The sequence below is a fragment of the Amblyomma americanum genome, chromosome 4, assembly GCF_052857255.1.
Source record: "Amblyomma americanum isolate KBUSLIRL-KWMA chromosome 4, ASM5285725v1, whole genome shotgun sequence".
Taxonomy (NCBI): Eukaryota; Metazoa; Arthropoda; class Arachnida; order Ixodida; family Ixodidae; genus Amblyomma; species Amblyomma americanum.
This window is the reverse complement of record NC_135500.1, coordinates 74,662,574-74,774,451: the sequence shown is the minus strand read 5'-3', so window position 1 is coordinate 74,774,451 and position 111,878 is coordinate 74,662,574. Positions and strand designations below refer to the sequence as shown.

General features: G+C 47.1%; 1 protein-coding gene across 1 annotated transcript; it reads right to left on the bottom strand.

Annotated features, from left to right (window-relative positions):
- Nucleotides 1-1,525: 1,525 nt before the first annotated feature.
- On the bottom strand, nt 1,526-93,293 carry LOC144128039 (2-succinylbenzoate--CoA ligase-like). The gene is made up of 9 exons (XM_077661087.1): nt 93,171-93,293; nt 77,848-78,049; nt 65,890-65,993; nt 58,800-59,002; nt 42,563-42,731; nt 18,410-18,691; nt 14,064-14,208; nt 11,863-12,132; nt 1,526-1,763 (listed from the first exon to the last, which is right to left on the bottom strand). Exons 1-9 carry the CDS (start codon nt 93,291-93,293, stop codon nt 1,651-1,653), a joined length of 1,611 nt encoding a protein of 536 aa, XP_077517213.1. The 3' UTR covers nt 1,526-1,650.
- Between the last annotated feature and the right edge of the window lie 18,585 nt (nt 93,294-111,878).

Sequence of the window (111,878 nt, the reverse complement as noted above, 5' to 3'; positions counted from 1 at the left end):
GAATGCATGAGATCAGCTAGCCGAATGGTTCCTCTATCCTGCACCGTGATATTTATTCTGAACTAAGTGACCGCCACACCAGAAAACATTTGTTGCCCCGGTTTAGCCGGAATGAATGTGAGAACCGTAAGTCGCGCTAGATCGTTGCAGAAGCATACGCCACGCGTGCTCTCTCCGCGCCGCGAGCGATGCGGCCGCACGTCTCTCACTAACGACGCCATCTATGCTTATCACCGTTCCGGCATCCACCTCACTCGCATTACTCCTCGCCGAGTAGGCAACACTCCAAGCACGCCGAAGATGGCGATAGTTGGTTTCAGTTGATTTGAATTATGGGTGTTTCACGTCCCAAAGCGACTCAAGCTATTAGGAACGTCGTAGTGGAGGGCTCCTGAAATTTCGACCAACTGGAGTTCTTCAACGTGAACTGGCATCGCACACAGTACACGGAACTCTAGAATTTCGCCTGTATCAAAATTCGACCGCCGCGGCCGGGCTCGAACCCGCGTGTTTCGGGTCAGGAGCCGAGCGCCATAGCCACAGAGAGAGAGAAACCGTTTCATCGAAAGGCAGAGAATTCCTGGCATGCTACTCTGCGTTGGGATGGGAATATAGGAGATAGACAGATGGAGAGCGGTGCGGGAAAGGTTAAATTGAAGAGAAAAAAAGAACATAAAATGCGGCCAGCAAATGCCTACTAAGGTTTATTGGCGAGAAATTATGTAACATGTGGTATGATGAAGTGCATAGTATGATATATAGGATAAGTTCACTACAAGAAGAATGCATGAGGGCAACATGCTAGATGAAATTAAAGCTTGTCTAGATGTCCAATTTCCCTGAAATTTCCTTTAAAAGTTCATTGCATGTCTCTGATGCCTAGGGCAGGCTAAGAGACCTAAAAGACTGTCCATGGTTAGAGACACAGGGGAGAGCTTTTCCATGCACTGTTCGTAGTACGCACGCTCGTCAACATATGCAGAGCACTCGAGCGAGATATTAATCACAAATTCGATCCAGCCGGAGTTGTCACAAAGCGTTCGTTTGACTGAAACGGTATCGCAAGCCGTTTGTAAATGCAGCGCTCAGGCGCAGTCGGTGATAAAGTGTTTCCAGGCAGCGAGGAATTCTGGGTGGGAGTCTTGATCCGAGATGTGGGTCGACTGAGTAAAGAAATTGGTAGTGATGTGTCGGCAAGCTCCAGATCCGATGCATTTTTTCTTTTGAATCAGTTCTTTTAGCCATTTGTGACGCATCAGAATTTGTGAAGAAGGTCCGAATGTATCGCCGATGTTGGTGGCCTTTACGGGCCGCTTCATCAGCTTTTTCATTGTCCAAAATGCCAGAGTGTGCGCATTGTTATACACAAGGACATGGTTTCTTCGTTTTGCGTTCGATGTGCTAAAGATGCCGCAAAAAGCTAAACGGCAGCATATGTTCTCCTTTATACATCACTATCCATTGCACTGGCCACGAATTTTTTTTATTGTTCCGACAAATAGTCAGAATGGCTGGAATGGGCGGACGCACGTATGAGAGTATGCACTGCTGTAAATAATTCTGCTTCGAGCAACGGCCAGGGCAGCACGAATGCGCGTACCACACGCCACTCGAGAAGAGATTGTTTGACTTCGTCGCTGAGTGTTAGCCTCATACGAGTAAGTGGACCAGCGCTGGTCGGTCGATTTTGGCTGTCTCCGTCTTTGGCAACGAGTCAAAAAAGAAGACGCCACCGTAGAGGTGCTTGTGGACGGCTAGGTTACCTGCGCAAACAGAGAGAAAAACGCGGTTTAACAGTACATGGTGTCGGCAAAAGCTTAAAACCTCGAGTGCACGTAGCAGCCGACCGTTAGTCACCAGTAGCTCCATTATCATCTAAAATCGATAAGTAGACATTCGGGTAGTTCACTGCCCAAGAAATGGTGCCGAAAGCACACGCAAGAAAAAGTAGTACAGAACGACAAAAGCGCGGACTGCCATCAAGAGCTTGTCAGACAGCACCTCACTATACAGTAAATCACCATGAATTTGTATGTCACGGAATTGGAGAAAACGTTCAAAGTAACGGTATACAAATTATTCAGAATGCCGAAAGAAAAGTCCTACATCTACATACCTTTAGTTCGTGAAAATAAAATAGCTGTGGTTTAACTATTGTTGAACCTGGTTAAAGAGCGAAAGCTGTGGTGTATCGGCCAACTAGACGCGGCTTAGCGTCTCTAACGTTGAGTGCGTTGCGGACAACCGCCAGCAGCGGAGCTTGTGGAAGCGCCTGCGTTTTCATTCCCGCTTATGTCGCCCGTTCATGGACGCCTCATTACATAACTCGAAGATGCGTTTCTAAGAAGTCTGTGCATTCTGCATTCACTAGACGGGCGCCATCTGCTGGACCATCGCCATATATTGCGTGTTGTGGTTTCAGTGGGCGCCGCATGTAGGCGCTACAACTCCATGCTATGTTGATAGACATATGTGGTACAGAGGGAGATAGATAAGGTCTCAAGTTTAGTAAGGAAAAAACTGCAGTCATGATATATAATGATGAAGTCGGCGAGCATAGAATACAGGAGTTCACGCTAGAAATAGTGGATGAGTACAAGTATCTTGGGGTGTGGATAAATAACGACGCTGAGTATCTGACAGAGCATGAAAAATATGTAATGAATAAAGATAGTAGGAATGCAGCTGTCATGAAAAATAGAGCACAGTGGAATGACAATAGGTATGAAGTGGTAAGAGGGATTTGGAAATGGGTGATGGTTCCTAGCCTGACTTTCGGTAATGCGGTCCTGTGCATGCGACCAGATGTTCAAGCAAGGCTAGAAATTAAACAACGTGGCGTAGGGAGCCTAGCTTTGGGAGCACATGGCAATACACCAAATCAGGGGGTACAAGGTGATATGGGATGGGCGTCGTTCGAGAGCAGAGAAGATAGCAGTAAGATAGCATTTGAGGAGCGATTGAGAAAAATGGGGGAAAAGCAGTGGGATAGGAAAGTTTTCAGATACCTGTATATAAGGAATGTTGATACGAAATGGAGAAAGCAGACTAGAAAATTGACAAGCAAATATCTGGACAGCAGTAGGGGGCAAATTAGCAGTTATCAGTTAAGAAAAAGGTTAAATAAACAGAGAGCTTTGTGGAAAACATGGATGCTGACCAAATCAGCACTGGGAACATACAAGATTTTTAAGCAGAAAATTGCCAAATTAAATATCTATGATAATTGTAGGGGAAGCTCTTTGTTGTTTGAGGCCAGGAAGGGAGTTTTGCGGACTAAGACATAAAGAGTCAGGTACCTTGAGATAGACACGTTGTGCGTTGCGTGCGGAGAGGAGGAGGAAACGACTGAACATTTGATACTTTTATGTAAAGGGCTTCACCCTACAGTGGAAAGCAGCGGGGCTGATTTATACAAGGCACTGGGGTTTAAGGACAGTGAAGGGAAAGTAGATTTTAAGTGGGTAGAAGTAACCAAGCGAATGTTATCTGATTGATGGCTAAAATCAAGAGAAGAGTAAAATTTCATGAGTCATGGCTAGGTGGCTTGAGCCACCGCCCGATGTAAAGGGTTCAGCCGTATCCATCCATCCATCCATCCATCCATGTAGGGTGCCTCGATGGCAACATGTTGGGTCCTACTCTCCCGTTCGGCTACACTGGAGCAATGCGGCGGCGGGTTTTTTCGAATAGAAAAGTGCGTTTCCCACGTGGTATTCCACAAAAATGGTGTCCTCCGAAGACAGGGTGGTACCACAGATTGTATAAAGAGCGAATCAGAGTTATTTACGCAAAAATATATCTTCTTTTTCAGCTAATCTGCTGAGCAACACGGCGCCTTGTGAACATTCGTTACATTCTCACAAAGGGCCATACTGCGGTGAAATCTGTTGACCAGGATACTTTATTTTCATTACTTTTCAAACCAACAGGATTACTTATTTCGTGCTGCATTTGCATATTTTCCAAAGACTGCCATTCAGATAGATTCTCGTTCACCATGAAGTCAAGTGGGCGATGTCGCCTTTGGCGGCTGCTAATTTTAGTTTACGAGGATGGAACGTTAAAGTTACGCGTTATACCTCCGCCCCCAACAAAAACTGTTCTGGAATGCAAGCATGCCTTGCCTCGCATACCTCGGAGTTTTGAGTCGTCTCGCTTGAAATGCGATTCCGACTTTTTCTGCGCTCGCTTCACCGAACAAAGCAAAATAGCGGCTGTCCTTTTCTAGCGTGAGCAGAACACCAGGGAACACAGCAGTCCCCCATAGCTTGATTTCCGACTGCTGCATCATGCACAACACAACAAGAGCTCACTTCAAGCAAAGGGGCGCGGCCCAAGGGTATAGACCGGTATAGACCGGTATAGACCGGGCCAAAAGAAGCGGCGGCGCACGCTGTCGTAGGTGCGGGAGACTCCAAGATGACCGGCCGTGGGAACGTCGTGAAGCTGTTCAAGGACGCTGCTGCGCAGGTGTTGAGGGACCACGAGCAAGAGGTCAGCGCCGTCAGGCCGCATATTGCGCCGGTAGAGGACGTTCTCATGGAGCACAAACGGGGCGAGGGACACATCACAGCGGTTGGCAGTGAGGCGGTCGATGAGGGAACGTAGCGACGAATCCAAGCGCTGTTCTTGCGCAATGTTGCGGAAGGCCGAGATGGATAAGACGCAGGCGTCAGCCTCGCATTCGTTGGAGGAAGGCGGATCGACAGGGTAACGGGACAAGCAATCCGCGTCCTGGTGCAAGCGGCCGCACTTGTGGACGACACAAAATGTGTACTCTTGAATGCGAGGAGCCCAGCGCCCCAGCCGGCCAGTAGGGTCTTTGAGCGAAGAAAGCCAGCATAAGGAGTGGTGATCCGTGATAACAAAGAAAGGGTGCCCAAACAAGTAAGGGCGGAATTTTGCAATAGCCCAAACCAGAGCGAGGCATTCCCGCTCGGTGATAGAATAGTTGCGCTCTGACACAGAAAGGAGACGGCTGGCGTACGCAATAACGCGAAGCTTGTTGCGTTTTGTATGTTTCGAGCGTTCTTCGCCGCCTTCGTTCTCCTGATTTGAGACGCATCATTACGCACTGCGGCCTTAAAGGGAAGGTGAAATAGTTTTTTGAGAATTTGAGGTTCTTTAAGAAATCGAATTCATGAAGCTTCTGTTTTTCTTAGGCATAGCAGCAGTGTAAAAAAAACACAAACAAGAGAAGAATAGACACTGAGAGACACGCACAGACGCTGCTTATTCTTCTCTTGTGTGTGTGTGTTTTTTTTTGCGCTGCTGCCATGCATTAAGACAAGTTACCAACTCACCCAAGAGCTCATTTTAATGACGTTTCTACGTTAAGCGTGCCAAGTTGGTTCGTGCTAGCGTTTAAAATAGTGACGCAATCGCCGATTAAAACTTCAATGATCATCAGGCTTCTCCTCACTGCGTAAGAGAAACTCGCGATGACGTCATTGTTGCTGAAACTTTAGTCGTCAGCTGCCTTCGCCCCCAAGCTGTCGTGCGTTTTATAACACCGCCAAACAATGCTTCGTGGGCTTCACCTTAAGAGGCGTCGGTTTACTTCCTTGAAACAACATTTTCTTAGCTGGAAACGCAGCGCCGCCCTACGTGACGTGATAGTTGCGTCCTTTGCCCGTCGCTGCGCACTGCAGAGAAGCCTGAACGCCGATGCGGCTTTATTCTGCGATTACATAACCATTTAAAAGCCTAGCACAAAAATACTTCGCATGCTTTACTTGCAAGTTTCACACATTCCACCCCGTTAAACTCGTAAAATTCTAACCTCTTCACCTGCCATTTAATTCACCCAAGTGCTCTCAGTACACATCGCACCATCTGCACCATGCTATCAAAAGTCGCATGTTTTCCCCACCAGACCGCTAGCACGTGCGCCGATGACGTAGGACGGGAAAGCTGCAATCGTCCTGCAGTTGATGTTGATTGCGCCAAGGAGCGGCGAGGATTAAAACTTTCCAGGGCACACCAAATTTGCCGAGCGCTTTCTACAGAACATGACGACAAAGACGTTTCCCAGTAGGTACCCAAATTACTCAGGCGCGCTATCGCTGGCAAGCGAGTATGTGAACTCTCGTCCTTCATTTTTTTCAATTTGTTTCTCTTTATGTCACGAAGGCAATTCTAAACCCCTCCCACCTCCCTCCTCTACTTCTCTGCGCCAGATTACAGGAAATCCTGGCGCAGTACCTGCATCATTTGCGCCAGTAAGCAAAGAAGTCGTGGCTGCGTGACGCCAACCAAAGGAACCTTTTTTTCTCCACTACAAGAAAAAAAACACGTACAAGCTCAAAAAAACACGAACATACGAAGAAAGAGTCTGAGCTTGTACGTGTTTGCAATGCACCAACTAGCCCAATAGTCCGTGCTCCTGAAGGAAAAAAAGGCTCATTTCGTTAGCACCAAGAAGCCACATCAGTAAAATTTATTAAGGATGTTTCTGGGCAGGTATTTCTTAGTTTAGTTTTTTTTTTGCTCTTGATGATAGCTGTGGGGATGAGAGCTTGTCTGTCGTGTTGACTGGTCCGTGCCTTTCAGCGCGCTTTATGTCAAACGCGGTTTTTCAACTAGCCCAGGCCCCTATCTTTATGAGAGAACTACTGCCTTGCCCGAATACTATTTAGTGAGGCGTCAGGCCAGTGTCTTTTGGAACCTGGAGGAGATGGTTCCGCGGAATCGAAGGAGGCGGCTCGCATTGCCTGACTCTCCTTTCTTAGTTTAGCTTGACAGGGATAATGGGATTAAAACGAAGTGCTTAGCAGTGGATTATTTTGTGAGGCTTCTTTGGGAATCAGTCGCTTTTGATGGCTTTTTTCTGCAATTTTCGAAAAGAAAAATTAAACGTATCAGTTAAATTTGTCCACGAATAAGGCTACTTAGCAACTACGAATCAGCAAAATATCGTCCCATCGTATCATCAATCTACATGTAGTCAACTCCGTTCAGAGCCAAAATTAACCCTCTGCACGATTCTTTTGCGGAATAAGCCACTAAGAGAAGCAGTTGAGAAAATATGACCATTAGGTTTCAGACGTGCCACAGCTTTGTGGCGACGGACCGTTCGCAAGAGAAATTTGCCATTACCACGTGGAATTCACCGCACATGGGGCAGTAATAAAAAGGGGGGGGGGGGGGGGGGAATTTCAGAGAATGTTTCAAAAGTTAGTGTTAACTACGCAGAAATAGCTACATTTGGCAGGTCATCCTCCGCGCTGCTGGCATATCCTGGAAGATTGGCGCCTTGTGGACAGTCCTTATGCTCGAATAACAAATGCAGCATGCTTCTGCTGAATTCGGCGACTTAGCTGAGACTCAAAGTTACAACTGCTCTACCTGACCTGTAAATAATATCTTCACCTAGGAGTAGAGCCCATTTCACATTGGGGGAGGTGCGCTATATAACCAGCGTCCTTTTTCAGTTTAACGAGTGAGTGTGGAACACAGCAGGCCGTCATAAGTTATCGATTGCCGTGAAGTTAGAGCGACTGCACCATGCATAATATACACTCAGAAGTGCCAAAATATTATTGCCAGGAACGAAAGAACTATGCACTGCTTATTTCCAGTTCAGTCGCGTTATTTCAGTCGCCCCGCAACCTCACACAAACCCCGCCACACGCATAGCACACTGTACGCAACTGACGCGTGGGACCCAACATGCCGCTACGAGGGGGAAACGGCGGCGTGGGGTGGCACAAAGGGTGTCCCCAGCCTGAAAGTGGACGCGAGCGGGCATCAAGGCACCCTAATGCTATGCGCGAAGAAAACTGAAGGCAGGCTAGCACAACTCGTCATAGAGGGGCAGCATTTCTGAGTCGCTTATTCACCACTAACATCCCTTAATCACCGGTGCCCTGAATCCTAGCGTTTCCGTCGCGTCTCTGATTTAACCGAAGCGCGTCCAAATTTCTGCTAAGTAAAGAGTTTTACGCCACAGAATAGCCGGACGTATGGGTGCAAATCAGGTTGTTGCCAGGCGAACGCCCTTTGACACTCATTTTGCGCAAGCAGAAGGGTTCTAAGAAAGGCTGTAGATGTGATCACTCTCCTGAAAGTGCATTTATTTATTTACATCATTACCCTAAGAGCCCGCTGGAATTACAGAGGGGTGTGGGTTACATTCGGAAGTGAAAAAATGCGGCAGTATACACACGTATAAATCAATATATATATATACAAGGCTTACGAAAAGAAAGAAAAGTAGGGTTACAAAAAGCATATCGTACAAACCGCAAACAGGACGAAGAAAAACCAGGTAAGCATACAAGGCGTAAACTTGAAAAAAAACAAGAGATATCATTCTCAAAAAACATTTACATGAGCGTATGCACCAAGGTGAAGAACCACTTTAAAAAGATTGGGAGTATCAGGAAATTAAGTAGAAAAAACAACAAAAATGACAATGCTGCAGTATCTTGGGTTTATGACACCAGCAGGTCAATCAATGCAGACTTGTACGCACAATTATCAGAAATTCCGACGATAGATCCGAGAAACTGACTCCAACTCATTCACGTACTTGGGATGAATGAATTGTATAAATTGGAGGGGACACTTAAGCTCCGCCTTAAGGGTATGACGCGATAGCTGTAGTGGGTTAATTTCCATGCAGAAGGTCATTCTATACTTAACATTCATAGATGCGTGCGAGTCTCCATACCGCTGCTGGCGCTGTGGTGAAGCAGTTAAGCGATGCGCCACTGCCCTGCGATGGCAGGTGCTCCCAGCGGTGGGCCTTGTGCGGCCCAGGTTGCTCTCCCCGAGCGACCAATCATTAACGTTTAACTGCTACCTGCCACGGTGGGCAGCTTGCTCACTATCCGGTGGCCAGGTTGGGATGACGCCGCAAGGTCACGTGACCTATGTGGCTCACCTGCCTCCTAGGCTGCTCTCTGGGCTCCACCTGCCAGAATCGTGCTCGTGGTTTTTCTCTCACAACGCCGACAGTGTCGACACCGGATTTTCTGCGTAACGGGGCCTTTAGCGCTATCACGTTCAAGTTTGGTTTAGCATGAAGTAATACCAACTTTATGACGATGGTCTATACGATGTGAAACATAACAGGGCGATATATATTATCATCTTATTCTTAAGAATGGCCTTTTCATAAGAAATATTATTGAGTCGGCAAAGGCGGAATATTTTTCTACCTTGTGACAGCAGAGGTAGTGATAAGCTTGATGTCGTAGTAGTGCCGCTAGAGTTGCGGTGATAGTTTGAAAGAATGAAACGAGCCGCTCGGTTCTGGAGAGATTCTATTTGATAGATGAGCGTCTCTTGACTGGGGTCCCAGAAAAATGCAGCATTTTCCAGTTCTATATGAACTAACGATTTGAAAACAATTTCACGTGACTAGAAAAAGATCAATATTATGGCCCAGCATGTGATTAGCGTTGTTGGTTATATAATCTATATGAGTCTTACAAGAGACATTATAGAAAGAAATATGCCTAGGTATTTGTAATAGGACACAGGTTCGATGTTACAATTATTAAGATGATATGAGGGCAATGTAGTATTACGACGGGAAACTCGCATGTACTTGCATTTCTTAAGGGTTAGTTCCAGTCAAGTCGTGGTCTTGTCCAGTCAAGAACATGGTCAATATCGCGGATATATTTATTGTGGTTGCTCTTATAAGCCACGGTGCAGGTCAAAGAAAAATGAAGCAGTAAGTGATCACTCAAGCCTCGCGGCTACTATAGAGGCTAGAAAAGGTCAGGTGAAGAGGTGAATACTAAACCCAAGATATTAGCAGTATAGTAGGCGTAATTCGAGATGCCTACATTACTAGCTGGTAGAGCACAAATTCAAAAACATGTAGTCTTACCTGGGAAAAATATTACAATAGGTATGATATTGGACAGCACCATACTAAAGAATTAATGTCGCCTAGTAAAATGAAAGGAATATTCGCATACCTTTTTGTAATGATGTGGATGACGGCATGAAGGTCGTCGGTAAAGGTGGGTGAACAGGGCGGAGTACGATAGCAAACTCCCACTATCATTTTCCTGGAGCACGTGCGAATTTTAACTAACACAAGTTCAAACTAAGGCGTTTCTGACATTAAAATAAAAAAAACATCAAAAGAGGGAACAGACACGACATCACGGGCGCTGACTGCCATCTCTTTGTACTTAATGAAACCAGCACGATAAGTAACACTCACGCTGGACCACGTGGCGCGGTAGGGGCCAAATGATAGCCCGTAGAATGCCTTGATAACGTTCGAAAAATCTGATACAGCTATCAACGAATGGACAATAAACAAGAACATAGTTACCTGTGCGGCTCAAATATAAGTCACAGGATGAAAAAAAGAAAAGAAAAACAGCGGATCGTGTGTACTACCCCTATCCCCCAGAAAAAAAGTATCGGAGATGATAGAAAATAACATGAGGGGTAGGGGGAGTGCAAATGAAGAACAGAAAATGGTCAGAGTATGTAAAATACGACAGAAAATAAGTAGAACACGTGAAAGTTGGCTAAGCAGGGCGGGAATAAAATGTAGAAGAATGAAAAACCTGCGGGGCCAAAGACGGAGTGAACACGGTAAAGTTAATGTCAGCGTACGAAATCATATGAGTTTAGATATAGCTAACAGGGCACGCGCTTCAACTGTTAGCATGGATTGAAAAAGAGCATGTATTACAAAGAATTGCATCGTCACAGAAACATAAGGAAAACAAAGTTCAGGTAAAGGAATTATGTGCGCGCAGCATGTCTCTATCTCAGATGAGGTAGTGTGAAGTTTAAGCGCACTTTTCATGCCATCAAAAACGATTGCCATGCAAGACTAAGGTGTAGGTGAGGAAAATAAGAGACTCTACTATACATTCTCTGTATCCTATTACAGAAAATATCTCATATATACTGAGACAGCGCCCGTGTCTGTGATTTTGCTCTCTGTCCTCGTCTTTTTGGAGCTAAACTTTCTAAAAGGACATCCACTCTAAATCACCCAGTTAACCATCCTCACCAACTATTTATACTACCTCCCATCTTGTAGGATAAAATAGACGGTGGAGCCGCGGGACTGCTTGTATGTTCGCCACGTCACTTGACCTCACGAACACTGTCTGACGTCGGGCAATGCACTTAACATGTAGCATTCAAAACAACTTTTCGCAACGATAGTTAAAAAGAGAAGAAACAGGTTGGCTTTCTTCATACTAACGCTGTCTCTACGCAGCCACTTCCTTAGAATCGGTGCTGTGAGCATTGAGTGGGATGCTATAAGAATACAAATGCTGTCTTTGCGAAAGTACTGCATCGTTGCTCCAAAATTAAACCTGAAGGTGGTGGGAATATAGGAAGGGAGTTTCCTAACGAAAGCAATCGCTAATGGTGAGTGAGCTCTATCTCCTCGCCACGGAGAGGATCAGTGATAGTTGTTAGAGCTAGCATATTTTCTATTCGATTGGCTTACATCTTTCGAATGGCTCAAAATACTGTGGCCCAGTGAAGGACACCAATCAGTTGTCTTATGTACAACTTTCTTAGCGGACTAAAAAGGGTGATCATCGAGGCGTGTGGCATCTCTCCTTGGCAGGTCGGATGTGTCGGACATCCCGTCGGTATCGCTTCGCGAAATTAAAAAATGTTCAGGTTGGGGAAAAACCACAAACACCGTTGCATGCATTAACTTAACACTGCGTGGTTTGAGAGCTCCTGTGGGCGGATATGTCCCTGTGCATATGAGTATGTGGCTACTTATTTTATACAAAAAGTCGCGCAGCAGATGCCTCGAAAGTGAGAGGGCTCCATTTCTTCACGCGCCGCTCCCGGGCCACACAGCGTGTCCGTATCGGTGAGCTCCAGATCACAGCAGAGAGCACTCACGTCTAACAGTGTCCTTGATGCTCTCGACGAGTCGGTGGCGATCGCGCCTGCGACCTTCTTCCGTGAGCACAGCTGCAGCCGCGGGCACCTCACCAAACTCTCTGTGCGGAAGGCCCACCACGGATAACTCGGCGATTTCTGCCGCGTGTTCGCGCAGCAGTAGCTCTTCCAGTTCGGCCGGAACCACCTGGTTATCCATGCACTTTATCATCTGCTTGAGTCGGCCCACGATGTAGAACCGCCCATCGTCGTCGTAGTACCCGCAGTCGCCTGCAGAAGCCATTTCAAGTAATTCAAGGGGGGAGGCGTAAGCGCCAACTGAAATGATTTGCTCGGCGTTTATTTTTGCGATGTAGAGTCGAAGAGTGACTAAATAACTACTCCACAGTAAAACAAGTTGCTCACATAAGGAGGGACATGGATATTTAAAATGGCGGGTATTTGCCGCTCCCGTTGCCTGCCCAAGGCGGCCAACCTCCTCTCCTACTTTGTCCCGTAGCCAACCGCGAGCAGCAAGTTTCCCCGAGATTTCTCGGAACGGAATTAACGTTGAACAACGCGGGAGGATAGCTTTCCTTAAATGCTTCCGCAGGGAGCATATTTGGGCGACATTTTATCCCCGCGCACCTCGTAACGGGATTGGCGGAGCAGCGACATCATCCCGCTGACGTAAAATGTTCAATTTCATTAAGGCGCAGGCGACTGCACAAATGCAGCGCTGCTTCTCATATGCAGACTTCCCTGAGGCGCCATGTAGAGGCACATGGTGTCATCTGACCGTGCTCTCTGGTATTGGTGCTGTTTCTACGATGAACGGTGCCCTGCACCGGTGGCTCTACATGCTGTGATAAACGTCTCTATTGAGCATGGTCTGTACTGTCTGTTGCTTAATTAAAAGCATGGCGACCCCTTCACGCCTTAATGCAGCAGAACGCTGGGCAAACCAGCGAATATGTCAGGACGACTCATGTGACGATCAAGTTTGCAGCGTAATGTATTTATTCGAAACAATGCTGGACTGTTGCATCAATGGCTGTGAGTTTAAACAGTACGAGGAAAGCATATTGCTTCTGATTCGTCGCAACCTTAGGCCTTAGGAAAAGCAAGCGAAGTAGCGAACACCGCCGCCGATGCTTTAGTCACGGCTTCTCCCCCTCAAAGGGCGCTTTACCAATACATCTGAACACAATGGCTGACCTGCGCGCAAATCTGCTTCTTGCAGGAGCATATACAGGAGCAGTACGAGAGGAGGGGCACCAGCGTCGTCTTGTGGACGGCCCTTCTCGTTTTGGGATTCTGCGATGACAGCAACGACTGGAAATTGCACACCGCTGGTCCGGCTAAATCGGTCATCGTCATCACACCCAGACGCCACTGTACACAAAGTTTTTTTTTGTATCGACGAAGAGTCCCTTATTGCATTCTTTTAGAATTTTTACCATCACGACTGCTGCGACTTTTGTGTTATCCGAGCCGTCTTAGTGTGCTATCGCTCCAGGCGGCATTTCTCGATTCAATCCCGTCGGCTCCCAGCCGACGGGCGGCGACGACCGCCGCCATTTTGGCTCTTAACCCCCCGCGCAGCATCAAATGCCGGGCATTGCATTAGCGGGCGGCCGTCCTTAGACAAGTTTTTGCCGCGACGCAGTTTCAGCTGGTTTCCTCGGCGGATTTTCTTCTGTGCCCCCCTGTGACTGCCACGACCAGCTGCCCTTTCGACGCAGGCCCTGCTTCCTGCGGCCAAGCCTAGCAAGAGTTTCTCCAGGAGAACTCTCAACGTCGCATGGATTCGTTCCACGAAGTGCAACCGCACTTTCCTCTTCACGCCGGCTGCTTTAGCTCTCATTGCCCGGGCTGCCATCCCTGCGTACTTTCCTCTGCGATCGCCTGGTGTGCCCGCTTTCAGCGCTCGCTAGAATACAAACAATGCGGTCCTTCTTGCACGCATTTTGTGTGCCTGCTGTTTCCTACGTGAGAATTGTCATTGTGCACGCGTTCGTTTGCCCCCTACGTGCCGAACTTTGCTCCCGCATCCTTTGTCTTCTGCCACTATTCAAGCGCGCTTCGCTGCGCCCACTCCCGATATCCAGACCCCTCCAGAAGCTCTTCGCTGCCCTCTACACGCGGCGCCTTTTCCTGACAACGCTACACTCAGGTTCTGCAGCAAATGAACGGTTATATAGTCTGCAACAAATGCGCACCTGACTTGCGCCATCCTTCCAGGTCAACCAGCTCGGCATTCGCTTTTGGTCTCTTGTAGTAGCTTTTGACCACGGATTCGCTCCGGTAGCAAATCTCCCCTGTTTCATGAGGGCCTAGTTTCTCGCCAGTCGTCACATCTTCCACCTAGAAATTTATGACAGGTAGTATCAAGTTTAGTGGACACGAAAGGTTAAGTTTTAAATGAGCAAATACATGAAAAGGACAAAATAATTTTCGGTACATGATTTATAAGTGCAATTTTTCTCATTTAGTTGACTGTCAGTAGAGAAAGTCAGGGACATACAAATCTTTTTCTTGATTTGGCTGTGGCTCTAGAATGGCTTGCCTTAGCAGCAGTGAGTTAATATTGTTTGAATTCTGCTTAACTGAAACGTACTGGGTGTTTTTTTTTTAGAACGACCGAAATATTTAAAACTATGGTTTTGAGGTACATAAAAGCTTTTCGCTTCATAGTGATACCAGTGTGAGCGGACGTAAATAACAGGTGAATCATGTTAACTATTACAGTGTTTAACTGAATTGAAATAGTGAAGCTTTTTTCTGTTAGAGATGGGCACATGATTGCAATTAGAGATTTTTAGCCAACCATTTTTAGAATTTATAAACGGGATTACCCTCTCTGCTAAGGCTCGAATAATTTGGCCCAATTCTCGCAACATGCAAAACACGCGCGGTTGCGAGAGGGCGCAGAGCGACGTCAATCAAATCGCGACACTCCATGACGCATGTACAAATTGATATTCTCTGCTGCGGCTGCGCTAGAGCACCGAAATGGCGAGAAGCGAGGGGCACCACAACACGCGCGGGACTGAGATTGTCGCATGGTACGTGCGTCGAGGAGTGTAAGGATTTGATTGACGTCGCTTTGAGCTCTTCCGCAAGTGTGCGGCTTTCGAAAGACTCGAAAAATGGCAGGAATTAGTTGACACAAAGCGGTGAGGGTAATCGCGTTTTCGAAAGTCTAAAAACTAATATGGCTATTACTAACGGCCAGTTACAAGTCTGTAATTGCATTCCAGTGCCTATTGGCAATAGTTTAAAAAGTAATTAACTGTTAGAATTTAGTTCAAAACTTCACTCGTTTGCCTCATTTTCTTGGTTTTTGACGTGCACCAACACAGGTATTACAATGCCGCAAAAAGCTTCTCTTTACCTCAAAAACCCGATTTTTAAGTCGTTTGCACGTTCTAAATATAAGTACACATCTGGTACACTCGGGTACGCATGGGAGAAGCAGTAAGGCCACATGGGGGTATGTACGGCAGGGGTGACGGGCTGGGAATGGCGCTAGAAAGGTATGCAAATATCACTACGAGTTTCTTGATCCAACGTTCGTGAGCACCTGGCTAGCAGCTGGTAAATGTAGTTGGGTGCTGGTGACAACTGGACGGCCTCCGAGTCTATGTGTTCCTCAGAGCTCGCCTGGCGACGAAAGGGAAATTGCCGAAACTTCTAAGAAGCACAAGGAGACAGCCGTGAGCTTTTGCGCGTTGCAGCGACGACACAACCCCTCACAGATACCTTGATGGCCTCGACGGCGCTCAGAGATTCTATGCATAGAAAGGTACTGGGCTGGAGTTAAAGCATACAGCTATCTGCTCTGACTAATTAAGAGATGACGTTGCACTGACGAGCCGGAGATAACATGTCGACCTCAAGAAATTATTGAAGGAAACGTGGCGCCGTCTCGCCCTGGGGAGGAATACGTGTACTGTGCACAGAAAAAGATTACGGGATGCGAGTTCTCGCATGCAGCACTGGCTTGCGGCCCAGTCGACTGGTATTATTTCCAGAGGATGGAAAATACAATTTCCCCGGACCGACTGAGGCGTTTCAGACGATTCGGTAGCATGACTGAACTTAAATTTTTTTCCGCACACTCGTACCCCGTAAAGTTTTCGGCTCTCCTAATGCGCAGAATGGCGGTGAGTAGAAATATGCTGACGATTCATGATGCCCATTCGGAGTGGATACTGCTATAACCGCTTGCAGACAGCGTAGCCCGAGTTCTCTTCTCGAGCAGGCATTCTAACGAAATGGCCAAACTTAACTAGAATTGTGTCAAGCACCACTCATAAATCTGTACCTGCTTTTCCGTGGCCAAACCCTTACAATGGATTCCTTCATTTGTCAAAGGCGCTCACTAGGAAACCAAGAAAACCCTGGCTGGAATATTTTTCGACCCCATCTCTTTGAACAGAGGTCTGAACAAACATTTTCATCCCACCCAGAGGCTGTCATCATCACCATCGGCCCCGCTGTGTCCACTGAAGGACAGAGGGCACTCGAATTCACCTCCGATTAGCCGTGTTGTGCGCGTGCTGTGGCTTCCCCATCTCCTTCGTCTGCATGAACCTCTGCAACCCCATCTACGTTTGACTTCTCTTAGAATCCACTCCGTCGCCTGAGGAGACCTTGATCTCTGCATCGCGTGCGCTTCCCATGTTAATTTCTTCTTGTTGATCTGAGAAAGAATTACATTAGCTCCAGTGAGCTCTCGTACATCCTCTGATGCCTTGCCGTCTGCTAACGTTAAGCTTATCTTTTTCTTCTGTAACTCGCTGCGTCGTGTTTGATTTAATTTCAAGTCATGCGTTCGCTTCCAACTTTCTGCGCCATAAGTCAGTATACTGCCAAGATAGAGTATGCAATCATGATTCAAAACAGCGCAGCAAACATGGGCAAAAGGGAGACTAGACAAAACAAGCGGTGACTTCAACTGAACTTTACTGTGGGAAGTGAAGAATGCATACAACACGAGTCTTGAAAAAAACAAACAAAAAAGAAAACTGCATAAAAAGCGCGAACTATCTGCGCACCCGTTCAACGGCACTCTGTGCGCACTCTGGCCATATGAAGACAACCTTGGACTCATCCTTATTAAAGCTGTCAATCAAGACAGCCACCATTTAGGAAATCTAATTATTTTTGTGAAACCACGACTGTTGCCGACTCACGCGAGTTTCGCCAGAATGTGCATGTAATACACCTCCATTATTTCTATAGCCGAGTGGTTTTTATGGCTAAAACGAATGGCTGTACCAGAAAAAACCGAGGTGCAACCACACGTATGACGACGCGGGGCGACATCAATGGACGATTTAGACGAGTCACTAACGCTGGAGTTGGAGTGTTCCTGAAGAATTTTATTTAGGCGTCGTCTGGCCTGACCAATACACACAGCACCGCAACCAAGCGGGAACGTATAGAGAATTCCAACACTGCATGAAATGAACTTCGGACGACCTGACATCCACTAGCTTTTGTAAAAAGACGTCACTTAACTTAATCGGTGCCGAAAAACATCGTTTATGGCACTTGTGTCAGTCGGTCGTCAGTTGTGGTTTCACAAAAATGAATTAAATTTCCTAAATAGCGCCTATCTCGATTGATAGCGCGAATAATGACGCGTCCAGTGTTATCTTCCGGTGGCCAGAGTGTTTGTTGCACACTTGCGCATATATTTAGCGCCTTGTATGCAAGTTTAGTTTAATTTTTTTCATAATATTCGCGATATATACATTCTTCCCTTCTCGCAATAAGGTTCAGTTGAAGTCAGCGCTTGTTATGTATAGTTTCGCTTTTGGCCGTGTTTGCTGCGCTGTTGTCAACCATGAATACCAAGTGCCTCAGAGAAGACTCAAATATTTTCAAAAATTGGCTTTTTGGGGTGAAAATCTTGCTTTTGCGGCCTAGTATTACCAGTGCTGGCGGACATAGGAACGCAGGTGAATTGTGTCAGGTGGTGAGCTGATTAAATATTTTCTGATAACTAACTTTCTATCTATCACAGATAGGCAACTGGTTGCTATTAGTTATTTATAGCCGGTCTTTAGTAACAGCCATGTCAGTTTTTAGAATTTCGAAAATGCGATTACCCTCGACGCTGTGGCGCGAAAAAATTTGACTGCATCGTGCGAAAATACATGCGCGTTACCATGCAGGAAAACAATCAACAAATGTGGGGGTACTAAGGTAATGTCCGCGTGCACTTCTTCCCAGCTCCTCCAAATCAAACCTATTAAAGGCCTCTCACAAACATATGCTGAGTAGCACTGGGTAAATTGCTTTACTTTGAGTGTCGCCCTTTCTGCCTGGTATTTTAATACTTTCCGTGCGGAGGACTATGATCGCTCTTTGCTCCCTGTAGATATTTCATACCACCTTTACACATACATCTTCCATACCCGGTTTACGGGATGCCAGAGAATCGACTGGTTCTGAATTCCAGTTGTGCATTTGGGCGCTGAGATGCAAGTGTTCAATTCTTTACCATCCTGAGACTTTCCGTCGTGGAATAACATTAACATACTCCTTAGCGTACCTTGACCTCTGCCATCGTTACGGGCACACCAACGTCAACTCCGATTTGTGGCTTGCCGGTTATTGGCTGACTGAGAACGAGTCCACAAGACTCAGTCATGCCGTAGATGTTCACCATCCTCTCGATACCGACGAATGCCTTCTGAGCTGCCTCTGCCACGGGCGTAGGGAGCACGCTCCCACCCACTGCGATGCGCCGCATGCTCGGTAGACCTCGGCCTGTGCGCTCCATCTCGTGCACCAGACCTTGCAGCTGGGCCGGGAAAAAAATTGCCGCAGTCGCCTGCGCCAAAGAGCGAAACAGAGGAACAGCGAGGAAGTGACTGAGCTTGTGTGCGCGCTTTTTATGACGTACGAAGAGGCACTGCTTCCTACTGCAAATACACGCAGAAAAACTTTACCAGTGCATTTTCCCTGAACCGTAGCACGATAGCCACATATCCCGTTGTGAGAATATGCTAAAATTTTGTTATGATCGCGGTGAGCAACCCTTAAGCGGGCGAAGCTCGACTACGGTAAGCGGAGTAGTGTAAGGAAGTTTTTGAAAATTTTGCATTCAGAACAGGAAGACGATTAGGTTTCTGTGAAACGGGAAGGGACGGCTGCCAGCATAATGACACTCTGGAAGATTTGTTCCGAAATCTGGCTGGATTAGTGAGCCGCACAATAGTTATGTGATCTTTGAATTGCTTCTTATATAGTCTGTCTTCGTGAGACAAGGCATGCACGTGTGCTTCAAATCAGCAAGCTCCTTCTCAACAGCATGTTATGGTCGAGAATAAAAGAACTTGCTTTCATAGCAGGGCTTAATGCTCGCAGCAACTTCTCCCAAGGATTATTTTCAATGCTTGCAGACCTGAACAATGCAAGTTAGTGAGTAATACAGGCGTACTACAGCGGCAATGCAGTCGCTCCCAAGTGCATGTAATTGCCGAATATGATATTTCGACTCGATAGCCCCAAGGAAGTGCCGGTTGCACATAATTCGGATACACAAGGCTCAGATAACTGCTCCTGTCTTTTTTTGGTACAAAAGTGTTCTTCACGATTTAAACGGTACCTTTTTTATACAGGGAATTTGTCATCTTAAGTCGATTGATGTCTAGCACGGCCTCCATATCTACTGTGGGCGGCGATATATGTCAGACCACGCGAAAGCGAAAAAAAAGCAATGATGGTGGATGGGCGGATCACAAATAATTCATGCTGACGGGGGCTGAGCGCATAAAAATAAAATAACGAAAAAAAAGGGCCAAATACAGCTCCACAGTTAAATTTTGACCAAACCAATTTACAAGCAGCAAAAATTTCTATTCTCTTCCGACATCGAGAACAGGTGTAAGCATGAAGTACATTGCATGAAAGGCTTCGCGCCTTTTAGGGCCGCGCATTGACAGCCGTTGCCGCTCTCGGGCATTGGCTACAAACTGTGGCCAGTGGACATGCCCCAGTTTCTCCACGTCCCCTCCTGCACGAGGCCACCCATAAATAGGCAGCGAAGTGTTTCGTTGTGTCATAGTGTTTCATTTCCTACACAGGACGCCGGGTTAACTTGAATTCAGGCATGTTCTGTCTGGGCTAAACATGAGTCCTCTTCGTATTTTTCAATGTTAATAAACTTCCTGACATGAACACTAAGAAAGCTAAGCGTTTGGGATTACACATTTATGCCAAGTAGACGTGCGAAAGCATGTTTAGCCTGGTTGGCCCATGGGTTTGTTTTGCTGGGTCACGGATCTGCAATTACATTTGCAGGGACACGGACCTTTCCTCGTGTTTGTGATGTCAGAAAGTGTGCATTTTTTATGTATTTTTTCGTCTGCCTACTCCCATCATCATCACCCCCCATCGTGACCCTCTTCTTTCTCCTCTTCCCATTCCCCAGTGTAGAGTAGCAGGCCAGATTTTTTCAGGCCAACCTCTCTGCCTTTCAAGTCAATAAGCCCTCTCTTGCTGAGTCGCCGGCACTTCTGACGACGATATTATGTTCAGGCTAAGCCCCTGATTGAGCTTAAGATTATCTTCTCTGTTCGTGCCGCGGATGAAAGTTGATGAATGCGACGATGTGCAGTGCACAGCGTGAGAGCTGTAATCAGCTGCGGTGATAGCGCAGTGACCTAGTGCAGAGGCCAGCGAGGCTGATCTGTTCGCGCCGCAGTGGGTTCGAAACCAAGTCGCGGCAATATTTGTTTTATTTGTGCGTGAGCTTAGCTATCCTAGGTTTTGTCAAGGTCACCTTCAAGGTCAAGCTTCACAAAAATCGATCAGAAGGACAGACCACCACAAGTAGTGCTTTCGCAGTAAAAAAACCGGTTCTGTAACTTTTAACCTTGCAAGTTCACTCCCGAAAACAATTTGTTAGTCGCTTATACTTGCCTACCACATGCGTCTTCCCTGAATGGGACCCGTGCGCAGACCTTGGAACTATGTAAAGAGAAATGGATTGAAGGGAACAAAGCACGTCGTAACAGCACACGAAAATTTTGTGATGAAACCTCTGTCGCAATATCACTAGTAAGTTTCTAAGTTCCGCACGCCATCTAACTCTAATTGGAGAACAGCGGCTTTCCGTGTCACTCCGCATCAGCTCTCCTCCATGAAAAATGAGCTTATTGCAATTGGAGGACCTGGCAGCTGTGACCTCCTGTAAAAAATGTCTCGTAGTGGTGACGGCAGGCACCCCAGAACAAAATCTCGCACGCTCGAATGAAACTTTAAAGCTATTGATTGAGCGATTTTGCGCCCGCAAAGAGAAACAACTCGGTGACGGCAATAACAGCGAGCGTGCTGGGCGGTCGACGAACAGAATCGCTCTTTCTCTCCACCGCACTGAATTGGTTTATAGGTTTATAGGGGTTTAACGTCCCAAAGCAACTCAGGCTATGAGAGACGCCGTAGTGAAGGGCTCCGGAAATTTCAACCACCTGGGGTTCTTTAACGTGCACTGACGTCGGACAGTACACGAGCCTCTAGAATTTCGCCTCCATCGAAATTCGACCGCAGCGGCCGGGATCGAACCCGCGTCTTTCGGGCCGGCAGCCGAGCGCCATAACCACTCAGCCACCGCGGCGGGTCCCACCGCACTGAATTAAAGACGACGAAGTACTTTCTAAATCAGCCGAGAAATGCCCTCGACAACCGTGAATAGCATAGAAGGAGATGCGCGTGACACGCATATTGCGTGAGAAATCCGGTGGGCTCCCGCGTCACAACCCCTGTATCCTGACACGGCGGGCGTGACCAGTTGCGGGGTAGGGTGAGGGTCCAGTTGGCTTTGGTGACCCTAGCACAGGACGTCATCGACGCCTGTTGCTGCGTCGTAATAAAATTCCTTCTCTCACTTTCACCACGTGCCGGCGATGAACAAAAGTTGCAATCCGACATTAACCATCTCTTAAGCATCGACCCTACGGGTGAAATGAACAGAAAGGTTGCAAAAATAAAGAGGAAAAATGCAAACAGTAGTGTCCATTCACGCTTGGTATCAGACATTAGCACATTATGTGCGCCACTCACGTGCATATGCTGGACACGCCACTAGAACATGTTCTATATTCTCTAGCACGCCACATGTGATACAGTCCGGGGAGTCCGCTTGTCCTATTAAGTGCAAGTATTTGCGCATGAAGGCGACGTTTAAACGTAATCTATGCCCTGTTTTTATGTATTTTTTTCATCTGACACCTCCCATCATCATCATCCCCCATCATGACCCTCTTTTTCTCCTCTTCCCGTTCCCCAGTGCAGAGAGGCAGGCCAGATATTCATTTTTCAGGCCAACCTCTCTGTCTGTCTTTCCCGTCAATAAGACCTCTCTCTATATGCGCCACTCATGCGCGTGCCCGTCGTTGCTAGGATGCTGGCGCTCCACCATGAACAAACGGCTTTATAGTCCAGTGTGCCTAGCCGTCTAGGTGTTTTGTAATGTCCGCAATAATGGCTTTAAAGTTTTCTACTAAGGCCTTGGCGGCAGATTTGGTTCCAAACCCAGACTTTGTGGCTCGTATTCCACGTCCTGTCATCGTAGGTTGTACCGTCCGGTGTAGTCTGCTCCTGACCTCCGCTCCGTCGCCGCGCAAGTCACCTGGCTTCGGTGAGCTTTCGGTAGGCAGATTAGTCGAGGTGGCCTTTGTCGGTGACGTTTACCTGCATGGCGTGGTCATAGCCTCCATTCCGCAAACCCGTATAAAAGGCGTAATTGGGTGGTCTATTCTACGGCAGCGTAGGTGAAGGCGGCGTAAGGCGGGCTAACGTCTCATGTCTCGTGCTCGGCTTCAACACATATGGCTCGCATGCCGGCGATCGTTTTCTTTAGGCGTTCCGCAAGACCGTTAGTCTGTGGGTCAAATACGGAGTCCTCTTCCGGTGGTTTGCTTCGCAGTACAACAGTATTGCTTGAAAAATGTGGGCATACTTGCAGTTCCTCCCTCCACGATTACAACTTCGGAAGCATCGTGGCGAAGGAAGATGTATTTAATGAAGAATCTCTTAACTTCTACCAAGCTAACACTTGGTAAGGCTTTCGCTTGGGCGTAGCGGGTGACGCAGTAGATTACTACTGTTATCCGCTAGTTAAGTGATATCAACGTTGGGCAGGCGACAAATAGTTCTGTGCCGATCTGACAGAAAGGCGTCTTTGGTGGTTTAATAGCCTCCATAAATACTCACGGTCTCGTTGCCAGGATTTTGTCGGTCTTATAGCCACGATAACTCTGGATGCAGTGTACGATGTAAACTGACAGACGGTGCCAGTGATAGTGGTGCTGTACTCCACAGCTGTTGGTTTATCGTGCGACGCCTGTAGAATTTCTCCACACCGATTTGTACGGACGACAAGAAGGAAGGTGGTCTTAATGATTGCGAATTCTACTTCGTGTGGAGGAAGTTCTCAACACAAAATATTGGTAAGACCCGTCTGTATCTCTACTGGATGAAAATGTTTTGCCTTGCAGGCACTCGTTGATAAACTGTAGCTCACGGTTTGAACCCTGCCGTGTCGCGATATCGCTGGTGCGTATCGGTCCATAAAAGGCATCCGTATAGTCGTCTTCCAGCGGCCTGTAAACAGGGGCTCGCGAATAGCTGCCTGAATCAGTGTGTTGGCGTCTAGAGTTGTAGAAAATGGCGGTGTTGAGCTCTTGAAGGTGCAAGCTTCACGGAGCGTGGCGGCCTGAGGGGCCTTGGCAAGCAAATAGGAATCATTTTGGTCGCTTACCATTTTCAACGGTCTACCATACAAGTAGGACCGGAATTTAGATATGGCTCAGATTACGCGCAGCGCTCCTTCTTGATTGTCGAATACTTGTCTTGACCTACGACAGGGAGCACCTTGCGGAGACAATAATTCAATTCCATACGAAAACTGCGGCTACACCCAAGCTGCTTGAAATTAGCGTTGATATTGATTTTCGCGTCTTCATCGAAATTCCCGAGAGCCGAAGGGGAGTGCCATCTGCGCTGAAGTTCTTTGAAGGCTACACGTTGCGGCGCATCCCGTCAGATTCGTGAAGGTGGCGCCGATGCGGGAGAAGCTATTCACAAATCGTTGTTTGTTCAACGTCTTCAAAATTCCCATCATTGGCCCAAAAAGTGCAATGACTATGTCTTTTGCCATTATTGATCATGAACTTTCCAGTGTTTACAAATATTTAGTGAAGCCTGATTTAATAACCGTCTATAGGCGGCCATTTTCCGATCTTTTAATTTCCCGCATTTTTCGGTCTTGTTTTATATTTCTACATATTGTGTTTTGGCAAAGAATATCGAGCAGTCCTTCTAGATTCAGGGTTCATGTTTTGAAGTTATATTCTTCTCCCTGTTCCACTGTTCTCTCCTGGCTCCAGTACGCTCAGGCAGTGTTTACACCTATCACACCACCTTTAATGCCGCATTGGTAACTAATTGAAGCCGAGGTGCTTGCAAATAATGAACATCACACCCCAATCAAAAGTCTGCTAAGACCACCGACACTGTGATGCCTACTATGAACCCGGGTCACTTTACCTTTTGTGGTCGCCTTCTGGGCGCGTCGGTATCTTGGAGAAGCCTCTTTCCCACTACAGTGTCCCTTAACGTGTGGCGCCCTGACTGACTAACGTCACCTATGAAATCGCTCCCCATGCACCATCGGCCCTCGCCCTATCACCGATGTCATTCACGTAGGCCGCCTCAAACCTTACCGCGTCGTTCACAGGTCGGCACCGTAATGCTGGGAAGGCGCTTCTGTCCCCGAGGAGCACAACTGCCTGTACGACCGCACCACAACCTGGACGACCTGGACGTTTGCATACCAGTCTAGGCAAAAGGATTCACGAAACGCCTGAGCAAGACGTTCGCAGACACGCTCTTGATTTATTTGGACATGAAGTCTAACGTGTAGGACGAAGTCTTAGGTTGTGTCACGTTCTCGTACAGCACATCCGTTCAAGGAGCGACCAACATGATACCGTTCAGCCTAGTTTACGAACTCGAGGTGAGGGCAACGCTTGACGCCATGCTGGGGTTGTAGATGACCACCTAAATGACGACTGCCTTTTCCCACAACGCACTGCCAACTAGCAAGTGTGCGAATCCAAGACTATAGAGCGAGGGGCAGAGGTGGCGGCCTGAAATTATGCACTGAGGCAGAGGCGAAGAAAGAGGGCTTCGATCGATGAACATTCCGTGAACCATGCAAGCCTTATGGGCGCTGAGGGGCATTTATATCGATCACACCTGCACTTAATTTATAGCAAGGCCGAGACTCGCGACGCTAGAACCTGCGACGAAGGACGCCGAATTTCCAGCAGGCGACCTTATCTGAGTTTCGTACCCAGGCTGACGACGTCGGCTGAGCGAAAATCTCCTGCGCCGTTATTTTTGTCTATATAGAGCTCTGCGACGCGTTGCTGAGCTCAGTTATGAGGTCGCTCCTCATGAACCGCAAGAACCCCGCGACGCAAGCGCTCTGAGGCGGTCCACGTGGTCCGCCTTACCTTAACACGTTTGGTCGCGCTCACACTGCACCGCATTCCTTTCTGAGTATCAGGTTGATGCTTATCGAGTGGAGTGGCTAATGTCGCACGCGCTCAAGAAGACGATAGCGAAGGGCCCGGATGAAGTAGGGCCGCTGGATCATTAATCTTCGGACGTTCTTTCTGAACGCTGTTGTTCCTGATTCTTCGGGCCCCCAGCAGCACAGCCAATCGACCCAGTATTGGGGATATATTGGCAAAGCCGGTACAACAAAATACCCGAGCGAAAGCAGCCATTTCCAATATTGGGAGAATTACCTGTGCTGCTCGGGCTTCGCCTTTAACGCCCCAGCAAGACTATTCACCTACGTAACAATCTGATGTGCTCGAGGCGGGACGAATTACTATCTAAGAGGTCTGCAAGAAATAATGAGCGAAACAGCTATGGTAATCTTAGGTTTAAGAAGCCTACTGCATTGAAAAGAAGTATCAATTTCTTATTTAGGATAATTAAATGCAAAATCGAGGCCGTACAGGCCTAAGGTGTCAAAAACACCTGACGAGGACCTGTCGTCTTGGGCAGATACATTCAACTGCAATCAGCAACATTGCTGTAATTCTGCGCAGAAGCCCTCTACAGTCCACAAAATAAAAAACTGAACACCACTCAAAAGCAACGTACACATATATGAGGCAAGACAAATAATAAATTGAAGCAAAGACAACGGACAAAGAAAGCCTGGAGGCGGGTTCTGTTTAGTTTATCTAGAAAGCCAGCGTAATTTAAACTTCATTCTTGATGTTATTTTGTGTGTTATTTTCAAGCGCTAAATGTAGTACTCCGCTGCAAGTGTTTAATACATTCGCTGTCTGATAAGTGAGGTTTTGAGAAGCGTAATTTGTACGCGGCTTGTAAACTGCGCAATTGTGGCGCCGGAATTATAAGCTGAGCACGAATTTAGATATTTGCTCTCAAAAAAGTTTTTATTTAAATATTGTGAACGAACTTTTATATATATATATATATATATATATTAAGGAAGCCAACAGTCACCGAAATCAAGGTGCATAGGGGAATGTTTCTTTTTTTAATATCTAGTGCCAATCAATTAGTTTTTTTTAAAGAAAATTACTTATAAACCAGCAGAAAAAACAACCATGCCGCCGGTGGGATCCGAACCCACGACCTCCGAATATCGCGTCCGGTGCTCTTACCAACTGAGCTACGGCGACGGCTGTCCAATCTGCTGCTTTCGTGGGTATTTATTTTTGCGTGTAAGCGAACCTTGAGAGTGTTCACCAGCGCCACCCTCATCCATAGCGGTGGACGTAGCACGTCCTGTAATACCGCAAGTGTGACGTAGAACGTCATCTAACGGCGAGGGCGGAAACTGTGCGAGAGCCCTCTTATGCTACCTATGGCATCAAGACTGCCAGAACCGAGACCCCCGTTAAGCTATTAGCAGACAAGGCAAATGAAGTGAGGGACTTGTTTGACAAACATATTAAGGTAGCCAACAGTCACCGAAATCAAGGTGCATAGGGGAATGTTTCTTTTTTTAATATCTAGTGCCAATCAATTAGTTTTTTTTAAAGAAAATTACTTATAAACCAGCAGAAAAAACAACCATGCCGCCGGTGGGATCCGAACCCACGACCTCCGAATATCGCGTCCGGTGCTCTTACCAACTGAGCTACGGCGACGGCTGTCCAATCTGCTGCTTTCGTGGGTATTTATGTTTTGCGTGTAAGCGAACCTTGAGAGTGTTCACCAGCGCCACCCTCATCCATAGCGATGGACGTAACACGTCCTGTAATACCGCAAGTGTGACGTAGAACGTCATCTAACGGCGAGGGCGGAAACTGTGCGAGAGCCCTCTTATGCTACCTATGGCATCAAGACTGCCAAAACCGAGACCCCCGTTAAGCTATTAGCAGACAAGGCAAATGAAGTGAGGGACTCGTTTGACAAACATATTAAGGAAGCCAACAGTCACCGAAATCAAGGTGCATAGGGGTATGTTTCTTTTTTTAATATCTAGTGCCAATCAATTAGTTTTTTTAAAAGAAAATTACTTATAAACCAGCAGAAAAAACAACCATGCCGCCGGTGGGATCCGAACCCACGACCTCCGAATATCGCGTCCGGTGCTCTTACCAACTGAGCTACGGCGACGGCTGTCCAATCTGCTGCTTTCGTGGGTATTTATGTTTTGCGTGTAAGCGAACCTTGAGAGTGTTCACCAGCGCCACCCTCATCCATAGCGGTGGACGTAGCACGTCCTGTAATACCGCAAGTGTACGTAGAACGTCATCTAACGGCGAGGGCGGAAACTGTGCGAGAGCCCTCTTATGCTACCTATGGCATCAAGACTGCCAGAACCGAGACCCCCGTTAAGCTATTAGCAGACAAGGCAAATGAAGTGAGGGACTCGTTTGACAAACATATTAAGGAAGCCAACAGTCACCGAAATCAAGGTGCATAGGGGAATAATTCTTTTTTTAATATCTAGTGCCAATCAATTAGTTTTTTTTAAAGAAAATTACTTATAAACCAGCAGAAAAAACAACCATGCCGCCGGTGGGATCCGAACCCACGACCTCCGAATATCGCGTCCGGTGCTCTTACCAACTGAGCTACGGCGACGGCTGTCCAATCTGCTGCTTTCGTGGGTATTTATTTTTGCGTGTAAGCGAACCTTGAGAGTGTTCACCAGCGCCACCCTCATCCATAGCGGTGGACGTAGCACGTCCTGTAATACCGCAAGTGTGACGTAGAACGTCATCTAACGGCGAGGGCGGAAACTGTGCGAGAGCCCTCTTATGCTACCTATGGCATCAAGACTGCCAGAACCGAGACCCCCGTTAAGCTATTAGCAGACAAGGCAAATGAAGTGAGGGACTCGTTTGACAAACATATTAAGGAAGCCAACAGTCACTGAAATCAAGGTGCATAGGGGAATAATTCTTTTTTTAATATCTAGTGCCAATCAATTAGCTTTTTTTAAAGAAAATTACTTATAAACCAGCAGAAAAAACAACCATGCCGCCGGTGGGATCCGAACCCACGACCTCCGAATATCGCGTCCGGTGCTCTTACCAACTGAGCGACGGCGACGGTTGTCCTATCTGCTGCTTTCGTGGGTATTTATGTTTTGCGTGTAAGCGAACCTTGAGAGTGTTCACCAGCGCCACCCTCATCCAGAGCGGTGGACGTAGCACGTCCTGTAATACCGCAAGTGTGACGTAGAACGTTTAACAAGTTATTACTGGAAAAAGTAGGAGGAGCTCGTCCTAAAAGGAAGCTTTGCTGTAGCATTTTTGTTCAGGGTGAACCTCATACAAGTAGTCCAAAAGACAAGTGCGAATGAAGAAGTTAGTAATAACTTCGTAATTTTACCTCCTCTGGTAAAAGTTCTCCAAATTTTTTTCACTAAGCCTACAGATCGGCTGATATTCGGTAAAATGTATTCCATATAAGTCATCGTAAGCAGATGCTCTTCCAACATCACGCCCAAGAGTGTTACTGAATTTTCTTCAGTGAGGCTAGCATCTTCAAATGGGAGGAAGAGCCTGCTACCTACTTTCATGTTTTTTTGCTCTGAATGCCATCTGCTTAGCGTTGATACATTTAATGTTAGTTCAGTTGATTTTAGCCATAGTGAAAGTTCCTTAAGCCAAGCGTTTGCCGTGTACTGTATGCCCTGGCAGTTAAGCCCAGCAGAGCTGCATCGCCTTCGCTCCTCATCAACGTCCCCGTCCTTCGCTGAATATCCGCTGCAGTTTTCCTCCAACTTCCTTACGTGCGAGACATCCACTGGCGTCTCGCACCCAAGCGTACCTTTGGCTTTTCATCGCGCCATTTTGAAAAACTGCACCACATGAGCCACCCTGGCATTCGTGCAACACAGAAGTTGATCACATCTCGTTTCCTTTGGCCAAGCATCAACGCCGATGCCTGCCGCTGGCCACAAACCTGCCTTGAATGCGAGATCGTCAACGTTCACCGGCATACCGTCACGCCTGTCTCTCCTTTTCGGCCTTCCGACGCGAGGTTTCCTCACGTCCATATAGACCTTCTTGGACCGCTCCTGTCATCACGTTGGGCCTCTTATCTGATCACATGTGTGGATTGTTTCACCCGCTGGCCCGCGGCGTTGCCCATTGCTGACACTACGGCAGAGACATTTGCTTCGGCCTTCACGTCCGGCTGGGTGTCTCGTTTTCGGCTGCCCGTCTGTCGTCACCACCGACCGCGACCGCCAGTTTCAATCGGCCCTGTTTACTGCTCTTGCCAATATTCTGGGCGTTCGCCACATCTATACGACCGCCTACCATCCTTCAGACAATAGCACGGTGTAACGTCTGCATCGGCAACTGTAGGCTGCCCTTACCACTTATCAGCCGAGGGAACGCTGGTCCGACCACCTTCCCCTCGTCCTCTTGGGCATTCGCTCAGCACAGAGAGTTGATCTAGGTTGCTCTTCTGCTGAGCGAGTATACGGTGTTCTCCTGTGTCTCCTCGGGGAATTCTTTTCTGCTGCGTCCCCTCCGTTCATCCATGACGCTTCCACCTACATCCGAGACCTGCGCAACACGTTTTAACGCATTACTCCTGTCATCCCTGCTGCCCGTCACCCTCAGTCTGTGTTTGTGAGCCAGGATCTGGACTTCTGCAGCCATGTCTTCATCCTCCGTGACCACGTCCGTCCACCGACCGTTCCGCGTGCTCCTTCGTACGACGAAGACCTCCACGCTTGACATCAGCAGCCCTGAAGACGTCGTGTCTGCTGACACTCTCGCGTCGACTCTGCCACCATATTGTGCGGCCTGCTCCAAACATATCCACTGGGAACATCCTGTGGTATCCGCTCTAGGGGGGGGGGGGGGGGGGGAGCCCTGTAGCGCCCCTCGCGCCGCGCTCTGGTCGCAGGCCACGGTAGAGTGCCGGGCGAAGATGAAAAGGTTGGCGCTAAAGTCCCTCCATGAGCTTTTCCAAAAAAAGTTGATCTAGAGACTTTATAGTTCGCGCTATGCCGCCGCAGCACGAGCAGCGCTATAAAAGCAGTTCGAACCTCAACGCCGTAGCAGCTGATTCTTCATCGCCGTAGCTCCGACAAATAAATTTATTTCGCGTGCGCACATATAAACTTCTTTGTATAAGCTGAATTGAGTACATCATTCATGTAAGGCGGGAAAAGAATCGGTCGCAAAATATACCTTTGGGGTACACCAGCGGTGACAAGACGGACGTGGAAATTTTATTCTTGATTTTGGTGATTAGGAGCTGGTTGTTTAGATAGATTTTCAAAAGTTCTATTTCGATTCCTCTTATCTCGTACCAACTTGATTTCGGGAGCTAAATATTAGTACACACTTGATTTCGGGTCTAAATGATTTCCACAGTCGAATGGTTAACGCAGATCTAAATATATTTCTAGAGTTATAGGCTTCTATTTGAACGTTTTCAATATTTTTCGGTTATAGTAATACTAATACTAATATAATAGTATAGATTGAGTCAGTCGGTTTTCCTGAAAACCATATTGTTGCTTTGCAATTATTTCATTTCTCCTAAGGTGTGAACACCAACGGCTGCTTGTCACATTTGCCGGCACCTTTGAGAATAATGTTAGGACGTAATTTTGTCTGATATTCTTGAAATCATTTACATTACCCCCTTCATGAACAGCGGTAAAAACAGCTATTTTCATTTTAACTGGAAGGTAGCACGTACTCATCATATTGTTACATATATTAGCTAGCGTTTCAGCGATAATGTCTGCTATTGTTTTAATTGTTCTTGTTTTAGACGCTACACATGTCAGGGCACTACTCTCACGAAGACAGGCAGTCGTGTTAATCGCCTGTCTATCGCTACAAGGGAACACAACAATGGAATTAGCGGATGTGCTACCTAAGTAGGTTGCCGGGTCTTTGTGATGGCCTTCTACATGTGAAGGTTTTCCGGAAGCCACAAAGTGGTCATTGAATTTATTTGCTAAATCTATGCCGCTGCAGTCTTCATCGTGCATATCAAACGTAGTACGTACCATGTTGTGTTTGTTACTGCCAAGTAGATTATTCAATAATGGCCACGCCTCTTTTGAGCTTCTAGACTCGGCAACACTCCTTGTATAATGGTGTGTACGGGTGGTTTTTATACCAGCACCAAGTTCTTTTTTTTTCAACTTTTCTTAAACCAACGAAATACTTCCCCCTTTTTTGCTACAAAGACTGAAAAATTTAATTTTTAGTGTGTAAGCACTAATCAGATGGGTACGAACCCCGGGCAAAATCGTTCGTTGTCTGCTGCGTTTTCTGTTTCCAGCTGGCCTATTACCAGTGCTCGCTGCTGCGGCACTGCCCGCTCATCGTCATCCTCTACGTACCAAAAATCCGTGCTTTCGCACTTATTAAGATGCAGTCAACATTATCCTGTGTATGGCGGTACCGAAGCGGGGCTTCATAGATTTTTTTTTTGTTTTGCAAAAAGAACCTTATGGAAAACGTTGCATAGAGAATCTGTTTAGCACTTCAATAAATACACCAAAGACTTACAAATGTCTGTCTCTCGTTATTTCATCTCAATCCGTACAGTTGCAAGATAACTAAAATGGGCCAAAACTTTGCTGAACACTTTTTCTGTACGTGATCTGTCGATCTTCCGAATAAGATCGCTTATTGTTTTCAGACAGTACAGTAAAAATGGGCGTGTGATCACACTCTACAAGCGTTAAAACAGAAGAAAAAATGCCGGCTTATTTAATCTGTGAAACAAGCGTCCGTCAAACCACTTGAACTTTCATTCTTGTAGCTGATTCAATCAAATTCACAAATTTATTGCAATTTAGTCTTCCCAAAATGTTATTCGTAGTTCTCTTGTCATAATAAAGTTATTCACGCCACTCATGAGGTACGCTTTCAGTGCATTTATTGGCACGTAGTTAAAGATTTCAACGAGAAAGCCACTGCAATGGGAAGCACTGCCAGAAGTTGGATGATAAACAACAGTGAAAGTTTTGCGCGAATGAGACACAACACGAGAACAGGAACAAAGACGACAACGCAGGCGCAGACTTTCAACTATTTATTTGAGACCGAAATGCAAACCCTATATAAGGCATGAACCTAGGCGCACAACCATCGCTGTCATTCACAAAAGACCTGATTAAAATCTTGACAACATTAATCAAACTTTTGCGTTGCATAGTTTTTTTTTACTCTTGTTGTCTGTTGGGTAACCTGCGTTGTCACTTCGCGTATTTCTCACCCTCTTTACTCAGCTTTATTGTTAGGTGCCTTACATATTTTTAATCATTTTCTTGACATGGAGTGTTTGGGAACATGCTGACTAGGTACTGTGTGGTTTATCGGCCCTTCTGCCACGTAAAAATTTCATTAATGTTGTGTAGATTTTCATCAGATCTTTTGTGAATGACAGCGATAGTAGTACGCCTAGGTTCATGCCTTATATAGGTTTGCATTTCGGTCTCAAATAAATAGTTGGAAGTCTGCGCCTGTGTTGTCGTTTTTTTCCTGTTCTAGTGTCGTATCTCATTCGCGCAGTAGTAGCCTTTTTTCTGCAATGAACGAACTAGCCCGCAAGATCGGTTTAAATGATAGTTCCACGTTTCCTTCTACGAAATACAGCTAAACTGGCACTATTTTCAAGGTTAGAAAGAACGCCAACAGAAAATGAAAACAGAAGACATTTCAGAGCCTACTCAATTCCATCATCAGGTGTGACTGCGGCCGAGTTGCAGCTTGCGTTTTTAAGCCCTCGTTTAGTCAGCCGCCTGGTCACTGACAATACACCGCGGATGTAAGAGGCTGAAAGGGTTCTTAGGGAGTCGTTAACATTTCCGCGCGTCTGCTGTATATGCCATGACCGAAGTAAGAGGCGCCTGCGCGGACGCGGCTCGGTGCCGTGCACAATGGTTCCCTCGAATTCCGTCTTTTGGTCACATGCCTCGCAGTCCACGGTTCGTTCCCTATGGATTTGTTTGACACCCGCTTTGTGCTGTTAGTTTTTTCGGGAAAGTTCTGGGTTTCGCCACTGTACGACGCACAGGCAGCACAAGGCTTAAAACAGCAAACTGCAAGTCGCCCCGCAGTCAAACTCATGAAGGACCCGAGTAGGGTCTGAAACGTCGTGTTTTTATTTATTTATTTTTTTGGTTCGCGATCTCTCTAACTTACATTTCTATCCCAACGAGACAGACCTCCGTGAAATGTTCTCTTTTGAATTTTCAACGTGTGGTACTTCCGCTAGATATGCAAACCACGTTTCAGGAAAAGCCAGAGCATGGACTTTAGATAGAGCTCCAAATAAATTAAGAGACAATCCATCTAATTTGTAGCAAAGACTTCGAGGAATTAAATGAAAAACTTACAAAAATGCCGCCACCGTCTGTAAGACGTTGAAGTAACGAGCGTTTGCTGCATGGTTTACTAGATGAAGAAAGCGAAGAAGAACGCGCCGCTCGTCTCGACGACACGGAATGTAATACGTTTTGAAACGGGGTGGATTGCCACTATGCTCGGCTACGGGTGCACGCACGCAGCCTAGCGGAACAATCGCCGCCTAGCGCCATCTATCAGAGAAATTACGATCCACGTCTACCCATTCTCGAGTTGCACCTCCTCAAGGTACGTCCCAAATAGAATTTGCTTCGTTTGGGGAGTCAAGATGGGCCTAAAATTAGGCTCGCGGTGCGATATGGTAACGCTTCAATTAGTAATTGCATGCACACAATATTTACCTATTATGTAATTGTGGTTTTATTTGTATACCACAAGCCATAGGGTTTTATTTGCCTACCAAATTCGGCACCCAACTGTCCCCGAATGGGTGCCCGTTGTTGTCGGAGAATATATAGCAGAACGAATGTATACGTGCACAGCGGACCCGTAAGGGGATAGTTTTCCTACCCGTCATGTGGTTGTTGCTCTGCGTCGGGGCTTTTGTTTGGTGGCGACAAAGAGGTGTCGCGTCACTACAGCGACGGCCACAGAAGACAATGTTCCCACTCCTTCAGCGCACGCTGGCGCGCCTGTTTGAGCAAGCCTGCGTCGGCCTTGTCTCTTTGGAAGAAGAGTTTCTGCTGAGATAGAGCACCCACTTCATCACGGTCAGCAACGGCCGTGCGGATGCTACAATAGAGAGTTTTAGTTTCACGTACGTAGAGGCTTCACGTACGTAGAGCTCTTACGGGTGACCAGTGCGCATGCGCAGAACGCAAAGGGTATGCGCGAGTCTCACGTACGCACGTGAGATTCGGATCTTTACGTTGCGGTCTTTGCGTTGCTTGCGCACGTAGCGTTGACAAACATGGCGGCGCCCTGCCCGCCGCTTCACAGCGGTAACAGCTTCGTCGCTAATCCCTCGACGCAATATCGTGTTCTAAACTGTTGTATTCGCCGTCGATTTGCCCATTCTTGCCCTAGCATAAGGTTTCAAGCTACAAATAGCTTTTGTTTTTCAGACAGAAGGGCGATTTTTCAGCTGTTAAGCCCGACGAAGTAGCGTTGGTCGTCGTCATAGCAACAGTCTCGCGAGATCTCGAACTGAGAGACCCCCAAACCAGCCAAACAGAAGTAAACTGCCAAACACAAGGACAGACCGATTGGCTTGGCTTAAAGACTTGTCTTGGATGATTTAGGCTACAACCAGTGTCTGTGTTTCTTAGTAGATGGCGCTAGGAGTAACGCGCTGCGTGCGTCGCGTACGTGTAACTATAAGGGTTTCAAACGACCTGCGTGCAGGCTACGTAGTCTTCTCACGTTTGCGTACGTGAACCCTCTACGTACTCTACGTACGTGAAACTAACACTCTCTAATGCTGGTGATGTGGTTGTGCGCCGAGCGCGTGTGTGTGGCGGCGTGCTTCCCCCGCGTTTCGTGCAGACTTAGGAGCACTAGTGACTGGCGCACTCCCACGTGTTGTGTCTTTCATAGGTTGTACTAGGCGACGGAAGCCGCATTAGTTTACTTATTTGTTCTCTTGAGAGACAACAGTCCGTAGTTTGTTTTTCGCTCAATAAACTTATCTTTAAACCCGGTTTAGGATGTTTTGCTTAGGGTGGGGGACGAAAGGTATGAGAGGGCACAACCAATTTTAATGGCCGCCATCTTGGTATCGAGAAACCGAAAATATGCCGCCATTTCGTCCGCTGAGGTCATACTCACAGAGTTCTACCCCTATCCACCATATTGGACCGTGATGTCATCATTGGCACGCTGCAGGTGGTTGTTTCTATAATGCTATTGTAGAAAGCGCTACTTGTCTCAATGCGGGATGCGCTGTTTTCTAGTTGGAGCCACAGATGGCGCTTTGATCTCAGGGCGGTAGCACACCCCACGAAATCTCCTAACGTGATGAGTAAGAGCTAACGCTCCTAAAAGCTGACATTATCCTGCAGAGATTATTTCAGGCGCATGTTGAAGGGTCCCGGGTCAAGGCGCAGAGCCATGTGATGGGAAACGCATTAATTGCAAAAAAAATGTATTGATTTTTAACAAGATCCCTTTCACCCGTGACCACGAATACGATCATTAGCCCTCTTTCGCGTGAATATCTCTCGGCGTTCCGGCAAGGTGAGCTGGTAGGCGAAAGTAGCTGCTTTTGTGCGCGTGAGTGAAAGGAGTCGCTTATCGGCAGGAGTCTAGATAGCACAAAAGCCAAAATTGCTGTAGTTTTTCCTAATTTCCCTGGCTTTTGCGCGCCATTCCACTTTCATGTTCCGATTGCTGCAACGAATGAGAATTGGCGGGCGCTTGTCACCCTTTTGCAGGAAGCATATATATGGTTTGAGCGTCAGTGGCACAAAGAGTGTGTAACCTATTGGGCGCAGCTAGCTCATCGACCAAGGTCATCAGATTTTCCCCATCTTACTTTTAAACTTGCTTTGGTAAGGAATACTCGACAGCAGACCATATTCACACTATCAATCAGGTGATAGAGAAATGCGCAGAATATAACCAACGCCTATATACTGCGTTCATAGATTACGAAAAAGCATTTGAGTCAGTCGAAACCTCAGCAGTCATGCAGAAATTGCGTAATCAAGGTGTAGAGCAGCCTTACGTAAAAATACTGAAAGATATCTATAACGGATGCACAGCTGTCTCAGTCCTCGTTCAATTCAGCAATGTAATTCCAATAAGTAATGATTGGCAAGTGTTGGGAATAAAAGATAGTGGAGAATACCTTAGTAATCTGCGATTCGCTGATAACACTGGCTTGCAAATTAGTCACTCAGGAGATGAATTGCAAAGCATGATCAATGAGTTAGACAGGCAGAGGAGAACAGTGGGTCTAAAAATTAACATGCAGAAAACCAAAGTGACGTTCAACAGTCTAGCAAGGGAACAGCAGTTTCCTATTGGTAGGGAGGTGCTGGAAGTGGTAAGGGAATATGTCCACTTGGGGCAGGTAGTGACCACAGATCCAAATGACGACAGCAAAATAACGAGAAAAATAAAAATTGGTGGAGCGCATATGGTAGGTTCTCTCAGATCATGAATGGCAGTTTACCAATTTCTGTGAAGACAAAAGTGTACAACAGCTGTATCTTACCGGTACTCACCTACGGGGCAGAAACATGGAGGATAACGAAAAGGGTTCAACTTAAGGACAAAGCAGCGAGCTATAGAAAGCAAAATTATATCTGTAACGTTAAGAGAAAGGAGAAGGGCGGAGTGGATCATAGAATAAACGCGTATTAATGACATCCTAGTCAAAATAAAGAGAAAGAGGGCTTGTAATTCTAAGGAAAGATACCCGTTGGACCTTAACAGTAACCGACTAAATTCCAAGAGAAAGGAAGCGCAGACGGGGGCGGTATTAAGTTAGGTGAGGGAATAAGATTAAGAAGTTTGCGGGGTTCTTTTCAACATCATGTATCTCCACGTTTAGCCATCTTGTCTATTCTTCAGGATCATTTAGCTGTTATTTCAATACATCTTCTCTGATCGTGAAATTCTAAATGGTCAAGGTGCTTCCTTATGTTCTGAATTTCAGTATCCAGTTTACTGTGGTTGGTAAATGATGTCAGCATATTTAGCAGACATCATACGGACTGATTTCTGGGGCTAATCTTGGCTTACTTGAGGCTAGGCAAGGAATGCACTAAAGCATTCATTTCCAACAGTATAGTTAATTTTTCATCCGGAGCTCCGCGGTGGCTCAGCGGTTATGGCGCTCGGCTGCTTGCCCGAAAGACGCGGGTTCAATCCCGGCCGCGGCGGTCACTCTTCGATGGAGGAAGAATGCTAGAGGCCCGTGTACTATGCGATGTCAATCAACGTCGAAGAACCTCAGGTGGTCGAAACGACCCGGGGCCCTCCACTATACTGTCCCTCATAGCCTGAGCCGCTTTGGGACGTTAAACGTCAAAAATCTAACATAATATTTCATCTATGGCTGTCGGCTCGGCTATGCGTTCACATTCCTGCTAGCCCCCCGGTGTCCTTTCCAGTAAGTTCATTCCCTCTTGTTCAAGCCGTTATTCTTCTCGGGCACTTGCACGAATCTCTAGACGATTTTCCTGTTCCAGGTTGATCACGATAGAGAAGGTGATAACTGTATCTGCGCTTCTCCTTTTTCTTTATCAGGGAAAGATATTGCATATTTCGATGCCTGTTTGCTCGATGTCTACGTCCTCGAGCTATACACTCGTGCTGTTTTTTATATGTTACCACTCAGCCCAAACTGATATTTCATTATATGCACGCTTTGTGATCGGAGGCCCCGACAGCGGGAACAGACGAGCCTGGCAGGCGCCATCGAACTATATTTGACCAAAGGTGCTGTCGTCCTGAGAAGAGGATTAGGAACGGCTCCTGGCGACGGCGAGCTGTGACGAAAGGCCTCTAATCCCTTCGTCCGGAGTATGGAATGCGGCATTTCTCCCGAACTGCGCCCTCACGTGGACCGGCAGAAAGACCCGAACAAAGGCGCCGGACCCTCCTCGCTCGCTTGCACCTGCGCGGCCAGACAAAGCGGGGGCGGACACGGCTGATTCATTTTACCCTCTGGAATTCACTGGGACCGTCAGGACGCATCTTTCCACGGAAGGGATCACCGCCTACAAAGCCAACGACCTTATGCACATGGTGAACCCGTCGGAAACCACTTTCCAGGACCTCAAGGCGCCAGGATTCCTTATCGCCTGTGCACGTGTTTGTGAGGGCGAAGCGGTCACGGGGTTAGGGAAGAGACTATGAAGAGTGTGTCTGCCCATTGGAAGCTTGATCAGCCACCGGTTTCCCTAGCTAGGTGCCTAGGGAATATCTACTGTATTTAAGCCGCAGTTTGGCTGGTTTCACAGCACTTCATCTCTGACTTTTGGTCTCCCTGCTTCTGTTGTAAATATGTAAATAAACCTTCAAGTTTACCAACCCTCCTGAAGGCTGCCCTCCATTGTCTGCAGAGTTCATCGTCATGCGGTGAAGACCTCGGTCCCGATACCCAAGCATATCAACGCCTTTTTGTAGTAAAGAGCAAATTGATGTCTAGCGGTTGTAAAGTGTGCTTTTTCAGTATGTTCGCCCTTAACATTGTTGCTAATTTTCAAAGTTCAGGTAGCGCGCCTGTCTTCGATACAACTACCTTGCCTCCTCTTTCATTTCCGTCAAAAGCGCTTTGTCAAGATTTCAAGACTCCGTATTGCATGTAACTACTGGACTGTTAGCGCTTAATGGACCGCTACACATCTGCGAACTTTCGATTAATGAATTTGCGAATCCGTAGATGAAGAACGCCATCCTATCTTTCTTAAACGCAATCGATGAATTTCGCCGGCGTCATATTCAGAGGGCAGTGGTAGATACCGCATATTATTGGGTAAGGGCCGCACTTTTTAACGCTATAGCGTTAAAGGCCCCATTGTGCTCAAAATCCGGCGTCGGCGTTATCAGCATTGTGAGCAAAAAATTACGAGCATGACTCTGGGAGGTGGTACAAGTGAGCAGCCTAGGAGACAGGAGTTCTACCTAGGTCCGTGACCTTGCAGCGTCACCTGGCTACCAGAGTAAGCAAACTGCCCATCATGGCAGTTATATTAATGATTGGTTGCTCGGGAACACCAACCTGGGTCGCGGAAGGCCCACCACTAGAGCACCTGCCATCGCATGTAAATGGTGCTTCGCTTAACCGCTGCACCACTGCGCCAGGAGGGGTATGAGGGTTCCCAGATGAATGTAAAGAAGAAAATGACCTTCTGCATATATGGAATTTAACGTTTAACGCTATCGCGTCATACCCTTAGGGCAGAGCTGAAGTATCCGGTCCAATTTTTTTTAAACTTTGGCGAGATGCGCCCCTTACAAACACCAGCATTTTCCGGTTTAATTTTCATGCTGTATTACAAGGAAGCTACAAAATTTTGTATTACTAAGCATTATTTTCTATTATATTTATCGCCAAATCTAGCGCATAGTTTGATCTGTATATAGCGCCTAAAATTTCATTTCGCGGAATGCTTTCCTGGTTCTGCGGCGAGGTGCTTCTTTTGGCGAAACTACCAGTGCACTATCGTCAGTGGCGAAGCTTCGGCCGGCTGCCCACTTTGGCAAGGAGCATAGTGGATCGTCACCTCCTCCTTGACCACCCAGATCCCAGGGTGGCTAATGACCATCCACGACACCCACTTCCATCTGTTGGCCTGGATTGCAAAGAGCGCAGCCTCCTCCTGAGACTCAGGGTAGGCTGCGCCAACACCGGCTCCCGCCTCTTCCGCATAGGCCTCTCCGCCTTCCCTGGGTGCACCCTCTGCAATTACCCAGAGGAGAAAGTCCAGCGTCTCCTGTGTGGGTGCCCTGCCTTTGTGTCCGCAAGGACTGTCATGGAGGCGGGCTACCGCTCCTTGGGCCTCCCCTGCAGCTCAGCGGACCACCTTCTGTTCCCCGGCGGCCACCATCCTGCCAAGGCCTTCCGGCACCTCCTCTCCTTCCTGGAGGCCACCGGTCTCTCTGGCCGCCTTTAGGCCACAGGGGACAGCACATGTCACTGACATGATCACTGCGGATGCGCGCCTACCCTCTCCTTTCAATCTTTTTCCCCTCCCCCTCCTCCTTCTACGACACGCCGGCAGTGGGCGTGGAGGCTAGCCCTCCAGTAGACAAGCCCGTGTCTTCCCACTTTCCATTCTTCTTTCAACCACAGAAGAAGAAGAAGCCCACTTTTCGTGCTGTTATGCGTATGTGACAACTCAAAGCATGAAAACTGCATTGTACGCGGTTGAGCGTCTGTTTCCTACTATAAACAGTTACCTGTAGCAGGCTGGCATAAAGGACGGCTCAATAAGCAGTACAAATGAGAATCATGTCTAACTGAGCGGACTAAACTTGAAAGCCCTCAGAGATAGCATTCAGCAACACATCGGTGCATGCTCGAAAACTATAATACTGACAGAAGCAAGCAGTTGTCAGGATCTGGCAGGACTATGGTGAACGCGAGCACTCGTGTTGAGCAGCTGATTCCATCCGATATTATCTTTTCCGATTATCGGCTCCCGATTGGCGGCAGCTGCCAATGCTCGATTGCGGGCCTTAGCTGCATGTATACGGGAGTCCTTGTTGAGCAAGTTTTCGTGTTCTATTCTTGAATGCCATGAAATACTCGGGTTAGCGGCGGCAGCGCGCAGCATTGTGCATGTTACCATTATTCTCTCTTACATAGCTCAGAAGCAGCGGTGCCGGGTAGCCACGCGTGCCAACAAGAGGGCAAAAGAATGTTGTGGGCACCAGGCGTTTATGGCCACCACTGCTTGGGGCTTAACAGCGCACAAACTATGCATACGTGCTGATGAGAGCTTTGAACCTGCGGAGGTACGTTCATCAGTTCAGGAGCCAACGTCTTCAGGAGGCAACCGTCTTATAATGTGCTGCCCCTTTACTACATAGCATTTTATGATCGCATCTACTCTCAACTCAACGCCCTGGCTTAGTGGTGACAGCGCTGCAGTGCTGAGCCCTGATGAAGCTGATTGACTGCTTCCCACTGCGGTGAAGTTTCATTAAAGGCCAAACGCAAAAGGCGCCAATGCCAGTGCACAATAAAGAAACCCAGGTGGCTCGAGTTTTATCCTCAGCCATCCACTACGGGGCCTTTTTCTCTCTTAATTTTTTACTCTCCCTTCGTTCCTCGTCTCGCGGCGCCGTTCAGGTTTCAAGGGGGAAGTGGACCAGGTGCTTCGACTCTGCTTTCCTAAAAAAAAGCGGATTTCATTTCATTTCTACAGTGAACGACGATATATTTATAGTGGTCAGCATAGTACAGCACTTATAGTGGCCATTCCCCGCATTTAGCCGTTTTATTTCTGTCTGTCTGAAGCCTGCTTTGTGGCAGGCTGCTCAGCTGCCCACCGTGTCAGGCGGCAGCTCAATTAATCATCAGATGCTGCTCGGGAACAGGAACCTGCGTCGCAACGAAACCCAAGCAACACAAGTCCCACCGATGGCAGCACCTGCCATCGCAGGCCAGTGGCGCATCGCTTGACCTCTGCACTACTGTGCCAGGAGTGGCAGGAATACGCCGAGGGAGCTATGAATGTAGAGAACGACCGATTCCGCATATATGACCGTTAACCCATTATTGCCATTCGAACAATTGCCGTCCGCGAACACTTGTTATGGACACCGGAACCAAAGTGAAATCCGAACTGCTAGCGCACCTATTTCGCACTTGACCTAACTACGCATTTCGACCATATTTTGTTTTCGTAGTTTGTGGATGGATAGTGTTACGCTAGTGTATTTAATAGCAGCTTCTGTAGCTCCAGATCCACAGGAATTCCTCGTTTTTGGTCTCGCTTGGTTACGATAATTATTTCCCTGTTTCGATTTTCTTCGAGCATGGACAACAGCCTGCAAGGAAATGATCAAAGATGTACGTTCAAAAATATAATTATTATGGCACTCTTAACGCCCTCGTATAGGCCCACGAACATGAGTCGCAGACTACTATATTTCACCCCCTATATTAAGCTTGGTAATTTCTTGCTCAGCTAAGCAGAGCGCGACGTCGACTGCAATCTTGACGCTTCGTAGTGTCTTGTTAGAGTGCTTTGTAAAGCTACCAACATTAATTATTTTCAATATACCAGTAAAATTAATCAGTAAAATTTACCAGTAAAATTAATATACCAGCATTGCAGTGCAACGTAGCCAACCAAACGTAATGGTGCTATTTTTACCTTGTTCTTATCGATCGCATCAATAAGTTCATGGGGGCCAATCCCGGCCGGTGTGACTGCACACACGGCGCCATCTAGCACAGCTAGAGTGGTGTAGAGCATCCCGGACTGATGCGTGATTGGATTGTGACCCAGCATCACGTCGCCTTCTCGCCAGGGCAGATGCAACCTGCAGAAAATAACGGCATTACTGTCTGGAAGCCCAGAGCACATTCTGACTGAATACTACGTCTATAGCATGTAAGCATTAATGTACTGACGTACACACGACATTTCTTTTGTGTTGTATGGGGCGGTTGAAGCTCTGGAGGTGAGCTGCAGTCGAACAAACCTCGTGAAAACTAAAACTCGCGAATAATGTTTACTAAATATTAAGAAAAAAAATTATCTGTGAGATGAGCACATTATTCGTATCGGCAACTAGAATGGCAAAGCGCCGAGACATCTGATGCTCGATACTGAATGCAAAGTTCTTAAAATGAATTCTTAAGCCATCGCTGGAATTTTGTTCATTAGTTTATAAATTTTTTTGCTGCTCTATGTAGTATACTTCCCTCCGGGGAATACTTAAAACGCAGCAGCAAGCACAAAAATGCCATAGTTCTGGTGGGTATAGTTAACAAAAGGAACTGAACGCGTTTCTAATCTGAAAACTATGGGCCAATACTCCGACACTAAGAATTTGTGGAGTGAAAAATAATGGTTCTCTTGCGAGTACCATTTTCATTCCGTAATGTGGCTGAGGGGAGCGCAGAATTTAAAATTTTTGTTAAAAGCTTTATTAAAGACTACAAAAATATTGAAAACTAAGAACCTTTTTAAAGCATGAAATATACTCCATGATTAGGTAGAAACTACTGAAGGGGAAATAAAACGCTTTTATTGCAGAAGCTCTTAACTGGATATTTAGTACATCGCACTTTTTTTGGTTCAATTGCGCTTTGTAAATTTGAGAACAAAGGTCACGCAGGAAACCAAAAACCTGGTCAGGCAGCCTTGCGCACTTTCTTCGCGACTTGCTCCTGCTTTGTTCTTAGCAATTACAAAACGCTATCTAACCAAACAAGTTCCAGTGGTAACAGCAAGAACACTGTTCTTTTGGCGCTGAAATCTTGCTCTCATAGCTCTCTGAGAAAAAAAAACACCGCTTCCTTCGCGATGTAATTCTGGTCCAATTAACAACCATAACTCTGTTGCACGCATAACCTACAACCATGTCAAAGCTAGAGCGTTCCTGTATCTCTTCCCTCTTTTACTCACCCTTACTCCGTTCTCCTACAGCGTGGTGGACGCGTCCACTCAAAATTGAGACGGTTGCTGCGCCTTTCCTTTCCTCAAAGCCAATTTTCTTTTTTTCTCGGCTACTTATCCAGAGTATCCGGGTTAAAACCCGACCGCGGCGGCCGCGCTTTTTTTGTTTTTTTTTTTAAAGCGATATTTATTGTCCCAGGGCATAAAAACTATGAAGTGAGACAAGAGTAAGATGCTTAAATAAATGAAAAAAGATGGGCTGATCTGATGAAATGAAGAAGGGAACGGTGATATAGACCCTGTGTCCAGGCAATATAGGAATCCGGATTGTCCGGTGAGAGACCCACTGCCGCCAGGTGCCGAATTCTCGTCGGCTTCAACGCCGGGCAGTCCCACAACAGGTGGTGGATATCCGCCTCACAGTCTCTGATCTTTCACCCGCGGCGGGGATATAAATCTTTGAAGTGCGGCCACTTGCGTGTCACAGCTGGAGTTAGGGCAACCCCAACCCGTATCCTCCGAAGGGCAACCTCCTCTTCGCGGGTAAGACCACGGGGGAGGTTTACCGCACACGGAGGGATTAGAGCACGTGTGCGGCACCGGAGGTGTTCCTTTCTTGTTAAAAGGAGGGTGGGGTCATCCAGAGTGAGGACTCGAGGCAAAGACGAGGATGGGGTCAAAAGGCAGGTCGCAGAATCTGCGCGGCTTTGTGCGATCACGAGGTCACGCGGGACCCACTCAATACGGATTTGCTGCGGGATGCGTTCCGCTAGACGATGAATGTCTTGGCAGATTTCTGGGGTGCGACTGACTCGTCGTAGTAGGCGTGTGACGTGAAGGGCGTCGGTGCGAATGACAATGCGGGCCGTGGGTAGCATGGGAACGGCGGCCACAGAGCAAAGTGCCTCTTGAACCGCAAGCATCTCCGCACAGAAAGAGGAAGGAGGTTCTGAGAGGCGAAACCTTGACGCTTTGTTCAGACCAGGCTTGCATGGACAGTAAACTACCGTTGTTATTTCGCAGGCCTGGATGCTTTCATCATCGTACATAACGATGGAGCCATGCGGCAGATTGGCGTCTTGCTCTGTAATTCGGTCACTAAACGACGATGTCGCGCGGGTAGATGATGGCCGACGTAGATCAGTTGGCTTGTTGTCGCTTAGCTGCACAAAACGCCAGGGAGGAAGAACTGGCGGGGGCGGCTGTAGAATGGAGTGCGATGAAGCATATTCCCTGAGTGCACACGTTGTGTGTGTAAAGCTTGACTTTAGGCGGCGCGCATCGCGTCGTTGCTGCACCAGCTCATCTGCGCATGTTCTTGGAGTGCCACGATCGGGGTAATGCGGGGAAGGCAAGTGATGACCCTCATTGCCTTTCGATTAAAAGCTTCTAGACGATCCCATTGAGCCCTCGTCAAATGCTGTAATTGGGCTTGGTAAACGAGGCGCGGTTGCACAACCGCCCGCACCAACTGTCATGCAACATGAGATCGGGCTCCGCCTGTTTTAGGAGCAATGCGTCTAATCAGACCCAACGCCTGAATTGCTTGCTTTTAGCCCGAGAAAGCAAAGCAGTACCTGTTCCTGACTCGTTTATTGTCAAGCCCAAGATTTTTACGGTCGAACTTTCTTGAATTGGAGTTCCGGATAGATGGAGACGAATTGGTGTTGCCGCAGTTTACGGCGCCCCCAGCGGTTGGCGACTGACACGAACGTGGTTTTGCTCACTGAAAGCTGCAGACCAATCGAAGAAGCAAAAGTCGACGTAGTATCTATGGCTGATTGTAGGGCTGCTGCTTGAGTCATCAGGTCGTTGTGAGTGCTCCACACCGTTATGTCATCAGAATACAATAATAACTTAACAGAGACATCATGTAAGCGCCAAGTAAGGGGGATAAAAGCAATATTAAATAATGTTGGCGATAACACCGATCCCTGGGGAACGCCGCGAAGAGGCACAAATGATCCGACGGCCTCACTACCGAGGCGTATGGCAAAGTGTCGGCCTTCAAGGAAGGATTTAACAAAATTGCGCACTCTAACGAAGAAATGGAGCATGTCAAGCGATTCCAGGATGGCAGCATGACTGATATTATCGTACGCATTTTCAACGTCCATGGATAGTACAGTACGTACATTGTGGCTGCGAGTTGAGCCCAGAACTGCTGACGTCCAGACAGCCTGTCCATCTTCTGTACCTATGGACGTACGAAAGCCAGTTTGGGCGGGATGGTAGAAACCATGGTGCTGAAGCCACCACGACAGTCGTGTGGCAAGCATTTTTTCGGTAAGCTTGCATAATGTTGGCGTAAGCGATATAGGCCGGAAACTTCCGAGGTCTGTCGGCGGCTTCCCCGGATTTGGTATGGGGATCACAATAGCAGATTTCCAGGTATCTGGTACGACGCCATCTATCCATATCTTGTTAATGGTGGCGAGGAGTTGAGGCAGTACAGCGGAACTTAAGTTCTTGTAAACCTCGTACGGAATGGAGTCCGGACCGGGCACAGCCTTCCGACGGGCCTCGTCTATTCCTGCAAGCAACTCCGTCATTGAAAATGGGCTTTCAATTCCCTCGTCGTTGGCTGTAAATGGGAACTTATCGACACATGCTCTAATGGCAGTCAAGGGGGCTACTAAGACCCTTGGAGGCAACACATCGGACTTGGGGAAAAACTTCCACGCTGCCTGTGTGGCGAAATCATCCGGAGCTAAGTTAGCTGCGAAGCATGTTGTGGCCGCTGCGTCAGGACGATGGGAACCATGTTTCATTGCACAAAACGCTTGCCAGAGAGCAGCATTCGATGACTTTGTCGAGAACTGCTCACACCACGCATGCCACTGCCGCCGCGAGAGATCGCGTTCATATCTGCGAGCCTTGGCAGTAAGGTAATTCAGCCTTGTCCGTGCTTGCGCAGAACTCGAGTCGGGTCTCGGGAAGCTGCCATCTCCGCTTGCCGGCGAACAGCCCACAGGTTTAGCAGACCGACATCTGGCGCCAGGCAATTCACGTCCGTCCAGGTGACAGCAGTAGCCTTATTCAGCGCAGTTTGTATGCAGTCCACAAGTAGTGTAGATTATTGCAGAGAGAGATCGTCGACGGTGGTGCGAAACGTGTCTCAATTGATAACAGAACACTTATGGCGTAATCGGCGGGCTCTTGATGGATGTAGACCGATGATAATAGGATGGTCACTACCCCAGCATTCTGACTCCAGGTGCCACGATGGAGTCCGGGGTCCTGACCACAACGTAAGCTCCGGAGCATATGCTGGACTGCGAGCATGGCGCACAATCCGCGTTGTTGAATATGGGTGGTTGAGTAAAACAAACAGCGCATCCGCGAATGCGTCCCGCACACGCCTACCGCGGAGGCTTGAAGAGGGGCACTCCAGTCCGGGTGAGGGGTGTTAAAGTCCCCACCGACTAAAACAGGCCTCCCTGGGTGCTGTCATTGTAGAGTTAATAACCACCCCAGATTAATGCGGGAGGGAGCTCCACCGGCGGGTCTTACATAGTATGACACGACCACAACAGTTGCCTTGGGAAGCTTCACAGCCACTGCGACTACCTCTTGATATGAGGTGCACCAGTTTTCTTGAGAGAGGCGAACTTGAGGAAAACGCGCATCAAAGTACACCGCCGCCTTTCTCAGAGGGGCAGCAGTGTGCACACGATGGTCATTCATTGAAGGAGACATGTATCCATTAAAGCCAGAAATGGATGGCAAGGCATTGGTCTCCTGCTGTAGCAGTGCCCACACCTGGAGCGTGTTCATGCTAAGTCGAGATTTGAGCTCTCCCAGCTTTGTGGAGAGGCCTCTGCAGTTCCATTGAAGCACACCACAACAACGTGTGCTTGCCATTTGCGATGAGGCTTCCAAGCGTTGTAATAGAAGGTATGTCAGGTTAGATAACTGGTTTAGCATAATTCGGAGGAGGGATGTTAAGTTATCCTGCAGTGCTGCAGAAGACCTGGTAGAGTCTGCGAAAAACGCATGAGGACTGGACGTAGTCGAAGGCGTTGCAGCATTGATTGGCATGGAGTGGGATTCCGCGGGTTGTCTACGGCGAGCAAGCAGTTCATGGCGTTGTCGTAGCTTACAGACCTCGGCTAAAAGGCGTGCAATTTGGTCGTCAACTGCTGCCATGTCCTCACGCAGAGGTTTCAGTATTCTGGGCTTTTGTGTAGCCTGAAAGCGACGGCGATCGTTGCGCACTTTATCATTGTACGACTGTTGGGCAGGTGTATTGGGCTCAGAAAGCTCCGGCCAGTCGTTTTCATTGCACTGAACAGCCGCAAACCTGTTGGATGTCTGTATCGGGGCTTTGTTTTCATTCGGAGGCACTTGCTTACGGATCCTACGCCGAACCTTCTCAGTTGCTTTCTGTTTTGTTGGGCAAGTTGGAGAGGTGATCTCGTGGTCGTCAGCCTTGCAAAGCCCGCATCAGACGGTGTGCAAAAGGGCATGATCGGTGCATGTGGCCAGGTCTGAAACAGCTGTAGGAATAGGCAGCACTCGGTTTGCAAGGGCGAGGCCGCAGAATACAGCCATAGCAGTAAAGTCGTTCTGGGAGAGTTGGTGGGTCTTGTAGTGTGACGATGCACGAGCGCCCCTTTCCCATATACCGCGCCTGGATGACACGGTGGGTTGGACAGTACAACTCACGCTGGAGGGTCGTCTGGTCTTCGACAACGTCGACGTTGTGGACAACACAGCGTTGTAGGTCCGAACCTTCTACAAGGTACACCTGTACCGGCACCGAGATCTCGCTTGTAATCGATATGCACTTGAGCGTTTGCAGACGCTCGACAGAAGCCGAAGTCAGGAGCCACACAGCGATGGTATTAGATTTCGTTCCAGACGTGAAGCCACGAAAACCTTTGGTCCCAAGATACTCGTCCAGGTTCATTTGAAGAATCGTGTTCGGAATGTCTGTCAGGATTTTGGCTGCCAGAGCTTTAATGGCCACTTTTTACGATACCGATCCCGCAGTGCAGTGCAGGGTAGCCAACCGGAACCCCTTTCTGGTTAACATCCCTGCCTTTCCCTCCTCCTCTTTATCTATCTATCTATCTATCTATCTATCTATCTATCTATCTATCTATCTATCTATCTATCTATCTATCTATCTATCTATCTATCTATCTATCTATCTATCTATCTATCTATCTATCTATCTATCTATCTATCTATCTATCTATCTATCTATCTATCTATCTATCTATCTATCTATCTATCTATCTATCTATCTATCTATCTATCTATCTATCTATCTATCTATCTATCTATCTATCTATCTATCTATCTATCTATCTATCTATCTATCTATCTATCTATCTATCTATCTATCTATCTATCTATCTATCTATCTATCTATCTATCTATCTATCTATCTATCTATCTATCTATCTATCTATCTATCTATCTATCTATCTATCTACCGATCCCGATGTCGACACAGCCACCTGTTTGGCATACGCTGGGCAGGAACGCTTGCCTCGTGAGCTGCAGTTGGCAAAAGACGAATCCTGTGCAGTGTCCCCTGATGGGCGCTTTTGAGAACTGCGGGAAGCCGGTGGCACGGATAGAGGTGCTGAAGACAGGTCCATTGGAGAGCTCTCCTCCTCACGCTGCACGGTTGAAGCCCCATCCAGCAGTGGAGGCTGGGCAGTCATTGCCGTGTTCCGCCCAGAGGGCAGATCGCTTACGGGCTGAGGTGCATTTGTAGAAGGCGGGATGTGCGCTGCCTCTGATGGACTGGGAGCAGGAACCAAGACCTGGGACCCAGCCTCAGTTGTCAAAAGAGGTGTTGCTGAAGCCGTCGTGACCGACGCCGGCGAAGCCACCTCTGCCAGCGCGTCACCGGAGGCTCCGAGTCCAGCTGCTGGGATGACTGAAGGACATTTGCTTACTACCACCCTGTCAGACGGCGCATGAGCTTCGGGAGCTTCATCAGATGGTTGGAAGTCAGTTCTCTTGATATAAGGAATGTATTTATGCGGAGAGCGAGATTTTTCACTGGAGCGATGTGCAGCAACCTTTGCAGGGACACTTCGTCTTCTTCCTCCTCCCGTATATGCGCATCACCAAGGTTAATTTCACAATATTAATTTCACAGCCCGCCGCAGTGCCTCAGTGGTCAGGGCGCTCGGCTACTGATCCGGAGTTCCAGGGTTTGAACCCGACCGCGGCGGCTGCGTTTTTATGGAGGCAAAACGCTAGGGCGCTCGTGTGTGTGCGATGTTTGTGCACTGTTAAGATCCCCAGGCGGTCGAAATTATTCCGGAGCCCTCCACTACGGTAACCCTTTGTTCCTTTCTTCTCTTAGTCTCTCCTTTGACCCTTCCCTTACTGCGCGGTTCAGGTATCCACCGATAAGTGAGACAGATACCGCGCCGCTTCCTTTCCTCGGAAACCAATTTTCAATAATAATAATAATTGGTTTTTGGGCAAAGGAAATGGCGCAGTATCTGTCTCATATATCGTTGGACGCCTGAATCGCGCCGTAAGGGAAGGGGAAAGGAGGGAGTGAAAGAAGAAAGGAAGAAAGAGGTGCTGTAGTGGAGGGCTCCGGGATAATTTCGACCACCTGGGGATCTTTAACGTGCACTGACGTCGCACAGCACACTGGCGCCTTAGCGTTTTTCCTCCATAAAAACGCATCCACCGCGGTCGGGTTCGAACCCGGGAACTCCGGATCAGTAGTCGAGCGCTCTAACCACAGAGCCACCGCGGCGGTAAACCACTTTTCAATTTTAAATTTTTTGCACTGCCTGCATCTACGATCAAGAAGTAGTGCGTTCGTTGTGGGGAGCGAGAAATAACAAATACGTTGCCTAGCGGCTCATTACATGATACATTTGCCAGGAGCTAGATTAAAGGCGCTCCCATTGTTTCACACACTGTCGTTCTCTCGTGCCTTAGTCCAATCGTCCCCTTAATAAACGCGGAGTAACACGCCTTCCTTCATTTTTTTCATGCTGATTACTTCCGTACTTAGAGCGTTGCGCGCTTTGCATGAAATACACTATAAGTACTATGTTCTTTTACCGATGAAAATCTGCTTTGGCACTTAACCGTAAGTACACAGCCATTATGGGGTGAAAACCTTCCCAGAACATGGGGAGAATATGAAGTGATGATTCGGGATTATTATGGTTAATTTGTGTTTACTGTCTACCCATGGCACTAAAGGATACGTACTCGCCTGCTATAAAGGTGCGCCACTTGCCCACAGCTCTCTGTCTCATACATATCTGAGCCACTATGCAGTCCTCAAATCTGGTCGCTATAGCCGTTCAGATCAGTAACGCATCATTTCATCATCATCATTTATTTTCCCTTAAAGGCCCCAATGGGGCATTACATAAAGGGGGGGGGGGGACAAATGGTAATAACGGGTCACAAAGATAGAACACAAATATAAATGGCAAGTACAATTTAACACAGCAAACGCATTGAAATTACCAAGACAATAAATAGGTAAATAAAAGGCATTCTACAGGAATTGAGGAGAGAAATAAGCAGTCAATAAGTGTTTAAATTTTACTGAGTTGGTTTCATTGACTATATCGTCAGGTAGTACATTCCACTCGGATATAACAGTTGGCAAAAATGAATTATTGAAGGCTTTAGTGGTACCATGAATACGCTGAACACTGTTGCAATAAAACAAAACGTTGGGAGGATCTCTAGGGGGGTAGAATAAGGCTCTCACGTAATTGCGGGAAATTATAATAAAGTTTGTGGAATAGGCAAAGTCTTGCTATCTTACGTCGTGATGACAGGGGGGTTAGACTAATGGAAGGGTTGATATTAAACGCTCAGCCGAGAATCATATTTGGATGTTATGAAACGAGCAGCTCGGTTTTGGACTGCTTCTAACGCCTGGATTAGGTATTCTTGATGGGGGTTCCAAATAGTCGATGCATATTCAAGTTTGGTACGGATAAATGTTTCATATGCGATTAGCCACCTGTTCAAAAAATCAAAAAATCAGCAGCTACTGCCCCAGCTACCGAGCCTACAGAATTGCCCTTCTAAGGCCGTTGAATAGGTACCTGTTGTTCGCTCAATTTCAATTACGGGAAATTGGGATAAACGTACGTCGTGGCACGGTAAAATAGCCGGCCTACCTGCCAGCCAGTGTCAGCTGTTCAGAGGGTCCAGGTTTTTTTTAGAAGAACCAACAACCACTAAAAACTTTATCTCACCACCGTAAGACACGGAAGTGTGGAAAATCATCCTCAAGGTTTTGCAACCTTTAATACTTAAAAGAGTATGGGCGCCACTTTAGAAATAATACGAACCAACATCTAAGTAGATAGCAGGGTCTGCAAATTGAAATTCTTGACAAGCGATGTAGGCGAAATGTTTGACCTAGAATCATATTTTCTACAATATTATAAGGGACACTGCATCAGAGAAATATTGGCCATTCTCAATACATAATCATTCTTTACTGCCGTGAGCACTCAATGTTAATAATTGGCTCTACTTCATACGAAAGTGAGCCTCAATTCTAATCTGATGCACATTAAATACCATTTCTTGAACTAGAACTAGAATGAAGTTAGTTGAGTGGATGATGATGGTTCCGAGGTACGTTGATAATTACATTGTCTTTACACGCGTTCAGAAACCAGATGTAGCTCTGGCAGATCAAGTTGTCAAGGTGTTTCAAGAAGCCTCCTATGGATTGAAGTTCACAGTGGAGCTGCATGAAGGAAGATGCATCCACTTTCTGGACATAAAGATCATGTTTCAAGAAGGACATGTATGCTGCGGAAAGTCTCGGTTGGCATTCATTACGTAAGCTCAGGAGACACATTAGTGTAAAATGATGTATCATGACCATCTTCAAAAGCTGAACATTAACAAAGACCAATATTGGCTGTAATCTCTTTTCTCGCCCAGACGTCTTGATAATGAGCGGAACATCCGTGAGATTAAATGCCTGTGTGATGTATATAATGCTCATTTTTTACTCTCAGGATGAATTACTGGAACAGGTTACCTGCTGGTATCGGTGAATGCCCCATTGAAGGTCGGTTTCCGCATATTTATTTCGGATGCACCACTCGGCGCGCAGTTTGTTTTTTGAAGGCTTGCCATGTGGCTTAAGAAGGGGCTGTCGATAATCTAGAATAGGTCATGCTGGCTATTCTGTTCTAGAAACTTGCGCAAGTTCCGGCTCCTAGCGTGGTATGCTAGCCAAAAGGACGGGTGCTGTTTCCTTGTAGCTGTAAGTCTAATTCTCAGTAAACACATTAATAAAGTCCGGAGTTCACAGACACGTCCACAAAAATTCCAGGGGTGCACTTAAGTCTCCTTAGGTGCAGTATATGCGAAACCATTCCTCTTACTACGCGTCCATCCTCTCTCATACGCGTCCGCCATCTGCTCGACCAGCGCCGTACATTGCGAGGGGGGGGGGGGGGGGTTAAGTGGGTTGCGGATGATAGCGCTACGAGTGCACATTTGTTCAGTTCGTGCAAACATGTTCTGTCCATAAATTCCGTCCACAACGCCTGTCCACAGCTACCGGAAACGCCACTCATGGGCGAAGAACCTCTTCAGTGGCTGGCGTGGAAAATTTGGGACTTGTGCTCGGCACTATCTTGTGGAGAGAGCCATCGACACGTCACCGACGGGGTAAGGGCCCCCCAGCCCGAATCCTTCTAAGGGAAACCTCCTCCTATGGTGTTCGATTGTTAGAGAGGGTGTAAGTGAACGGGGGAATCAAGGCAAGTGTAGTTATGAAGGACGACATGATGGGAAGGGCGGATCGCATGCAGCAGCGAAGGATAGTGATGTAGGCATTTGTACTTGGAGCTTTGTGTTTAAGGAGGTCTGCGTTCCTCTGGTGAACATTCTGAACACCTCCTTGCATTCAGTATATCTGGAAGCATTCATTGTATTCATATCGAGAGCATATAACTCTTCAGTGATGCTTAGTGTCATTGCAACTCTTGCCACAAAGGAGACTGTGTGGAAATTGGCTTCTCTAATAGGTACAAAGTTATTTATAGACTCCATCGCATCACAGATAGCGAAAAGCTCCATCACAAGCGGCTCTATGTAGTCCGAGACCTACTCCCGATTTGTGATTAGCTCAGAATATGTAAAACTAGTGGTCACCGTTTTTTATGCCTCTTTTATGGACGATGCATCCGTATAGGCTATACACGTTCCTAGACTGATATTAACCACCGTTCGATTGGTTGGTTTATGGGGTTTAACGTTCCAAAGTGACGCAGGCTATGAGGGACGCCGTAGCGAAGGGCTCCGGGAATTTCGACCACCTGGGGTTCTTTACATACACTAACATCGAACATTTCGCCTCCATCGGAATTAGACCGCCGCGGCCAGGATCGAACCGGCGTTTTTCGGGTCAGCAGCCGAGCGCTATAACCACTGAGACACAGCGGCGGCCAACCACCGTTCGAGTTGTCGGCTTTGCTTTACGATGCCGATTGAACGTCCTCTCCGTAGTTATTGTCGTGAACGCCCATGAAGGGGTATCTGTCATTTTCGGTGAATGTGGTGTCACCTCTTCGTACACAGCTGCAAGTGGGGTAAGGTACCATCTGTCGACATGTCTTAGAGCCTCTCGTCGTCCAATAAGTTCAGTCGGTGTTTTCCACTGTGGATGTTCCTAGGGAATCGGATGCTTGTAAGTTTTGGCGAGCAGGAATGATGCGCATTGTGTTCCTATTTATTATTTTTTCTTGTTTCTTGTTCCGTCATCCTTCTCTTCTGTTTTTTTTCTTAATGCGTTTTGCGCTTTGGCTTATTAGTGTTTCACCCCAACACTGGGTGAAATTTGTTTCTTATTTCATTTTACAATAATGCCATCGTGGGCTGCGTGATTGTACAATAGGTAAACAATCGAATTAATCAATAATTAACAAAAACTAAAGACAAAGGAGTTTAAGGCCCAATAGTGGCCTTCGAGGGGTTTTGCCGCCCTGCTCCAGCTGCACTTGTTGAATTCGCCGGAATCAAGTACGCGCCATTTCTCTTGCACTGCAGAAGATTGTTTTCTGTTCAATCTGCTATATGCTTTCGTTGAATGATTGCAGGAAGTTCTGATCTGCGTCCGTCGTGATGTCTTTAAACGTTCTTGCAAAAACCCTCGAGGAAAACGCCCTAATTTCTTTCTGTAACTTTCACAATTAAGTGCAGTTTCACTCTTTTACAGTACTTATGAACTTGTTTCATCATCCGGAATCAACATACTCAAACTTCCGGAAACGTGGAAATCAGAAGACATCGCTATTTAGAAGGTTTGGCCAATATGCGAAAATTGCACGCTTCAGCGGTGATAGTAATGCCTCGAGATGCGGAGATGTTCTTGTTGTCACTATCCCACAGTTTCCATTCAGTGTTATTATCAACAAATCATGGTTCTAAATATTATGACTAATCTACAGTTCCCAATCTCGAACTGTGATATTGAGAATATGCGCAGACTCCACATGAACAACCCAACCTTTCTTGGGACTGTAACCAATAAATAAACTCGCAGCTAGACATTCAACGCTCACAATCTTCTTTGCGAATTCAGTCTGTCCGCTAATAACTGGCCAAACCTAACACCTACCTCCAGGGAAGAAGTAACGCACATGAAGGGAGTTTGGCTAAACTCCAACGTTGCCCTGTTCGTATATAAACCTACATGTTGACGCGTAAATTTTCAAGAGTCCTGGACCTCACACACACTAGAGCATTTACTGGCGCTTATGTCTACCTATGTGCCCTCGCCAAACCTGGGGGTCGACCAATATGTGAAGCACCGCTGAGGAGACGCGCAAAAAAGGTAGAATGTTAGAAAAAGAAAAAAAGAATGACAACAATGGCATTACTGCGAGAAGGACTGTGTTCTGGCAGGCTTTGAGCCTTGACGATCTGCGGCAGATGCTTCCACTCCTACTGCGTAAATATTTCGCAAGTCCATTGTTTCTTACCAGAGCAGCGCAAAAGGTCGATGTGCGGGACAAGATAAGAACCCCACCGCGCAATCATTGAATCTGCAGCTTAGAGGTATCGTCGCAAAAATGACACTTCTGTCATTGGTACCGCCTTGCGGTTGGTCCTGTTTTCCTTACGTAGGTGATCTTTCCCGGAGCCATTTCAGCGAGATATCAATTTCTGGGCGGAGACGTCAAAAATGGAATGACAGTACGCAATTTTGTTGTGGCCGAAAAGAGCGTTAGATATAGGCGAAAGCAGCAACAGCACCTTTTTGCTCACCAATTTCTCACAACGCCGGTGCAGCTCCGGTATATTGTGCGTTATGCCTGTCGCCGTGGTTACTTGTTTGCTGCTCAGAAACTCCACCGGTCGATGATATTCATTTTGTTTTCCCTTTGTGGTTCCCGAACTTAGAGGGTAAACCTATATGACGTATTTACTGATATGCGAGTAAGTACGGTAATCATCCTGAAAGTATGTTATGCCTTATATGACTGGGGCTAATTTGCGACCACAAAATTTTACATGCGACATTCACCGTCGCCCCAGGATCGCGACAAAACTACCATGAAACGATTTGCCTGTAAACCAGGCAATCACTCGGCGATCAGTAACAAATATTGGTGCTTTGTTATTTTCTTAAACAGGCTTAATTCATCGGTTCATTGATGACAAGTGGCACACGTTCTGGAGAAATAGTTGTATTTATGCTTTCGCACATAAGGCGCACTTAGCACGGGCTCCGCACAGAGCACTGACCTAAGGCGCAACATATAACCCTGCCGCAGCATCCGGAAATAGACAAGCTGAACCACGCATATAAAAGGAAGACTAAACGCGTTGCAGGCACAGAAATGGGTGCTCGTGGGCGGCACGGAAAGCCGCAAGGTTTAGCGGGAATGTCAAAGCTGGAAAATCTGGTCGTGTATCGATGGCGCTTCAAGAATCACCACCGGGAATTAATTTCGACCTCCAGTTCTGGAAGCTGGGAAATTGCTGGTGCTGGCTATCGACTCTGGAGCCTTAACGCTGTACAGGAGGGGGTCTAAACTTTTTTCTAGCCGTGGTTTGAGAAAACATAAAATACAAGCGCACATGCACGCATCGTTCGCTCGAGCGACGCTGGTACTCTGGCAAACAACAGCACGGGAAGAAAAAGCAGCTGCACCTTCCTCGGTGCCGATCTCCACACGTATGGTTCATGCTCAGGAGGGCCTTTACCCGAAACTACACCCACAATGTCACTGTGAGTGGCTTAATGAGGACGCCAAACCGTAACGGGAAAAACGCAGCAGTGATGCACAGATATTTTCCACACTTCCTCCTCCAGGAGCAGGGCCACTAAGCGTCACAGGAGCGGTCCCGTCGAAAAGAAGGGACGGAAAGTCTCTAAAGTGCAAAGACAGCAAACGCGGCCGCACTTCTGTCTCGCTTGAGAGCAGACAACTACAAATTACTACTACGAATGATATAAAAAGCCAGAAAATTTATTTCTACGACACTCAGTACCAAACACGATCGCCTGCGCTTAAAAAAAAATTTTTTGCAGTCAATTTCATATACTTTCAAACCGGCCACCCGAATGCGTTAATTATCAACCACAGAATGTCGCTGGAAGTACTAAATAATCATAAGTCACGCAATATCAAAATTAGGGCCATGCGCCACTGAATTGTGAAAAAAATACTGATACGTCGCAATCTGTGACAGATGCCTGCCCATTTTTTTCTTATCGCGTCTATCCCATTTTCTGCATCTGGCATCACCTGCATTGACCAGAATATTTAGCTGCCACCATGAGCACGCACATACAAATTACCTCGAAATTCGTAAAATATACTCTGGAATTTTCCACATCCTATTTACCAACACTGTTTCCGCAGACACATCCAGAGATAACGTAACCAAGCGATTGGAAAGTTGAAATAGTCGTCGGAAAAGTCAAATGACAATGAATACCTACTGGAATTTTCCGCATCCTTAAAATGAATATCTAATAAATAAATGTCTTAAATAAATAAATAGATGTATTAAAACTGTGAAATTTCTTTGACTACCGTAGGAGGAAAAATCAAGAAACAGGTAATTTATTCTAGCACTACATTTACGCCCAACGTCTGGCGTACTTTGTTACCTTCTCTTTACTTCAGTATCCAATGTATTGCAGCAAAAAGCGACGAACTGATCTGCTGGTCATCGCATGTCTCGGCAGGGAACCTTATCCCTTGTAATATACTGAAGACAGAGAGTTGGACTTGCAGGAAACCGCACAGTTGTAATGCTTATGCACTGCACTGTTCTGGCGTAACCGTGTACACTGCTTATCGGTTGCGCAACAACGTAAGTAACCAACTAATTAATGTTCGACTCCTGTATTTCTTCCTTCGGAGCAGATTCGCCTTGTCCACTTGGCCTTATGACAACTGCACACCTGCGCTACTTCGACTATAGTGGCTCCCAGTCGGAAACAAACCTTTTTTTGCTCGATAATTCATTCCAGTTAAAGTGCTTCGATACGACTTCAGGTGTCCCAGCACCTGAAGAATTACCAAATTTTGTGAAAGCCATTGTTAGCGTAACACGCCGCTATAGTTACCCGCTTAAATACTTTCATCTCAAGAAATGTTAGGCATCTGCATAATAAATTTCCTTGAGACATTCCTTATCTACTAAATGCTTTGCGTCTTTAATACGAAAACACTTCTGTAGACATGGAAATATATGTCTAGTGCGGCTAGGGAAAAAAAATGGTTAAACAGCACCTATTCTCGCCGTTCAATATGTTCACGTTGCCTTCCACTCGCTTCTTTAGTGAGATAGTTTTCACTTAACGTATTTTTATCAGAGCAATATGCACATTTGTTTCCATACAAATTAACAGTAATATCAGGAATGAGATTCTTGTAACATTAATTTGCAATTTTGATCTTGCCAAACAGAAATGTGATTCTGATATTTCTGTCGCTTTCATCACAACGAGTGCTCCCCTCCTGCCAGAACTTCTTACCTGGTGATGTAGAAGCTGCTTACGTAGCTCAAGTGGGTGACCTCGGCACCCTTGGGCAAGCCCGTGGTCCCCGAAGTGTAGCACACAGCGAGGATTGTGTTCCGAGGATCGGTTACCGGGCTCTCCTCGAACTGTTGCTCGCCGAGCGTTGAAAACGCCGAAGCTGAGACGAAACCTGCTGCACGTCCCATGCAGAAGAGGCCCTGGCACAGAACAAGAGGCGCCATCACAGATCTCGAAATTCTGCAGCCAGAAGAATACTTCGGTGCGCGATCCAACAGCAGCAATCAGGCTAGCAGCAGACGAGAAACAACTTAAGCGATGCGAGCTGTGAACGAAGCAATTAAATCTAGAATGCTCTAGAATCTAGAATCTAGATTGCAAAACGTGCCCTTACTCTCGTCGTAACAAGCTACAATTAAGGGGCACATCGCCAAGATCACTGTGTCCCGCTCCCGTACTGGGTGCTGCTGCTGCTGTTCAGCTTATTTGCAGGAAACCTATGCCCCACCGGCGTCCGACGAGACTAGTCAGCGACTCTTCCGCAATTCGTTTCCTGTGGCGTCTCCTAAATCTTTGCCTATTTGGAATTGTGTAAATGTCTTGCGGTTAATTAACCGAAGTCCTTTCGAAGGCTAATTTCAGTCAGGCGCACAGACAGTCTGTGCTGCCAGCACAATGCAGTCAGTGAAAACGCTGGCTCATGACCGGTGCTGGCTCTTGCATACTGTGCCGGGCACCTGCAAAATATCTTTGAGTAAAGATCATTAGCATCCAGTTTTTATCATACTGTTCTTTACAAGTTGTAAATGGGTTGGATTTCTCAAACCATAAAACTCATAAACAGGATGTTACTTTTCGGTTCATATGAAAGGTAGGAGAAGCTACCAAGCCCACTGTGGCCACGAGCATCGACCCAGCCCTACAGAATATCTTGCTCTTAACTTGGTTACCCTCAGGGTCTGACATTACAGAGAGCCCGTAGGAGAGTTTCTGGAGAGGAATAGAAATATTCTCCAGTTCAGACAATTGCTGTTTTCTGAAACACGCCCCAATATTACATAAGGGACGGAATTCCTCTTCAAAATAACGAAAAATAGTTAACTTTATGGCTATAGATTACTCTCTCGTGAAGCAGGTCTGAAAATGTGAAAAGGTAGGCCTGTAGCCAGTAGCTGCTCAGAAAAAACAGTGTAGCAGAAGAGCGAGTGATAGTGGGTGTGCAGATTGCAGTAGATGACCGTTACGATGAAATATACGTGCAGCGGCTGTGATGTATAGAGTTTGGTTAAGGGAAGAATAAAAAATAAACCTGTAACAAAAAGATACACATGAATTGCGGCAACAAAAAGAAAGCGGCGCCCACCCGGATCTGACTTCCAAGGATAGAACAGTCATGACGTACTACTATGAACAACGAATAAATCTAGCCACAACATTCTGAACAGCGCTTTATGTACTTGTTAATATATACACTTGATGCGGGATTTAGGAGACAAGTGACTATTGAAAAAGGTTTTCGTGCGCTGGTTTTTCTCTTTCAGTACCGAGGTCAAATAAGTGCTCTTTTCGAAAAAAGTATTATTTTTTTCAAATGAGCTCGACGTCCGACAGATGCCAAAGGTTCGGGTAGCCCGTTATACTATGCTTTGTTGGGCGGTGGCGTTGTGTTATTCACTTCTCCCGAGAGACGACGTTGGAATGAGGGATGGAGGCCGGGGGGGAAATGGACTCTGAAATCTGAACCACTCAGAAAAGAGTAGAGCGTCCGGCATAACGTAAAGATCGGGGTGGAGCGATGATGGGACAGAGGTGGTAGTAGGATGAAATGGGAGAAGCTTTAGGCCTCCTACAAGTTGGTTGTAGTAGGGCATGCTGGCGCAGTGTGAGTTTTCCGCTTGGTTGTCTTCTTCCTCTCCAAGGTTAAAAGAAGCGCGTTTCAAAACTATTATAACTAAATGTTCCTTTGCCACAAGGTCAACTTCTAAAACGTGTAGTGCGGTACTGAAGACACTCCCAATCTTGGCATTTCTGTCGGGGGTAGAAAAAGTATTATTTGGACTTACCACATCTCTTGGTAGCTTCAGAAGCACTTTAGGTGAAAAATATACTGCTGAGAAGCAAACCCTGTGGCCTGCGAACTTTTGTCCCACACTGTACGCGATATCGCTGCTTTCATAACTCCCTACACCAGAGCTTCAAAAACATTTCCCGCTCAGTCCTTGTGAATTAGAAGGCGACCAAGCTTTAACAAACAACTGAAGTGGCGCTTTGGGAAAGTGGACGTACATTGCACAGTGCTACAGCAAAGGAGAGATAGGTGTAAAAATAGGTGTAAAAATGTTCCTGTCAGAGAGGCAGGAGAAAATTCCAACGCACGAAACTCAACAACAAGAGGAGGTTCGGAAACATCTGCCGAATAACATCCCGTCTAGCGGAAAGGTACTTCTTTTGTTTTTTGTGAGGACAATAGAGGGGACGCTCACGCACTGGTCTGCGCCGCGGATGAGCTGGAAGGCTTTACAATGCCTCTAGGAACTCAACTGCCGCTTTTCATGATTATGAAGCAGCTTGCGAAGGACAGAGCGCAGCTGCATTCCCTGCGTTACGTGGTCAGAAATTATTTTCTCCACATTATATCGCCTCTCATTTTGCAGATCGTTGGCGAATCTACCCGTTTCTTCAGTGTATACAGCATGCTACAGCTTAAATAAGTATATAATTGGTTTTTGTGGAAAGGAAATGGCGCAGTATCTGTCTCATATATCGGAGGACACCTGAACCGCACCGTAAGGGAAGGGATAAATAAGGGAGTGAAAGGAGAAAGAGGCGCCGTAGTGGAGGGCTCCGGAATAATTTCGACCACGTGGGGATCTTCAACGTGCATTGACATCGCACAGCACACGGGTGCCTTAGCGTATCACCTCCATAAAAACGCAGCCGCCGCGGTCGCGTTCGAACCCGGGTACTCCGGATCAGTAGTCGAGCGCCCTAACCATTGATCCACCGCGGCGGGTCTCAAAATAAATACAGACACGAAAATTTGGCTTGCGTGTTCTTTTCTTTGAAATGAGGCGTTACACGTTAATATGCATGGGTCACCGCGTCCCTTTTATCGATGATCGCTAAATAATTTATAACTGAATATCTTGTTGATGTTGTTTCGGGTTCAACAACCTAACGACGATCGTGACCTATAAGGTATGTTTAGGTCACGCGAGGGGGGAAAATGAAGAATTTTACCTCTGGTACATCGTTTCTTTACTCTCCAGCTTTTGGTTCAGGTTGGTTTAATCAGCGTTGTTGCGAAATAATACCACAGCGAATGTCGCACTTGCACGGTTGTAAAAGCACCCTACCCTCTTCCGGACGGCGCAAGCGCGACCATATGAATCTCGTTTTAGGAGAGGGTTATTCAAGAGATCTTTTTTTTTAATTGAACCGCATCCGCAAACCGAAAGTAATAAAATTTCACTGTAATGTAAAGTACATTCATACAACATTCCTTTAGAAAAACTATGCTAAAAAAAGTTCCGCCATAATGGTAGAAAGCCTGCTTGCAAATCCCATTCCAAATCGAAAATCGAAAATCTGCGGATTCTGATTACCCGAATCCTTTCAGACGAATCAAATGGCTTGCAAGTTAGTCCATGCTTCTTGGGAAAAGCCCCGAAACATCGAGTCTGTTTTCTCCATCCTCGGTTTCCTGCCATGCGATTGGTTTGATGATGATGATTATGAATTTTTTCTGGCGCAAGAGCATCTATCGCCAAACAACGCCATGACACAAGGTATTTTCGATTACTCAAGGTGGGATAAAGACCCATTTTACAAGCATTTCACCCCTTATTAGTCGAGCACCAGGCGAGGGGAAATCTTGTACCCATTGCACTACCGGTGGGTACCCACCGGCACTGGGGATCGAACCCCGCACCTACTGCATGCGAGGCGGATACTCAACAACAGGGCCACCGCCGCGGTGTGCGATTTGTTTCAAAAAGTCAAATACACTCCTGAGAGCCTTCTTTGTCAATTTGAGCCTCATGCATTGTACAATTTCCAGTGTGATTTCGTTTATTTATTCTTCAGCGCTCCTTCACGACAGACTACCTACGGTACAAAGGGATCGGTGGAAGGCCTCAGCCCCAAAGATGACAATAACGAAGGGATCATTAAGCTTCATCTCCGAGGAAGCATTAATGCATAATTGCTGCATTGAACAATAAAGCGTTTACATGGGCTAGTTGGCACCGGCTTTCTAAACTGGTGATTGCTAGCGCAATGGCGGGCGGGAAACGGCAAAGCTACCGGCTCTACTATTATTAAGTTTTCTCTCTTACTCATCATTTAGGCACTACTCATAAATCTGTAATGCTACAGTAAAATAGCATAAATTCTACCTACCGTACAATAAATAAGTAAAAATAAATAAATAAATAAGCCTCTCCAAAGCCGTCTACCCCCCGCGCGCCCATGCCACAACATTCAATAAATTATTAAGCAGGTTTTTGGGGAAAGGAAATGGCGCAGTACCTCTCGCACATCTCGGTGGATACCTGAACCGCGCCGCAAGGGAAAGAATAAAAGAGGGAGTGAAAGAAGAAAGGGGTGCCGTAGTGGAGGTCTCCGCTAAATAATTTCGACCACCTGGGGATCTTTAATGTGCACTGATATCGTACAGCCCAACGAAACGCGGCCGCAGCGTTGGGGTTCGAGCCCGGGTACTCCGGATTAGTAGCGCCCTAACCACTGAGCCACCGCGGCGGGTACCACAACATAATAGCAATTGGTTTTCGGGGAAAGAAAATAGCGCAGTACCTGTCTCATATATCGTTGGACACCTGAACGGCACCGTAAGGGAAGGGATAAAGGAGGGAGTTAAAGAAGAAAGGAAGAAATGGGTGCCGTAGTGGAGGGTTCCGGAATGAGTTCGACCACCTGGAGATATTTAACGTGCTCTGACATCGCACAGTACCACAACATTCCAGAAATCATTTTTTTCTCTGCGCTGCCCTGGACTGGAACGACCCTCCCGGCCGCATTGCTTCAATAACAGATCATCAAAATTTCAACACTGCCATCGATAACCATTTTTGTCATAACTGCCGTACTCCCCGCCCCTCCCTAATGTAATACCCTTAAGTGGGGCCTTTGACGGCCAAATAAATAAATAAATCACAATAATATGATCTACCTAGCTTATTTTTCCGTTGCCAAAGTGAGAACATAAGAAAATAAGGCTGTCACGTCAGAGCCTTTGACCGAAGCCACTTATTAATATTACATGCTTAACGCACAGCAGTGCCCCTGATTGCTCAAAATAAATTTCCTAATTGTTTTCCTGTGGAATTCACTGCATGTCTACTTTTATTATGCCGCCTTTTAAAAGAGTTTTAATTACTACTGCACATATTGTATAGTGATAAGTGTATCAGTATTGAGTTTCACATTGAAAATAGCCAAATAAAAAGTTTTCTTGTAGACATTCCACAAATTATCTGCATAATTTTTCAGTCCACGGTAGTATGTATGGGCTGATACGTTTAACGTTTACATAATTTTAGTTTAAAACATGCGATAAATTGGACGGTGCGGTCTGTGCATTTGGTCTCTACCGCAAGTCTGACAAAGCCCCTGCTAGAGCCGAATATTAGATGATTAAGTAACTGAAATTAACCAATGATCTTTATTCCTTATTTTAGGTGCAATATTGCCAAATTGTAGGCCGCCAACATGGATGTTTTAGGCTAGTTTTTAAATTTTCTTCATCTGGAGTGCAGTGAGAAATACGGAAGGCCAAATACAATAAGCCGAAAGCTCGCTGAGTGGAATTTCCCAGAGTGCATACTCACAAAATGGCATTGTTCGGTGTTGTACTGTCATTAAAATTCTATTTACTTCCTTTATTTCATCACATTCATAAACCGCGTCTGTGCGCGTAATTCTAATTATTTTTAAAATACAAATCTCTAGACGTTATAAGAATCACCCCATGCTAGATGTAATATGCGCCGCGTATCAACTAAAAGCTTGGCTATAGCAATAGAATTTATGCACATTACAGACTTTAGAGCTTTTCCCAGTGCCTGCTTAGGTTGATTGGCTAATTAAAAAAAAGTTGCTAAAATGTTTGCCTCACGCATGTTCCTGTACTGACGGAGACAAAAGACTACAGGACGCTTCATTGGGAAACGCCTCTGTGATTAGCCGCGGGCTGGAAACCACACTTGTCGAGCTAGAAGTCGGACTCGCGTTCTGCGTTATGTGCCAGTGACAGCCGGTTATCGCTAACAAACAAGGGAGCTTTTAGCTGAAATCGCTTGTCGCGCGTTCTGATGAATTTTGTTCCCCATAGCGCCTGCACTCGCTCTTACAAATGCATGTAAGATTTCCGATTCCAACTTATTTCTTGGACACTTATTTCTGTTCTTACAACAGTGGCGTTGGCTTGATTTTTCACCAGTAAAAATGCTGCGCAGGGTGTCCGGGATGGATAATTTTCTCGCACTTATTCTGTTGTTGTTTTTGCCTCATGTTTACACATCTGATGGACTGCTTCATATAGTGCTTTCGTACAGTAATGCTTTCTTGCGCTCAAAAAACCATTAAACATGCGCAATTTCACATTTTTGATTTTCACGGCTTTCTCTTGTACTGATTTCATTGCCGAAGACGATTAGTTTTCTTCGCGGATCGAAGCTGCCGATACTCAGCGCATGCATGCAGTCTTAAACCCCTGCGACAGTTAATAAGTATTTGGTATCATGCCAGGCACTGCTTGAAACCGTAGAAAAAATCACATCAAGAAAATGTAATAAGTATTTTTAAGCTTGCTTTTGTAGCAGCTGTTGTAATTTCCTCTGAGTGAGTTTCGCTGTATCCAGCAGCGGTATTCTTCAAGTTACCCCTTCCTTTTCTTGGCGCACGTTTGATGGCGTTCAGTACATTCTATTCTTCCACAAATACGGCTTACTTAGCGTGTCTCAAGCTGTCCTAGTGTTTCAATATGGCTCAATCTCTCGAGTGGTTTCCCTGTAATTTTATTATTGTATTTCACGTGACGCATGCGACGGTGTTGAGCGCCACTTACTTTCATGTCAAGATTGGCGATAGCTTTGCTGACCTTCTCCGTGTACTCTTCGTCGGTTAGGATATGCGTGCTGTCGCTGTCCTGCGCTTGATAGCGGAGTTCCCCTACAAAATAGAATGCGTTGTGGGTAAGGCTGTTGGCGCGATAAAAAGTCACCAAAGTATTGTACCAAAAAAGCGCTGGAGCAAAACAGGACGCCCATGAGAGAGGAGTAGATTTGCTCAAACTGTAATGAAGTCAAGACGTATTTACGAAAGAAAAGCTCGCGATAGAGGAAGTAAAAGCAATGTAAAAACAAAAAAACGGACTAACTGCTTGTCATACTCCTGTATTATTTCAGAGTTCAGTCACATAGGAACTACTAAAGTAAGTTGCAACTATGCGTATAATTACAGACGTTCTTCATATTGGGGCAATTGCTTAAAAGTTTACAGAAGTGAACAGATAATTTAATCGAAAGTTTCAGTATTACCTTGTGTATATGAAGTAAATTTTAGGCTTAGGATGCGAATGTCAACGCTTGTACAGTGGTGAGCAGCCCTGTCTGGAGTGCGCAAGTCAGTCCCATCTAACGTTAGGCTGTGGGTTTGAGTTATGCGTCCCATGCGCATGCGCGGCACAAATAAAGCGGTGCCTGCTTGTGGGTTCTCGGCCTTGTTTCCGCCCAGTGCTTGAGCTTCACGCTGCCAGGGCCACTCCGAATGGTCTGTAACAGCGGCCGGAAAACTAACTCGTTTTGCGCGAAGCACGAGGCGGCTAGGCAAGCAAGTGCACGGTGATAGCGGGTATTCGCGCGTTTCAAACACGCACTAGGCTAAGAGTGCGAAAATCTGGCCTAGTTGGTTGCTCGGTGTCTGTTTTCCTCTTGTTTGTATCAAGTTAGCGCGTAATGTTTCATGTCGTATCTTTGCGCTGTGTTATCGGCTACAAAGAACACCGCATTTGGCATCCATACAGATGTAGCAACATGGATGCATAAACGCGCGATCATCCGCTATCACTCGCGCTTGGTTGCTAGGCCGTCGCGTTACACTCATTAATGGCACCACCCTGGCAAACGTCACAAATGCAGGCAGAACAGCCCTGTGGGCACGAAACGAAGTCGCAAGGCGGGGGCTGGACAAGAAAGCGATGAGCAGGCATCCCTCTGCTTTTGCCACGCTCAATAAAACTTGTTGCTGGGCTAGTTAGTGACACATACTTGAAAAAAATGTAGCGCAATAAAGAGACGAGTCAGGTACCCAATGGTCTGTCACGTGATCACGTGGTCATACTCCCATAGGTTGGCCCATACCACCACGCAGTTAAGTTTGGTTTGGTCTTGTGAGGCATTAACTCACCCACATTGAGATCGGAAGTTTTACCCTGAGGAGTGGAACTTTCCCTCTAAAACATTTTTTGAGGCACTTCCGGCCAGTTATAATAAGAAACAGACGTGCATAGCCTCTTCAGCAAAAATAGTCATGCTGCATGGTTTGCTTCTCACAATTACAGTGAAGCACATACGGCTTCCCTAACAATCGAAATATCTTGAAAGGTGAGGACGACGGCTTTTCCTACCTTGCAGAGAATTAGAACTTGAGCAGTGGCATAAGTGGTCCGCTGCCCGGCTAAGAAACAAACTACGTATGCTGGTTACTTTTGACAAAGACGGTACGTTCCCATGTATCAAGAAATGTGATTTTCATCTGGCTACGATGCAATCACCCCAAGAACTTCATGGAGACAGAGCGCGGAATCATCCTCATGAAATTCACGCGATAAGCAACGCCCTTCCGCAACAAACCCTGCTAACAAAAAAACACTGAGCTGCTACGGCTCCTATCGAGACTATGATGATAAAAGAACGTCTTCTTGGGCGAGTTGGTCACAATTCATCTTTGGTACTAGGCGCGAACACACACAGAACACAAGGAAGAGAACGCGACAAAGCGCCACTTACAACTGCTTTATTCGGAGGTACATCACACACACTTTCTTAAACACAAGGAACACAATCAAACCAGGATCGATAAGCACGTGCACCGGTTAAAAATTTTCTTCCTCCTTATATTAAGATACGGATGGATCACTGACGCACATGTTTCCTTTTTCTCCGATAAAAAAAAAGCTTCAGTTAGTTCCCGAGCTTTGGTATCTTTACTGGAAGCTAGAATCCTCACCCCTGAAAAACATGCCTCACAGGAGCGTGACGGGCAGGACGTAATATGCTTGGGTATGTTTGGCCCTTCTTTATTTTGCTCTAGATTTCTCTCATGTTCCCTAATGCGGTCATTGACGCAGCGCCCGGTTTGCCCTACGTTCCCTGATTCGGTTGTGATGGCAGTCGCCGAAAGCCTACTGCAAAAAATGAAGACTGTGGCGGTTAGAGCTGGGGAAGGTCCCCCTCGAGAAGGGGTGCTGAGACCGGTAGTGGTGCCCTGTGTACATAAGATGGCCCACAATTTAAAGAAGGTCGCAAGCAGGCATGGGGTGCCGCTTGTGTTTTCAGCACCCCAAAATCTCGGAAACCTGTGCACGCGTATCGAAAGAGTACGTGAAGAGGAAAAAGGATGCGGCACTAAGCATGGGCGACCGTTTTTGAAGTGCGCCGTAGGGGTGGTGTATGAAATTCCCCTCTCATGCGGTCACTCATACGTAGGGCAACCCGAGCGCTGCGTCAATGACCGCATTAGGAAACATGAGAGAAATCTAGAGCAAAATAAAGAAGGGCCAAACATACCCAAGCATATTAGGTCCTGCCCGTCACGCTCCTGTGAGGCATGTTTTTCAGGGGTGAGGATTCCAGCTTCCAGTAAAGATACCAAAGCTCGGGAACTAACTGAAGCTTTTTTTTTATCGGAGAAAAAGGAAACATGTGCGTCAGTGATCCATCCGTATCTTTATATAAGGCGGAAAAGAAATTTTTAACCGGTGCACGTGCTTATCGATCCTGATTTGATTCTGTTCCTTGCGTATAAGAAAGTGTGTGTGACGTACCTCCGAATAAAGGAGCTGTAAGTGGCGCTTTGTCCCGTTCCCTTCCTTGTGTTCTGTGTGTATTCGCGCCTAGTACCAAAGATGAACTATGATGATAGAGAAAAATTAAAGTGCGGCCGTTCATATTCCGCGCTGTCAGCAAAGCACTGGCAAGAATGTTAACAACTGAGACCCAAGAGGTGAATGTTTTTCTTAGCAAGCATAAGAGAACTTCTTTGTGATGTTGTGTTAAAGTATGAGCAATTGTATGCCTGTGTGACTTTGTTGATGCATCTCCATTGTCCTCTCTCGCTGTACTGCTGTGGCCCGAAAAAAGCCACTGATTGGTTCTGCGCGCAAGAAATAATAATTGCAAATGAAGTTGTAGTGAGGAGATTACAATAAAAATTATAACTATATATATATATATATATATATATATATATATATATATATATATATATATATATATATATATATATATATATATATATGTAAGGCTAAAGAAGAAGATGCGTCTGATGATTTGAAAAGACGAAGACGAGGTGACAGTGTTCTCGAGAGTTTTTGCCAGCGCTACGCTTGTGTGTCTTTTGCCGATCTGATCCCAGACTGCTGCCGTTGCCGTTCCCGTCGCCCCAGGACCTCGTAACAAACCCCACGTTACATTTGGTGGAGGTGCGGGGTAAAAACATCGGCCCTGGAGCTCCGTAGTCGTGCTCTCCCGGCGCGCACGATGCCTGAGGACGTCCAACACCAGGCCGTACAAGTGGGCCAGGCTGTCATCTGTGCCGGCTCTCTTCGTCAACGGGACCCGACCATTTTCAGCGGGACTGACGAGAACAATGTGGAAGATTGGCTCACATCGTACGAGCGGGTGAGCGTATACAACAAATGGGACGATGTGACGAAGCTAAACAACGTCATCTTTTATCTCGCCGGTGTGGCTAACCTCTGGTATCGCAACCATGAGGCAGATATTCAAACCTGGTCCATTTTTAAGACTAAATTTGCAGACGTATTTGGTCGACCGGCTGTCAGGCAACTCCGAGCCGAACAGCGATTGCGTGAACAATCTCAGCAGGCTAGTGAAAGCTTCACTAGCTACATTGAAGATGTCGTCGACTTGTGCAAGCGGGTCAACGCTCGTATGTCGGAAGCCGACAAGATCCAACACATCTTGAAAGGCATCGATGACGACGCTTTTCAGATGCTTCTAGCGCGCGACTTGCGTACCGTTGCTGAAGTCGTCACGCTGTGTCAAAGCTTTGAGCAGTTGCGCAAGCAGCGGATTCTGACACGCCAGCGGCCACAGCAGGTTGAGTCGCTCGCTGGGCTCACGCCTGCTCCTGACCCCCCGCTGCTACAGCGGGAAGAAGTGGCACGTCAACTTTCCTTTCTGCCGAGCGCTCACGACCGACCATCATATCTGACTCCAGCGCTCCGACATACAATTCAAGAGCAAGTTGCTGAGGCTCTTCCACCGGCTCATCCGTCACCACCTGTCACGGTTCCGCTGACATACGCTGACGTTGTCGCCAGACCACAACCTGTGGCGGCTCCGCTCACATATGCCGAAGCCGTCGCGAGACCGCCTCCTGTCGCGGCTCCAGTGACATATGCCGATGTCGTAGCAAGACCGCAGCCGCCAATCTATAGTGCGCCTCCGGCGCATTTGCGAGGGCCAGTGGCTTACCGACGACCTACTCCAAGGGTCAGCGATTCCTGGCGCACAACGGACAATCGGCCGATTTGCTTCTTTTGTGGTCTCCCAGGTCATGTAGCTCGGCATTGCCGCCGTCGTCTCCCGGACGCGGAAATTCCTCCCCAAGCTCCTGGGTACTGGCCCCCACCGAGTCAGTACTCTGTACCAGCTGCGCCGCCGCAAAGTCGTACTTCCTCGCCGGACCGTTCTACCCTCTCCAGCCGCCGGCCCTCTTCTCCACGACGCCGGTCTATTTCGCCTATGCGACGTCGCCCCACCGCTAACCAGGAGGAAAACTAGGCGCCGCAGTTCCTGAGGCGAGAACTGCGTCCACAACGAACTTCGAAAGGCCTCATCCGTCAGCCGCTAACCTCATTGAAATTTCCGTCGACGGCGTTTCTGTCATGGCGCTTGTCGACACTGGTGCTGCCGTTTCCGTCATGGACGCAAAGCTGTGTAGTTCTTTAAGAAAAGTAAGGACGCCAACTGCTGGACTCTCACTGCGCACCGCCAGTGCTCAGAACATCCAGCCGTCAGCAGCGTGTACCGCTCGCGTTGTAATCCAGGGGACCATTTATGCCGTCGAATTCGTCGTACTGCCCTGCTGTTCTCATGCTGTTATCCTGGGCTGGGATTTCCTATCGCGCCATGCTGCTATCATCGATTGTGCTCGAGCTGAAGTCGAGTTCTCTCACCTGCCCGAAGCTGTCTTGGACACTGCCCCTCCTGGTGCCTGTGTTAAGGCCCTAGTTGCCGAAGACATTGACCTGCCCCCCTGCTCTTCAGACCTCGTACCCCTCTCTTGCGGCCCTCTTCGCGACGACACTGTCCTCTTCACTCCGTCCCCTATCTTTCTGCACCGCAAGTGTCTGCCTCTGCCATACGCTGTACTGACTATATCCGCTGGCCTCTCCGTACTGTTCGTGTCTAACCCATTCTCGTTCCCCAACGCCTTGCGCCTAGGTGAATGTCTCGGCACGGTACAACCATTCGCGTCTCTGCTCATCCACGAAGAGACGGACGACGCGCCGCACCTCTCCATAGCCGCACTCAGCCCACCTACTGCTGCGCCCGATCCCTCCTCAACCGAAGCATTCATTCGCTCCATCGACGACAACCTTCCAGCGCCGCAAAGGGCACAGCTTCTCACTTTACTTAATCAGTTTCGCTCATCATTTGACTCACATCAAAGTTCCTTGGGCCAAACTTCCACTGTCACCCATGCCATCGACACAGGTGACCACGCACCGCTGCGACAACGTCCCTATCGTGTGTCTGTCGCCGAGCGCCAAGTTATTGAAGACCAAGTCGACAAGATGCTCCAGAGCGGCGTCATTCAGCCCTCAAGCAGCCCATGGGCGTCGCCTGTGGTGCTCGTCAAAAAGAAGGATGGCTCCATACGCTTCTGTGTAGATTACCGCCGCCTTAATAAGATTACGCGCAAAGATGTCTATCCCCGCTCTGGACTCTTTGCAAGGGGCCGAACTCTTTTCATCTCTTGATTTGCGTTCCGGGTACTGGCAAGTTCCTATGAAAGAAGCCGATCGCCCCAAAACCGCCTTTGTGACTCCGGATGGCTTGTATGAATTTACGGTGATGCCCTTCGGGCTTTGTAACGCCCCCGCGACTTTTGAGAGGATGATGGACACCATTTTGCGCGGACATAAGTGGAAGACATGCCTTTGCTACCTCGACGACATTGTGGTCTTTTCCCCGGACTTTGACACCCACCTCTCCCGTTTGAAGCACGTCTTGACCTGCCTCTCTGACGCCGGCCTGCAGCTGAACTTAAAAAAATGCCGTTTTGCCGCTCGTCAATTAACCATCTTAGGTCATGTTGTCTCTAAGCAGGGCGTCAGTCCCGACCCAGCGAAACTTCGTGCTGTGGTTGACTTTCCCAAACCTACCTCCATCAAAGACCTGCGCAGCTTCCTGGGTTTGTGCTCATATTTCCGCCGGTTTATTCGCAACTTTGCGTCCATTGCTGCGCCTTTGACTCAACTGCTGTCTGGAAGTGCGGATTTATCACTGTGGTCTCCAGCGTGCGACGACGCATACACCACCTTGCGCCGTCTCCTCACGGCGCCGCCCATTCTGCGCCATTTCGACTCGGCCGCTCCTACCGAAGTTCACACGGACGCCAGCGGTGTTGGCCTCGGCGCTGTCCTCGCCCAACGAAAACCTGGCTTTGACGAATACGTCGTTGCTTATGCTAGCCGCACACTCACACCAGCAGAACGCAACTACTCCGTAACTGAAAAAGAGTGTTTGGCGATTGTATGGGCCCTCGCGAAGTTTCGACCGTACATTTATGGGCGCCCTTTTGACGTTGTGACCGACCACCATGCGCTCTGTTGGCTTTGCAACCTGAAAGACCCCTCGGGCCGCCTCGCTAGGTGGGCCCTTCGCTTGCAAGAATATGATATCCGCGTCGTGTATCGCACCGGCCGCACGCATCAAGACGCCGATGCACTGCCACGCTGCCCCCTTCCAGCCGAGATCGCCAGCCTTTCCACCTCCGACGCTTCTCTGCCCTTGCTTCGCCTCAGCGACATGCCTTCAGCGCAACGCATGGATCCCTGGATCGCTTCCCTTCTCGACTTTCTCGCCAACCCGACGGCTGCTTCACCGTCACGTGCGCTCCGCCGCCAAGCTGCCCATTTTGCGATCCGTGACACCCTACTTTATCGCCGTAACTACAACTCCGAAGGTCGCAAGTGGCTGCTCGTTATTCCACGTCACTTACGCTCGGAGATATGCGCATACTTCCATGCTGCCCCCCACAGCGGTCACGCGGGCGTTTTCAAGACCTACACCCGCATACGGCTGCGCTACTACTGGCGCGGAATGTACACCTTTATCATGAAGTACGTGCACGCATGCATTCCCTGCCAACGTCGCAAGACACCTCCCCATCGTTCTGCTGCTGAGCTGCAGCCGTTACCATGCCCTCCACGCCCGTTCGACCGCGTTGGCATTGATTTATACGGCCCGCTTCCATACACTGCAGACGGCAACCGTTGGGCTATAGTAGCGGTGGATCACCTTACACGATATGCCGAAACTGCTGCCCTTCCGGCTGCCACAGCGACGGACGTCGCCTCCTTCATTTTGCACCGATTCATCCTTCGCCACGGTGCACCTCGTGAACTGCTCAGTGACCGAGGCCGCGTGTTCTTATCTGAGGTGGTGAAGGCGCTTCTCAAAGAGTGCAACACGATTCACCGAACTACCACCGCCTATCATCCGCAGACCAATGGCCTCACTGAGCGATTTAACCGCACACTCGGAGACATGCTCTCCAAGTACGTCGCTTCTGACCACACGAATTGGGATCTCGTCCTTCCGTACGTTACTTATGCGTACAATACCGCTACGCAGTCTACCACCGGATTCTCTCCTTTCTTCCTACTTTACGGCCGCCAACCCTCTGCTACTATCGACACTATCCTCCCTTACCGCCCTGATGAATCCGAATATCGGCCTGTTTCCGACGCCGCGCAACACGCCGAAGCCTGCCGCCAAATTGCCCGGTCACTCACCACTGACACTCAGCATCGCCAGCGCTCCCGCCTCGCCCAAGACCAAACCCCACCGAACTACACTTCTGGTGCACTTGTGTGGCTCTGGATCCCTTCAGGAACTCCCGGTCTCTCCTCAAAATTTCTTGCGAAGGACCATGGTCCCTACCGTGTGCTGGAGCGCACCTCTCCGGTTAATTATATCGTGGAACCCCTCACGCCGTCTCCTGATCTCCGCCGCCGAGGACGGGAGACCGTTCATGTCCAGCGCCTCAAGCCCTACTACGACCCCGCCGTCTTGCCATCATCCTAAGTCGCCAGGATGGCTCCTCTTGTCCCCGGGGTGATTGTAAGGCTAAAGAAGAAGATGCGTCTGATGATTTGAAAAGACGAAGACGAGGTGACAGTGTTCTCGAGAGTTTTTGCCAGCGCTACGCTTGTATGTCTTTTGCCGATCTGATCCCAGACTGCTGCCGTTGCCGTTCCCGTCGCCCCAGGACCTCGTAACAAACCCCCCGTTACAATATAAATTGTAAATTATAACTCGCTTTCCTGTCGCTTTCCCCTAAGTCACAGGTGAACTTAATATGCGAAGGGCATCCTGGCTCCAGCTGTTTGAGGTGAACTGTTTCGAGAATTCTATGTAATTGTAAAGCATTTAAGTAAGCAAATCGTAAATTTCATCTTTTTGCACAGCACCCATTAAACGTTTCCAATTACAATTACTTAACAGCGATTCGAAATCATATTTGTTAGTAACTACAATGGTGGAGCGTCCTGATACAATTTTTACACATAGAGCATACGCTACAAAACTCTGGCCGACAATGATATTATCGGACATCTCTCGGTCGACAAAAAAATGAAAGTCATCGTTCTTTTCAAATATTGCGTTAACAGTGACACCTTGGAAAATCAAAAGTTTAATGACATTTACATTCGCGCCGTTGAAAAAGCTGGCAGATATAACCGGGAGCAGCTAGTGTGTGTTAGATTTTCTAGTACTATTTGTTTTTGGTTGTTTAAGTCTATGTTAATATACTCCAATAAAAGAAACGTTACCCTGTACAAAAGAACCCAGTCTTAGTTCGTCAAGCAACAGCGAGCAAGGAAAAATAAAAGCTGTAAATGTTTAAATAATGCGACCATCAGATGAATACGAGATGACACTGAACATATTGTTCCCAAGTCTTCCGACGAATAAGGCTATTCCACGAGTTATCATAGCAATGAAAACTTATGCGTGAGATAGGTTTTTTCTATATTTCGTTCAGAGCATAAACATCAAGTGCCTCCCCTATTATCAACATCAGGTGCCTCACCAAGTGCCCCCAGGTTACAAGACAAATTCATCCCATTATTTGGGCAAGCTCCTGATACGTCCACTTTACAGAAACTTCCTATATTTGTTCTTGCAACACCGTCATGGAGGGGGTGAAATTCTTGACATGGCATGTATAATGCACCATAATGAATTGCTACAAAACATACCGAAAAAAAAAACGATCAAGCTTTTGAAGCAACGCCCTGAAACCACTAGAATTTGTCAAAGGTGCAGATGACCGAGTTCTACTTGGAGAAAAGGATGACCGTAACGATAGAACATTTTGACCAAAATACGAAGTAATAACCATAAAAAGTCGATGACCGTAACGAGCAGTGACGATACAAAGATGCTGGCGAGTTACACGTGAAATGCACAGCTATTTTTTGGCATTTACGAACAGTTCACTCGCGCATGTAGGGTTTTAAAACATGGGAATCATCTGGTCGACTTCTTGAGGGAGCTTTGCGCAGATGTCTGTGGAGAAGAAAGTTTCAAGAACTTTGTTCTTTTACTTTGATTTTCGCCTACAGGATGCACACGAACAAGTCTCCACTTGTGAGAATACAATGCTGGCATTTTTCCGGTACCTTGCTGGCACCTTCTGATGAATGCGGGTATTTTGCTATAGATATTTGCGCCTTACACATATAGTGCTTCGGGCGTGGTCGTCAGGATGCGGTACACTGGGTCCTATGCGCATTGTCACAAATATAAACGTACGCACAAGGGAGTGGGGCAAGGGGTGCGGCCGCCCCCAACCCCTAGTCATCCAAGGTGGTGCCAAGTTTGCCCCATGCCTTTATTCTGCCTGACCTGTTCCATCATTGTTTATAGTGCAGCGTTATGACAACGTAGGTTTTTTTGACAATACTGGCGGCGAAGGACCCGTGAGGTTGCATTCTAATGACCGTTTACTTGCCGGGTGACATTGAGGCAATCATTCCAGGTTTTTTTTGGGCAGTTAACAAAAGACATATCTGTCATACTTTCTGTGATTTAGAGCGAATAGAAATTGAGTTGTTGGATTGATCTTTCAGCGGCGCAAAGACTTCCCCTGGCTATGTTACACATAAAGTAAAAACTACTACTTAATAATATTTTGCAATCACATTAAAGTCCATCAAATTGAAATAAACGTTTTTAACCATTCCTTATCTTTCTACTTCGTTTTGATCGTAGGGGACTATGTGGGAGGGTGCTTGGGTACGCCTATGGTCACAAAGGGAGTCCAGAGAAGTGAGCTTAAGTGACCTTGAAGACCGGGTCAGTTTTGCACGCCGGCCGAGCCACTTGACCGAAGCTTTTGTCAAAACCAGCCCGGTTCCGGCTCGTACTTTTTTTTATATCGTGCTTTTTTTTTAAACGGGAGGCCCTGTACATATGCACTCTGTCCTTTAATGTGTTTTATGCAATAGCATTAGAAGCCTCATTATGGAAAAAACACCGAGTGAGTGATAAAACACACGGCTTGGTTAATCATAAAAATCGGTGATTTGTCGAGGCATTCATGACGTCACAGGGCTACGGGATATGGCCGAGCGCTAGTTGGTTACTGAAGTGTGTGATGTCGTGGTAGCACTTGATACTGCCGAGTTCGCTGTTCTTGGATTGGATTAGGATTGTATTGGATTATGAATTTTTATGGCGCAAGGGCGTCTACGTCCAAAGAGCGCCATGGCACAAGGTATTTTCGACTTCTCAAGTTTGGACCAAGGACCCGCTTCCCAACATTTCACCCTAAATAAGCGAGCACCAGACCAGGGCAAATCTCGTGCCCATTCTGTCACCGGTGTATACCCGGCGAATGGGGATCAAACCTCGCACCTGCCGCATGTCAGGCGGATGCTCGACCACTTGGCCACCGCTGCGGCCAGTTCGCTGTTCTCGTGACATAGCCAAGTGCGGTGGGAGCTCGGAGGCAGTTGTCCACTGCGCTCGGTTGTGTGCAGACGTGTCTAGACAGCTTCGCGTATCGGGATGGAATAGAGAAAGAGCCAACGCCCCATGTGTCTACCGTAGTAGGAAATCCCTATAGGTAGAGAGGGTGGCCACGGAAGAATGTCGCTGAAGATGGACTTTCGGCGGCTGCGTAAGCTCAGCGTATGTGGGGAGCAGCAGTAACGGAGACGAAGAAGCAGGCCGAACGGACATCACACTCCAGTGATATCGCCTTCTTAGCATCTGATGTAATTAAGTGTCGACTAAATTTCATGTAATGACATGACGTAAAAATTCATGCCTTTGTCAAAAAGGGCCGCGCTGGTGTAGCGGAGTGTCTATGTTGTTTCTTCTCTTTTATTATGCGTAAATAAAATTAAATAGTTTTGCCATACCTGGGGAGCATTTCGAATGCCAAAGGAGTTTCTGTCGATGGCTCAGCTACGCCATATCTCTTTTTCTGGCACACGTGAACGAAAAGAAGCCGATGTTTCCAGCCGGTATCTTACCTTCAGTGAGCGATGTTTTCGCTAAGACAATGGTCGCTCCAGCCAGAACGCAGCCGTACATGGCGATAAGATTTTCCGCGGTGTTCTTCAGATGCACGCACACCCGGTCGCCAGGGAGCAGGCCGTTCTGGCGAAACCCTACGGCGTACCGCTGCATATGCGTCAGCATCTCTGCGCGGGTGAAGGTCATGACGTCATCCACCTGCAACGTACGATAGCGTGCTTTAAATGCCCGTGAAATTTTAGTTAACGAAGTACATATGAACCACACTTAGCGCGAACTCGAATCCGCATGCCTTCGCGCAGAGCCCACTGCACGGGCTCGCGGAGATTCGAGCAGCTGCAGAGAGCTCGAGGGACAGGGAAGCTGGCGCCTCGACTCCTACGGCGGGCCGTAAACAGCAATAACATGAGACGCGTCATATAAAGCCGCTGTCTGTTTCACACCAATCGAATAAACTTGGTACATATTGAGGCGCTTATTCAAACCTGTTGCTTAATGTCACACAACTTCTGTCAGTGCTGTTGGACAGTAGCAGTTCTCTCGCCGCCTCCTGTAGGAATTCGAAACTACTGTTGAAGCACTCTAATGTCGAAATTCCGAGATCGTTTTTTTTGTTTCTGCCTGACCAGTGAACAGAAATAAATTAATTTTGAAAGATTTTTCTCGTTACTGGCATCTAATCAAAGCATTCACCTTACCGTGAAAGAAACACTATGAAAAGAAACAGAAATGTCCAAGGAGCGCAAAAGAGTCAAGCAACGTAAGGTCACAGTCATGGAGAGAACCTAAGAAGTTAAAATAAGAGCCGAAGCACCTTTGCATCTTTTCAAGTTAGGAACCTGCACCACACGTTTTGCGTCTATCATCGTGGGGTGCGCTTTGTTGCATAAGACCCAAGATAGGTGAATTCTTGAAGCCTCTTGGGCAGCGGAAAAGCAGGAAGAATAGAAATCTCCAACAATTTCCCAGATTCTTTTTTGTCAGGGGTATAAAACAGAGATATTTACAGGAAGAACGACACCACTGAAAGCGCCAGCAAAGCGGTAGTAGTGTTAGCTGCGCTCCAATGTATTTGACGCGTAGAATGGCGGTTTGGGCTGGTTGGTATTCTTTCATTATAATGCAAGAGAGCTACCGGACGAGGCTAAGAACAAGAATAGATAAACAGACTGCGCTGAACTCACAACCATCGTTTATTGGAGGACACATTCCAATTTATACGCTGACCATACCTGCGCACATGCGCATCGTCAGACAGTGCGTCAAATCCAGACGTGATTATCACAATTGAAACCACTTAAAAAGCCCAAGCGTTATCTACTGTGCAGTAGGCTAATTTCCTTGCCTGATAATGTTACAGAAGGTGCACTGACACACTCATTCGTCTTCCTGCACTCATTCGTCTTCCTGATAATGCGGAATGCGTCAGACATCTCCCCAAGCAGCACAGGTCATCGGCCCAATATTGCAACAGGATAGTCCCACCCTGGTCATTTGTACGGCTAGCTTTGCCAATACAGTTCCAATGTTGGGCCAATTGTGCTGCTTGGGTCCCTGCTCCGCCGGTCATTATGCACAAGCAATACCTCTGTGTCTACAAAGAACGGAATGCATTTACATGCAAATGATTGCTTGGCAAAATATGTGGCTTTCTCTTCCAAAAAATTAAAATGCCCCATAATCGTGATATTAACCCAATGACCGGTCTGGTCTGTACCATCGTCAGCACGCTTAACACGAACGCCCCGCAGAGTGGCCTGGGCCGGCTTGGACTGACGGCAGCGCCGAGAAGTGTTGGGGGCTGTTGCCGAGATAGTAGACAGTTTAGCTGTGTGTGCGGAACGGCTTAGCGTATGCAAGCAGTTTGCAGGGACGGTAGTGCGCATGCGCAGAACGCAAGCGCAAGCATTGCGTCTTGCGTGCGTACGCAAGCCAGCGGACTTTGCTTTGCGGCGCTTGCGTGGCTTGCGTACACAATTGTTGACAAGATGGCGGCGCCCTGCTCGCCCTCTTCGGAATAAATACATGTCGCCGCTGGATTCTCTGACGCAATAGCTCGCTCAAATGGTAGCGGTTCGCTTTTATTTCGCCTACTCATGCCCACATGCAGGGATATAAGCGATAACTAGCCTCTGTTCTTCAGATAATTTGACAATTTTCAAGCTCCTAGGCCTAACTAAATGCAGTGTGTTTTCCTCGTAGCAACGACAACTGAGGAATTCGTTTTCTAGCTTTTAGTCAGTTCTTACATTTTCTTCGGTTTGCATAGCTTTTCTTCTTGGAACAAAAAAAAAGGCTCCCAATGCACTCACCCTAGTTATCAGTAATCACGGATGTGATTTTCTTCAACCGAGCGTTGATGTGCTTTGACATCTTGCCACTAGATGGCACTACTCTTTACGTGTGAGCATGAGGGACGCTACGGCAGGGCCAGCTAAAACTATTCTTCGGAGCGGACAGCATAACGCACGCAGCGCCGTAGCGCTTTGCGTACGCGAGCACTTGCGTAGGCACAGCTAAAACTCTCTAATAATATCTCGGTAAGTTTGCGGCTGCTGCCGACAGCTGGAGTGCAACTAGAATTGACTAGTCGCCTTCTCTTTCGATTGTGTCTGAATGGCGGAGCGAGTGCGCTCACTTGGCAGGACCATTCGCCACTTTTCACTAGTGGCTGCGACTCACACGGCCCCAGAAAACACATTGTGGTTTGCTTATCTCTACAAAGCAGAATGACGTGCTACAGCTCGCGCGCCTTTCGCGGTTGGGTTCAGAGCTGCCGCTTGAAAGAAATTAATATTCGGGAAACCAGAGAAAAGGCGAGAGTGTGGCGGTTGTAAAGGTTGGACAATAAATCTGCAAATCCGATGGCATCGTTGTGCAGGTTTTTCATGTCTTATATTCTCGTACAGCGCGCCTCGGCGAGTTCTCGCAGGTGAGTATCTGGCTTCCTGCTTAGTGCACTCTACACTGGAGATTCAGTGTCGGGGCGTAAGAGATGATCGGGTTCTGAGAAAGAAATACATGATGATGCGATTCAAATTAAGATTTTAATGTCTAGGTAAGTTCATAAATTAATATATATCGCATGTCTGCAGAGTGCTTACGGTACTGTACGGTTTACGGTGCGACGTTTTAGCAACTCGCCTAGAAATACATGATGATGCGATTCAAATTAAGATTTTAATGTCTAGTTATTATCGAAAAATGTTAAGTGACATTCTGTCAGCCGCGCATGCTGTAGCCGCGCATGCTATAGCACGCCATTCCGCTTTGTCGAGATAAGAAAACCGCAACGTGTTTTCTGGGCCCGCGTGAGACCACCGCCACGAGTGAAACATGGTGAAAGTGAGCGCACTCACCTCGCCATTCAGACACAATCGAAAGACAAGGGGACTAGTCAAATCGAGCGGCGCTCCAGTTGTCGTCAGCGGCCGCAAACATACCCAGATATTATCTCGGAAGCGCTTGTCCTTCGTGTCTTTCACTCCGTGTCCCCTGTTGCAGCGCTTTCGAAAGTTCTCAAATATCTCGGCAACAGCGCCCAACACATCGCGGCCCTATCGTCAGTCCAAGCCGGTCCAGGCCACGCCGCGGAGCGTTCGTGTGAGGCCACATGAAATTGGAACTTCATGCATTGCAAATTTGATGCATTGCACCCACCCGCTGCGGTGGCTCAGTGGTTAGGGGGAGCTCGGCTACAGATCCGGAGTACCCGGGTTCGAACAATACCACCTAGACTAGCTCAAGGCCTCCGCACGCGTCCGTGACGTCACACACAGCAGATGTGCCTGGAAGTCAGCTTCACCCCACGCGGCTTTTCCGGTTGTCCGTCGGGCACCCATTTCTCAAAATACTGCGTGTTTTGTGCCAGCGTAATATTAGTATTTAACGGTTTCTGATTAGAATATGTATTCTTCAGGAACAGGCGGGAACGCGAAATAACCGACGCCTTCGCTATGCATGTTGCTCCAGATAAGCAATGCGTCAGCTCCGCTTCGGTGCTGTTAGGGAGAACTGAATTAAACTACCTCAAGATAAGTAATCTTCGGCTGTTGTAAAGGCACGTGTTGTTCGTTTCTATTCTATTTTATTTATTTCTTCATATCGCTCTTCTCAGTGCGGTGCGGTCTTCCCTCTTCTGCGCATGATTTGACGTTAACATGTGTATATATATTCATGTCTCTTCATAGAATAAACAGTTGCTACAAAGCGCTTTGTCCTGTTTGTTCATCCCTTCTCGTATTTTGACAGCGCTTATCATACCCTTCAAGAATGCATTTCCAACTAGCCCCAGTTGTAGCTCCTTTGACTTTTTTTTTAATTCTTCCTAGTCAGTTATCTTGCATCCATAAAATGATTACACTATTCACTTCCCACTCATAACCACTTCAGTAAAAATCGAACATTCCCCCATGCTTTCCTTGGTTGCATTGACTGTCAGCTTCCTTCATATGTTATTCTATACTACTTCACGTTGCACGGATGTTTCACAACAAACCAGCAAGATTTCTAAAAAAAGTTGCAACGAATACAGTTCATAAAGAGTTTATTTAAGCACTTCACACTCACACACACATACACAAAGAATATAGCTGTCACCAAGTTGTGTGATTTGGTGAGATGCGCACACAAGAATCCAGTACAATTTGTTCAGTGCCATACTGTATGAAACAGGAACAAACATATCCATTTGCATTTTACATGTCCATCATACAGAAGGGAAAAAAATTTGGTACACAAGTTACCACTCACTACAGTTCTACCGAATGTTCTATAGCTGCAGTTGCTAAGTATGAAAAGAACATGTACAGATTATAAAATGCCTTTATACAAAGCTATCTTTATAATGTAATCAGGTGTGCAAGAAAGGTCCGCTATCTCAGAAACACTTGCCATTAAACGATAGTGTCATCAATCCTCAACTCTTTAGAGTTTGCATATTTCGCTGCCCCTTCGACACTGTTGTGTTGTTTTTCGTTTTGCACAGATTATTTAACAGCGTGTTGGCAGCAGCACTCAAAATATGGTGCATGACTTTTTCTGGCGAATGACTAGAATCACACGTATCAAGGTCTCCAGAATCGTGGAGAATGGTTGACACAAGAGAAACAAGGGCCTCCTTCTGATTTGGAAGAGCCAGAAATTTGGATGCATACTGCTCACTCCTCAATTTGTCAAGGACTATTTCTGTATAAAGTACAGCATTCACTACGACATCTCGTGGAAACTTTAATCCTCCTCTTCTCATGCCTGAAATGAGCAGTGTGTCATCATGGTCCAAACTGGTGTTATCCAGGACGAGATTGTCCTTGCACGACATACACATGAGCTCTTTCAGTGTTGCATGGGCACAGTATCCCGCAACATACGTAACAGCGGGAATCGTCGACGATTTTTTTGCTACATCAGCATTGGTCACTGCTATACTGAACTGTGCACAAAGTGATTCAACACTTATGACGGAGATCGGTTCTGCAATTATTTATTTATTGATACTGCGATCTTCAAGATCAGGCATGTCCAGTACTTTTTGAAGCCTTAGCTTGTTCTCAGATTCATAAATCTGCCTGATCGAGACATGGTATTGGGCTCCGGATAGCTGGCGATACTTCCCGAATCTATCCTCAAGGCAATCTGTTTGAAATTTCCCAAGGAGCACATATCGAAATCCCAGCTCTTCCAGGCAGTATAAAGCGATCTCATGCAGAGCGTGGCTCGTGTGGCTAAAAGCCATGTGAGTTTCTTTCGTCAGGTGGCCAGCATCGTGTCTGAGGCTAGCCCAGTAGTCTAGCCACTCTGGTATTTTCCTCAAAAATTCAAGCTGTGGACATGTTGTTGACGCAATCGGAGACTGCATTTTATCACGCAGGCGTTCACCTTTTCTTGGCGTCTTTACATTCACTATTCGCCACCATGTCAAAATGGTGTTTATGAAATCTGCTGTTCCTTTAGCATGTTGTACAGCGGAACATTACAGTGCAGCTGCTGTCGATTCATTAAAAATCCTGAGAGCAAGCTTAACGTTCTGGAGCTCCATAGTTGATGGGTTCAGTGCTTTCAGTGAGAGTGTTGGTGCCAGATTTAAAAGGTTATTTTGCTCAGCCTCATGCAGATCACACAAAGATTTAAATGATGCCGTAAGAATAGGTGGCTTTGGGTCATTGCTGCTTAGATCAGGGTAATATATACACTTTTCACTGTTTCTCTGGTTTAGCCAATTGTTCCTAATTGACTTCAAAAGGTGCACAGGGTCGAAAATGAAAAACAGTGGACGAGAGGAATCAGCTGGGTGTGTGTAAACTATACTGGCTTTGGGGGGGGCTAGCAAAAAAAATATCATGTCTTTCCGATTGATAGCATTGTTGTCTGAAACAACAGCTAGTACCTTAAATCCAAGTGACTCAAGGTCAGTAATGAGCTTGTGCAAAAATAGATGCAGTGCTTTTGCATCTATCTGTGCGACTGGCAAAATGTGAACAACATCCTTGTTGCTTGACAAAAGGCTTTGTAGCATGAACACATATGCTGTTTTAGCCGGATCGGAACTATTGGCTGCGGCACCTGTAACGAAGCCTGCTTTGTACTCAAAATAGGTTTGAAGATGGATCTCATCCATCATTAATGTCACAGTGCGCTCATGCTCGGCCATTGCTTGCAATACAGTTTTAGCATAGTTCAAGAAACAAGGATCTTGCTGTTCAAGTGCTGGATTCATGTGATATGACGAACACAGTCGTCGAATAGTGTCTGGGTGCGGCAGCTTAATTTTAAGCGAGCTTCTGATGAACCTGTATGCATGTGGAGAAATGGTATACAGCAGACCTGAAAACACGAGTACATCTTGTGGATATCGAGGCACATTTTTCAAAACAAGCTCGACTTGGCTTCGCACAAATTTCAGTACCTGTAAGTTCCATCCATGATGTTCTTGGAGCTCATGATCCTTGTTCACATCATCCAGGAGCATTAGCACAGTTGCGAGAAGCTGGTGTTCCTTTTCGCTGCCACTAGCACAACTCTGCAGCTTTTCAACAGACTGCAGCACTTTATCAAGCTCCCTTAAATCCTTCATTTGTGACGGCACACATTCGTCTCCAAGATTGTGGAGACGGGACCCTCCGAGAAACACCTGAACAGACAGGTCGCCTAAAACCACCACTGATGAACGCACTGCGGGAGCTTGGTCGAGGGAGAGCTCCAGGAACAAAACCTTTGCCTGCGTAGTGACCACAGTCCAGAAGTCAGAAGTCTTAAGCTTCGGAAGGGCAGAACACAGCTCCCCAAAACTGCAAATTTTGTTCCTGCGATCTTCTTCCTCTTGAGCAGCAACAGAAAGCTCTATCGCTTTTCGCAGTGACGCTGCCTCGAGTCGGGCCTTCTTTTCTGCAGGAGCTTCTCGCGAAGATGGTGGCTGAGAGAGATATTTCGGGCAGCCGGGAAACACACTCGGGACAGCAGCTGGCTTCAGGCGGACACGCTGTAGCGGAACTTCGATAACGTTTCCAGTGTTCTCGTCCGTGTACGTTGCAAACCTGACGAAGTCACTCCTTTGAAAGTGTTTTTCATACACCTAAAAACAAAGTAAAACCACAAGTCCATTAGGTTTGGGCGACAGGCTTACAAAATTCGGCAAGCGAAATAACTGGGAAATAAAACTCCGCAAGCGAAGTAATAAGAAAGTGAAGAAAAAGTCCCCTCTCCGAAGCAAGCCATAAAAAAAATGTCGTGTGAAGCACAAAACCAAGGAAAAGGAGCAGCGCAAAAGCATGCAACCACAAGAGAAGAAAGGACAAGACACGGCACAAAACGCGAAAACAGCGCTCGTGTCTTGTCCTTTCTTGCGTGGTTGCAATCTTTTGCGCTGCTCCTTTTCCTTGGTACAAATTGCACTAACTAGGCTAAAAAGAAGTTTCACTGAAGCAAAAAGTTTAAGGCAAGCATCCTGAAAAACAGCACCAAAAGCGACGCTTACCACAGTGTGCTTGGTTGGCACAAAATCTTCGCGAGAAATAGCCTTTTGTCCATGCTGCCCTTTGCGTCTCGTCGGCAGGAAACTTGTAGACGCGGACATTCGGACCACCATCATAATTTGATCTGCAGCCTGGGGCGCAGCAGCAGCCAGGCATTTCAGAACTGAGGCTACGCAGGTTCAAACACGCAAACGAAGCCTCTGCAGATGAAAAAGCTTGCCCAGTTCTTGAGCTCTTCCGTGAAAACGCGACACATTAACGTCAGCTAGCACCATGACCATGTGCGTACTGGTTGTCTCAGTGTTTCCAACCAACTTAGGATGCGGACTGGCATTAGCTTTCAAGCGCAAGTAGAGTTTGATATTAAACATTGTTAAAGCCGCAGTGGACAGCAGGGATGCAAGGCTTAACACGACATTTATTTTTGCAATATTTCAAAGTATAAACTCGTTAATATAAGCGTGGCAAAAATAAAAAAAGAGCTTTCTTGCGTTTTAATTGACGCGACAAGAAAATAGCCAAGTTCAAGCCAAGCCAGGATAATTCCAAATCCGATCGAGGGAACAGAGTCAGTTTTTTCCCAGTTGGCGCCATGTCAACCTGCTGCGCGCTTCATCTCTTAGCAGTGACGTAGACGCTTGGCGAGGAGGTCATGCGGGGGCCTTGTAAAGTTATCTAGGTGGTATTGGTTCGAACCTGACCGCGGCGACTGCGTTTTTATGGAGGCAAAACGCTAAGGCGACTGTGTGCTGTGCGATGTCAGTGCACGTTAAAGATCCCCAGGTGGTCGAAATTATTTTGGAGCCCTCCACTACGGCACCTCTTTCTTCTTTCACTCCCTCCTTTATTCATTCCCTTAACGGCGCGGTTCAGGTGCCCAACGATGTATGAGACAGATACTGCGCCATTTCCTTTCCCCAAAAAAAACAACCAACCATCCAACCAGCCATTGCGCCCATCTGACAGGAAACGTACTTATTTACTTGATTAATATTGCACCCATTCCTTTTACGTCCCCTACGCTTTCTTTGACCGGCATTTGACATGCTTTAACATTGCACTGTCGGTACTGATAAGTAAACATTTACTTACAGCCCCTCGTACCTTAGACAGCTTTGGAAATAAAGAACGCGAGATAAGATGCTATGCTGACGCCCTTCGATTCTATTATTTTTCCGTTGCAATCCCTAAATACAAAAATTGCCTCGAAACAGGTCCTGCTTTTCTCCAGTTAGCTCTTCTTATTCGATTTCTCTTGTTTCTGCAAACGCTGTTCGCCTTGTATTGCTTACTGGCGCTGAGGGTGAACATAAAGTGAGCGGAATATCTTTTTCCGTTCTTCGCGAGCTATGTTAAAATGATGTGTCTGTGAAACTCAATGCCAGATCGGCAAATCTCGCGACACGTGACACTTCGGCTGCCACTGTGCTGCGGGTGACACTTGCTGCATTTGTTTATTACGGCCCCATCGCGGAGCCTTACGGCCGTCGATGCCACCGAAAGAAAGCCAATACAGGTCGCTATGACTTTGACACAGTAACAGGATACCACTGCCGGCCAGTTATTCTCCCATAAGCTCACGACCAGTAGCTCTCCGATGGCAGAAGCTTGTGCTATAAATAATCGTCATCATTATCAGCCTGACTACGCCCACTGCAGGGCAAAGGCCTCTCCCATGTCTCTCCAATTAAGCTTGTCCTTTGCCAGCTGCATCCACTCTTTGGCTGCAAACTTCTTAATCTCATCCGCCCACCTAACCTTCTGCCGCCCCCTGCTACGCTTACTTTCTCTTGGAATCCACTGTGTTACCCTTAAGGACCAGCGTTTATCTTATCTTCGCATTATATGCCCTGCCCAAGCCCATTTCTTCCTCTTGATTTCGACTAGCCTGTCATTCACCGGCGTTTGTTCCCCCACCCACTCTGCCCGCTTCCGGTCTTTTAATGCTACACCTATCATTTCTCTTTGCAAGGCCCGCTGCGTTGTTCTTAACTTCAGCTGAACTCTTTTCGTTAGCCTCCACGTTTCTGCCCCTCAGGTGAGTACCAGTAAGATACAGCTGCTGTACGCTTTTCTCTTGAGGGAAATAGGTAAGCTGCCATTCATGATCTGAAAGAGCCTGCCATATGCGCTCCGCCCCATTCTTATCCTTCTAGTTATTTCCCTCTCATGGTCCGGATCAGCTGTCACTAACTGCCTTTAACAGACGTATTCCTTTACAACTTCCAGGCTCTCGCTGCCAATTGTGAACTGCTGCTTCCTTTCTAGACTGTTGAACATTACCTTGGTGCTAGAAATAGCATGACTTTTCACTGTATCTGGTGAAACCGGTGAAAACTTGCTCTTTGACGCGGTGCGCCAAAGCGACAACTCCGTTCTTCTCGGCCATTTGAGAGTGCGCACGCCAAAAAAGTCCGCATAGTTTTTCACGAGCATATGTTGGCATAGTTTCCGAACAAAGCGATAATGTATAACTTCGGCTCTTCCTCTAACAACGATGCTGGAAAACGTTCTCAAGCATTCACTCACAGAGGTGGCTCGGAGGAAAGTCTCGTGATAGTCGCTGCAGAGCGGTGCAATGCAGTGATTCAATAGCTGTTTCGATAGTCGGAAATTTCAAATTCAGCGGAGTTGCGGGGCATATTTATAGCAGCAGCCGCAGACAGAGCTCTTGAGTGTACCTCACTATGTGCACTTGCAGAGTCCATAACACCTGTGTTCCGTCGCCTTCACCCTCCATAACTTCCTCCGTAACTTATGCAGATCATTATCGCCATACAACCAATCGCAGACCCCTATTCCTTGGGGAAAATACCCTCCCTAACACATTTCGTCCACGGATGCTGTCGCCGCCCTACTGCACGGTTTAGAAGCAAACCACCTGTGCTGTAAACTTTCATGAAATGCTTCACGTCTCGACATCCGATTACTGAACGCCAAGCATCCAGCTAAAGTAAAAACTTCTTTGATTGCCACGTAGCTTCCGGCCAACGAATGTAAAATGTACTCCTCCTGAAGGTGGGACCCTCACACTGATCCACGTGCCTGAGCATTCTCCCATCGTGCATATGGCGCGTTTGGAACGACAACGCTGAACGTTCTGGCAGTCAATAAAGAAAAAAAATGTTTCTGGCACCACTGTCTAATAAACTGGGTCAAGCGCCCTGCGCAGCTAGCTTCTGCGGGAGAAAGCGACCGGAACACCAAGCATATTGCTCTCGTTACAGCGGCGGCAGCCCTCGCCGGCCTCACTTTAGCGCCAGATGTCAATGCAGCGAGTGCCAGCGGCTCATTTTTACTTCGACGCCTCCTGAAAACGCCGTAGTGAAGAGCAAAAGTAATGCAATCAGAGAAATGAGGGACAGCACCGGCACATCAGGAATTTAACGCGTGCTTGGTCACTCGAGTGACACTGCACCGTCCCGGCGCCTACGAAAGTATTGAACACGGAGGTTTTTTTATAGGCGCCCAAGCACCAGCAGCTGCTTCGGACGAAGCGCCACCAGAACCGCCAGCGTTGTCTTGAGAACTACCTCTTCGACGACGGGCGAATTCAAGGCGTGTGGCGCATTATGAGGGTCCAGCTTAGTAGCCGCCCCTATTCGCGCAGAGCACTTCAAATTTCTTCGCGCCTAACTAAGCGGCACTGAAAGTAGGTTTTAGCGGCGTGCTCCTCTTAATTGCATTCGCAAATCTATACAAGGGAAACGTTGCAGCCAGAACACACAAGTAACTTAGGAAACCAAATAACCTGCCTTCAACCCAACAGCACTACTCCATCAAGATAATGTAACATATTCCAGTATGCATCTTTCACTAAGCTCTTAAAATTTTTTAAATGACGCATCTTTTCCAATTGTTTTGGTTGAGATCACGACCAGAGCTACCTCAGGTGCTCGAGAATATTTATTAGCACCAGCGTGAGGAGGATGATCAAGACAAAGCGGGAAAAAGCGCTCAGAGCTCAGAGGAGCGGGACATTCAGCTTTTCCAAGCAAGAAGCAGTGCTTATAGGGGCCGGTACGTTCCTCAGGGCAGTTCAAAAGCAGCACGGCACATGCGGAACTAGAGGAGCAGCCGGTAAAATCGGTACAATATCTGCGGATCAAAACGACTGCAAGTATACACGTGGCCCTACCTGTGCAGCGAGTCATTCCGATCCGCTGTCGTTGTACTGGCAATTCTACTGTCCTACCTTTCGCATAACAAGCTCATGTGAAAGCTCTTAAGGCTGCACATCGGATATGAGAGCCGCCGTAGTGCTCCAGATTAGTTTAAATCACCTGAGGTTTTTCTAATGTGCACCGACATCGCACATCACCCAGACGCCTTCTGCGTTTCGCATCCATCTAAAGGGAGCTGCCACGGCCAGGATAGCACCCCGCGTTTTCGGGCTCAGTGGCCGAACGCCAGCCACGGCGCTGGACAGATCCAAGTCATGGAGGGAGGAAAGGACGAAATCGGTAATGAGGTGTATGTAAAGGGCAGCCCAAGAACATGTAAAAAATTTATAGCCCATGTCTTCATGATTGAGCATAGGGGAAAGGAAGAAATGCATGGCAGGAAAGGAGTGACGCATCTAGGATGGGTCATAGACGGTGGTAGCCACACAGTGGTTTAGGCCAGCACCTCCGGCCGCTAAACATGCGCCCCTCTTCGCCAGCTTTATTCATTCGAGCTAGGCGCCACGCATGGCCTCGCTGCTACTTACGCGGCTGGAGGACCCTCCTCCATGAGTCCCTTCCTTCACCCTTTCGTTCAGCACCACGGATGCTCTTAGCGAAAGGATGGAGGGAAAGGAATGCGACTTGAGAACACTCAATACGAGAGATTACCCGTTGAAACACTCAGGCCAAGTCACAGCAGATGGCCGGATGCAATAAAATATTTTAAAAAACTACGATGACCGGGTATTCTAGGGCATTGTAAAATTAAGTTCCTCTGTACTGGCACTGGTTCGAATATTGCTTGTGGATGTAGTGTGGAAGATCTTTGTTAGCTGGCTACCGCTCAGAGGGAACATTACAGATAAACCGACATTGTGTACGTTAGTTTCTGCACCTACTTGTACTTTAATACGGATATGATTATAAATATAATAAGTGCTCTGCGATCACCTGACGATGTTAGGCTGAATACGCCGCGAATGGGAGCTGAAACAATTTTATGCTCAATAGGCTGGGCCCCGCCGCGGTGGCTCAGTGGTTAGGGCGCTCGACTACTGATCCGGAGTTCCCGGGTTCGAACCCGACCGCGGCGGCTGCGTTTTTATGGGGGAAAAACGCTAAGGCGCCCGTGTGCTGTGCGATGTCAGTGCACGTTAAAGATCCCCAGGTGGTCGAAATTATTCCGGAGCCCTCCACTACGGCACCTATTCTTCCTTTCTTCTGTCACTCCCTCCTTTATCCCTTTCCTTACGGCGCGGTTCAGGTGTCCAACGATATATGAGACAGATACTGTGCCATTTCCTTTCCCCCAAAAAAACAATTATTAATTATTATCAATAGGCTGGAAAATCATTTCGAGCGAGGTCCCGCAACCAGCCTCGCATGCGTAGGTGATGAAAATGTTGGTGCCGAAACTTGAGGACGCTTTCCTGTTGTTCTCTGGAGGATCAGTGACGCCAAAGAAACACTGTTATATTTCGGAAATTCGGAGACTAACGCAGTGTTCAGTGCAGCTGCACACAGAGGAAACATGCACCGGCTAGGACGACTAAGTGAAGCGATAAGCGAGAGTGGCAGCTGTTATAGCGTTCTCTGCTTTGCTATTACCAGGAACGCAGCAGAAGCCCGATGTTTAATTCGTCAGCATGATTACGCCGTCTGAAGTGGCCCAGTTCGTTTGATTTGAACTATGGGGGTTTAACGTCCCAAAGCGACTCAGGCTATGAGGGAAGCCGTACTGAAGGGCTCCGGAAATCTCGACCGCCTGAGGTTCTTTAAACTGCACTGACATCGCACACCAAACTGGCCTCTAGCCTCAATCGAAATGCGACCGCAGCGGCTGGGATCGAACCTGCGTTATTCGGGTCAGCAGCCGAGCGCCATAACTAATCCGCCACTGCGGCGGCTGGCCTAGTTGGAAGCACCTGATCAGTAACACTACCAGTCAGGTGCTCCCCTATCAAATGAAGACGTGGGCGAGCTTTTCTTCGTGGTCGACTCCCCTGGTTTGAGGTGGGGCTATAATGATGATGACAGTCAATTTTTATGGCTCAAGGGCATCTGCGGCCAAAGAGCGCCATGACACAAGGTATTTTCGTTTGCTCAAGGTGCGGTCAAAGACCCATTTCCCAAGCATTTCACTCTGTTTAAGCCGAGCACCAGGCCAGGCGAAAGCTTGTACCCATTGTATCACCGGTGGGTAAACCGCCGCACTGGTAATCGAACCCCGCACCTCCCGCATGCGAGGCGGGTGTTCAAACCACTAGGCCACCGCTATACTCCTTGGGGCTATAGTGCTTCCAGCACATCTCGCACTGCATGTTTCTGTGTAGTGTCGCGCAAAATTCTACGCTTTTCATACTCAATGAGAATGGGCATTTATAAACTTTAAGGCAGGCTTCAACTCCGATATTTAATGCCTTTAGTTTTCCAATTTGTTATTGAACCCTGCAACTAAGAAATAAAAACATTTACGTAATACTATTTAACAATTCTTCTACCTGCCTACAACAACGCATATAAAGTCCACAATTTGGAATAATCCTCTCGGCCACGGCCGCGCAAACCATTATCCCGTAGTCTTCTTATTCTCATACACCCATCTAACTACGCCCTCCCCCCCCCCCCCAACCGCCCATCCCTGCTAATCTTGCGTTCTCTTGTAATCCAGTCCGTTACTTTTAACGACCGTCGGGTGTCTTGCCTTCGATTTACGTGCCCTCCCCAAGCCAACTCCTGCTTCACTCCGAGGACGTCATTCGCTCGCGGTTTTTTTTCCTGAGTCACTCCGTTCCCTTCCCGTCTTTTCCCGTTATACATGTGATTTTCCTTCCCATTGCTCCTTGCACTGCCTCAAATTTAAGTTGAACCCTTTTCGTTAGCCTGAACGTTTTGGCCCTACTGATTGTTTCTCTGCGTACTTATGTTCTACCTGACCGTAGTGGACGAAACAGCTCCCACAGCATCCCCAATATCAAAAAAGAAAACATGCATTCACCATTATATCTTCGGTAAAAATTCACTTGACAGTGGTTCACGCATGTCTTTGTAAATTTTCTAGAGATAAAAGAATGAAGTGGAAGCAGTTCGTGAAGCCATAAAGTGGATTTCGCAACCAGCTTCGATTTTACTATTGAAAAACGCCAAAGACGGCTGCCTCCTGTCGGACAAGAATAATCTCACCAATGCTGTCTTGTCTGGATTCATGAGAAGCTTCTCTCTTGCCAGGACGTAGAAAGAGCAGACGGGAATCTCGATTCTGGGTGAGGGCGAGTGGACGACACCATCTTCAATGCGGCCCTTCATCTTCACCGAGTCTGCAGCGTTGACTCTCTGCAAACAAGAGAATATGTGGTTCAGCCCTTTTCTCGAGACGAGCAGTTCACGCTGCTTGTATCTTTATTAAACGGGGAACGTCCAGCAGGTAACTGCCACTTGTAGCAGTAAAATCGCGGGCTGCCTCATTCAGAACATGTAAAACTCTCTTTTTAGCGGTTTCTCGTTTGCGTGCCATCGTGTTTCGGAATATGATCTTCTTCATATTGATAAGCATACTGGCAAAAAGCACAATCTATTGGACCAACTTTAAGGATGGCGCAATAGGCGTTACGTTGTTGAATCTGGAAGTCACATTAATTCAGATGATTGTTCCGTGCAGATTTTCCTCACGAGTTGTTCGGATGACCTCCATGATCCGTACCTATTATTTACGTGATACCATAGCGTGAAGAATTCGATCTAGCATTCGATATAGGTCTCTCGCTCCCGCGCAACGCTCGGCGAAGACGGCCCGGCCGCGCTCTCATGCATGGCCAAGTTTGCACTGACTAGGCCAGCGCGGCGCTCCTCTTAGCCAGGCGCGCGGCGTGTGACGTGGTCAGGCGGCGAACCAGCTGCGGGGAGCGCATGTGACAACCCGATCGCGGTGAGCGCACGCGGCGGTGTCGCAGCGGCGAGAGCCCGGTAGGTACGTGCATGCGCAGTGGGGCTGCATAGCGGAGCATGACGTCACGCGCATGCGCCCCGGGGAGACTGGCGGTGGTGGCGGTACACCTGCGGCTCAGCGCAATCGGTTGTCATAGTAGCGCGGTTGTGGTTGCGGCTGGGCACCGCGAAATGCGCTTCTGCTAACCCAGAGTATATTTCGCTACAAAACAGCGCAAACTGGACGGGATACATAAGAGAAGTACAAGCCTGGGGTAGGCTCCGCTGGTCTCTCTGCGCCCTTCGGAGCACCAAACCAGTTTGGACAGCCGCCTGAAAAAGTGGATAGATTTGTGCTGCTCTGCTGTCCATGTATTCGTCTCAGTACCCTGTCGGTGCCTAGGAGGGATGACCAGGCCACCATTGCTGGGCTGAAGTGAAGCGGATGGCGCGTGCGCTGTCTTGGTGCTTTTTTGTGTCCCATCCAATTTGCAGTGTTTTTTCACCACGAACACTTACCCTGAAAACTAAAGTGTACCAAAAACTGACAAGGGTAGATAGGCAGAAACGACACTAAAGGCGGGGGGCTTCAAGGTGCTTGCTCATGACGAGCTCAACTATAGGTACTATAGGAAGCAAAACAAGAACAGAAAACTCGATTACAATCTATTACAACTGCACATATCCCTCATTCCCAGTCACACAATCATGGGGACATTGCCATATCAGAAAAAAATTCTCACTACAGGCAATGAAAAAGCACAACAGAATTTGGGGCCACAGCTGTACGGTTGACGAACCCAGGATGAAACCACACGCCCACTAGATATCCGACCACTATGGCGGCGGATCAAAACGCATGGACAAGAGACGCAGGAAAAGCAATTCACAAACAATACGGAATCAAAAGACAAAAACATTTCAGGTAAAAACGACGGTGAGAGAACACAGTGCAGCACCAGATTATATAAAAAAGAACAGTACGACACGAAGCAATCGGAAACCACAGAAGGTCACGTGTACAAGAATATATATATATATATATATTAAAGAAACAATGTCTTAAAAGCGGCACGAATGGGAAAATATACTTCGAAAGGTAAACTGTTCAAAAGCTTTCATGTAACCTTTTAGAACTCGATTCTTTCGAGCGGAAATGACATGATGGCGGGCTAATAAGCTTTTCTCCGGCTTTTCTAATATAAAATACTTCGAATCTTCCTTTCGTCCTCTTCTTAGTTCGGCGCAAAAATTTTCTTTTCGGCAACCGTCTGATAACGACAACAATTCCAATGATACATTAAATGCTAATCCTCTCTAGCACTGCTCAAACATACTCGGATAATATTTCGGCATGCTTCTTTGAGCACACCCCTAGCATTTCATTTGCTCTCCTCATTAAGAGGCACAGCTTACTAAGTTTGCTCGGTGCAAAAAAAAAAAAATCCTGACACCATATCGCTTCCCTATCTTTTTTGATGATACGAAAAAAAATGAGTTGGTAAGGCATGGCAGTAGTTCCTTTTTTGTTTCGCAAGGTTGCTTGTCGGATGGTCTCTCGCTTTGATGTAATCTTTAAGTTTTTTATAAATTGAAATTGATATTCTGAATGCAGGATGGTGTGAGGAACGAACGTTCTGATTGTGCGCATTTATGTAGTTATTTCAAGATCTTTGATGCCTAAAAGCGTTACGGAAGGCAGTGGTTGGGAAAAAGAGCCAGAACGAAGGTGTTGAAACATGTCTAGCAAAATAGTCCTCGATGTCGGTCTAGAAGCAGGGACGTCAGCGACGCTTGTGATGAAGAGGGGAATATGGTTTTCTTCATTGATCATTCTTAGAAGAAAAGGATAAAGATAGATCCCTCATCGTTATCATCAACCTGATTTCGGCCACTTCAAAACAAAGGCCTCTCTCATCTTCCTCCATGAAGAACCTGTCCTGTGCCAACCGTGGCCACCTTATGACGCAAACTTCCTAATCTCATCCGTCCACCTGACTTTCTGCCATCCATTCCTTAAAGTCCATTCCGTTGTCTCAAGGGACCACTGTTCACCATGTCTTCGCATGAAATGCTCTTGCCATATCCATTTCCTCTTGTTCGGTTCAACAAGGACATCAATATCCAGGGTATGTTCGCTCATCCATTCTCCACTCTTCTTTGAAGTCCATTGTGCTTACGGCGGGTACCTGTATCTCTATCTATTTGTTACGGTGCCCACCTTAACGTATATCTGAACGTTACGGCTATCGTTATTGCGGTACAACGTTTTACGAGCCTGAAATGCGCCTTTCCAATAAAAGTAGGTTTTTATTTGTTTTCATGGGTTGTGTCGCCAGCTAAAGTACTAAGCCGTGAGTTCGAGCTTAACATCAACGTACTGGCAGTAGTTTTGAGTGGTCATTTTGTTGATGAATTTCTTTCATTAGGAAACACACAACAATGTTCCTAGAAGGTTAATGAGGCCATTGCCGAGGTTATCGTCATGAAACAGGGGAAGTATAAGTGAACAATACACTAACACGCAAAGCTGTCTAAAATTTATCTCTGCAACTCTTGCCATACGGTGGAAAACCAAAAAAATAAATCACAGTCTCAGCCCGACAATGCAGCGCTTCCGTTCCGCAACATATCCTTAAAATTGAATTTCCGGTGCTCGTAAAAGTTTATTACAAATCCAAAAGGGAGCAGAAAAGAGAAACTAACAGCTGGCAAGCAATTACTACTGGTAAAACGGATGGCGCGTGTGCTGTCTTCCTGCCTTTGCGCGTCTCGTCCAGTTGGCGCAGTTTTTTCAGCACCCAGGACAATAAAGTGTGAAAGAGCGGGCAGAAAGGCTGGGAGGTAGAAAAGCCGCCATTGGCGCAATTTCCTGGTGGTTGAACATAAAAAGCGAAATGCGAGGCAAAGTATGTAGCGAAACAAAAAAAACTATCACAAGTGCATATATCACTCACGCATGGTAACACATTATGAGCACATTGACTACCACCAAAAAAATCCTTACTACAGGCAACAAAAAATACACGAGGACACCAGGGCACAGCTGTAGGGTTGACGTAGCAGGTATGAAGCCATACGCACACTGGATATCCGACCACTCTGATGGCGGATCAGAAAGCATAAACAGTTAAGAGATCCAGGAAAAGCAATTCTAAATAAATAAGGAATAGAAACTGACAATACAACCCAGTGCAATACCAGATTATAAAAAGAATACTACAGACACGAGGGAATTGGAAACCACGAAAGGGCACGTGTAAGTGTATAAAAATTTTTTTTATCAAATAAGGCCCTAAAAGAGAGACAAAAATGAATGCGAGTGGGGGAAATAATATGCTTAAATGTGAACTTTTCAAAGGTTTAAAATGGCCTTCTAGAACGCGATTTCTAGCTGCGGAAGTGAAATGATGGCGGGTCAATATACTTCTCTCCTGCGTTTCTAATATAAATGGCTTCTAATCTTCTTTTCCGTCCTCTTTTAGTTCGGCGCAGAAGTATTCTTTTCACAACCGTCTGGCAAAGAAAGCAATTTCAATAATACATTGAATGCTAATCGTCTCTACCGCTCCTGAAACATATTAGGATAACAACTTAGAATGCTTCCTTGTGTACAGCTCTACCATTTCATTTGCTCTCCTCATTAAGAGGCAAAACTTTTTAAGTTTGCTCCGTGAGAAAAAAAAACAATCCTGGCATTATATTGCTGCGTTGTATTTTTGATATCATGCTAAAATAATGTAAGCTGAGGCAAGGTTTTTGGGATTTTTTCTCGTGGTTATCAATTGGATGTTTTCGTTCATTTCGGTTACACTTAGCATGTTTGTAATTTTAACCGGCATTCAATAGGAACGGTGTTTTCAGGATTAAATCTTTGAATATCCTAATTTTTTTTACCTAATTCAAGACTATTGACGCATAAAGACGTTACGGAAGGCAGTGGTTCGTAAACTGAGACTAAACGGGGGTTGTAAAACATTTGTAGTAAAATAGTTCTTAATGTCGGTTTTAGAAGCAGGAACGTCTGTGACGCTTGCGATGGACACGGGAAAGTGGTTCGCTTCATTCGTCATTCTCAGAAGGAAACAATAAAATAAGATTGCTCATCACTATCGTTCATCTCACCTCAGCCACTCCAAGGCAAGGACCTTTCTCATCCCCCCCCCCCCCCCAATGAAAAACCACTCCTGTGCCTGCTGCGAACACCTTATCCCCCAAACTCACTCATCTCATCCTTCCATCTGACTTTCTGCCGTCCTCTGTCACGCTTGCCTTCCCTCAAAATCCAGCCCATTGTCTAAAACGACCACCGGTTATTACTCCTACGCATTATTACATGCTCTTCCCATGTGCACTTCCTCTTGGTTTAAACTAGGACATCCATATCAGCGCCATGTCTGTGCACTTGTCTTGTCCTTTGTCCCCTGCGCTGTTGAAAAGCAATGTCACACTAACTTACCCAAGCTTTTACAGTATCAATATATAAGCAGAGTTTGTATCCTCCCCCAATCTGCACTCTTCTTAATCCTTAACTTAATACCCCTGTCACAGGGGTACCGCAAAGGCCTTTGAGAATCGGGTCCTTATATCCAAAGGCGTAAGGTGTGCAGCCACACGGCACAAATGCTGAGCCTTTGCTTCTAAGGTCCTTAGAGGCGAAGGCGCCCGTCCGAGGCCTTTGGAGGCCAAAGACCTTCGAGAGCCTGCGATCGCAGTGCCATCCAACGCCAAAACGTTAAAGCAATGAAAAAAAGTATATGAAGCCAACAATGTTTGAAAACATCTTTTAAAAATACAAAAGGTGTGTCTGGCTTTGCTATTTGTACGCTGTTTATATTTTATGCTCAAATTTCAAGACAGTAAAGTGTTGCAGCAACACCGACTGCCCCTGGCGGCCAAAACAGTACACGAAAACTGCTGCTGCCCATTAGAGCGGCTGTTGTGGTTCTTTCAAGCAAGCGATTAGAATGAAAAAATTTGTCTGAGCACAACGAATGAACACAATTCCCCACTTAAAATTTAAAACACTCACATGAGCCGGCTCGAGCACAGCAGCGGGTGCAAAGCCTCAACTACTCTTTCACCTTTGGGCTTTTGGGCTGCACCGTGTAGCCGCGTCGCGGCTCCTTTAAGCTTTCGCTCCTTTGGTGAAAAAGGTGCCTTTAATGGAAAGGCCTCCCAGCAATGCCGTGTGACAGGGGTAAAAGTCCGCTGTGCTTACGGAGAATACCTTTTATCTTTCTCTTTCATTTTTGATCAACTCACTCCTTTCCCCCCAGAAGGGTAGCCAACCGATTATTCTTCCGGTTAACCTCCCTGCCTTTCCTCTTCTTTCTCCTCCTCCTCATCCAACCAAGCGTTTGTCTCAACATTATGCGGCAATAAGAAACATTAGCTTCATGATCGGAATCAGTCCGCGCAAACGTATACCAATCTTCGATAAGTGACCGACACTATAGTCGGGTACAACTTAAGAAGGCAGCGGCATTTACCCCTCAAAGGCGGATGCATACGAGCCTCCGCCAATAGGCGCGCACTTCAGGTGACGTCATGAGCCGGACGGCCGGTGACCCCTCCGACGGAGAACATGCCTAACATGGCCGCCCTCGCTTCGAACTGGGCCGAGTCGCGTCAGCTGTGTGCGTCTCCCTTCGTCAGAGTGAATTCGAATTGTTTGTTGGCGTCTGTCGTGTCGGAAATATTATTGCAAGCTTACGATGCACAACTTGTGCCGCGTGTGTTTGTTCTGAGCCGTGAGGCGACGAAAAAAGGTTACAGCGAACATCGGTGACTGCGCTGGGCTTCGTCTGGAAACAGGATCCCGCAGCGGCACACCGCTGCAAACAAACATCGTGCGTGTTTGTTCTATGGCGTTTTGTTTTGCTCCTAAGTGAAGTTTCGACGAGGAGAATTCGCCAAAGTCTGGTACCTACTGTGAGCGGCGGGTGTGTTAGTGTACTGTGCCCCTGCGTTTCACGTCGGACGTGGCGAAATGATGGAGCAAAACCATTCTCAGGATAAATGAGAAAAGCGTGCGCGGATGAAACCAACCTACGAGTTCCTCAACCAAAAAGATTTGCGGAAGCAACCTCCAACGCAAAGATTTGTTGCTGCCAGCTCAGCGCGCCAACGATCGATCGTTGGCAGCAGTATGATAAGATAGCCGAGCGTCTAGCAGGACGTCGTTCGAGTGTTGTGTAGCACCGTCGATTGATCACTTTCCACCAGTGCTAGCAATTAGTGACTAACAGGCGCTGCTTGAGTGAATATCATTGGATTATTAACGGCCAGGCGTGTGGGAGCAGTGTTTGTTTCCTTAATGTCAGCCTTAGTACTAATATAAAATTATGACCGATACACTGGTGCCTTTACAAGGGAGCTTGGCATGAATTCGCGTCTCTGTATGGCTTAGAATTCTTCACTCACTGCACGCGCCAGCTGTAGAATGCCTGCTGTGACACAATCGCACATCATTTGTGCTACCAGCGCTCGACTTGCTCTCCCACAACACAGCTTTGCGCTGCTTTTCGATTGTTATGATATGTTGCTACTAAAACAATTCCAAGACAGTGAAGGCAACAGAGCCATTATGTACGTACATCAAATAAATGTACGACAAAGTAGGCACAGCTGCTTGTGAACTGACTCCTAATACCTCTACTCGCGTCTGCATTAAATGTGTGTGCATATTTTCTTGCGTGTTTGTTTATATTTGTTATTTTCCCTTTTTTTGCATTTTAGATCTTAGTTTTCGCGCTCGCGTTTGTGTGCATGTGTGTGAATATGTGAGTGCTTCTGTGCGTGTATGTGTTTATTATTCCTGTTTGTGTCCTTTTATTTTTGTGTTTGTTCTTGTAAGCATGCTGCATCCACCTCTTCCTTTACAATCTCATTAACTCGCCTCATTCAAAGCACCAAGTCCTGTAAATAGCAGGGCTGGCCTCTTCGATGTCATTAAATCCTTAAATTCTTGTCTACCTTGCCTCCTCAGTCTGCCATCTTGCTGTGTTTTCTCCTACTATTCTGACCTTGCTTCTTGTGTTGTTGTCGCAACGTGATTAACCAACTTGCACTAAAGAAACTTCTATCAGCTGTGACGACAGAAACATTGACCGATACAAAACGTTAAAGTATCACTTGGCTTGCGCAATAACTTCGTCTCTTACCCCTGTTAATGTGTTTATGCATCAGTGCATACGGCAACTCGCCAGGAGTGCACATGAAAGGGTGCCATATTGTGCAACAGCATCTTGCGATGTTGTTGCATTCAGTCTTAATAAATAAATGGTTTCGCTGCCCGTCACATGTGGGGGTACACATAACATCGTTCAGTGGATTGTCATTTCCTGTCTTGACGCTTTCATCATTACAAATGCAGTTTTCTAGTGAATGGAGTCCAGCAAAGCAGTGCTGTGAGAGCTTTTTCAGCTTTCACCATTTATTACCTCACCAATATCACTGTCTGAATCTGGCCGTCATTTTGCCTACGGCTTGTAATGAACAAAGTGACTCACTAAAACACGTTCAACCTTGCTGAGCATTTTTTCGGTACGTAAATATGACAAAAAAATGATAGCAAAGTTATTCACGTTAATAATTGTGCTTGCATTCGCGTTAATGCCAGAGTCAGATAAATAAATTAAAAATTGGCTATGACAAGGCTGCGCTTTTCAGTTCATACTGCTAACAGATCCATAAAGCGTGCTCTGACTACTGTTATTTCAACATGGGGCCCGACAAACTCGACGATGGCTGCCTGAATGAGCATTTTGGGCCTGAATAAGCTAATGATGCTTTATATTTATTCTCTGATTCTCATTACTTGTGTGAGCCAGATAAACAAAATAAAAAATGCAACCACATGAATATGCTTTGGCATGCAAGCTGCTAACAGTGGCTGTCAGTTTCGTGTTGACTACTGGTATCGCAGCAGCACTGGCTATGACATGACTGCGATTTCCAGTGCATACTGCTAACAGAGCCATAAAGCGTGCTCTGACTACTGTTATTTCAACATGGGGCCCGTCAAACTCGACGATGGCTGCCTAAATGAGCATTTTGGGCCTCAATAAGCTAATGATGCTTTATATTTATTCTCTTATTCTCATTACTTGTGTGAGCCAGATAACCAAAATAAACTATGCAACCACATGAAAGTGCTTTGGCGTGCAAGCTGCTAACAGTGGCTGTCAGTTTCGTGTTGACTACTGGTATCGCAGCAGCACTGGAAATGACATGACTGCGATTTTCAGTGTGCATACTTCTAACAGAGCCATAAAGCGTGCTCTGACTACTGTTATTTCAACATGGGGCCCGTCAAACTCGACGATGGCTGCCTGAATGAGTATTTTGGGCCTCAATAAGCTAATGATGCTTTATATTTATTCTTTTATTCTCATTACTTGTGTGAGCCAGATAACCAAAATAAACTATGCAACCACAGGAATGTGCTTTGGCGTGCAAGCTGCTAACAGTGGCTGTCAGTTTCGTGTTGACTACTGGTATCGCAGCAGCACTGGCTATGACATGACTGCGATTTCCAGTGCAAACTGCTAACAGAGCCATAAAGCGTGCTCTGACTACTGTTATTTCAACATGGGGCCCGTCAAACTTGACGATGGCTGCCTGAATGAGCATATTGGGCCTCAATAAGCTAATGATGCTTTATATTTATTCTCTTATTCTCATTACTTGTGTGAGCCAGATAACCAAAATAAACTATGCAACCACATGAATGTGCTTTGGCGTGCAAGCTGCTAACAGTGGCTGTCAGTTTCGTGTTGACTACTGGTATCGCAGCAGCAGTGGCTATGACATGACTGTGATTTTCAGTGCATACTGCTAACAGAGCCATAAAGCGTGCTCTGACTACTGTTATTTCAACATGGTGCCCGTCAAACTCGATGATGGCTGCCTGAATGAGTATTTTGGGCCTCAATAAGCTAATGATGTTTTATATTTATTCTCTTATTCTCATTACTTGTGTGAGCCAGATAACCAAAATAAACTATGCAACCACATGAATGTGCTTTGGCGTGCAAGCTGCTAACAGTGGCTGTCAGTTTCGTGTTGACTACTGGTATCGCAGCAGCACTGGCTATGACATGACTGCGATTTCCAGTGCAGACTGCTAACAGAGCTGTAAAGCGTGCCTTGAATACTGTCATTTCAACATGGGACCCGTCAAACTAGATGGTGGCTGCCTGAATGAGCATTTTGAGCCCGCGAACGATAATCAGAGTTAACAGTTGTGTTTCAATTCAGATATACCAGCATTTAAACATGTTTCTATGCCAAATGGAACTGCTTATTTATTTCAGAGGTCACGGAATGGATGGTTGTCTGTTGCAAACCAACGGGAAAAATTTTGGTAGCCCTAATAAAGGCTGTTCTTTCGTTAAAAGAAGCCGTTATGCTTCGCCGAGTGGCTTAATGCCAGACAGCTCGCAGTCGGAGTCGCTTTCTTCAGTGTCATCTTCACCCAGCTGGATCATGATGGGTTGAATCTGCTCACTCCCAGACGTGTCAAGTCTGAACTTTGCCTCCAAGTCCATCACGTGCTAAATGCTCTTCGCCCAGTTTTCCGCCGCTACGTGCTTGATTTTCTCCCTCAAGATGGCGTCGACCGTGGACAGCTTGAAGTCTCTGTTGTCCGCAGCCACGACCGGCTTTATTACTTAGCGACCTGCTCACTACGCCGGCTCCTACGGCGGCGCGTGTCCGGGTAAACATCACGTGACTCTTCAGGAGGGACAGCGCGCCGCGACAGGTGGCGCCACAAGTTACCCTCATATCGGCAGCGCCCGCCGTACGCTTCTGCTAGCTTCAGTATGCTTGCGCTGGAATGTGGCCGGTAGGCCGAGTTAAACCGCATCGTTTTTTAAGCACGCACCGCAAAGACGTGTTAATATTCATCAGATGCAATAATCGTGGGCAGCTTTCTGTATGCAGTGGTTGTTACGAGCGCGAGCTGTCAGCAAACAGGCCTGCGTCTTTGGCTCATGAGCGCGCGAGAACAGCGCAGAAGCCGGCGTCTCGCGCTCGTAGGTTCCCCTGCATAGCCACAAAAAGCTGTACCCGACTAGAGGCTGCTAGTGATAATATTTTTTTCTTCTCAAAGCAGCAGTTTTGCAGTTAAAACAAGCTCAAAGAGCGGTTGTACTGGCGAGCGCGGCTCTGGTGCTACTCGAGCGGCGTTTTTTTTTTTCTTCTTGCGCGCGCAGCTGCACAATTTCAACACGATTGCTTCTGCTCTGTACCTAGCAGCACTCCAGGGCGAAGTCGCGCTACTTTCCGCCGATTTATGATAAAAAGCGCGCCACGGACACTTCTCACTCACTTGTTTTCAGGAGCGTTAACCTGATTGTTAATCATTTCAAGACGCACTCTACATGAAAAATAAATAAAACGAGACTCGAAAAGCTCGTTTGCCAGACACAATAGCCGGTCGTGGCCAGACCTTTATTTGACGCCAGCCAGATCCTTAAACTTTCAGGACCTTCCAAACGAAAAATGATGAATGCCAAACCAAAATCACGTGATTTTGGTTTGGCATTTATCATTTTTCGTTTGTCGTGCTTTTCTGTGAGATCAGACGCAAAGTTGGACAAAAATTGCTTCATGAACTTGTGGACAATCACCTTTAGCAAGGCCCCTCAATGAGGCTCTGTGGTGTCCTTCGAGCACACAAACAGCGGATTTTTTGCAAGTGATGGCAGCACTAGGTCTGCAAACTTCTTAAGCAGCCTTGGCCCCCTAACAAGCACAGGATCCACACTTGATGCCGCACCTTCCAGGCGGCTGACGAACTCTACGAAAGCCAAGGTAGGGTACGACAGCCCTTCCCGGTCCATGCCTGCTATGATAGTAGGGTTGGGCGGGGTAAAACGAGACAATAATTTGCAAACTCATACTGTTTTTACACTTTTATTTCAAAAACCAGAAGAATTGTACAGGAGCCTTCCTTGGCATCTTATCTAAGTGGTCATCAGCAAAACTCAGAAAGCTTGCAACATCACAACTATGAATATTCATCAATTATAAAAAAAAAGTCCCATTTGTCTCATTTTGCCCCGACCAACGGGGCAAAACGAGACAGAAGGTGGGGCAAAACGAGACACTGTCGAAACCAAACAAAATCAGTTCTTGCACTCGGAGCACTTGAAGTACAATCCATGGGGCCCTGCGCATTCTTCGTGAGCCCACTCGTGACACATCATGCATTGGATGCACAAAGAACGAGGCGCCGTGTTGCTGCATAATTCTTTGCACACGAGGCACTCCCAGACACATTTGTTGCTTGTTAATCGCTTCGCAGAACGTTTTCCTTTCAGTGCGATATCCTGCGATTGAACACTGCCACCAACAGCCCTTTCGTTCGATTTCCCGCTTCCTTTTCTTGAGGCCATACCTGACTCCTTGGGAGGTTTTGCTGCAACTATCTTCGCCTTGTATGGCGATGAGGTCAAACCTATGCTTGTCTCCGACTTCCCTCTTTTGGCTTTTTCTATAGCAGGAACAGGAGAGAGAACTCGAAAGGTCGTGTCACTATGAGCGGGCTCATCATTGTCATCGGTAGAAGTAGGCGAGGAGCAGTTAGCGCGGGATTCTTGGCGTTGACCGCAAGTTTGATGTTCCGCTGTGCTTGCCAATGGCGCTTCATCGAACACAGGATCATCCAGCGGCGCACGAGAAAATGGCCAAACACCACACTTCCGAAATCCATTGGTTATATTACTGATGTTTCCGGATCGTTCAAAGGCTTTGCTTACCAGCTCATCTACATTCTCCATCGTGATGTGACTCCCAATGTTGTTCAGCAGCCACTCCCGACATGCGTTGTTGTAGGCAGCTTTGAAGGCTTTGAAAAAGCTTACGTCGAGTGGCTGTAGCTTGTGTGTTTGATCCAAGCTGCTTCTTCCAAAGCACGTATCGACCATGCGTCTCCGGTCGTTCTGCTCGCCGTTGAATGGCATTCTTAGTCACAGAGAAGGCTTTCGGTGCAGCGCGAATAGAATGTTTTCGCTGGCGCACGCTTTCTAGAGCTTCTTAATATTGGAAAGAAGGCCTCAAACGTTGCTGGCACATACCCATTACGAGGGAGTGGCCAAGACACAGGCGTTTAATTGCTGGATACACGAAAGTTTGGACGCGAAAATGAGTGATAATAGTATGTAAGCTGATAGATTGGAAGACGCAAGGACAAGGATCCTGTTAACTTGGAGATCGAAAACGGGACAATGGCTTAATGTGCAGAATAGTATACAATGCCTGTAATGCTTCAATGTCGCACTGACTGAGAGCGGGAAAAAGAAATTAGAATGGGAGTCGCTGAATTCTTGAAGAAAATTGTGCACAGCAGAGCGCACACTTCTTTTGCTTCGTCCAAGAAATGAAGCGCCAATGGAAAGAACAACCGCGGAGGACACAGGCAAGCCCCGTTGATGAAACGGAATTAGCAAAAGACGCTTCCTCAAATGAGAGAAGCGGCGGCAGAACAGCAGGAAGTGATCTATTGTGTCAGGTTCGGCACAAAAAGGGCACAGTGGGGAAGCCGGCAGGCCAGATCTGTGAAGGTAGAAATTTAGAAGGGGAACCCGGCAACGCAAGCGCGTGAAAGAGACCTCTAGTCTGCGTGAGAGCCAGTCTTTGCTACTCCAAGGATGCAGAACATCCTGATATTTGGGAGATGATGTAAGAGCCGAGCAGCAAATTCCTGAAATATTGTGTAGCTGCGAAACCTCACCGCAGCTGTATATGCACACGTTGGCAGGACAGCAACAATTGGGCCGCAAAGAAAGACTCTTGCTAAGGAATCTGCAACCTCATTTAAGTGAAAGCCCATGTGACCTGGTACCCATACCAAATTTAGATGGAGCGGAATCAGGAACTTAAAGAGGCGTAATACCCGAGACTCAGTGAGTGAGGATAATGAGGAGCAAATGGACAGAGAGTCTGTCATAACCACGACATGGGAAACTGTAGTTTCTCGTCTCGCTCCATGCAGCCCTCGTCGTCTTTCATTTGTACGTGCGGACCATTCTAGAAAACGAGACAAAAAAATGCGAGCTAAAGAATGCACTTTGCACGAGCAGAGGCTGCAATTGCTTGCAGCGAGCGACGAACTGTCGCGTTTTGCACCTTGCATGGGCTCCTACTCAATCAATTTTATATTTATGAAGATTACCACATAAGAGAACTGTAATTGTTTCCACAGCTATCCAAAAAGATGCAGTAACAACACACATATACGTACCTTGTCGCTGTAGTTTACGGCTACGCTCCTGCTCATGTCCAAAGAAACGGGACGTCCGAATTTCGCACCTTTTTGGCGGGACAGCCACTCCACGAATGCCGCTCCAAAATTTTTTCCGGAAGTGGGCAACTCAAGATTCCCGCCGTTTTTAACATACATTTATTGGACACTTAATCTTGGTTTAAGAAACCTACTTAATCTAAAAGGTTTTACGCTAGATGTCGCTAGACGAGACATGTCTCATTTTGCCCCATGTCTCATTTTACCCCGCTCTACCCTAGTAGATTGAGAGGCTGGTGCCCGCAAATTAATGAGACAGCCTTCACATGCAATGCAGTCTTGCTGTGCGCCCGCTTGATTTACAGGGCGGAACGCAGCAATACACCATCGCGGGCGATGATTTTCACGGCCTACGAAAGATAAAGGCTGTCAGATATAATTAAATTCTTAGCACGTATGCTGGAAGCAAGCAGAACAGCCGGAAACACAGTGCGCAGACGCGCACAAAAACACAGCCAAGAAGCAGCGACTGCTACCGCTGCGCCAGCCCGCACTCGGCGTGGGGGTAAGTTGTGGCGCCACGGAGAGCAGCGGCGGTCTAGCGAACTAACAAATCGGGGGCTACGGAGGCGGCGCCGGTGGACAGGTCGCCAAGTAATAAAGCCGGTCGTGTCCGCAGCGGTGCCATTTTTGACCTTGGCCCAAACAAGCTCAATGGGATTAAATTCGCAGTGGTACGGCGGGAGCCTGAGTACAATGCAACAGGCGCTTACAGCTGCATTGTCTACGATGTAGCTCAGAAAGCGTGACTTTACAGATGCCACCAGCTCAAGCAGCTGCTTCTTTATCATCTTTTCAGCGTAGGTGATCTTCTTGCTTGTGAGTCACTCCTGTATCTTCTCCTTCTTCCAGGCCGTCGTTGGCAATTTCTCTTCTCGCCGGCTATGGTAAGGTGCATTGTCTAAAACAATAACGCTACCAGCTGGCAACTTCTGCAGAACGCAATTAAACCAGCCCTCAAAGCGATTGCCGTCCATTTCCTCGTGGTAGTCGCCTGTCTTTTGGCCTCAGAATACATCCAAGCAGCCGTCGACGAAGCCATCCTCGCTGCCGATGTGCGTGACGATCAGGCGCTGACCTTTCCCAGAAGGTTGTTTTAGACCCGTCGTTAGGCCATTTGCTCGAGCGAACAGGCGTCCGCGCTTCTGCACCACGGTGTCTGTCCACACGATCGACCGAGTGTGTCCCGTCGTCACCCATGTCTCGTCCAGGTAGAAGATCTTTCGGCCTTCCGCTCGGTAGCGCTCCACGTCACGGAGGTAGCGATTCCGCCAATCGGTGATGTCATCCCGGTCGATAAGCTGCGAGTTGCGGCTTCTCTTTTCGTGCTTGAAGCCGATCTCGGCAAGCAGGCGACGCACAGTCCACCGCCTTAGTGATGGGAGTTCCATACGTTCCGAGAATTCGGTAGTGACCTTCTCGACCGTCGGTATCTCGTTGCGGCGAAAGAAATCGTGCACACATGACCTCAGCGCGCACAACGTGAAGCTGTCAAACTTCGCGCTGCGTCTTCTCTTCTCCGCATTGCGTGGGCGCTTTCGGGACGGAGTCGTCAGTTTGCCACCCAAAAAATGCGAAGCTTTAACTTCGTTCCTCACCCTGAACACAGTCCTTTCGCTGACACCGAGCATGTCAGCGACAAACTTGCTCGTCTCCTCTACGCTGCGTTCAGGCTCCCTGTTACCCCAAAACGTGTAGCAGTGGAAGATCATGTTGCGTGAATCGCTGTTCAGGATGCGGCCACTCTTGCTCTTGCCGAGGCTCCTTGGTGGTGTGATCATCGATGCGACACAAGGCTCGTTCGGCAACAAAGGCTCGCGTTCCGATGTCACCTCTCTGGGCTCCATGGCGGAAAAGAGGTACGGAATGCCGTGCACGAAGGTGCGTGAACTCACGAGATTGTAGGTTCGCAACCGCAAAAAAAAGAAACAAGTAGCAATTGAAAAATAAGCCTCACACATTAAAAAAATAAGCTTGTGAAAACACACAAAAAGTACATATGAATCCTATGCTATTGAGCCAGACTGTTTTGTAATTACACGCCCGGTGCCGTAGATCTCGCTCCGTAGCAGACGACGCACAGCGTTGTTGAAGGCACGGAGTTATTTTTCTCTCGCGATCTGGCATGTGCTGAAGCATTTGCATTATGATAGTTTTACTAAACCACTCATCAAGATACACAAATCATAATTATACAGAGAAATACGCGTTTTAGAAGCAGTCACAATTTTTTGAGCGGGACTATTTTTTTAGTCGCGGAGGCAATTGACTGCTGCGCTTCGGTCATCTGGGCGGGGCCTCTCCTGTCTTCTAAAGTTGTACCCGACTATAGAGAGATGAGTGAAATTTCTGAGTATGTGACAGTCTGAAAGCAGACTGGCAGGATATGATTATGGTCTCGTGTTTCACTAGGTTTGAATGTGCCTCTTCACATAATGGTAGGCTTTTGTTTTCGTGGGTTTTATGACGAACAAAGTTACTAGGCCATGTCATGAATCAGCTTGCGACACGGAATTTGACCTGCCGACAACCCCCCCCCCCCCCCCAAGAAAAAAAAAAGGTGCAGCGACTGGTTACCGGAGAAGGACGCCTAGAGGCAGCGACCGACGACTTCCGGAACCAGGGGCGCCGGTACGGGGGAATAAAGGAACGGCGCCGTCAACTAATTAGCCGTGTCCGTCAGGAGCCTGCCGCACCGTAGAGAGCTTGCCGCACTTGAGGCCCGCGGCGCCGCACGCATCGCATGTGTTTTAGGAGACAGCGAGCCGCTTGCACTACTGTTGCTACACTGTAGGAGATAGCAGCGGACTTGCGATTTCTCCTCGCCTGTTCGCGCGGGTCGACTCTGCAATGAGTGACACTATTTGGTGCAAGGCTGTGCAACTCTGATAGGTTCTCAGCTCGGAGAAATAAGCCTCGTGTTATTTTGGCCCCCGCCTGATGAGGCGGAACCTTAGGGGATTTAAGGAGCGTGCTGAGTGAGAAAGGGCGCTCTGGGCCCTGGCGACAAGGCTCATACAGCCGCTAGACACATTAACTCTAAATTTTTTACTCTTTCTTTAATATGTAAATAAGTTTCCTAAAAGTCCGATTAAACCCGCTTGTTTTCGTTCTCCCAAAATTCAAGTTCAATCTTTCCTCAGTCAGAAGACTGAGAAACACTACGAAATGGAGCTTGGGTTCGAGTTAGCCTGTGCGACACGACTGCCATGTGTTCCAGCACAAAATCAACGTACTGGAATTAGTTCTCACTGTTTAATTTGTTTATGAATTTTGTTTGTTTGGAAACATAAGAAAACATTCATAGAAGGTTAATGAGGACATCGCCACGGTTATCCCCAGGAAACAGCTAAAATATAAATCAACAGTACATTGATACACAAAAGTATCTAAAATTTATCGGCACGCACGATTGAGAAACGCTGAAATACAAAAAATCAAGATATCAGAGAGTGCAAGGATGACTCAGGAGCTGATACGAAATATTTTTGAAGCCCTCATTCCAATATAGCAAAAATGAACACATGTTTCACTTTGCCAATCCGCGCTGGGAAAGTTATGTGTCCATAAACTTGAAGCAAATTTCAACGAGCAAGCGTAGCACTTTCGTTTCGCCCCAAGTCGTTAAAATCTGATCATGTGGTCGTAAAATTTTATCACAAAAACCAAAAGGTAACAGCACAAAAAATAACAGCTGGCAAGCAACCACTACAGGTCATGCGCCGCCTACATCGAGCCAGGCGTAACAGTATTAAATTTTTTTCCCACCATGATAAGTTAGCAGCGCGGGCACTGTAGTAGAAAACAATGCGATATTAGTGCGCGTAGACGCATTCCAATATGTTCTTCCATTATGTTGAAGGAGTGGCACAGAAGATGGTTGCGTCCACATTGCTCTAACAAACAAGTAGAATGAGCAACCTGACAAAGCCTGTTCATGCGAAGTGATTGCGGTTGTAACTTTGAGCATATTGTCAACGATTGTCATTACGGGAGGATATTTTAAAAGACGAACTTTATCAACTGAGCTTCACCGCAAGCGCACCTTTTTCCTGATGTACCGCTAGCACTGCCCATTATGCAACTGAGTTAAATCCATATGCCACTTTACATGGGAGTGTCTAACTCCTTGGTAACCACGTATACCCCACCCACTACATTTAGTAAGGACCTGCTCTGCCCAGCCTTAGCCGGAATGATCAGCGACGGTTTATCCCTCAGGATAGCCGAAGCTATCACTATCCTGGACCGAGAACCCCGCCCACGAGAACCGGTCCTAGAGTCACCCTTCCTAAAGATGTTTTTTTGCCACCACCACTACCACCGTAGCTATCTCCAAAGCAAAAGCCAATACGGAAGGTGCGGTTACGAAAAGCATTTCACGCGACAAAAGCCAGTGAAAAGTCTCTTAGTCTGTTGTTATTTTAGTTGCAGTTTAAAAGCGTCACGCCATTAGAAAGCGACTCTTGTGGTTTCATCATGTTCACTTTCACACGTTTTTCTGACAGACGTTACATGACACTTGTTTGAAAGCGTTCGAAGGAACTGTTGAGGCCAGCGTATTTCAGTGCCTGACGCCATTTGCTTTTATCGCGACGCTGTTAGAGCTGACGTTCAGAAGAAAAACCGTTCGCATTTGCACACTAATTCTG

Coding starts and splice junctions, on each gene's coding strand:
- LOC144128039 (XM_077661087.1), bottom strand. CDS start 93,293: ATGAAGGGCCGCATTGAAGATGGTGTCGTCCACTCGCCCTCACCCAGA. Junction 14,209..18,409: donor TAACGATGGCAGAGGTCAAG/GTACGCTAAGGA, acceptor ATAAATTTCTAG/GTGGAAGATGTGACGACTGG. Junction 1,764..11,862: donor CATCAAGGACACTGTTAGAC/GTGAGTGCTCTC, acceptor CTGTTTGCGCAG/GTAACCTAGCCGTCCACAAG.